This window comes from Equus caballus, chromosome 1, assembly GCF_041296265.1.
Source record: "Equus caballus isolate H_3958 breed thoroughbred chromosome 1, TB-T2T, whole genome shotgun sequence".
NCBI lineage: Eukaryota > Metazoa > Chordata > Mammalia > Perissodactyla > Equidae > Equus > Equus caballus.
This window is the reverse complement of record NC_091684.1, coordinates 83328292-83461317: the sequence shown is the minus strand read 5'-3', so window position 1 is coordinate 83461317 and position 133026 is coordinate 83328292. Positions and strand designations below refer to the sequence as shown.

The 133026-nt window shown below is 38.0% G+C and overlaps 2 protein-coding genes across 2 annotated transcripts; both read right to left on the bottom strand.

Moving 5' to 3' along the window:
- Nucleotides 1-27918: 27918 nt before the first annotated feature.
- On the bottom strand, nucleotides 27919-107750 carry LOC100056363 (zinc finger protein 33B-like). Its single transcript, XM_070228457.1, is given in 9 exon segments — nucleotides 27919-31611; nucleotides 31613-33684; nucleotides 39916-40011; nucleotides 40285-40429; nucleotides 71013-71068; nucleotides 97484-97579; nucleotides 97866-97992; nucleotides 103169-103227; nucleotides 107598-107750. Coding segments are annotated over 8 exon segments (2721 nt in total). The 5' UTR covers nucleotides 103184-103227; nucleotides 107598-107750; the 3' UTR covers nucleotides 27919-31497.
- On the bottom strand, nucleotides 92554-97906 carry LOC102147809 (zinc finger protein 892-like). Its single transcript, XM_070228709.1, has 3 exons — nucleotides 97866-97906; nucleotides 97484-97579; nucleotides 92554-94494 (listed from the first exon to the last, which is right to left on the bottom strand). The coding sequence occupies exon 3, from the start codon at nucleotides 93796-93798 to the stop codon at nucleotides 92869-92871; it is 930 nt and encodes a 309-aa protein (XP_070084810.1). The 5' UTR covers nucleotides 93799-94494; nucleotides 97484-97579; nucleotides 97866-97906; the 3' UTR covers nucleotides 92554-92868.
- Nucleotides 107751-133026: the final 25276 nt, after the last annotated feature.

Below are 133026 nucleotides of genomic sequence, written 5' to 3'. Positions count from 1 at the left end.
TGGCTGTATTTGGAGAAGGAATTAAGGTTAAATGAGATCATAAGCTTGGAGTCCTGATCTAATGGGATTAGTGGCCTTATAAGAAGAGAGAGCAGAGAGCTCTCTCTCTCTCCATGTGCACACACCACAGAAAGGCCATGTGAGGACACAGTGAGAAGGTAGAGACATCTGCAAGACAAAAGGAGAGTCCTCATCAGAAACTGCACCCTACCAGAACTTGATCTTGAACTTTCCAGCCTCCAGACTGTGAGAAAATAAATTTCTGTTGTTTAGCCACCGGAACTGTGGTATTTTGTTATGGCAGCCCAAACTGAACTAATACAGGGGCCCTAATGGTGGGACCACAGGATTAAGGTTGTAGTAATTCATCATGAGGCATCCATTATTTTTCCCATGTTTAAAACAGGCAAAATTAGGATGTCAAACAGAAAAGTAAAGGAGATAATCATTCCTTTATTAATTAGGTTTTATATAATAAATTTTAATCCTTGAATGCCCTGTTTTAACTTACATTGGGCCATATTAACTATTTTAATTAGAGGTCCATGGGTTCCCATTTTATCAAGCCAACTCATAAGTGCCAAAGATTCACTTTAATTTTAATGTATTATTTATCGTTAGAACATCTATGCCCAATACGGGATATTTTAGGACAATGAGTACTATGACTATGGAAAATTTAGGCAAGGTTACAGTTAAAGTGAGGCATACCTGTTTTCCCTCTATTTTATATTTAGTTACTCTCCTAAGATTATAAGAGGTATAATGTTTAAGGTGAGTGGTATCCCCAGTTATAACTATAATTTGAGGCCCAGTGTTGGTAAAGTCCACAAAGCTTTGTCAATTAGTGCATTTTAGCAAATATTAAGTTAATCAAGAATCTATGTTGTAGTGACACAACAGGCAATTGGCACTCTTTTTACCTTTTTATCATATAAATTATTTTAGTATAGAAATTTTAGACTTCCAATTGGGTCAAATTATGGACTTTTAATATAATTGTATACTATAATATATACACACATATAATTTATTTACTATATATTTATACTAAAGTATCATACATATCATTTATTTAGTTATCTTTTATTTTTTTCCCCCTGTATCTAGGGTTTTTTCCCTTTCTGTTTTAGGTTTTAGCCACCTGAAGCCGTGGTTTTTCAGTTTCTATCTCTACTAAGAAAGAAAGGAGGAGGAGAGAGCAGCCAGGTGCCTCTAGGCAGCACCTGCTATCTGGGACAGCCCCTATCCACAGTATAATAAGCCCCTTTCTCCGTTTTTTTTTTCACTCAAACATCTTTTAGAATGGCTTGTATCTCCAAGTGGGTAATCTTTTTCTTTTTCTTTTGTCTTCTCTCTGTCCCTGATCATTTGTTTCTTGTTTTGTTTTGTTTTTGCATTTAGTGTTACCAGATAAACTCCTGGTGGTCCCTAGCGACATCTGCTGTGAGCAGCATCCCCCGTCTCTAGAGTGTCCCATTTGACCTCAGAGGGTCCAGAGTTTACATCCAAGAAAGCAATAGTGGCATCAGCTTTAGCTTTCAGATTTTTTGTTGGAGTATAAGACCTTTTGTGTACTGTTAAGCAGCAGCACTTAAGAGAGCCCATGCACAAGGATTAGGTATTTTACAATTTCATAATAATCGACTACATCCTTTGGGATTTGAGGGGAAGTCAGAACCAGATATTCCTTTCCTTTCCTTTTTCTCATTAAACATTGAGCTATTGGTCTCTGGGGATGAGCCCTCTTATATCCTGCTGGGTCTGGAATTGAACTGTGACAGCACCAAGGCAGACAAAAGCAGAAGAGTTTGAAACAACATAATATTTGTGGAGAGCCATGGTCTCTGTAGGACAGATGCCCCCAAACCAATAGTCAGTAGATCCTTTCAGTGTAAGGATGCCTAGTCAGGCCATCTCCTGCTACCTGATGAGATGGCTAGTGCATGTTTTGCCTACAAGGAAAACAAGGGGGAATATTGGAGCTGCCCCTATCTACACTGACTTGGAAGGTCGACAGATCAGATTCACCCATCAGGTGAGAGTGGGAGGGAAATTGTTCCCATCTCTTTAGGGAACCTTTGCTCAGCATGATAGCCAATTACTCTAAAGCACCCCTGGAGCTCTCATCCAGACTAGGTGCATCACAAACACATGGGGACCAACTAGGGACCTCTTTGACCAGACGACAGTACCTTAAGCTAGGCAGTTGCTTTGGGAGGACTCAGCTTTTTGAGCTCTGACACAATTGAGTTGGATAACCAGAGAAACCCAACAGACACAACACAATGCAGTGGCTGCTAAAGCACAAGGGTGTCAACAGCCAGCAGTGCCTTCCCAGGCAGTATTTGCCGTCTCTTGGGTCCAGTTAGTAAGCCAAAAGCAGTCTAGAGACATGTCATCCCTGTCTGTCACTAAACCACTCTGCTCACTAAGCCAATTTTTTTAAGATGTACCCAGGATTTGTTTTAATCAGGTGTGATAAGGTGACAGATGTGGAGACAAGTGCCTTTTAAAGAAAACTTTATTACTTACAGTTTTCAAGAGGAGGGGACTTACCATACCATGCAGGTCAGTCAAGAGACAGAAGACATGAAGGAAAATCATGGATGAGATCCTTTATTACCATAATGGTAGGAAGTTGTTAGGTGGGGAAGTGCCCTATTGGGCATAGATGTTGGGGTTTGTGGTTGGAGGGTTTGTAATATGATTTCCATGCACCTGTGGAAACACAGGTAAACAACTTTAGCCGTTAGCTCAGCCCATGATTTCAAGATGGTAAGTCATCAATTACAGAATATCCAGAATGAGTATTACAGGAATATATCATACTAATAGAATAAACTCATATTGTTATCTCATATAATCACATATTGAGATAATATGATTATCTCAGTAGATACAGACAGGCATTTGACAAAATCTAGCACCCTTTCATGATACAACATATAGCAAGCTAGGAATAAAATGAAACTACCTCAACCTAGTAAAGGCCATTTATGAAAAACTCACAGCTAACATCCTACTTAATGGTGGAAGATTGAATGCTTTCCCCCTAAGATCATGAACAAGACAAGGATGTCTACTTTGGGGAAATATAATTAAAAGCAAAATCTTCCAATTTAGAAAACCTCTACACAAAGCCAGAAGGGAAAGAAAGCATCATCCATTAGGCCTAAAGTGATGAATTGATTTATTTCAGCTTGCTATGCTTGTCCAGCATGATGTGAGACTGCCACACTCTGTCATACCCCTTTTCTTTCAGAAGGCAAATAATGACCAAATCAGGTGCCTTTTCCACAAGGAACTCTAGAGATACTCCATTCAGAGTACAGAACACAGTAGACTTTTCGTCGCATAACAGGTCTCTTCCTGATAGGTTTATAGAAGAATCAGGAGAAAGTAAAAACATACATTCCTCAGTAAGAGGACCTATCTGTATGGGAATAGTGGAAGAAAAGTAACAAGTAGGAGACTGGTGCAAAATACCAACAACCTATAATGATCTGTCACCAGATGAAAAGCGAGAAATTTCTGATGAAATTGCAGAATGAGTAGCACCAGTGTTTATCACAAAAGGCAAAGATAGGTTAGCCTGAGGAAAAGTTACTGACACATATAGTTCAGCAGTTCCCACCTCCAAGATTTTCTCTGTCTGTCTGTCAAAATCTGTCAATTTTGAGCCATTTGCGAAGTACTTCCTGGCTAAGGGTTTTGTCCTTCTGGGTTGTTTTGATTCTCTTGTCCCTGCAATTCCTGCATCTTTCAGAGTCTCTTTCTACAGTCCCTCTTCCTTTGATCCCTTCATACATTGACCAGAGTAGTGATTATTTACTTTAGTAAAGAGTTCTAACTGAGCAGCCAACACAGCAACCTTTAATTTCTTCTTTTCTTCTTTGTCCTCTTCCAGATTATACCAAAACCGAGTAGCTGCTGCTCAGATTTGACTAATACTCTGTCCTTGCCATCCTACCATTTTTTGCTTAATTTGTGTTTGAATAGTCAGCAAGAGAGCCAAGACAAAGGTTGCTAAAACTAGAGCACAACTTGGATCTTTTGATCTGCCCCCAGGTCCACACCAATGATTTTTGAGAAAGCCTCAACAAAGAAAGGCTGATGGAAATCAGTGGGGGACTCATCTGCCTTCTGGTTACACTGTTACAATGTTTCCCAGTTCATCTTTAGCGAGAAGACTTCAAGCACAGCTGTTAGCAACCCTTCTCAATGAATCCCTAATGTTCTTAGTTTTTCCATAATTGGGGAGTATCAGAAAGTCAGCTTTCCTTGGCCACCATACCCCTTGATGTGGTGAACTTCCAGACCCAAACGTGGTTGCTCTATCAAAGGAGAAAATCTGCTAGTTGCACAATTCCATGCAACTGCTGGTTACTGAATTCTATGCAATAATCAGTGTACATCTCCACATATGGGGCTGTAAACTGAAAACACACTAAGGAGTACTTACGCAAATTTCTGGAGAGTGGGGAAAAGAAGGCCTTAAATGAGTGACACAAACTGGTGAGAAAGGCGTGTGAGTTACCCAGGAGTCCTAGGTAGCTTCTCAATAGCATCAGCTTTGCTGGTGATCCAAATAGGGTGGGCTGGTTTTCTTCACACCGAGACAAGAAAAATGTAAATCATGTGGCACTTCGGTTCTCTTCTTGTGTTCACATTAATTAGTTTAACACCTTATTTGCCTTTTTCCAAGTGGCTAGTATGACTACTCTGCATCCTGTTGCCTTGTTATGAAGACATACTCTTTTATCCAAGCTCTTAATCATTCCATGATTTTGTCTCTTTGTCAGCTCTGCTTTTCTAGCTATGTGGTGTGCAGATGATAAGGTATTCCTGGAGGTGTAATCTAAGACATGAAGTGGACTCAGCCTAGGCCATGAGGTACATACCCCATGTCCTCAAACAGAGCAGGTAATTTACCACCAGCTAAAGAGGTTTGCCCTGATGGGAACCACCCATAAAAAAGATCATCCCCTCCCCATTCATGTGAGTCAGTTTGAGGCAGGGAGGAGTAAAGACACTCAGGGGAAGTTGAAGGAGTAGGAACAGCATAGTAAGAAGGAGTAAGATTCTGTGAAAGAGAAAATGCCTTTAATTCTCACATTTTCCTGTTTATTTTTTCAGTATTTCCTTCTGGCTATACAAATAGTTTTAAAATTTCCTCTTAGAATGATTTGTCCCATAGCTGCCAGTAACTCATTTACTGGGATAAGGCCCTTCTAAGAAGCACTGCAAATGTGTTAATTTATCCAAATCAAAAGTACTGTCCTCTGGCCACTGCAGGACTGGAATCTCATGTGATGCCCATTCTAAATGTGACAGAGAGACACTAACTGTTTAAAAGAGAGACCTTCAGGCAGCATTTCTGGCATCTTATATTTTCCAACCATATGGTGATTCTGACAGGATTTTAGAGCCCACTATTATCCATGCTTATTCAATAGTAAAATCTTGAATTTGGACAGGGTGGTTTGTTTGGCTAGTATCCCAAAAGACCAGAGAGCTAGAAGGAAGACTTTTTTGAAATTTAGGGGCTTTTACCTGAATATTGTGTGGCCACAGACCTTCAGCTGATCTGCTTAAGTCAGGAACTGCCAGATTCATCCCATCCTCACCACCAAAATCATTGGGGAAATATAATTAAAAATAAAATCTTCTCCCAACCCAAAAAACCTATCCACAGAGGTAGAAGAAAACAATTTTATTATTGAATAAGCAATAAACCAGAATGTGATGTGCATCACAGACAATCCACTAAGAGATTGCAAATACAGAAAGAAATTTTACCATTTTATATATCCATGGTGATACAACTCATTAGATACATGTTCTCAAGATAAACAATAATTAGTCCTCAAGTAAGAGGACCTGACAGAACCATTTATTGCACATAGTTTGCCCTAAATTCACCTGGTAATTGGGATGACCATCTGTGTTAGTTAATTGTCCTTATAAAAAGGAAAAACAAGTTTCTCATACCTTTATGACAAGAGGAAGTTTTGCAACTCGGAGCAAGGCACCCACTGCAATTAGGCTCCTACCTTCCCACAGAAACTAAGAGATAGGAGTGCTATCTTTCTTGAAGTTTATATTTCAAAGAGATGGCTCTGAGGTCCTTGAAAAAGACAGCCTATGGCTATAAACTGCCAAGAGGCTTTTTAAAATATTTATATTTTTCTCTTCCCTTATTTTTAAGAGAGAATATTAGTCCTCTTATTTTTGATTTATATTTTCCCTTACACCACTCTCACCACTTCTAGTTAATATTGTACTGAAGGCCCTGGGCAGGGCAATTAGGTAAGAAAATGGAATAATAGGCATCCAGGTTGGAAATAAAGAGGTAAAACTATCTCTACGTGAAGATGGCATGTCTTTCTATATAGGGAATTTTTAGGAAACTACTGAAAAATATTGTAACTAATAAATGAGTTCAGTAAAGTTACAGGATACAAGATCAATATATAAATATCAACTGATATATAAATATCACTCCAAAGACAATATTTGCAATAGCTTTAAAAAGAAAAAAATTCTTGGGAATGAATTTAACAAAGGGAATGTAAGACTTCTACAATGAAAAATGCAAGACTTGTGTAATGAAAACTTCATTGAAAGATTTTAAAAGATCTAAATAAATGGAAAGTCAGGAGTGATAACATCAGGATGGTGAAAATGAGGTTCCGGCCCTTGTCTCTCCACAGAAACACCAATTTAACAAGCATCTATGAATGAAAATACCTTGCAGAGAGCTCCAGAATTGGGGTGAGAGGTTACAGCACACTGATGGAGCACAAACAAAAAAAGATGTATTGAAAAGAGCAAGAAGAACAGTTTCATTATACCCACATCACCCCTCCCACAAGCCCACAGAGTGTAGCACCAAGAGATCCCCACAGCACATGAGTTCTCCTGTGGAGGAAAGAGAGACAGTGAGCATCCATCTTCATTCTGGACCTCAGCACTGGCCCAGCCACAGACCCTGCCAACTAGTACACTCAGAATCTCTGGTGAAACTGATTGGTGAAGGACTTTCCCTGATTATGCTAGTCTGTAAAGACTGGAAGAGGTGATTACATCTTCAAACACACAGACACCAACACAGGCTATAAGGATCACAAAGAACTAGGGAAACATAACATCATCACAGGAACAAAGTAAAGCTCCAGTAACCAACCTCAAAGAAATGGAGATCTATGAACTGCCTGACAAAGAATTCAAAATAATCATCCTAAAGAAGCTCAGTTAGCTAAAAGAGAACATAGATAGACAGAATAAGCAAAATTTTGAAAACTACATGAACAAAATGAGAATTTCAACAGATAGATAGATGGAACCCATAAAAAAGAACCAAACAGAAATTCTGGCACTAACGAATATGAAGATTGAACTGAAAATTTACAATAGAAAGCTTCAACAACAGACTCAACCAAGTAGAAGAAAAAATAAGTGAATTCGAAGACAGTTCATTTGAAATTATCCAGTGGAACATAAAGAAAAAAAAGAATGAAGAAAGCCTATGGGACTTACGGAACACCATAAATAAATCAATATATGCATTATGGGAGTCCCAGAAGACCAAGAGAAAGAGAAAGGGGGCTGAAATACAATTGCATGACAAAGGGTGGGAAATAATCCAACAGAAATTCAGGGGCATTCCACCTTAGTGAAATTTCTGGGGGTCCAGTCAAAATATCCCTTATACATGTGCTTAATGTGTCAATGGCAGATAGGGATGCTGTTTGGAGCCTTTGGCAGGGCCCTATAGGTGAATTACAACACAGGCCTTTAGGATTTTGGAGCAAGGCCCTGCCATCATCAGCAGATAACTACTCTCCTTTTGAGAAACAGCTTTTGGACTGCAGACTGAAATTTAACCATGAGCCACCAAGTTACCATACAACCTGTGATGGTTCATTTTATGTATCAACTTGACTGAGCCATGGGGTAGCCAGATATTTGGTCAAATTATTCTGTGTGTCTGTGAGACTGTTTCGGTATGAGAGTAACACTTGAATTGGTTAACTGAGTAAAGCAGATTGCTATCTCTAGTGTGGGTGGCCCACATCCAATCAGTTTAAGGCCTGAATAAAGCAAAAAGACTGACCCTCTTGACAGAAAGAGGGAACTCTTCCTGCCTAACTGAATGAGCTGGGACATCAGTTTTTTCCTGGCTTTGGACTCAAACTGAAACATTGGCTCTTTTTAGATCTTGAGCCTGCTGACTTTTGGACTGGAACTTACTCCATCAACTCTCTGGTTCTCAGGCCTTCAGAATCCAACTGGAACTACACCATTGGCTCTTCTGGTCTTCAGCTTTCTGAATACAGTTCTTGGGACTTCTCAGCCTCCATAATCACAATAGCCAATTCCCTATATCTCCTGTTGGTACACATATCCTGTTGTTTCTATTATTCTGGAGAACCCTAATATGTGACCTGAGCTGCCCAGCATGAACTGGGTGTTTCCAAACCCACCAAGCCATAAATTTGGGCATGCACAGCAGCACTCAATTATCAAATGGAAGTGGTATATGCGAGGTTGGGTTCAAGCAGGCCTGAAGGCACAGGTAAGTTTCATGAAGAAGTGGACCAAAGGCCCATGGTCCCCATTCCTGCTACACTACCTTCTCCTTCCCAGCTTGCACCTATGTCCTCATGGAAGTTCCATATGATCACTTGACAAAGGAAGAGAGAACTGGAGCCTGGTGTACAGATGGTTCTGCACAATATGAAGTCATCACCCAAAAGTGAACAGCTGCGGCACTACAGTCCTTTTCTGGAGCATTTATGAACAACAGTCATGGATTTCAAGCAGCGCACCTGGTTGTTCATTTTGCTTGTGTAAAGGAAAAACTCAGTTTTCCACCTGTGAGTCTCCTTTACTTTTACATACAACACTCATACAGGACACTTCTGGTCACCAAATGTGTAGCGGTTTTTTCCAACACCAAGCAATTCTCTGCGACACCAGTTGGGTGTTCTACAATTTAACTCAATTCTAACACTTTCTACCAGGAGATAATATCAGATCCCACAGGTTAAGGGCTCAGTCCCACGAGACTGCTCTCCCCTCCCCAGGTTGCCCACAACTTCTGTCCAATTTGGCCACAAACCGGAGGTTCCCACGACCTCCTCCTCAGGTTCAAGTAACTTGCTAGAGTGGCTTACAGAACTCAAGGAAACACTTTCTCATGTTTACAAGTTTATTAAAGGATACAGATAAACAGCTAGATGAAGTGATACATAGGGCGAGGTCTGGGAGCATCCAGAGCACAGGAGTTTCTGTCCCCAGGGTGTTGGGGTGCATCACCCTTCTGGTGTAGATGTGTTCACCCAACTGAAAGCTCCCCAAACCCCACATTTTGGGGATTTTATGGAGACTTCTTTATAGAGGCATGATCAATCATTAACTCCATCGCCATCCCCTCTCCCCTCTCTGGAGGAGGGGGGGTGGGGTTGAAAATTCCAAGCTCCTAATTATGGCTTGGTCTTTCTGGTAACCAGTTCCCATCCAAGAGCCATCCAGGAGTTGCCTCAATAGAAAAAAAGATGCTCCTAGTGCTCTTGTCACTTAGGAATTTACAACAGTTTTAGGAGTCCTGTGTCAAGGATGAGGTCAAAGACAAATAGTAGAACAAGAGACGCTACTAGTGTCCTTATCACTTAGGAAATTACAAAGGTTTCAGGAGCTCTGTGCTAGGAACCAGGGGCAAAGGTCAACATATATTTTTATTATCTCAGAGACTGGAAGGAGAAATGACAAGACATGCAATTATACCAATTCACGGACTGTGGCCAATGGTTTGGCTGGATGGTGGGGGACGCGGCAGGAATATGACTGGAAAATAGGTGACAAAGAAGACTAGGGAAAACGTGTTCGGATAGACTTCTATGAATGGGGGAAAAAGTGAAGATTTTTGTGTCCCATGTGCACGTTCAACAAAGGGCAACCTCAGTAAAGAAAGATTTTAATAATCAAGTGGATAAGATGACCTGTTCTCTGGATACAAGTCCAACTCTTTCCCCAGCCACCCCTGTCATTGCCCAAGGGGTTCATGAACTAAGTGGTCATGGTGGCAGGGATGGAAGTTATGCACGGGCTCAACAACATAGACTCCCACTTACCAAGGCCAACCTGGCTATAGCAGCTGCTGAGTGCCCAATCTGCCAGTATCAGAGACCAACACTAAGTACCCAATATGGCACCATTTCCTGGGGTGATCAGCCAGCTACCTGGCAGCAGGTTGATTACATTAGACAACTTCCATCATGGAAGGGGCAGCATTTTGTCCTTCCTGGAATAGATATTTACTCTGGATACAGACTTGCCTTTCTGCATGCAATGCTTCTGCCAAACTACCATCCACAGACTTACAGAATGCCTTATCCACTGTCATCATATTCCACACAGCATTGCTTCTGATCAAAGAATTCACTTTGCAACAAATGAAGTGAGGTAATGGGCCCATTTTCATGGAATTCACTAGTCTTTCCATTTTCTCTACCATCCTGAAGCAACTGTCTTGATCAACTGGTGGATTGGATTTTTGAAGGTTCAGTTACAGTGCCAACTAGAAGGCAATACCTTGCGCAACTAGGGGAAGGGTCTCCAGGGAGCTGTATATGCTCTGAATCAGCATCCAATATATGGTGCTATTTCCCTTATAGCCAGGATTCAGAGGTCCAGGAATCAAGGAGTGAAAGTGGATTGGCACCACACACTATTACCTTTAGTAACCCAGTAGCATAATTTTTGCTTCCTGTCCCTACAAACTTTTGCTCTGCTGGCCTAGAGGTATTAGTTCCAAAAGGAGGGATACTTCCATCAGGAGACATGATTCCATTGAACTGGAAGTTAAGATCGTCACCTGGCCACTTTGGGCTCCCCTTGCCTCCAAATCAACAGGCAAAGAAGGGAGATATTGCGCTGGCGGGGTGATTGATTCTGACGACCAAGGAGAAATTGGGCTGCTTGGGCTGCTACTACACAATGAAGATAAGGAGGAGTATGACTGGAATACAGGAGATCACATAGGGCATCCCAATGTCCTGTGATTAAAGTCAAAGGAACGCTACAGCAACCCAATTCAGGCAGGACTACTAATGGCCCCGATTCTTCAGGAATGAAAGTTTGGGTCATCCCACCAGGTAAAGAACCACGATCAGCTGAGGTGCTCGCTGAGGGGAAAGGGAATACAGAATGGGTAGTGGAGGAAGGTCATCTTAAATACCAGCTGTCAACTGTGAACAGTTACCCAGCTATAGAAATAAGGACTGTAATTGTCAGGAGTATTTCTTCCTTATTTTGTTAATAATATGTTAATATCCTTAACTAAGTATATATATTTAATAAATTCATATACATACTTATATATGTACTTATATATATGCTTATATATAAAAATACTTATATATATGTACTTACATATATACTTATATATGTATACATATATTTAACATATATTAAGCAAATATCTTTGTTTTCCTCCTTCTGTCTTCCCTTGTCTGTAACAAATGATGTACTGATTTTATATCATAGTATTTAAGAATTGTTAACTTTGCGTCATACTATTTAAGTTATGGGTTATCAAGGAGAAGAGTAAACATCACCCAAGGAATTTGCATCCATTTTAGGGATAGGGTTACTGTGTTTTCAGTTGTTCTCAGGATAGTTGTATCAAGATAGGTGAAAATATGGTTTTGCTAGAATCTTTATTTGGGGATTAAGTATGGTTTAAGGAGATGTGTATGGGTGCCAAGTCGACAAGTAGCGGATTTGTGATCATTGATTTTTTTTTTTAAAGATTTTATTTTTTCCTTTTTCTCCCCAAAGCCTTCCGGTACATAGTTGTGTATTCTTCGTTGTGGGTTCTTCTAGTTGTGGCATGTGGGACGCTGCCTCAGCGTGGTCTGATGAGCAGTGCCATGTCCGCGCCCAGGATTCGAACTAACGAAACACTGGGCCTGCAGCGGAGCGCGCGAACTTAACCACTCGGCCACGGGGCCAGCCCCTTGTGATCATTGATTTTATGTGTCGACTTGGTTAGGCCACAGAACCCAGATATTTGCTCACACATTATTATGGATGTTTCTTAAAGGTATTTTTTAAATGATATTTGCATTTAAAACAGTAGACTTTGAAAGCAGATTATCTTTCATAATGTGAGTGTGCTTCATCCAACCAGTTGAAGGCCTTAATAGAAAAGGTGACTTCCCCGAGAAGAAGAAATTCTGCCATTTTTAACTGATAAGAACTGTAACTCTTCTTTGGGTCTTCAGCCTGCCTGCCTACTCTGCAGATTTTGGAATCGCCATGCCTCCACTTCTTCTTCTTTTCTCTTTTTTTTGGGGGGGGAGTGTGAGGAAGATTAGTTCTGAGTTAACATCTGTTGCCAATCTTCCTCTTTTTGCTTGAGGAAGATTGTCACTGAGCTAATATCCTTGCCAATCTTCCTCTATTTTGCATGTGGGATGCAGCTACAGTGTGGCTTGACGAGTGGTGTGCAGGTCTGCACCTGGGACCTGAATCCACCAACCCCGGGCCACTGAAGCAGACGGCAGAAATTTGACCACCAAGCCACCAGGTGGCCCCAAGCCTTCACTTCTTGTGAGCCAGTTCCTTAAAGTATGTCTCTCTTTCTTTCTCTGGGGTTTAATTATGCATAACTAACTTAAGCATATTTTCAAAATGGGATAACAACTTTCGTCTACATGTATAGGCATGTATACTGTCATTTATTTAAATTCTGTATCAATATCAGTTAGGGTGATTTTAGCAGAAAGTAACAATAACAGCCAAGAAACTTTTTTAAAAAATTGTTTTATTAAGGTCATATTGGCTTATAACATTGTGTAATTTCAGGTGTACATTATTATATATCAGTTTCTGTGTAGACTACATTGTCTTCACCACCAATAGTCCAGTTTTTATCCGTCACCATGTATACGTGCCCCCCTTTCTCCCTTCCCCTCTGGTAACCAGTAATCTGTTCTCCTTGTCTATGTATTTATTTTCACATATGAGTGAAATCATAAGGCGTTTGTCTTTATCTATCTGGCCTCTTTCACTTAGCATAATACCCTAAAGGTCCATCCATGTTGTTGCAAGTGGAATGATTTTGTCTTTTTTTATGGCTGAGTAGTATGCCATTGTGTGTGTGTGTGTGTGTATATACATATATATATGTATATATATATATCACATTTTCTTTACCCATTCATCAATTGATAGGCATGTGGGTTGCTTCCACATCTTGGCTATGGTGAATAACGCTGCAATGAACATAGGGGTGCATAAATCTCTTTGAATTGTTGATTTCAAGTTCTTTGGATAAACACCCAATAGTGGCATAGCTGGGTCATACGGTATTTCTATTTTTAATTTTTGAGAAATCTCCATACTGTTTTCTGTAGTGGCTGCACCAGTTTGCATTCACACCTGCAGTGTATAAGGGTTCCCTTTTCTCCACATCCTCTCCAACATTTGTTATTTTTTGTCTTGTTAATGATAGCCATTCTGACAGGTGTTAAGGTGATATCTCATTGTAGTTTTGATTTTCATTTCCCTAATGATTAGTGATGTTGAATATCTTTTCATATGCCTGTTGGCCATGTATATTTTCTTTGGAAAAATGTCTGTTCATATCCTCTGCCCATTTTTCTTTATCAGGTTGTTTGTTTTCTTGTTGTTGTTGTATGAGTTCTTTATGTATTTTGGAAATTAACTCCTTGTCAGATATATGATCTGAAAATGTGTTTTCCTAGTTGGTGTGTTGTCTTTGTTTTATTCATAGTTTCCTTTGCCTTGCAGAAGCTTTTTTGTCTGATTAGTCCCATTTATTTTTTCTTTTGTTTCCCTTGCCTGAGTAAAGATGGTATTCAAAAAGATACTGCTAAGACTGACGTCAAAGAGTCTACTGCCTGTATTTTCTTCTATGTTTTAGTTTTAAACTAGTTTTATGGTTTCAGGTCTTACATTTAAGTCTTTAATCCATTTTGAGTTAATTTTTGTGTATGGTGTAAGTAATAGCTTACTTTCATTCTTTTGCAAATGGCTATCCAGTTTTCCCAACACCATTTATTGAAGAGACTTTCCTTTTCCATTGTATGTTCTTGGTTCCTTTGCTGAAGATTAGCTGTCCCTAGTTTTGTGGTTTTATTTATAGGCAAGAAACTTTTCAATAAATGTATGTACGAACACATGTAATTACATATATGTCTTCTTATAAAATCCTCCTGGACCGAAGATACCTCAGTCTCCTTGGCTTCTATTCTATAGACAGCAGAAACTCTGAATTTAGCTTGAAGGATTGAAGTTAGACAGTAGAGGGAGGCAAAACGGAAGAAAATGAGAAAAGATTTTTGCTCCCAAGCGTCTAACTGATAAGAAGAAAATTTGGAAGGAAACTTCAAGGAAGATGCATAAAACACAGCTCAACATACACTCTCTGCCCTGTGGAAACTATTACTATATCCTGCTCTTTCAAAAGGATATAAGTTCAAGCTTTCTTGCTATAAGATGCTTATTCACTCTCTGATCTCTCTTGTCTCACATCCAACACCCAGTTGTATATTTACTCTTGATTCTCTCTCTTGCCTTTGTCTCTTATTTAGAGCCTCATCACAACCATTTCCTCGTACTGGACATTCACCATTTCTCACCTAAATTATTATAATGGATTCCTGTCTGGTTTTCTTTCCTCAAAAGCCATTCAATTCATCTTGCACATTCAATTTTTTAAAATCTTTTTTATTATTAAAAAAAACACATATACAGAAAACCATACAAATATATAGCATAAATAAATGTTATGAGGAAAAGATGCTAGTAATCACCACTAGGTCAAGAAATATAACTTTACCAGCCACTCTAAAAGCCTTTCCCCATGCCCAATCCCAAAATCAGCCTCTTGCCTCTCCCCATAGTAATACCGTCTTGAATTTCAGAGTCATTTTTTTTGCGTTTCTTTATAACTAGCGTTATGTCTAAGTGTGCATCTCTAGAACTACATTTAAGTCTTTCCCATTTAAAAAAGTGAAAATTCATGATGGGTTTCAAGTTCTTTTCCTAAAAATTTCATTCTATATCTTTCTGTTCTTTTAAATTTGGCTTTGAAAACCCTGGAGCATTTGACTTGATGGAGTCTGGATTTTGCTGATTACATATTCATGGTGCAGTTCACCATGTTCCTCTGTCCTCTGTATTTCAGGAGGATACTCACTGCTAGATTGAGAGGACAAATCACACTGGGAGTGATCACGTTAGCAAGATAGTAGTGTGTGTTCTTTCATTAGGAGGCACATAATTATCTGGTAGCCTCTCTCTTTTTGTGATGTAGCAACTGATGATACTATTAATTCATTGGAGTCTGCAAAATAGTGATGTTCTAATTCTATTACATTTTTAGAAACAGATTTTAAGTTTAGAATAATTTTAGATTTATAAGAAAATTGACTAGATAGTACAGGGAGTTCCAATTTAACCCACATCATCCAGTTCCCCATATTATTAACATTTCATATCAGTAGGGTTCACTTATTACAATTAATGAACCAGTATTGAACATTATTATTAACTAAAATCTACACTTCATTCAGATGTCCTTAGTTTTTACCTAATGTTGTTTCTGTTCCAGGACTCCATCCAGAACATCACATTACATTTGGTTGACATGTTGACTTAAGCATTTCTTGTCTATGACAGTTCTTCAGACTTTCCTTGTTTTGTATGACCTTGACAGCTTTGAGAATACTGGCCAGATACTTTTCAGGATTCCTCTTAACTGGAATTTGATCTTTTTCTCAAGATTAATCTGTGTTTGGGGATTTGGGGAGGAAGAGCATGAGGTAAAGTGCCATTTTCATCATATCATACCAAAGGTACATACTACCAACATGACTTATCCCTGTTGATATTGACCTTGATCACCAGGCTAAGGTAGTGTTTGTCAGGTCTCCATGGTCAAGTTAGATTTTTACTTCCTTATTTCCATACTATACTCTTTGGAAGGAAGTAACCATGCACACAGCTACACTTAAGGAATGGGGAGTTATGCTCTCCCTCCTTGAGGGTAGCAAGCTACATAAATTATTTGGAATTCTACATAGGAGATCTGTCTCTTCTCCTCCATTTGTTTACTTATTTGATAATCTGTTAATATCAGTATGGACTCATGTTTATTTTATAATAGGGTAATAATACAATACTATTTATATTTTGTTGCTCAAAGTGCTCTATGTTAAGCAACTGGGAGCTTTTTCAGTTGGCTCCTGTGGCCATTTGTCATATCCTCATAAACGGTTTTTTTTTTTAACACTTCCTTACTTTCTGTACTATAAGATGCTCCAGGCTCCTCCTATATATTACCTGCCCCAGTATTAGAATCAGCAATTTCTCCAAGAAGCCCTGGTTCCTTCTACTGGAAAATGGTATTAGAAATCAAGATCTGGGCACTGTGTGTACATATTGCTACTAGGGTTTTGGTGCTTTTATATTCTCTCCACTGACAGAGCAGGAAATATTTCATGTATACTAACATGTGTATATAAACATATTTATAAAATTTCCAGATGTAACCATATGTATCTCTATTAAGTTAAATAAATGAGTTCAAACTGATGTTTCCAACTCTAATCCAATGCCAAATGGATCATTCTAGCATCCGATGCAATAGTGATAAACCTGGCTCATCCATCTGCCATCCACTTACTTAATTGTCCTATTCCAGTATAAATGTATAGCTGTACCAAAATTGTTAACCTGTTCCCCACGTGAAACAACTTCATCAACTGGAGTAGAGTGCACACGTGCAGTTCCTTCTGTCATGACCCTTATAGTTTCCACTCATTTCCAAAGTTACTTAAGTCAGCACCTTTTCCTCCCACCTCCTTCAGTGAGGTTGTTTCATAGATTCTTTTGTCATAGTCTGCATTCCTTCCTGGTGTCCCTGGAACTCCTCAATGATTGTTTTAATTTACCTACATTAATGTTCCTTATTTGTGCTTTAAAATTCTATGAGTTTGGACAAATGCATAATGTCATGGATCCATCATTATGGTATCATACAGAATAATAGCTTCACCACTCAGAAAAAAAATCATCTGTGCTTCACCTATTCAACCCTCCCAATCTCCCCTTGAAGTCTTTGCAAATACTGATCCTTTTACTGTCTGTACAGTTTTCCTCTTCCAATGTCATATAATATGAATCATACATTGTGTAGCCCTTTCAGATTGGCTTCTTTTACTAAGCAATATGCATTTAAGATTCTCTCATGACTTTTAGTGACTTAACACTTAGTTTCTTCTTATCACTGAATGATAGTCCTTGTATGGACGCACCACAGTTTGTCTATCGTTTCACCTATGGAAGGATATGGTGGCAGCTTTCAGATTTGGAGGTTAGGAATAAACCTGCTATAAACATTCATATGAAGGTTTTGATGTAAATGTAAATTTTCAAATAAGTTGAGTAATTACCTACGAGTCCAATGGCTGAATTGTATGATAAAACTGCTTAGCTTTGTAAGAAACGGCCAAAGTTTGCAAATATTTTTAACCCCAAATTATAGTAAGAAATACATTTTAATTCATGATCCAATATAAACACAAACATTCACTCATTGAGTATTTACATTGGGTGTTTACAACATGCCACTTCTAGGCACTAAATTTATAGTAGTGAGTAAAAAAGATAAAACTCCCAGTTCTGATGGAGTTTATATTCTAGTGAAGGAATATAAAACAATAAAGAAAATAAGTAAAATATTTTGTATGCTAAATGATACCTTGGCAAAAAACTAAAGTAGGAAAGTGGGATAAAGAGTTTCCAGAGAAGGCAAAACTATGGAGACAATAAAAAGATCAGGGGTTGGGATGGAGAAGGAAGGATGAATAGGTGGAGCACAGTGGATTTTAGGGCAGTGAAAATACTCTGGATGATACCATACTGGTGGATACACGTCATCATACATTTGTCCAAACCCAAGAGTGAACTGTAATGTAAACTATGGACTTTAAGCGACTATGATGTGTCAATGTAGGTTCATCAATTGTAACATATGTAACACTCTGGTGGGGAATGTTAATAATGGGGGTGGCTATGTATGTGTTGGGGAAGGGGATATATGGGAAATCTCTGTACCTTCCTCTCAATTTTGCCATGAACCTAAAACTACTCTAAAAAAATTATCTTAATTTTAAAAAAGTCAGAATACTGATTCAATCTTTAATACACATATGCATTAGTCTGCTAAGGCTGCTGTCTTACTCTGTTCAGGCTGCTACAGCAACATACCACAGACTGGATAGCTTATAAACAAAAAAATTTATCTTTCACAGTTCTGGAGGTCAGGAAGTCCAAGATCAATGCACGAGCATGGTTGAGTTCTGGTGAGAGCCCACGTCCTGGTTAATAGCCAGCACCTTCTCACTGTGTCCTCACCTGGCAGAAGGGCTGGGGAGTTCTGTGGGATCCCATTCATGAGGGCTCCACTCTCATGACCTCATCACCTCCCAAAGGTCTCACCTAATACCATCACACTGGGGATTAGATTTCAACATACGAATTTTGGGGGGGGGGGGGACACACAAACATTCAGAGCATAGCAACTGCCATAACAAAATACCACAGATTGGATGACTTCAACAACAGAAATTCATTTGCTCACACTTCGGGAGGCTGGAAGTCCAAGATCAAGGTGTTGGTAGGTTTGTTTTCTCCTGAGACCTCTCTCCTTTGTTTGCAGATGGCTGCCTTCTTGCTGTGTCCTCACATGTCCTTTTCTCTGTGCATGCACATCTCTGGTGTCCTTTCCTTTTCTTATAAGGACATCAGTTATACTGGATTAGAGCCCTATCCTTATGACCTCATTTAACTTTATCTCTTTAAAAATCCTTTCTCCAAATACAATCCCATTGGGGTTAGGGCTTCAACATATGGATTTAGGGAGGAAAACAATTCAGTCCATGACAACATACAACTGATCATAAATAATTTTCATGAAACAATATTTACCTAGATCTGCAATAAATTCTGATATATATTTTATTCTATTTCTTTAAAAATATTAGCCCTGATTCATTGAATTGATTTCACAGTTCCTTAATAGGCCAATATGGTTGCTTTGTAATGTGTTACTTTGGCTACGCTGAATACATTTCCCAGAGTTCCTTTTCCTGTATGTATCCCATTGGGGTGGACCATAAAAGAGATTCTTATGCAAGATCTGGTGGGCATAAGGGATGTAGCAGTCATTTTGTATCTCACACATGCTGTTGCTGATCTACTGACCACCTTGTTGGCATGAAACAGCACTAGGCCTGTGCCTGTTGCAGCTGGATCCTTCACCTTTTCCAATCCTGAACCACTGTGTGTATATGTGATTACCTCTGTGACTAAGGGCCCCAGGTTCTGCAGGACACCACACCATGAAGATAAGAAGCAATAACTGACTCAAGTCATGATTGTGAGCTCTAGCTTGTTTTTGCACTCTTCCATGTCACATCCATCTTCCTTTCCTTATTGTATGTCTTGTGGACTTGAAGTGCTTTCATCAGACATGAAGAGAATGACCTTAAAGAGACTGTTTAACCAGTTCCCACAATTGCCTAAGGCCAAAGCCCTGTAACAAATCCCTGTAAACATACACACTCTCCTAATGGTTCTGTGTCTCTAATTGAATCCTACCTGAATCATCAACTTGTACCAAATTGGGTCTGGTTTTTCTGAATTGGGTCTGGATTTTCCGGATTAGATTCTGTAATCTGATTAGACTTAGATTTAAAACCATCAATGACCCTGTTACCGCGGTAAAGGGCACTGATAGTCCATAGTAGGCAGTGGCAATACAGTTACTCAAATTATTACCGTTAGATATCTGTAATCAAGTGCCTATAGAAAGCAAGGCTCTGGCAGGATCAAGTAGTTGCTCCTCTAGATATTTTAGTGAATTTAAGGAGTACAATGGGATTAGCTGTTAACTTCTAAATGTGCTGGAAAACTTGGGGAAAGAATGTGAGAAGCTTAGGGATTGAAATTCTCAGCTCAAGATCCACATAAGGGACCTTAAAGCTTCCATGTCTGCCCTGAAAGAAGATCTTACCACTAAAGCTGCAGGGCTGAGATTTATGAAAACCAAACCCAACGATGAATCCTTTGGGAGGTTTAATTACAATGCAAATTGAATTCCCAACCTTACAGGGTCTCTTACTAAAGTTAGGGCATTGATTGGGAAGGAATAGGATCCTGAAAAGTGGGATGGGGAAATATGAGCAGATTTCAATACAGCTGAGGATCTTCAATGCCTATAAATACCTTAGTCTCCCTTGCCCTTAAGAACCTATTATGGCCTCCCCTGTCATAGTTGTCTTGCAAAGAACTTCTGATCCTCTTCAAGACCTACCCTCCATTACCTCTCCTTGCTTCTATACCTATAACCAAACATAAGTCTCAATAGATGCAAAATGTACAAATTGTGACCCACAAAGAGTTGTGATACACACTAAAAGAAGTGTTTAATTTCACAACTTTATATTAACATAAACCTGGGAAATAAGTTTGGGATCAGAGTGGAAAGAATATAAAGTTGGATTAAGGCTAAATTTATTGACATGGGCCCACTAAGCTGATATTTTGGATTGCATATTTTAGCTCGAGGGGCTAGTAATGGCTCTAATTGTTTGCTTGATTTGGTTGACCAAAATACAGACCTACACTAGAGAAGCTGAAATGCCCAAACTTCCTTGGTATACTATAGAGGAAAGTATCTAAAGGCTTAGGAAGATCGGAATGTTAGAGTGTATTTATGTACAACTTGCTCACCAACCTCAGAAGGTCCAGAGGACATGCCTTTTGTCAGGCAAGCCCCAGAATCCTCGAAGAGTTCTCTGGTTGCTCTTCTGTGTAAATTAGAAATTACAGGGAGAACTGCTACCTTCCATTGAGGATGTAAACCCAATGGGGAAGGTGAGATCCCAAGGTGGCAGGGGCAAATTGTGGCACTTAATTGTTAAAAACATGGATATGGTTACTGTAATGGACAGTAGAGCCACAGCAAATCAGAATAGTTTGGCTTGCAGAGATATTTGGTGTTCACTAGTTGGTCATGCTATAACTAGAACTAAAATAGATGGGAAGCCCGTTAGTCTTCATTTAAGTGGAAAATGCCTAGGTATAATGAACAGAAGTATGACTTGAATCACCAACAGAGAGTCATGCCCCCTCAATCAATTCCCAGCCTTGAGCCAGTTTACATACCCAGAGCATCCCTTGAACAGAGTAGCATCCAGGTCTTTTTGAGGAAGAACCCATTACATGGTCAAAAATATGTACTGATAATCTTCCTCCCAGCCTTCCCCAAAGGAACCCACATCCACTTACCAGTGTGATTATGCATCGGGCTAGGGGTAAATAATCAGACTTTTGGGGGAAGTCTGGCTCTGAACTGATGCTAATTCCTACTGACCCCAAAAGTCACTATAGTACACCATTCAGAGTGAGGGCTCATGGAGGTCAAGTGGTCAATGGAGTTTCAGCTCAGGTCTATCTCACAGTAGACCCAGGGGTCTCAAATCCATAGTGTAGTTCTCTTCTCCAATTGTGGAAGTCATAATTGGAATAAAGACACCAGAAATGTTCAAAGTCCACACATTGGTTCCTTGATCTGTCAAGTGACAGCTCTTATGGTAGAAAAGGCCACGTGGAGGTCACTAGAACTCCCTCCACCTATGAAGATAATAAACCAAAGGTTATACTGCATTCCTGGAGCAGTTACAGATATTGGTGCCACCATCAAGGTCTGAAAAGATCCAGGTGGTGATTCCTACCACATCTCCATTCAACTTACCTATTTGGCCTGTGCAAAAGATAAATGGGTCCTAGATAATGACAGTAGATTATCATACATTTAATCAGGCAATGACTCCATTTGTAGCTGCATTTCCAGATGTTGTTTTGCTGCTGGAAAAAACGAACGCCTCCTTTGGCACCTGGTGTTCAACTATTCAGTGGCAAATGCTTTTTTTTCTCTATACCTGTTAGTAAATACCATCATAAACAGTTTGCTTTCTGTTGGCAAGGCCAGCAATACACCTTCACTGTTCTGCCTCAAGGGTATATCAACTCTTCAACTCCACATCATAGTCTAGTCTACAGAGACCTAGATTGTCTTTTCCTTTCACCATACACCTTGCTGGTCCACTACATTGATGATACAAGGCTGATTGAACCTACTGTGCAGGAATTAGCAACTACTCAAAACACACTGGTAAGACACTTGTGTGTCTGAGAGTGGGATGTAAATCCCACAAATTCAGGGGTCTGCCACCTTGGTAAGATTTCTAAGGGTCGAATGATGTGGGGTCTGTCAAGACATTCCTTCCAAGGTGAAGAAAGTGCTATATCTGGCCCCTCCTACCACTAGGAAATAGGCACAACTATTGGGCCTCCTTGGATTTTGGAGACAGCATATTGCCACATTTGGGACTGCTACTCCAAGTCATTTACTGACTGACCAGAAAAGCTACCAATTTTGAGTGGGGTCCAGAACAAGAGAATGTTCTATAACAAATCCAACCTGTCAAGCAAACTGCTGTACCATTTGAGGTATATTATCCGGCAGATCCAACATTGCTTGAAGTATCAATAGTGGATGAGGATCCTGTTTAGAGCCTTTGGCAGGCCCCAATATGTGAATCTCAGTACATATCCTTAGGATTCTTCAAGCAAAGCCACACCATCCTCTCTCAACAACTGTTCTCCTTTTGAGGAACAGCTTTTGGCTTGCTTGCTCATGGGCCTTAGTGGAGACGGAACACTGAATCATGGGCTGCCACGTTACCATGCGACCTGAGCTGCCCATCAAAAACTGAGTGCTGTCTGATCCATCAAGCCATACAACTGGGTGTTCACAGCAGCACTTCATCATTAAATGGAAATGATATATACAACATTAGGCTCCAGCAGGTCCTGAAGGGACAAGTATGCCTACAACCTCCACTAATGCTATATTCCATTCCCCTCTCAATTCACAGCTATGGCCTCATGAGGAGTTCCTTGTGACCAGTTAACTGAGAAACAAAAAAACTCAGGCCTGAGTTAGATAATTCTCCATGGTTTTCAGCACCACGGCCCCACCCTGAGATGGTCCTGAAAGCCAGTGGTGAAAGGAAATCATCCAAGCGGGCAGAAATCTGAACAGTACACCGTTATTTATTTTGCCTGGAAGGAGAGATAGCCAGTTATGGGTCTACCCTGATTCATGCACAGTGGCTAATGGTTTGGCTGAATATCAAAGACTTGGAAGGAGTACACTGGAAAATTTCTGAAAAGGAGTTCTGGGAAAGAGGCATGTGCACAGACCTTTCCAAATGGGCACAGAGTATGAAGGTATTTGTGTCCCATGTTAACGCTCACCAAAGGGTGACTCACCAGAGGATTATTTAATAATCAGGTGGATAAAAGGACATGTTCTGTGGATGTCAATCTCATTCCGCTAGCCAGCCCCTTTCCCCAGACACTTCTATCATTGCATAAGTGGGTTCGTGAACTAAGTGGCTGCAGCAGCAGTGAAAATCAGACATGGGCTCAGCAACAGGGACTTCAACTCACCAAGGCCAATCTGGCAAAAGTCATTGTTAAGTTCCTAATCTTCCAACAGCAGAGACCAACAATTAACAACTAACTTGGCACAATTTCCTGGATGGATCAGCTGGCTACCTGGTATCAGGTTGATTACATTAGACCATTTCCATCATGAATGGGACAGTACTTTGTACCTACTGGAAAAGATCTTTTCTGTACATGGATTTGCCTTTCCTGCCTGCAATGCATCTATCAAAACTAACAACCAATTTGCAGAATGCCCCATCCACTACCATGGTACTACTTATAGCCTTGGACTCCAGAAGGTGTGAGAGGAAGTTGCTAAAGCCTCTACAGAGAGAGTCTCTGAGGGCACTAATGGGAGTGCTAGTTGATTCCAATTTGCATTTATTCTTGAGCCTGTTTTTGGAGGGGGCCCTGTACAAGTTGGGCCGATATGAAAGTAACAGCATCAGTGAGATTAAGTAAAATTTTTAAGTGCGGAATATGCTGCCTGCAGAACCCCAAAAGGACTAAAAGATGTATTTGTATTAACACTGTGTGTGCCACAAGCACAATTTAAAGTCAATAGCTGTTTCTTCACAGTGTCATGAATGGAGCAGCCCTCTGTTTACAAGTAATTTTTCAGGAACTTAACTGAGGTGGCAGATTTTTGTGTTATTTGTGGGGAAATGACTTATTCCCTTTTTATGAGTTCTTTTGTGTTTTTCTATGTCCCTAACGAATCTGAGAAATTAATTTCCTCAGAGGAGAATGTCATCAATGTAACGTCACACCTGTGCTCCTGGAGAAATCTGGATGCAGTTAAAGGCATTGCCTGCAAAGACTGTGTGCAATGGCAGAGCTGGTGAGGTATCCCATGGGTAGCCTGGTAAAAGTATACTGGGTCTCTATTGGAGGTGAAGGCAAACTGTGGCCAAGAGGCTGTTGAAACGAGTACTGAACAGAACATATTAGCTGAAACTGTAATAAAAAATATTTACTAGTGCTATTTGGATGGAGGCACTAATTTCAACATCGTTGGGTACTAGGTCCTAAAAGGATGGACCATAGCATTAAGGTTGTAATCCACTGTGAAGCACCATAATTTTACTTCCAGGTTTAAGAATAGGCTAAACTGGACTATTAAACAGAGACGCAGTGGTGATAATCACTTCTTCCCGAAATAGGTCTTTACGATGCTTTCAATTGGGGTGTACAGTACGTGGGGTCCCATTTTGTCAACCCAATTTGTAAGTGCCAAAAATTTAATTGTATTATTCATTGGCTCAGAGCACCTATGCCTTCTATGGGACTGTGCTAAAATTAAGTCAATGGATGCTACGACCATGGGGAACTCAGGCAATAATTCTATTGGTTAATGTGAAACTTACCCATTTGTCCTAAATGTCTCAGTCTGTTTGGGCTGCTGGAACAAAATACCATAGACTGTGTGGCTTATAAACAACATAATTTTACTTCCCACAGTTCTGCAGGCTGGGAAGTCCAAGATCAAGGCACCAGCAGATTCAGCGTCTAGTGAGGACCCGCTTCCTGGTTCATAGATGGCTGTCTTTTTCCTACGTCCCCACATGGCAGAAGAGTCAAGGGAGTTCTCTGGAATCTCTTTTTTAATGGCACCAACCATTTATGAGGACTCCGTCCTCATAATCTAATCACCTCCCAAAGGCCCCAACTCCAAATACTATCACATTGGGGATTAGAATTCAACATAATGCATTTTAGGAGAACACACACACTCAGTCTATAGCACCTATTTTATATTCAATAACTCCTCTAAGATTTTAGATGGTAACATGTTTAAATTTAGTGGGATGCCCAGGTATAAGTATAATTTGAGCCCTGTATTAAGGCCATGCAAGTTCGTCAATGGTACATTTCAGCAGATATTAAAGTTAATTCAGAAACTACATAGTAGAGATACAAAAGCCAATCAGTGCCCTTTTATCTTTGGTTGTATACATTATTTTAGTAAATTTTGGATTTCTAGTTAGGTCAAACTGTGGACCTTTGTTTCAGTTATTCCATTGTCTCCTCTCCCTATATCTAAGTCTCTCCCTCCCTCCCTTCATTCTTTCTATTTCTTTTCTTTTTGTGGTCACTGGATCTACTTCAAGGCGTTTCCTTTTACTCAGATCAAATTTACAAATTCCTTTCTCCAGAAGGCCTCCAGTTGGATCGTCAGGGTTAGAGGCCTGTGCCATGGTAATGGTTCCTTCATATGGCTTAAGTTGCATTTGAATTAACCCCTTTGCTGTGCCAAAGGGTGGTGTTTTCCCCTCTAACTATGAGCATAAGGATTTTTTTTGCAACACAGTAATAGGCAGCAGAGTGGTGCAGCAGAAGCATGCTGGGCCCATAACCCAGAGGTTATCCTCTGCTATGACTGCCTCTTTTTTCCCTGCCATGCAGGTTTCCTTCTCTCTCTCATTTCTCTCTGTATAAATTCTCTCAGGTTATTTTGGATTTCTAGCCATGTAAAGCCTTGGCTTTCAGTTATTATCTCTATCCTGTTACTCATGATATGGACCTTCTGGATGGTTACAAAGGAAAGGAGCAGAGCCCACCAGCCAGGCTCATAGGTAGCTGCCTCCTCTTCCAGAGAATGCCAGTCGATCTCCCTGGAGTCAGGGTCCACAAACAATAAGGTCATTTTGTCTACAGCCTGGGTCAAAGCCATCCAGCCCCATGACTGCAAGATTAGTTCTTTGGTGTGTTTTTAACAGCAGGGCTAAGCAAAACCCAGGTACATTGACCAGGGCTTTTGTATTTGAAGACTAGCTGAGTTTCCTCTTCTGGTAATTTGAAAAGGACTGGTCTCCTTTTCTTTTCTCATCAGTGTCTGGGCCACAGGCTACCATGAATGTGCATCTCGATATCCTTAGGCATCAGGCAAGCGTGTGTGATGGCAGCAAGGGAAAGAGCAGCAGAGAGAGGAAAGGCTGCTACCCTTGCCTGAACAATAACAGCTCACTAGGCAACTGGGATACCGTGCTCAATTCTCCCTCGAGTGGAAGTCTCCTACCTTTGCACAAAGGGCCATCCATATGCCCATCCCAGTGATGCACAATAACAATGGTATGTATGGGTACCCTGAGCAGCCAGGGATGGTCACCAGGCTATATGCTGTAACCAGAGAGCTCTAGCTGGACCCGTGGCAGGTGGGGCTCAATGCTGACCAGTGGGGTGCTGTGTTGTCACTGGTCTATAGGCAGGAGCCTCAGAGACCACCTGCCAAATAGACTGAACCCAATGGCAAATCACACAGTAAGCCAATTAACAATTCTTTTAGGGACAAGAGCCTTTTACGGTGGGAAGAGACAGTGACACCCAAAAAAGAATGCAGTGCAGTACAGGCCAAAGTGCAAGCCTGCCAGCAACTGGTGGTTCTGTCCCATGTAGCCTTTGCCAAATCATGGAAGCAGTTAGTTAGCTAAGAGTAATTAATTAACATTGATGAGGTGCCCTCAGTCTTGGATGGACCATCTTGTTCATCATGCCAATTGTATTAACTGCCACCATTCACTCCCGCCCTCAGGTGATGGAATGGTTGAACACATGACACCTGGCACTGGACTGATGCGATCTACATAAGTTTATTAGTCAGAGGCAGTGAGAGGCCAGGGGAGGAGGCCACCACTTGCCATGCAAGGCCACAGAGGTACTGCACTTGGGAACAGAGGGAACAACTAGGGGTTATGGGAAGTGGCTCTGTAGTATCAAGAGGGTGCAATATCCCCTGGTTTCCTGTGAAAGGATGTGAATAGCTTGTCTGAATAATTCTTCAGGCTGGTAGGGTGGTGAAACCTGCTACTCAGAGATAAGCAACAACTATGCCTGATCCCCTTGATAAGGAAGGAAGATTGTCTGACTACAGGATCTTATCTGTGGGAGGAGAATGGGGAGGGAAACTTGCAGTTAGGCCATTAGAGGCCCCACTGGTTTCAGATGTCAAGAGAGTCTATTACACAGGGCTTAATTTCAGGCCACAGTTACTATACTTTATTTTTAAGACTAGAAAAACAACTTAAATATTCATTAGTGGTGACTGTAGTTGCAGTGCAAAAACATGACTAACACTTCAGTACAGAAATAAGATATAAAGAGAGGTAAAGAATTTAAGATAATTCCAAAAGAAATAAGGCTTAGAAAAGTAGAAAGCTGTAATTGAAAATATGCTTTAGCGATTGTCAGTATGATTTCTGAGACTGCATTTACCCCCAATGTGGGAAAATTGGTACTGAATGATGTGAGTTTTTAATTTTATAAATATATAAAAAAGTATCCTCATATACTCGTCTATATTGCTATATGCAAGCAGTTTTGTTTATTGATTTAATACACTTTATTTTTCAGAGTAGTCTTAGCATTACAAAAAAACTGAGCAGAAAGTACAGAGTTCCTACGCACCCCTTCACCTCTACCTTCCGCCATAGCTCCCGCTATGATTAACATCTTCCATTAATGTGGTTCACTTGTTACAGCTGAGGAGCCAATACTGATACATTAGGGTTTACCCTTTGTGTTTTACATTTTGTGGTTTTTGACAAATGAATAATGACATATATTCACCATTACAGTATCCTACAGAATAGTTTCACTGCCCTAAAAATCCTGTAATCCACCTATTCATCCCTCTCTCCCTCCCTCACCCTGAACCCCTGGCAACCACTGATCTTTTTACTGTCTCCCAAGTTTTGCCCTTATCAGAATGCATTATACTTGGAATCATACAGTATAAAGCCTTTTCAGACTGGCTTCTTTCATTTAGCAACATGCATCTAAGGTTCCTCCATGGTTTTTGTTACTTGATAGCTCAATTCTTCCCCCCCCCCCCCGAAGATTAGCCCTGAGCTAACATCTGCCAATCCTCCCCTTTCTTCTCTGAGGAAGACTGGCCCCGAGCCAACATCCATGCCCATCTTCCTCCACTTTATACATGGGATGCCTACCACAGCATGGCTTGCCACCCGGTGCCATGTCTGCCCCCAGGATCCGAACCAGTGAACCCCAGGCCACTGAAGTGGAACATGCACACCCAACCGCTGCACCACCGGGCTGGCCCAGCTCAATTGTTTTTATCACCTGCAAAGCATCGTATCCTGTGACCTTGCTATAATTGCTTATTAGTGCCAGGAGGGTTTTTTTGTTGATTCTTTGGAATTTCCTACATAGACAATCATGTTATCTGTGAACATAGTTTTCTCTCTTCCTTCCAAATCTGTGTACGTTTTATTTCCTTTACTTGGCTTACTGCATTAGCTAGGACTTCCAGAAGGATGTTGAAAAGAAGTGGTGAAAGAGGACCTTCTTATCTTACTGGGAAAGCATTTAGTTTCTCATCATTAAGTATGATGCTTAGCTGTATGTTTTTTTGTAGATATTCCTTACCAAGTTAATGAAGTTCCCTGTATTCCTAGTTTGCTGAAACTTTTTTTTATCACAAATGGGCGTTAAGATATTGTGAAATGTTTTTCTGCATTTATTGATATGATCATGATATTTCCTCTTTAGCCTGTTGATGTGATAGGTTACATTAACTGGTTATTAGATGTTGAATCAGCCTTGTATATCTAGAATAAATCCCACCTGGTCACAGTGTCTAATTCTTTTGATATACTGTAGACTTCAATTTGCTAAGATTTTGTTGAGGATTTCTACATCTATGTTCATGAGAGACAGGGGTCTGTAGTTTTCCTTCGTTGTAATGTCTTTGCCTCCTTTTGCTACTAGGGTAATGTTGGCCTCACAGAATGAGTTAGGAAGTATTCCCTCTGCTTGTACTTTCTTGGAGATTGTAGAGAATGGTATCATTTCTTCCCCTAAGTGTTTGGTAGAATTCACCAGTGAACACATCTGGCCTGGTATATTCTGATTTGGAAAATTAAGTATTGATTCAATTTCTTTAATAGATATATGCCTATTCAGATTTATCCTTCCGTGGGCTTTGGCAGATTGTGTGTTTCAGGGAACTGGTTCATTTTATCCATGTTATCAAATTTGTGGGTATAAAGTTGTCCACAATATTCCTTTATAATTTTTCTGATGTCCATGAGATCAGTAGTTATGGCTCTCTTCCATTTCTCATATTAGCAATTAGCAGTCTTCTCTTTTTCTTAGTTAACCTGTCCATAAGTTCATTAATTTTACTGACCTTTTCAAAGAACCAGCATTTGGTTTTACTGACTTTCTCTATTGGTTTCCTGTTTTCAACTTCATTGATTTCCACTCCAATTCTTCTTCTTATTTTTGTCACTCCAATTCTTACTATTATTTTTGTTTTGCTTACTTTGGATTTACTTTGCTCTTTTTCTAGTTTCCTAAGATGCAAGCTTAGACTATTTGTCTAATCTAAGATCATTAGATTGTGTAATCTTAGATTATTTGTGCAACCTAATTATTTATATAATCTGATCATGTGATTTAGTATACTACCTTTACACTGCCAATAAAAGCCCCACTCTAGCTCTACTCTGGCCCTGTTCCAGCCTCAACCCACCTTCTCATGTAGTCAAAGTCATTGAGGATGCAGTCATTGAGGACCTCTCTGGGTACATTGGACCCCTGAGTTTACAGCCCAATTTACAGCCCTGAGTGTCATCTAGTGTGACTGAGACTTCTTTTGCAGACCCTGCCTTGGAGAGCAATTGCTTTCAGAGGGTTTGGACAAAATTTAGGCTGAGCGCTACAGTATTCACATATGTTCACTCAAGGCAGCTCATGGTTTGGGATGAAACATGGGTGAAAAGAGAAAGGGGGCAATGGGACTAGGGCCTAGATATTCCCATGCACAGAATACATTTTATTTAACATTTTGTTATTTTGATTTATAAGTTTTAAATGGTTAGACACGAGCTTCATGGGCATCCTGTTAAACTGTTGCTCCAGGCCCTACAAACATGGGAGATGTGCCTGACATTGTAACAACTGCTCAACTAGGAGCATCTATTTCCTACTCACAATTATAACAAGTTCCATTATGCATATGAAACACATACAGTTTACATACCACACCATTTGTACATACATAAGTCCAGCAAACGTAAGGGATATTTCACTTATGCATTTAATGTTGTTGCCCTAATCATTAAATTTATCTCTTCTTTCAAAAAGCTTCATATTCAAATGGTTGCCAGGATTACGGTGGCAGAAAGCGTATGATTACTAACACAAGAGAACGTCTTGTGGTGAAACCCTGATTCCTTTGTAACTTTCACGCGTACAGATTCCAGATTCCTTTTTGACTTTGTAACCTGTGTTCATGATTACTAAAACCTACAAACAATAAAGTTTCATAGAAATACACACATAAACACACAGAATGTATGTAAAAACAGACGAAATCTAAATAAGGTCTGTATCTGACTTAGTAGTAGGGTACTATCAATTTCCTATACTTGAGAAATGGTTATGTACAATATTATTATTAGAGGAAGCTTGGTGAAGGGCACATGAGAATTCTATGTACTACTGTTGCAATTTCTTGTGAGTCTATTTTTTCATTTTACTATTTTTTTAGTTTTTAAAGCTTTACATTACACAATATACATCTATAAATTATAATTTGTTATATTTCCTAAAGATAACCAAGGCATCAAAACCAAAGCACAACTTCTAATGTTACATTACTTCTAAACAAAATTTTCAAGCTATATGTCTCAAATTCACAGATTTCTCCTCAACATAAATTCTGACATAAACTAGTTGGTATTTTTTGCTAGAAACTTTTACAAAATCAAAAAATCTGTAAGATTTTATACCAGTATTAGCTACGTGACATCAAATGAAATTTTAATTCTTAACAAGACTTTCTATATTTGTTGCACAGATTTTTCCCTATCATTACTTTGGAGTAAAATAAGGCCAGTCTGTGGATGAATGTTACTGAACATTCAGGATGTCAACAGAGCTTTCTCCACAGCGTGAATTCTCTGAAGTATAGTGGATGCTGAATTGTGGCTCAACATTTCTAACATTCACTTCAATCACAAGATTTTTCTCCTGTGTGCGTTCTCTGATGTACAATGAGGTTTGACTTCTGAGAGAAGGTTTTTCCACACATTTTACATTCATAGGGCTTCTCCCCTGTGTGAGATCTCTGATGTTTAGCAAGGTCTGATTTACGGTAAAAAATTTTCCCACATTCATTACATTGACAAGACTTCTCTCCTGTGTGAGCCCTGTGATGCACTGTGAGGGATGATTTGTGACTGAAGGATTTCCCACATTCATTACATTCATAGGGCTTCTCCCCTGTGTGTTTTCTCTGATGTAAAATAAGTCCTGACTTCACACAGAAAGATTTTCCACATTCGTTACATTTATAGGGCTTTTCTTCTGTATGAGTTCTCTGGTGTACAATTAGAGCTGACTTATGGCAGAAAGCCTTTCCACATTCATTACATTCATAGGGTTTCTCCCCTATGTGAATTCTCTGGTGCTGAGTGAGCTGTGACTTCTGGCAGAAGGTTTTCCCACATTCATTGCATTCATAGGGTTTCTCCCCTGTATGTGTTCTATTATGTTTAGTTAGGTATGATTTGTTATAGAAGATTTTTCCACATTCATGACATTCATAGGGTTTCTCCCCTGTATGTGTTCTATAATGTTGAGAGAGGGTTGACTTATGGCTGAAGAATTTCCCACACTCAGGACATGCAAAGGGTTTCTCCCCTGTGTGAGTTCTCTGATGTACTGTGAGATCAGACTTCAAGCAGAAAGTTTTCCCACATTCATAACACTCATAAGGTTTTAACCCTGTATGGATTATTTGATGCCTGGTGAGTACTGACTTATGGTAGAAAGTTTTCCCACATGCATTACATTCATAGGGTTTATCCCCTACATGAGTTCTCTGATGTTGTGTAAGATGTGACTTCTGACAGAAAGATTTCCCACATTCAGGACATTCAAAGGGTTTCTCACCTGTATGAGTTCTCTGATGTACTGTAAGGTGTGAATTCATACAGAAGGATTTTCCACATTCATAACATTCATAGGGTTTCAGCCCTGTGTGTGTTCTCTGATGTTTAGTGAGGTCTGACTTCTGGTAAAAAGTTTTCCCACATGCATTACATTGGTAGGGTTTCTCCCCTGTATGTGTTCTCTGGTGTAATGTGAGGGCTGACTTGTGGCTGAAGGCTTTCCCACATTCATTGCATTCAAATGGTTTCTCCCCTGTGTGTGATCTCTGATGTTTAGTGAGGTTTGACTTCTCCCAGAAAGTTTTTCCACATTCATTACATTGAAAGCGCTTCTCTCCTGTGTGTATCCTCCGATGTCGAGTGAGGTGGGACTTTTCCCAAAAAGCTTTCCCACATTCATTACATTCAAAGTGTTTCTCTCCTTTATGAGTTTTCTGAAGTTGTGAGAGGTATAACTTCCCCTTGAAATTATTCCCACTTTCATTACATTCATAGTATTTTATATGGGCCCCATGATGTTTCAAAAGGGTAGACTTCACACACAAGGATTTCCCACAATCACTAAATCTATAGTGATTCTCCTTTGAGGGGGTTATCTGATGTAAGAAGAAGGATGAGTTATCACAGAAAATTTGCTTGTATTCATTATATTCACAGTCATTCCCTTCTGTGATCTCCCTCTTCTGTGTATTGTATACTGCCTTTCCAAGGAAGGTTTCTCGATATATGTTATATTCAAAATTTTGCTCTAAAGTTTGTATCTTCTCATGCTGAACAGGGTCCTCATTGTGACTGAAAGTCTTTCCATTTTTAAAAAATTCACTTTTCTCTCTAGGATGAGTTTTCTCATGTTTAATATTGAGTAGCAATTTTCCACAGGCAGTAAATTCATCAGTCTTTTTTCCTAAACAGTTTTTCTTATTGATAACCAATTCTGAAATACAGTTGAAACTCACTCCACATGAGTCACACTGACAGAGTATTTTTCTGGAAGGAAAAGAATTTGTGTCCAACTTAAATGGTTTTCCTATCACATTACCTTGTTCTTTAGTCAGCTTTTTGTTATTGATGAATACAACTTCCCACACACGTTTAGACTGGTTTTCTTGGCTCCTTTCTTTCAGTTGATCAGATTTCCAGACTTCTAGAAATAAGAAAAATTAATCTTATCATATAAAGAAACACATTTCTTATGGAATGTGACCTATACACAAATGTCCTTTGTTGTAGCTGACTTTGATTTCTTGTCTGGTCTCCATGGATGAAAATAACTGCAAATGTCTTTTTTCTATTTCTTGGGTTTGAAGTGAAAAAACAAAAACAAGAAACAAAAACCCTGGCACAGTGGAAAAGGGAGAGGAAACTGGCTATTAGGACACGTACATTTGGTTTCCAATGTCTGAAGAATCATAGCAACTGTTTAAATCTGAATCTCTCCATGTATCCATCCTCCAAAAAACTATAAGGATTAATATAAGGAAAGCAAATAAAATTAGCTACAACAACTCATGACTTCAGCATAATTAGGAAACACAGAATACTACTAACTTCAAATCACCACTAAGTAAGGAAATAAATATTCAAATATAGAAGAAAGTGATATAGAACCCACATCTATGGAAAGAGTGAGCTGGAGACTGCGGCAAACTCATGTAAAAGAAGAGGCAAAGAACTTAGAGATAATTAAACACGAATAAAATTACTCCCAGAAAGGAGAAGTCCCACTCTGAGTGGGAAAATACTGAGATGATGCCTCAGTTCTGATAGATGAGAGCTCAAACTACTGGGAAATCCAAAAGAAGGGATTTGTGAAGCATACAGGAAATAACAAAGCAAGAGCTGAACAAAGTGAAGAATAAAATTGTAAAAACAACAAAGTGATCTTAGAAAAGGACTTAAATTACAAACAGCCTGTTATGGACAGAATTGTGAATTGTGTCCCCCTCTCAAATTCATATGTTGAAGCTCTAATCCCCAGTGTGACCATATTTAGAGACAGGGCCTTTAAGGAGGTAATTAAGTTTAAATGAGGTCATAAGGATAGAGGGCTAATCTGATAGGAATCGTATCATTATTAGAAGAGGAAGAGACACCAGAGCTTTCTTGCTTTCCTTGTGGGCAGAGAAAAGGCCATGTGAGGACACAGCAAGCAGGTGGTGTCTGCAAGCTGAGGAGAGAGGTCTCACCAGAAACCTAAGAATAAAGGCAGGATCTCACTCAAAACTGTACACTGATACTATATCATCCACCATACAGTCCATTCAAGAAAAGCAGTATCTTTGAAAATATCTACGTGCCTTTTAGCCATACAAATCCTTTCCCTTCACTGAAAAATCTTCCAAAATCATGAAACTGGATTTAATCAAAATTTATTTCTTTGAAAATTTTCCATGTTCTATAATTATTAATATATTATACTGTAAGTATACTTCTGTACTTGCTTTTCTCACTCTAAGTTTCCAAAATTCATCCACATTGTTGCACATAAATATAGATAAAATACGACTGAGAATATACTGTAATGTACATACTGATTCCTCCATTTGACAGTCTGGTTGATTTTGTTTTTCTGTCATTATGAACAATACAGACAGGTGAACTCTATATATCCCTGGTGAATATTTGGAAAAGTGTCCCTAAAGCAGTGGTACTCAAAAGTGGGGTTTGTGTATCACTGCAAGTCAATATAATGTATGTAACAAGTACAATGTGATGAGATAAATACAGAAATTGAGAGCAGCCATTTAGAAACTTCCTTGGCAATTTCAAACTAGCTTCAGTGAGGTGCTGTTGATGAATCAACTGAATATGTTTAAACCATATAATTTGATAAATTTTGACATTATGATATATATGAATGGATTTACTTCTGGGCTCTGTATTCTGATCCACTTCATCTATGAGGTCTGTCTTGATGTCAACACTGCACTGTCTTATTTATAGTAACTTGATAATAAGTCTTGAAATCAGACAGCATTAGCCCTACAACTTACCTTTCAGTTTTCAAAGTTGTTGTAATTACTCTAGCCCTTTTGCACTTCTATATAAAACTTACAATGATCTAGTTAATTGCTATAAGAAAGGCTGCTGGGAATTAGATTAGGATTATTCTGAATGTAGAGAAAAGACTTTTAAGGGGAAAAACATATTAACAATATTGAGCATTCTGATACATAAACACAGTTCTCTCTCTCCATTTATTTAGGTCTTCAGTTTCTCTCTGCAATGGTTTATAGTTTTCACTGAGGTCTTTCACATCTTTTGCCAGACATACCTACAAAAGATATTTTTCACACTATTGCAAATACTGCTTTTTATTTATTTTTTGTGAGGAGGACGGGCCCTGAGCTAACATCAGTTCCCAATCCTCCTCTTTTTGCTTGAGAATGATTGTCATGAAGTTAACATCTGTGCCAATCTTCCTCCATTTTCTATGTGGGACACTGCCACAGCGTGGCTTGACAAGTTGTGCTAGGTGCGCGCCTGGGATCCAAACCTAAGAACCCCGGGTGGCCAAAGCTGAGTGTGCGAACTTAACCACTATGCCACCAGGAGAGCCCCCGCAAACACTGCTTTTTAAAATTTCAATTTCCAATTTATCATTGGAAGCATATGGAAATAAAATTGATTTTTGTATATCGACTTGTATCCTCCAAACTATATTTACTTAATAGTTCTAGTCATTTATCTGTAGATTCCATTGAATTTTGTACATAAACATATTTTTTTATGACTAAAGACAGTTCTACTTCTTCTTTTCCACTCTGATCTCCGTTTCTTCTTCTTCCGTGATTACACTAGATAGATTACATTACATTACTGAGTACAAGTGGATATCCTTGTCTTGTTCCTGATATTGGAAAGAAACTATTCATCTTTGGGTTTTTTTTTTATCATTAAGCACAATACTAGTTGGAGGTTTCCTACAGATGCCCTTTTTCAGGTTAAGAAATGTCCCTTCTAAGGGCCAGCCCTGATGGTCTAGTGGTTAAAGTTCTGCACTCTCCACCTTGGCAGCCAGAGTTCATTTCCTGGTCATGGAACCACACCACCTGTCTGTCAGTTGTCATGCTTTAGTGGCAGCTCATATAAATGAACTAGAAGGACTTATATCTACACACTGGGGTTTTAGGGAGAAGAAAAAAAAAGAGGAAGATTGGCAACAGATGTTAGCTCAGGGCAATCTTTCTCTGCAAAAAAATATTGGACCAATCTGTAGAGCAATATATGACCAGGACATTGTTGGAAACAACAAACAATCAATTAGTAGAGACAAAAAGCAGGGTAAGACACCCACAGAGAGCAGACAAGTTAACATACAGATCAGAGAAACAGACTATTAATCAAGGTACTCCAGAGAAACAGAACCAATAGGATATATATGATAAACATATATATCCAAGAAAGAGACAGAGAGAGAGACAGAGATTGATTAAGGAAACTGGCTGATGTAGTTACGGAGGCCAAGAAGTCCCACAATCTGCCATCTGTAAGCTGGAGAACCAGGAAAGCAAGTAGTATAATTCAGTCCAACTCCAAAGGCCTGAGAACTAGGAGCCAATGATATAACTCCCAGTCAAGGTCAAAGGCCTGAAAACTAGGGGGCTGCTAGTGTAAGTCTTGAAGTCTGAAGGCCCAAGAATCAGGAGCTTTGATGTCTGAGGGCAGGAGAAGGTCCCAGCTCAAGAATAGAGAGAGAATTTGCTCTTCCTTCACTTTTCTGTTCCATCTGGGCTCCCAAGGAATTGGATGATGCCCACCCATATAGGTGAGGGTGGATCTCTTTACTCATTCTACTGAATCAAATGCTAATCACTTCCAAACACCCCCCAGAGACACCCAGAAATAAAGTTTTACCAGTTATCTGGCCATCCCTTCTGCCAGTTAACTGACAGACAAAATTAACCATCACAGAGACACTCAAAGAGCACTCTGTTAACACCATTGTCATTCTAAGGAGAGTGTGCATGCCCAAGGCAGAGCTCCCTGACAAGCAAGATCAGAGACAGAATACTTGGGAGGAAAACACTTCACTCAAATAGTCCAGCCAAGTCACTAAACAAATAAATTAGCAAGCAAAATAACAAGCAGCCCTGGAGAGAGAAAAGGAATCAGTTATCAGAGTACGTACAAAATATTATCTAAAATATCCATTTTTCAAGAAAATTACAAGACATATAAAAGAAACAGGAAAAGTTCAGATATACGGGAGAAACAGCAGGTCTTTTGCCAAATTGGAGAAGTTTTCAACCATTATTTCTTGAAATACTTGAAGTACCACTCACCTCTCCTTTTGTTACTCTGATGATAGAAATGTTAGTTCTTTTGCTATTGCCTCACTTTCCAAATACAGAGAGAATCCAACCTCTTCACATTACGTCCATGCCTTCCAACTTTGTCTAAGTGACCATAACAAAGACAGCAACCACTCATAAAGAAAAGTACGTAAACTCATAAAGAAACTCATAAGGAAAACTACAGTCCCCTAATGAGTTCTCTAAGTGCTTATGCTCTTCCCAATACTTTCTCCATAGAGATAAGAAAGATCTTATACAAACTTAATTTGTTGCTCATTTGCCAAAATATACTAATAAATTAGGAATAAAATTAAAATCTTTAATAAGACTCATGATATTCTCATCTTTTGGACTACAGCTGTCTGACATCATCTCCTGCCCCTCTTCCCATTAACCACTCCCCCATGGCCACTGTGACTTTTTTCACTATTTCTCAAAAATGCCAAGCACATTCCTACCCATGGGCTTAGCAGTTGCTATTACCCTTGCTGAGAAGAGGCAGAATCCTCACAGCTCACACAATCATTTCATTCAAATTCTGCTCTAATGGTAACAGCACACTCAATCAATTTAACCCTGCTCTAATTTCTTTAATAGTTTTTACCACCACAGAGCATTTAATACACATATGTATGTGTTTATGTGTTTAGCTACTTTTTAAAATTAAAATATATTTGACATATAACTCAAATTTAAGGGGTATGACATGTTAATTTGATGTATTTACATACTGTACTAAGATTCCCATCGCTACAGCGGTAATTAACACCTCTTTCATGTTACTTATTATCATTTCCTATGGGAATAATTAAGTTCTAGTCTCTTAGTAAGTTTGATAATTATAATACAATATCGTTGTCTATATTCACTATACTGTGCATTAGATCTCTAGGACATATTTACTACTTGTTACAAGTTTATACCCTTAGACAATACCTGTCCTATTCCCCCACCCCCCAGCCCCTGGTACCTATCATGTTACTCTCTGGTTCTGAGTTTGGCTTTTTTTTAGATTCACATATATGTGATACTATACAGTACTTGTCTTTGACCTATCTCACTTAGCATTCCACATGTGCTTAAGGTCCATCCCTGTTGTTGCAAAAATGGCAGGGTGTCCTCCATTCTCATGGCTAAATAATACTCCTTGTGTGTGTGTATGTGTGTCTGTGTATACATACTCATATATATCAATATATACACACCACATCTTCTTTATCCAGTCATCCAATGATGGGCTCTTAGGCTGTTTCCATATTTGGCTAGTGTGAATAATGCTGTGATATACATGGGAGTGCATCTATCTCTTCAATATCCTGTTTTCATTTTGGGTATATACCCACAAGTGGAATTGACAGATCATATGGTGCTTCTATTTTTAAATTTTTGAGGGACCTCCAGATTGTTTTCCATAGTAGCTGAAACAATTTACATCACCACCAACAGTGCACAAGTGTTCCCTTTTCTCCCCATCCTCACCAATACCTGATCTCTGATCTTCTTGATGCTAGCTGTTGTAAATGGTGTGACATGATATCTCATTATGGTTTTGATTTGCATTTCCCTGGTGATTAGTGATGCTGAGTATCTTTTCATGTACCTGTTGGCCATTAGCACTACTTATATAAACTCATTAAGACATATATTTTTTTCACTACTATATTCTCAACTTTTAGATTATACAGGTACTAAAAAATTATGTGAATCAGAAAGTGAATATATGAAAGAATGCCTCACAGCAAAAACGCAGTGCAATGGAGTTAAGGTGGGCAAGTGAAATTGCTTTGAGAAACATAGAGTAACCAAGAAAGAAAATAGTAAAACGAGGTTGCTAAAGACTAGACTGTTGATATATGTAAAAATGGTAAATTTTCAAAAACGAATGAAAAAGAACATTTTTTATGAGAGTGGCATCTGGAGGTTGGGCTCAAAAATGAGTATTCTTAGTCAGTTCCAAGGATCAGGACTTCTAAAGAGATATTCCTGAAAAACACATTTCAAAGTTGTCAACCTCTAGATTAACCACAGGGAAACAATAAATCCTCTGAAGTTCATCTGTGCAGTACACATTAACTCACCTGGGAATACCTGGCTTGGGAATTCTTCCTCCGATATCCATGGCTCCTCCCCTTGCTCGAGCCTGAAGATCACTTCTGGTTTGGTAACACAATACCCTGTCAAAGTGAAATAATTTAGGACTTGGACCAAGTGGCCTAGACTTGAGGGCCTCTGAAAGAGGAAGAAGCTTCTGGAGCTGCTCAGTGAAGGTATCATTGAACATTTCACTGGAGAGGTAAACAAATATCTTCACAGAGCCCAAAAATGATCAATCAACACTGATTCCTGAATTCCAACCTTAAACATGTCTAAACTCTTAGAGAGTGTCCATCTGCTTCATAATTAAAAGAATTTTAAGATGCTATTTAGAATTACATAACAAATCTTACCCACTGAGACAAGGTTGCTGTAGTTCTCCAGCATCACATCTCTATACAGGGACCTCTGAGTTGAGTCCAGGTGCTGCCACTCTTCCTGGGTGAAGCCCACAGTCACATCCTTAAATGACACTGATCCCTGGAATTTCTGTTCAATCTGAAATGTTCAGAATTAGGTGACATGGAAAAAGTTGTATGAGAACTAATCCTTACCATGGTTACTGTTTACAGATTACCAAAATGGTTTGCAGAATGTCTGTTTTGCTTTATACTTTGGGGGAAGAAGAGAAATCATAATAGAAATATTCTGCCATTGCATTAAGGTATTATTCATGTAAAAAAATTATCAAGTCCTCGCAATGTATCTGGAACTATTCTAGTTCTCGGAAATACTACGATTAATAAAAATCTTCTTGCATTCAAGGAGCTTTTCATCTGGTAAGAAAACATATGCAGTAATATGCCACAAACGCTATGGTCAAAGTACACAGAAGAGAGACTAACGTAACTGAGGAGCAAAATTAGCTCTATTTTGAGCTTCAATGAGGAAGAACAGCTGCTAGATGAAGAGTAATACTGTGTTCTTCATGAATACACAGCCATGGCACATGCAAACGCAGGCAGCCTCTAACACATTCAGGAAATGAGCAAAAGGGCACCCAGCATAGGAGCTGAGAATACAGCCTGCAGCTGTGATAAGACAAACGGCCATGGAGGTATTCAGGGAATGGATTACAGAGCAATTTTAGACCAATACTCTCCATAGTATGTGATCACTTTCCACTTTAAAGAATATTTTTTAGCACTACAGAAGTTTTTATTTATAAATTATAGAAATAGATATATTACAATTTTAATTTCATTCTTATTTAGACTTAAAAATACAGAAAGACAGCCTAATATTTTATTTCACTACAATACACATTCTAGGTTCCAACTTTTCAATTCAGAGATAATTAGGTTGTGTAGCAAATGAAAAGGGAACAATTTTGGAACTGTTGTACTCAAAATGTCTGTAGAACATTTTTACAAGAAGATATCCAACTGGATTCTCTTCGATATCATCTAGAACGCATGCCTCTACTTTAGGGATCACGGTTCTGGAGAAAGGGGAGCCAAACAAGTGACTTGAGCATATATTAAAGTTATGTGACTAAGTTTTTATTTATAAAACCAATTCTCTTAAAAATGGGAGGGGAAGCCAAAAGACAAAACAACACGACTTACATAAACTGTTATAATAGAAACTGGGATGCAAATAGAGCACTGATAAAGGAGACAGACAGCAACAGTATGTAGTCACCAATTCATTGGCAGAAAGGAAATGTTCCCTCAGGGTATATGCATGAACAGCTGAACAGATAACAGTGTCACAAAATTAGCCAGAAAAGAGAAAATAGATTGGGCACTCTATTTCAGAAAGATATGGTTAATATATAATAAAAGTAAAGCATAATACTGGAAGTCTAGAATGAAAATAAGAATTTTGTAGACATTAATAATTTGGTGGTGTTTGAAGTCATCAAGAATGAATAAGAAAACTCTGAGAGAACTAAGAGACTAAAAATAACCAAGAATGGAAGTTGAGGGAAAATCACTTTTTAACTGGCTTACAGAGAAAGAACAGGCCATGAAGACCATGCAGGAATTTTCTGAAAGGTGGAAATAAAAATAAGAACAAACAGTTTTAAAGACAATGATATGATCATCCCAGTAGATACAAAAAAGCATGATTTAAAAAAAAACTTCTTGGCAAACTAGAAATAGAAAGGAATTTCCTCAGTGTGATAAAGGATTTTTATAAAATCCACAGCAAATATCACACTTAATGGTGAAATATGGAAAGTGTTCCACTTAAAACTAGGACCAAAATAAGGACCCTGCTAGCTCCAATTTTAGTCAACATTTTTTGAAAGTTCTTAAGGGTAACATGGCAAAACAATCCTATACACAGAAAAAAACAAATAAAAGTATCCAAAATTAAAGTCTTAGAAATTGGATACAAGTTCAATTTAACAAATTTCAGAAAATAAAATTTTTAAGGTACAATCAACAATAGCATGAATAATATGAAAATTTCTACAAAGAAAATTACAAAATATTATGAAGGAAAATAAAAAAGACCCACATAAATGAAGGCATATAATAAATTTCTGGATAGGAAGCCTCAATATTATGAAAATATCAATTCTCTCCATGCTGATGTACAAATTCACAGCAATCTCAAACAAAATCCCAGCATATACTTCCTTGTATATTAGATAAGCTAATTCCAAAATATGCAAAAATGCAAAGGGCTAAGAATAGATAAGACAATCTTGAAGGAAAATAAAGCCAGAAGAAATACTATATATCAAGTATAATTATCCATGTGCCATAATTAAAACACTGTGACACAGGCATAAGGATTTTTAAATGTATCAACAAAATGGAAGAGAGCCCAAAAATTGACCCACATATATATGGTCTCTTGACTTATGACTAGGGTAACATAAGGACAATTATTTCAATAAATAGTTTAATTATAATGAGTATTTACTGTGATCTGAAGTGTAAGCAGAAATCCATTTTAGACAGTTCATAGATCTAAATTTGAAAAGTAAACCAGTAAAAAGTTTAGAAAATACCATGAAATACTTTCATGACCTAGGGATAGGTGAAGATTTCAACACAACACAAATTATATTAATCATACTATATTAAGAATCTAACCTTATCAAAAGAGAATAAAAATGGAATATACAGAATGGGAAAAGACATTCAGAATACACAGATCTAACAAAGAAATCCTATTTCTAATATAGAAAGAAATTTTATAAATTAATGAGAAAAAAGAGAGGCCATCTCAAGAACAAAACTGACAGCAACTATTTTCATAAAAACTATGGAAGTCAGAAGACACTGGGCAAAGATTTGAATAGGCAATTTGCAAATGAGAAAATCAAAATAGAAGGACATTTTAAAGAGCTAAGAAAACCACCACTAGGAAATTCTAAACCTAGCAAAAATATTTATAAAATGAATATATTTTTCACATAGAGGTCAAAAAATTGTCAACAGGACACATACACAACAAGAAATACTATAGTTATGGAAAATAATACCTCATATAAGCACAAAACTGCAAGAAGGAATGAAGAAAACTGAAAATGGAATTTAGAGCAACAAGTAATGTCTTGGAATCTATGACACGCACAGAAGTAAAATATATCACAACTCCAGCAACAAGATAAATGAAGTTAAACAGTTTTAAAATTCTTGCATTGTCTATGAAGCAGTAAAGCACTAATTTAAGGTAGACAAAAACAAATTCAGAATACGGCAGAGGAAAAACTTAATTCCTCTGTTTTACTCTACTCACATGCTACTCTGGTCACCAAACGTGTGGAAGTTTTTCCCACACCAAGCAATAACTCAATTCTGACACTACAGCAGCAGATCCCACAGATTAAGGACTCAGTCCCACGAGACTACTCCCACTTCAGATGCCAACTGCAAGTCCAAATTGTCACCTATGCATCTGACCAACTGTACATAAGTCAGAGTTCCCACAGCCTCCTCCTTGGGTTCAGTAATTTGCTAGATTCACTCACAGAACACAGGAAAACAATTTAGTTACTAAATTAACGGTTTATTATAAAGGGATACAACTCAGGAACAGCCAGATGGAAGAGACACATAGGGCAGTGTACAGGGAAAGGAGAACAGAACTTCCATGCCCTCTCAAGGTGCACCACCCTCCAAGCACCTCCCTGGAAGCTCTCTGAATCCCACAGCTCAGGGATTTTTATGGAGGCTTCATTTACATGGCACGATTGATTAAATTACTGGCCATTAGTGATTAATTCAGCCTCCAACCCCATTACCATCCTCAGAGGTTGGGAGGTGGGACTGAAAGTTCCAACCCTCTAATCCCATGGTCATTCTGGCAACCAGTGTCTCATCCTTAGGAGCATTCCAAAGTCACCTCATTAACATAAACTCAGGTGTGGTTGAAAGGGGTTTGTTATGAGTAACAAAAGGCACCAATTTCACCTTAATTGCTATGGAATCATTTCAGGAACTGGGAACAAAAACTAAATACTATAAAAAAAGATGTCCCTACAGTGCGTATCACTTAGGATATTACAAGAGTCTTAGGAGCTATGTGTCAGGAACCCTGGACAAAGACCAAAATACATATTCCTGACTATATATCACAATATCACAAATGCATATTGTAACATCCAGAGTAAAAACTAAAAAAAAAATACAAAATGGTACAACTAAAAAGCTACCAGATATAAAAGAAATAATAAAATGCCTGTCAAGAGGAGAATGGATAAATTATAGTATTTTCATGCAGTGGACTACCTTGTAGTAACAAAAGGAATGAACTACTGGAACACGCAGCAACATGGACGCATCTAACACATATTGAACAAAAGAAGCCTGATATAAAAGTGTACGCACCAATTCTATACATCTGAGTTTCACCAACAGCCAATATTAACCAATAATAATAGAATAGTGCCCACCTCAGGGAAAGGGAGGTTGTTGTTAAACATTGGGAAGGTCATAAAGGAACATTCAGTGGCAGTGAAAACATTAAATATCTTGATCTAGTTGGTGGTTATGTCACCAGTTACCTACACCGAGCTGCTTAAAGACTGACTTAGGCTTAAAGAGTTGCTTGTCGCTTAGTTGCTTAAAAAAGAAAAGTCTCATCAGCAGTTAGTAGCTCCTCAAAGTAACTGGGAAGTCCTTAAAACTTTACATACCTAGCACTTTGTCTTGAAGTTATGCTTACTTACAGGAACTAAGACGGCACACTGAGACAGAATGTTGTCAGATGGCCAAACCAGAGAACCAGCCCAAACCAGAAAGATCCAAGAGGGCGATGGGGTGCCACGCACAGACAGGCACATGTACAGAAGGTGCTACACACAAGAAGGAAGTTCTGCACATACCCCAAGATAAAGCTTTCTCTATTCATATTCATTCCCTTCCCCAAATAAAAGGCACCCACTACCCATGCTCAGGGAGCCATAGCTTTGTGAAATATCTCCTATGGTCTCCATTTTATTTGCTGCATGCTGTAAATAAAATTTCTGCTTTGTGTGACAACTACTTCTGGTGTAGCCTGTTTAACTCACCAAGAAGAAGTCTCACATTTCATCTGGTGAAAGTTACTAGGATGTACACATGTTTAAAAAAAAGAGCAAGATAGGGTGCCCTTTCTTCCTTTGGGCAGAAAGGCCCTGGGCCATGGTTCCTCATAAAGCTTTGTTTAATTTTCTCTTGCTATTCTGTCTCATGCGAATTTAATTCATTCTCCAGCCAGACAAACCCACATTTGGGAAGAGAAAATGTCTTCCTCCCCTACAGTTTTGGTGTAGCTGGCAGGATAAAATTTCACTGGCTGGACACTGCTTGCTCCTGGACTGCTGCAGCCCAGAGATCCCAGACTCCCAACGAGAGCTGACAAAAGGTAAGAGTTTTTACCACGTCAGAATCCCGGATCTCTGCTGGCAGAGTCCAATGGAAGCAAGAGTGGTGAGTTTTTTTGCTCTTCTAAATTTAGATTAGCAGGAGAAAATGTTGGTGAGGCTAGCTTCTTGGATTCAGCAACTCTAGGATTTGAGTACTCAGTGGTTGTAGATCCTTTTCCTCCCAGAGATAGTACTTTTCCTTGTCTCTGTCTTTTTGTTTGTCATAAGACACAGGCATCTCTATAAGCCTGTTGTCTGGGCTTTTTGTCTTATTCTATGTCTTGAGAGCTTGGTTTTGTGAACTTTCTGGTCTCTGCCATTGGAGGATGCATGTACCGGCACACATCTTGGCGGCCAGTCAAGTAGACTGGGGTTCCGGGACACACTCTTTGTCCGGCTGTTTCAGCTCTTGGGGGAGTTTGTCATAAGAGGTCCCAGTTGCTTTCATAAGGGGCCTTTGTCGTCTCAACTTTTGTTGCTTGCCTTTACTTTCTTAGGCTATTTTTGGGAGTGAACTTTCTGGATCTCTTTTGGGGACGCCTCTTTGTGTCCTTGGTTAAGCTTTGGTTGAGTCGCTGTTAAGATCCTACTCGTCAATTCAGCAAGATGATGGATCATTTAAATTCGGAAAACTTCTAAATTGGGGGGAAAAAGTTGTGAGCGCTCTCATCATAATTTTTATTGGTATCTATGAAAAAAGCCAAATTAAAAAGGAAACACAGAAAATGATAACTAGGTTTAAACCCTGACTCAGGTTATAATTGGATTGGTGAAATATAAAGGTCTAAGTGTTGATAAGATTATAAAGGTTGGAATGCTTGAGCTGATTTTCTTTATAAAGAGGTTATATCAACTTTGCCTGAGTATGTTTTAAAGTGTCAAGTCCTGGCCATGGGCCCTGTCCCCATGCTGCAGCTCTTCACTGCCCATGGGCCCTCTCCCCACACTATTCTCTGAATAGAGGAGCACTATTTCCAGGCCTTGAGTCCAGGAAGTCTTTCTTTTGACTCCTTGGCTTGGTGAGCCCGCTTGCTTCACCAGCTTGTGAGCTGAAGTTCTAGTTTTCCTTGTGCCTTTCTCTTTTTCAAGGATGGATCTAAATTCACTGCTCCATCAGGAACCTTCTCGGACAGCTGTATGAACCCATGTTTGCTGCCCATGGCTACTCTATGGGGCAAAGTGTGCCATTCAGCCTGAAGAGAATCAGTACCTTAAGCCTGAGGGTGATGGAGAATGAATTAATCCATTCCTTCCTGACTCTATCTCTAATATACAAATTTTACATCGGCACAGGTCGGCCACTTAAGTCATCAGGACAGCCGCCAATCTCCAAGACTCCCATGACAGGTTTCTTTTCCTAAGGCTGGATTGGGATCCCTCCCTTATGGCTCACTTGAACTGCGGGAAACTCCCAATCGGGACTCCAGTTCAAGGAAAGTACCAAACTCTAACCTTTGGTTGAGTATGGGAACCCCTTCTTGGGAGAACGGCTCCAGGATGCAATTGGGTAGACTGTCCCCCAGACCAGTGGAAAATTCTTCACTGTTTTTCTCTGTTCTTTTATCTTTGGGACAATTCACCTGGCACTTATGACTGCCAGGCATAATAGGGAAGGTGTACAAGAGATGCAATGCAGGGGTATGCCCCCATCACCCCTTGCTATAGGAACCCCACAGGCAGAACGGGTAGAATGCTGCCCTAGGTTCAGGAGATTTTCAAGGTAATGGAACCTTTTCTTTCCTCTCTCTTAAAGTGACAGTGGTCATTTTTTTTGGCTCCTTTTAAGCTTTGCAATTGAGAAAGAAAGAAATCTAAAGTGTCAAAGCCTCCACCTCTGGGAGCCCCACCTCTCTGGTTTCCGGGCCTGATCACCCCGGCAACCAAGTGGGGAGCCCTCTCTTGGCGATTGACTCGTTAAGCATTTTAGGTGGCCTACTGAGTCAGTTATGAGGATAGGAGACCTGTGATTTATTCTGTGAACTGTCCTGATGGTGTTTTGTGCCCTGGCATGGGAACTGTTGTGTGACCTCTATCTCGATAATCCTTGGGGAAAAGGCCATGAGGGTGAGGCCTGATCTCTTTTCCTTTGTCTGTCACCTTCTCTCTTGTCACCAAGTCGAGGTTAAGTTCAGGGTGGACCTAACCAGAACCTGGACCTTCTGTAAAATCGAAAACTTGAAAACTTTTTGCCAGGGAGTTAACTCTCAACCCTGGCACTGGGAGCCCAGCCTCCAGCTGGCTCCAGGCCTTTGCCTCCTGCTTCCCTGTCTGGCTCGCCTTGTGCTGGCTCAGGGACTAAGTGCCCTGGGCTAAGTGGAACTTGACTAGATCTTATAACTACGTTGATGCCTGCACTCAGGCGCCTTTGCATCCTTTCTCTGGCCTTGTCAGTTGGACACCAGCTTTACGGCCATGGGGAATGTCTCAAGCATCCTCAGAGACTCATCCCCTGGGTGCATTTTAACTAGTTGGAAATGCTTTCAGTTGGACGGGTTATGCCCCAGAAACTCCAGCTTGGAGAAAACTTGAGGAGTTTCTCTGTGCCTTTGTGATGTAGTTGGACAGGTAGTTCAATCTAGAAAGTCATTAAGTTAAACCCAGTAACTTCCAAGTGTCCTTGGAAAATCCTTGCAAGACTGGAAATACAGCTCCAGAGGCAGTTCAGATTCCACCCAGTTCCTTTATCTCAAGAAGGATTATCATCTCCCCTCTCCAGGAACTACTATCTAGCCCATCACTAATTCCTAAGACTGAAGGGGGAAAAAAAAAGAGGGGAAATGTCATAAGCGTGCCCTTGCCGAGAAAAAAAATCTAGCATCTTGAGTGTCTTCTCCACAAATATTAGTAAAAGGCTCAGAACAAAATTCGGATTCATAACTAGGGAGCTTTATATTATTGTACCAGATTCATGGAGTGATTTTTTTTAACAATAGCTGTGGAAACTCTGCATCTGTGTGTCTATATATGTGTGACTTTACTTCCAGATGCTAAGGCCAAAACTAAGAGCTCTGTTTAATTGGCTTGAAGTAAGCGCTTACATAAATTATAAATGCAATAGAAATTAACCCAATGTCTTTTAAGTTAAGACGATATGGATTAATCTTTGGTTAATGAAAGTTTAAGTTTGTTGGTTTGATTAAAATGTTTGAATATATCCTCCAGAGTTAGCACTGCATATGATGCAAATATGCAGCCTGGGTTTACTAGTTTAAAAAGAAGAAAAATAAAAGCTCATGCTACCCCTGTTACAAATTTGTCAGCACAATAGCTTTAAATGATAGCTGTTTGTCTCATGTCTCAAAGTTTTTGTGGGTAATCTAAACATCATTATTGGGAACAAATGGTTTAGATATAAATGAAATGAGTTTATAGATAACTTTTTTTAGCAATAATTATAGTTTATGGTATGTGTATTTAAAATAATTTCCAAAATCTTTTTGGTAACTTGACATTTTGAAGTTTTGCTAGATTAATTTAAATGAATGATAAAATTCATTGAGTAACTAGACCATTTCCAAATAAGATACTAGACATTAATTATTAAATGTAAGTTTGTCTACTTTTGGCTTCTTATTGCAAAGAGGCTAAAAGCGTTTGGGTCTATTGGAAAGTATGCCTCGTGTTTTATTGTAAAGTGGCATGTTTCTAGAAATTATGAAAAGTGTTTAGAATGTTCATATAAAAGATAGTTCATAATTGCTTAGTTTTTAGTTTTTTATTAGGGTCTGTAAGGGTTAAAAGTTCTAATTAACATGTAATTAAAGCTACTGGAAATTAATAAGAAAAAAACAGTTCTGAATTCAAGGAATGTAAAATGTGTGTTTTTAGCAAAGAGGGTATAAAGAACGGAAATATTTGTTTGATTGGTTAAGAAAGATAAATTTGTCCTAATGTACTAGAAAGGAAAAAAGAAAGCATGGAACAAATTCTGAATGCAAAAGAAAGTTATAGAAATTCTGAAAAGAGTTTTGTACCTGGTCAAGTTGGTTAAGATTGAAACGAATCTAAGTAAATGGGTTTCAATATGAAAAAGTAAACTGGTACAAAAATTAGAATTTGACTTTCTCTCTTAAAAGGATAATTTTCTTAAACTCTTAGTCTGCTCTTGATAAAGAAATTATAAAAGGTTTTTCCTTCTGAGTAAGTTTCCAGAAGATCTACTTTTAGTTCCAAGATAATTTCCTAGGTGCAAAAGACAGACGTCTATTAAGGTTTTTTTTTTTTTGCTATTGTCACTTTGGTTAAATACTATGAAGCACTGTTTCAGTGACCCTTGTTTTACAATGACAAGATCAGCAATCTCTTGATCTTGTTTACTTTAAATGAGTGTTTTAAAACCTTTTGATATTTTTGACAAGCTTCTTCCTCAAAAATATTCAAGTCTTGGGGCTGGCCCCGTGGCCGAGTGGTTAAGTTCGCGTGCTCCGCTGCAGGCGGCCCAGTGTTTCGTCGGTTCGAATCCTGGGCGCGGACATGGCACTGCTCGTCAGACCACGCTGAGGCGGCGTCCCACATGCCACAACTAGAGGAACCCACAACGAAGAATACACAACTATGTACCGGGGGGGCTTTGGGGAGAAAAAGGAAAAAATAAAAATCTTTAAAAATAAAAAAATATTCAAGTCCTGAATAAAGGCTTTCTTTTGACCTGGATGAAGGAAGAGGATTTCTCTGGGGATTTTCAGAGGGCCACAGGGACTTCACAGAGAAATTTGCTCTCTTCCTATAAGGTGGAAGATTCTAAACTAATTAGTCTTATTTGGTCTGTTAAATTACATTGGAAGCATTGTCAGATAAGTGATGATAATCTTTCTTAGTTGGTATTATGTGGGTAAATGTTACAAATATAAATGTTCTGAAATTATATAACATTCCTAAAATTCTGATCTGTCCTGGCTATCAGCCATAATTCTAAATATTATAAGGTCTTGTATATCACAGAAATAACCAAGTTTCTCTGTCAATTGTCATTTTTAAGTCTTTTGTTGTTTACAGTCAGTTGTTTTACTCTGATTTTTGCTTTTGCAAAATATGTCTCATCTTCAGAGGGATTAATCAAAAGGACTCTGACACTTACTCTGGAATACAGGTTTCTGATAAACTTTCAGATCATAGAACTGAACTCTGGGTAAGAAATTACAGAAATCTAATGGAGAAACTGATGACCTCATAAAACTGCTAACAGAAGATTAAGATCAAGAACCGGTTATACAGGACTGAATGAACTGAGGATGATTATAATTTTTTTTTACGACTTTTGTTTGAAATATTGTTTTTGATGTGTTGTTTTGTTTTCTCAGATTTAAGGAAATCTTTTCTCTTATGCTAACTATGACTTACAGCAATTAGTGAAATTATACCTTTATGAGCAAAACTGAAGCATTTATCTTATTCTCCCTACCTGATCCCTCCAGAGTTTGGAAACTCTTTGTGAGTGAGTATGGTTATTTCATGGCAATATAGCTATCTGCATAAGTTCAATAAGAATCTGTTCTCCTTATAACAGGACACATTGGTTATCTTGCCAAAGCTTTGACTGGAATGTCATATTTGAAACACACAGGCTCGGATATGACAAGACAGTTTTTCAGGAACAAAGATTGGACTTTCCTGAAATAAGCCACGTGGAAATATGGGCCTGGTACCTTGCTTTACAGAGAGAGATTCCAGCAATCTTACCTGGTAAGTAAGGAAGCTTGCTCATCTGGCAGGTGCAAGGAACCTCATAATATTTTGGGGGACCTCGAGAAGAGAGGAATCCACCCAAATCTGTAGGTACTGCAGGCAAAATCTGACGACAAATCCTTGGCTTGGCTTTCCTGGCCTCGAGAAGTCTTTAAGGTTCAATCTGAGATTCCTCATAAAAAACTTCCAGCAAAGCAGATTTAAGAGCCTATCTGATCAACTGCTATTCTTGCTGCACTTATGTAAATAATTGGGCCAAGTTTCTTGAAACTAAACTTATTTTGCAAACCAATTAGTCTTAATCTGGCTATCTTTGGTAAAAATTAGCGTGATTTTAGAGAGAAGGATTGTGTTTCAGTGAAAAATTATAATACACATTTGTGGATATTAGATCTTAGTTCTGTTAATTGTCTTTGAGGTTTTTTTTCTACCTGTGAACTGGACTGGATCCTGAATTCTTCTGCTGAAATACCTGGTTACACATCTCCAAACTAATGTTTTCAATGTTTTACCTCATTTGCATTTGGAATCATTGAGAATTGAACATGCTCTTTTTCCTGAAGCCTTACAAACTAAAGCTGAACGACTTGATGGAAACTTGAGAGATTCCTGTCTGTTGCTTTGTAAGCTGTAAGCCACTCAGAAAGATATCTGAATGCCTGATGACATCATCAGAGACGTTTCAAGCTGCTAAAGGTGCTTTGACTCTGACATCTAGAAGTCTTCTTGACTGGCTGCCTCCTGGACTCAGGAACTAGCTTATAATTTGCTCCAACCATTAACCTTGTCTTTTCTTTTATTTCCATAGAAGTACTTATTAAATACCTGATTGCTTGCTTCCAAAATATGGGCCTAACTTTGGGAGCCCACCTGCATCGCCACCTTCTAAAATGACTTTAACTGGACTGACCTATTACCAGGACTAAGAAATGTGTTCAGTGAGATGAAACAATCTACCACTCAGCTTCTGGACTGTGAAACTTTTAGTTTGAAACGTGGGACTATAAGGACCTGAAATTGGCCACCCCAAGATATGTCTCTTTGGCATCAGAATTATTTGAGGCTGATTGCTTTTGATAAACTGGGACAGGGAAGGAGGATCTGAGGAATGGAACTTGCCCTTTGTTAGGACACACTGACATTTGTAAGGTAAATCTTTATCTGTAAAAGGTGCCTCCCTCTCTGTACCAGGAAGAAGAAAGGAGATGACCTTCCCTCTAGAAACTCTTAATCAATACCAAAGGCAAGAACTTAAATCTGCATTTTATTGTGCTAGTCTGGTAACCTCCTGTAACTGACTTCCCTCCCCCTCCCAACATTGGCATTTCTTAAGGATTAAGCATCTTTCCTTAGGCTAGGAACTGATTGCTGCGCTCACCTGTGACCGCCCAGCTCCAATCAACTTGCCTCCTACTACGCCCACCGAGATAGCAGACCACTACCTGCTGTGTCCATCAAGCACTGTGCTGACAGGGAAATCTTGTGACTACTGTGGGAGGGACATTTCAATCACATGTGAAACACCGTTTGGGGGGTATATAACCACTATGTGTACCCCACTTCTTCAGTGCCCTTTCTTCCTTCGGGAAGAAAGGTCCTGGGCCATGGTTCCTCATAAAGCTTTAATTTTCTCTTGCAAAAAAAGAAAAGAAAGAGCAAGACACAGTTATGATGACCAGAAGGGGCGGACCAAAATGGCGGGGTGAGCTAACCCAGGATTCTCTCCCCTCCAAAATACAACAAAGAATTGGAAAAACTGAATTTCAGAGAATATATCTAATGCCAACATGTTAGAAACCTACAATACCAAGAAGGCGGAGATCATAAACCTTGCTGAAGGCCTCAGAGGCACTGGAACGGATAGGAGAGAACGTTGCTCCCCCCCTAGAGTCTCCGATCCCTGCTGTGTGGGTCCAGGAAGGAGTGGGGCAGGGGCTGGGAGACCGGGGGATAATCCAGGACTCCTGCCGCTGCTTCAGTGGAAACCCACTGACGGGGGAAAGCTTCCGTGCGCAGGGACCCCATAAACCCAGGGCCTCAGGAGATCAGAGAACAGAACTGATCCGAATCCAGATCAGTGTACAAGAATAGCAGCCCCTCCCTCCCGGCAAAGTGCACTGGGCGCCGCCATCTTGCCCAAAGGTGGAGAGCTCAGAACACGCAGCTCTCGACCCCCATCTAGTGGCGACAGGCTGTAACTGCAACCGAATTCCACCACCATGCAAAAAAACCGCTCCTCTACCATCCAGCAATTTATAAAAGCCCCAGACCAGAAGGAAAAGAATAAAAACATAGAATTAAGTGCTGAGAACTTCGAATTAGGTAAACTAAGTGATAATGAGTTCAGAGCAGCTATAATCAAAAAACTAAATGAGGTAGAGAGAAAAAGAAACAAGCCAATGAGTTCTGGAGTTACTTCACAAAAGAGATTGAAATCATAAAGAAGAATCAGACAGAATTACTAGAGATGAAAAACACAATGGACCAGATAAAACAGAATACAGATTCCCTGAATGCCCGTGTAGGCACCATAGGAGAGCAAATTAACATAATTGAAGATAGACAGGCTGAATGGCTCCAGACAGAGGAAGAAAGAGAACTAAGAATTAAAAAAAAACGAGGAAAATCTCTGAGAGATAGTGGATTCAATGAGGAGTAAGAACTTAAGGATCATAGGAATTCCCGAGGACGTGGAAAAGGAAAATGGAGCAGAAAGTGTGCTTAACGAAATTATTGAAGAGAACTTCCCAAATCTAGGGATTGACGGAGAAATGTGTGTAGAGGAAGCTTTCAGATCTCCTAGATTTGTCAATGTAAAAAGAACTACTGCAAGGCACATAGTACAATTGGCAAGATGGAAAGATAAAGAAAAAATACTCAGGGAAGTAAGAAAAAAGCAGAGAATAACCTATAAAGGAGCCCATATCAGACTTCCAGTGGATTTCTCTACAGAAACCTTACAAGCTAGGAGAGAATGGAGTGACATATTCAAAGCTTTAAAAGATAAAAATCTTCAGCCAAGAATACTCTATCCAGCAAGAATTTCCTTCAGATATGAGAGAGAAATTAAATCTTTTCCAGACAAACAAAAGTTAAGGGAATTTGTAACTAAAAGCCCTCCCCTACAAGAAATCTTCCAGAAGGCTCTCATACCTGAAAAAAGAAAAAAGGGAGAAAGGGGTCACAATCCACAGACTAGGGAGACCGATGGATAGAACCAGAACAGGGTAGCAAATATTCAACTATAGCATTAGGGTAAAGGTAAGGAAACTACCAAAGCAAGGACGATCTTATCACTCTAACTACAAATTCATAACACGAGTTGGAATAAGAAATGAAAATAATTATTTAGGAGGGGAAGAGCAAAGGGTCTAAATCAGTATTGGCCAAGTAAGTAAGAGACCACCAGAGAATAGACTATATTATACACCAGATTCTAAATACAAACTTCAGGGGAGACACTAAAATAAAATACAGAACAGAGTCACAAATCATAAATAAGGAAAAATCTAAGAAACGTAGCATAAGAAGTTGCAGTATTAAATGGGCAGGCTAAAGCACACAGGAAAAGAAACACAGGAAAACAAGATAATGAGCGACAGATTGACAGCATTAAGTCCACATGCATCAATAATCACTTTCAATATAAACGGACTGAACTCTCCAAAAAACAACGAAGAGTGGCGAAATGGATTAAACAACAAGATCCAACAATTCGTTGCCTCCAAGAAACACACCTCAGCCCCAAGGACAAACACAGGCTCAGGGTGAAGGTGTGGAGGACACTAATTCAAGCAAATAGCAAGAAAAAAAAGGCAGGCGTTGCAATTCTTATATCAGACAAAGTGGATTTCAAAATAAGACAGGTAAAGAAAGACACAGAGGGACAATATATAATGATCAAAGGGACACTTCATCAAGAAGAAATAATGCTTATAAATATCTATGCACCCAACACAGGAGCACCAAGATTCATAAAGCAACTATTAACAGACCTAAGGGAAGATGTTAAAAACAACACAATAACAGTAGGGGACCTCAACACCCCACTCACATCAATGGACAGATCATCCAGACAGAAAATCAACAAGGAAAGAGTGGAGCTAAATGAAAAACTAAAACAATTGAACTTAACAGACATATATAGATCACTTCACCCTAAAAGACCTGAATACACATTCTTCTCAAGTGCACATGGAACATTCACAAGGATAGACCATATGCTGGGAAACAAGGCAAGCCTCTACAAATTAAAAAAAATTGAAACAATAGCAAGCATCCTCTCCGATCATAATGCTATAAGGCTAGAAATTAATTACAAGAAAAAAGCTGAGAAAGGCACAAAGATGTGGAGACTAAACAACACACTACTGAACAAGCAATGGATCACTGAAGAAATTAAAGAAGAAATCAAAAAATACCTGGAAACAAATGAAAATGATAACATGCCATACCAACTCATATGGGATACAGCAAAAGCTGTATTAAGAGGAAAATTCATCGCAATACAGACACATCTTAACAAACAAGAAAAATCCCAAATAAGCAATCTTAAACTACACCTAACTGAACTAGAGAAAAAAGAAAAAATAAAGCCCAAAGTCAGCAGGAGAGAAATAATAAAAATCAGAGCAGAAATAAATACTATTGAAACGAAAAAGGCAGTAGAAAGGATCAATGAAACAAAGAGCTGGATTTTTGAGAATTTAAATAAAATTGACAATCCTCTAGCCAGACTTACAAAGGAAAAAAGGGAGAAAGCTCAAATAAACAAAATCAGAAATGAGAGGAGAAATAATGAGAGACTCTGTGGAAATACAACGGATTATAAGAGAATACTACAAAAAACTATATGCCAACATAATGGATAACCTAGAGGAAATGTATAAATTCTTGGACTCCTACAACCTCCCAAAGCTCACTCAAGAAGAGGCAGACAATTTGAACAGACCAATCACAAGGAAAGAGATTGAAACAGCAATCAAAAACATCCCAAAGAATAAAACCCCAGGACAAGATGGCTTTCCTGGGGAATTCTACCAAACTTTCAGAGAGGATTTAATACCTATCCTTTTCAAGCTATTCCAAAAAATTAGGGCAGATGGAACACTTCCTAACACATTCTATGAGGCCAACATCACGCTGATACCAAAACCTGACAAGGACACCACGAAAAAAGAGAACTATAGGCCAATATCACTGATGAACATAGATGCAGAAATTCTAAACAAAATTTTGGCAACCAGATTTCAGCAATTCATCAAAAGGATCATACATCATGATCAGGTGGGATTCATACCATGGACACAGGGATGGTTCAACATCGCAAATCAATCAACGTGATACACCACATCAACAAACTGAGGAATAAAAACCACATGATCATCTCCATAGATGCAGAGAAGGCATTTGACAAGATCCAACAGACATTTATGATAAAAACTCTGAACAAAATGGGCATAGAAGGAAACTACCTCAACATAATAAAGGCCATATATGACAAACCCATAGCCAACATCATACTCAATGGGCAAAAACTGAATGCCATCCCCCGGAAAACAGGAACGAGACAAGGATGCCCTCTATCACCACTCTTATTTAACATAGTACTGGAGGTCCTGGCCAGAGCAATCAGGCAAGAAAAAGGAATAAAAGGAACTCCAAATAGGGAGGGAAGAAGTGAAACTCTCGCTGTTTGTAAACGACATGATTTCATATATAGAAAACCCCAAAGAATCCATTGGAAAACTCTTAGAAGTAATCAACAACTACAGCAAAGTTGCAGGGTACAAAATCAAATTGCATAAATCAGTAGCATTTCTATACTCCAATAACGAACTAACAGAAAAAAGAACTCAAGAACTCAATACCATTCACAATCGCAACAAAAAGAATAAAATACCTTGGGGTAAATTTAACTAAGGAAGTGAAGGACCTATATAATGAAAATTACAAGGCCTTTCTGAGAGAATTGGATGACAACATAAGGAGATGGAAAGACATTCCATGCACATGGATTGGAAGAATAAACATAGTTAAAATGTCCATTCTACCTAAAGCAATCTACAGATTCAATGCCATCCCAATCAGAATCCCAATGACATTCTTTACAAAATTAGAACAAAGAATCCTAAAATTCATATGGGGCAACAAAAGACCCAGAATTGCTAAAGCAATCCTGAGAAAAAAGAACAAAACGGGAGGCATCACAATCCCTGACTTCAAAACATACTACAAAGCTACAGTAATCAAAACAGCATGGTACTGGTACAAAAACAGGTGCACAGATCAATGGAACAGAATTGAAAGCCCAGAAATAAAACCACACATCTATGGACAGCTTATCTTCAACAAAGGAGCTGAGGGCATACAATGGAGAAAAGAAAGTCTTTTCAACAAATGGTGCTGGGGAAACTGGAAAGCCACATGTAAAAGAATGAAAATTGACCATTCTTTTTCACCATTCACAAAAATAAACTCAAAATGGATCAAAGACCTAAAGCTGAGACTTGAAACCATAAGGCTTCTGGAAGAAAACGTAGGCAGTACACTCTTTGACATCAGTATTAAAAAGATCTTTTTGGACACCACGTCTTCTCAGAGAAGGGAAACAATAGAAAGAATAAACAAATGGGACTTCATCAGACTAAAGAGCTTCTTCAAGGCAAAGGAAAACAGGATTGAAACAAAAAAACAATCCACTAACTGGGAAAAAATATTTGCAAGTCATATATCTGACAAAGGCTTAATATCCATAATATATAAAGAACTCTCACAACTCAACAACAAAAAAATCAAACAACCCAATCAAAAAATGGGCTGCAGACACGAACAGACATTTCTCCAAAGAAGATATACGGATGGCCAATAGGCACATAAAAAGATGTTCATCACTACTGATCATCAGGGAAATGCAAATCAAAACTACACTAAGATACCACCTTACACCCATTAGAATGACAAAAATATCTAAAACTAACAGTAGCAAATGTTGGAGAGGTTGTGGAGAAAAAGCAACCGTCATACACTGCTGGTGGGAATGCAAACTGGTGCAGCCACTATGGAAAACAGTATGGAGATTCCTCAAAAAATTAAAAATAGAATTACCATACCATCCAGCCATCCCACTACTGGGTATTTATCCAAAGAGCTTGAAGTCAGCAATCCCAAAAGTCCTATGCACCCCAATGTTCATTGCAGCATTATTTACAATAGCCAAGACATGGAAGCAACCTAAGTGCCCATCAACAGACGAATGGATAAAGAAGATGTGGTACATATATACAATGGAATACTACTCAGCTGCAGAAGAGAACAAAATCATTCCATTTCCAATAACATGGATGGACCTTGAGGGAATTATGTTAAGTGAAATAAGCCAGCTAGAGAAGGATAATCTGTGTATGACTCCACTCATATGAGGAATTTAAAAATGTGGACTAAGAACAGTTTAGTGGATACCAGGGGAAAGGTGGGGTGGGGGGTGGGCACAAAGGGTGAAGTGGTGCACCTACAACACGAATGACAAACATTAATGTACAACTGAAATTTCACAAGATAGTAACCTATCATTAACTCAATAAAAAAAAGATACAGTTATGATGAATGCGACTTACACACTTTACTCTATGTAAGGTCAATAGCAGATTTTTTAAAAGACCAACAACCAGAATCCAGATAAGGAGGAAAATGGCATACATGAAATAGTGAATGAACATATGAAACCAGCAATAACTAGCTGCTGGTAAATCCACAGCCAGCAGCTATATGGTTCACAACAGAATAATTCATCACTTCTGAAAGGAAAGAGGTTGCAATTGTGACATTTTCTTAAGTTGCTAATAATAAAGAACATGTAAATAAAATCTATCTGTTGATGCTGAGGTTCCTTAAATATCTCAAATGAGAGAGTACACTGATTGAGAAGTAAAGTAACACGAGTTTATGAAGACATTAGGTAAAGCAATATGATAAAATTGGCAATAGAACACAAAGTTCTTTTTGAGCAATTTTCAAAATCAGCAGGTGCCTAATGACCAACTGAGAAAACTTGCAGTATCATTTCTAGCAGGCAGTTCTGACATTTCAAGTACCAACTTGGCAGATTCTACCTCATTCAGAAGAATAAGCAACTTCCAGTAGGCTCAGACTCAAGATATCTCAAATCTGTCAACCATCAAACTGCATATTCTTCAAGTGAACTATTCCATATAGATCCTGAATATAAACCCTCACTACGTTGTATAGTAACAGTACCTCCAACATTAAGCTATTGTAGGGTTGCATTAGCTAATCCAGAAAATGTATTGAACACAGTACCCAGGCTCAAAGTTAGAACTCACCACTCAAAAAGATATATTCAACCATAGTAGCTCTGATTTCTAATCAACTGTCTTAAAAAGAATATTAAAAATAGTCCTCATTAAAGAAAACAAAATAGTTCAGATGACTCCCACAAAACAGGATAGTGGAAGACAATCGAAGTAAATGTGAAGAAGATATAAACTAACAATAAAAACCCTTTTATATTTTGATAGGAAATTATAAGCTTAAACCTGAGTTTAAACTTAAATGATAATAGGGCCCAGCCAGGTGGCGTGGCGATTAAGTTTGCACACTCTGCTTCAGTGGCCTGGGGTTCACCAGTTCAGATCCCAGGTACGGACCTACGCACCACTTATCAAGCCATGCTGTGGCCAGGGTCCCACATATAAAATAGAGGAAGATGGGCACGGATGTTAGCTCAGGGCCAATCTTCCTCAAAAGAAAAAAAAAACTTAAATGATATTAGAATAAAAATAGGAAACTGAACCACTAGAGGGAGTAAATATAAAAAGTAAATCATGAAAAGTCACTTGGTAATGGTATCAGTGACAAAATATTTGCTTCACCTCTCAATTAAGCCCCATCCCACCAGCCAGTCCCTACAGAATTATAATTCCTACCCACTGACAGCAAGCTGGGCCACATAACTTGCTTTGGCCGATGAAAAGTGGTAAAGTGTGTCACTTCAGGTAGAAGTTTTCAGAGCCATCAACCTTCATCCTTGACCCCAGAATGAAGAGTACATGGAACAGAAAGCCACAGCTTACCCAGTGAGATCATGGACACAAGCAAAAATGAAATTTAGGGATCTTATGTTACAACAGAATACTGCATTCTAAGTTGACTGATTCAGTGTCAAAAAAAACAAAACAAAATAAATCAATAAACTATGAATGAAGAACCAACAAGAAAAAGTATAGTGAATAAATACACTGTGGGATGCAGGGACTAAAACCAAACAATAATAAATGAAAATAGGTTAAATCACTCAACATAAAAAACAATTATTTTAAGCTTGAAAATCCTGCCCTTTCTTAAACCAGAAAAAATCATAAGGAAAACAAAACAGGATTTTGTTTCTATCTGTGTTGTTCACTTATAATAATGTCAAAAATATGTGAGTTTGTTTGAATGCCTACACACTTCTAAGAGTTTCTCCTTATCAGGAGCTGTGTCTCATTCTTCTCAGAATCCTCAGTATCTGGCACACAAGACAACACATAACAAATATTCAGAAATGGTTGCTGAATGAATTAATGAAGGACTAATTAAGTTACATTAGAGGGAATACCAACTGCAGTGAAAGGGAGATTTCAGTGATAGAAAGAGCTGCAGTCAAGTGAAACAGAACAGAGATGCCAGACATAAACGCATGCATATATGCTCAATTGATGTTTGACAAGACACCAGGAACACACAATGGGGAAAGGACAGTCTTTTCAATAAATGGTGCTGGGAAAACTGTATACCCACACACAAAAGAATGAAACTGTATTCCTATCTTACACTGCTCACAAAAATTAACTCAAAATGGCTCAAAGACTTAAACATAAGACCTGATACCATAAAACTCCTAGAAGAAAACGTAGGCAAGTAGCTCCTTGACATCATTCTCAGCAATGATTTCTTGGTTAAAACACCAAAAGCACAGGCAACAAAAGCTAAAATAAACATGTAGGACTGCATCACACTTAAGAACTTCTGCACAGCAAAGGAAACAATCAATAAATTGAAAAGGCAACCTACAGAAAGGGAGAAAATATTCACAAACCATATATCTGATAGGAGTTAATAGTCAAAACATATAAAGAACTCATAAAACTCAAAAGCAAAAAGTAAATAATCCAATTAAAAAGTGGGCAAATGATCTGAATAGACATTTTTCCAAAGACAGACAGCCAATAGGTATATGAAAAGATGCTCAACATCACTAATCATCAGGGAAATGCAAATCAAAACCACAATGAGGTATCACCTCACAGCTGTTAGAATGGATATTATCAAAAAGACAATAGTTAACAAGTGTTGGCAAAGATATGGAGAAAAGGACCCTTGTGCACTGCTTAGTGGGAATGTAAACTGGTGCAGCCACTATGGAAAACACTATAGAGGTTCCTCAAAAAATTAAAAACAGAACTACTATATGATCCAGCAATTCCACTTGTGCATATAAATGCAAAACAAACAAAATCACTATCCCAAAAAGATATCTGCACCCTCATGTTCACTGTAGCATATTCACGATAGCCACAACCTGGAAACAGCCTAAGTGGCCATCAACAGATAAATGGATAAAGAAAATCCGGGGGATACAGACACACACACACACACACGAATGTTATTCAGCCACAAAAATGAAGGAAATCCTGCCATTTGAGACAATATGGATGGACCTTGAGGGCATTATGCTAAATGAAATAAGTTAGATAAAGAAAGACAAATACTGTAAAGTATAACTTCTATGTGGAATCTAAAAAAAAAAAAAGCCAATTTCATAGAAACAGAATAAAATGGTGGTTGCCAGGGGCTGGCAGGGGGCAATACGGTGATGTAAGTCAAAGGGTAGAAATTTTTAGTTGTAAGTACTTTGGAGGACCTAATGCACAGTATAGTGACTACAGCTAATAATACAATATTGTATACTCGAAAGATGCTGATAGTATATCTTAACCATTCTCACCATTACAGAAAAAAAAAAGTTAACTATGTAAGCTGTTGGATTTGTCAATTATCTTGATCTTGGTAATCATTCCACAATGTAGTATTGTATTATCACATTGTACACTTTAAATATATACAATTATATTTCTTAATTATTTTCAATAAAATTAAAAAATAATTAAGATCAATCAATTTCTTTAAGTTTCAAAAGAGCATCAGATATAAGAAAATTAAGGAAGGAAACATGCAGAAGAATTCTCATCTCCATGTGTGAAATAAGTAATCAGATTGTGACTCATGGTTTTAGCTTAATGATAGTCTTGAGACTTCTTTAGATAAACAATTTATCACCACCTCTTCCTTTGTGATTTTTGTAATTTTTATTGAATATATATAAAAACAATGCACACTGTACTGAAGTTCACAAATGGCTCAATTTTCACACAGTAAACACACCCATATAACCAGCATCCAGATCAAGAAACAAAACATTACCTGAGACCAAAAGCTCCCTTGTGCCCCTATCTAGTACCTAGCTCCTATTCTATTCTCACAGGATAACCACAATGACACACCACTATACTCACTGAAATATCTAAAGTGAAAAAGTCAGAAAATACCAATTGGAGATACTGGAAAGTATATGAAGCAACAGAAACCTTCACACCTTGCCAGTGGAACTATAAGTAAATACATACACTCTGGAAAAATATTTGGGACTTGCTACTAAAGCCACATAACGTTTTGCACATGTCCCATAAGACTAGTACCATATAGCCTAGGTGTGTAGTAGGCTATACCATCTAGGTTTGCGTAAGCACACTCTACAATGTTCGCACGACAAAATCGCCTAACGACATACTTCTCAGAATCTATCCCCGCTGTTAAGTGATGCCTGACTGTATGGAGTAACCTCTCCTAGTTATATACTCAACATCGATGACTATTCTTGTCAACCAAAAAGCCTGTATATATGTTCACAGCAGTTTTGTTTACAATGGCCAAAATCTGGAGACAGTCCAAATGTCCATCAATATGATAGAGAAATAAACTGTTGTATAGTCATATAGAGGAACACTATACAGCCATTAAAAAAAACTGATACACCCAGCAAAACAGATGAATCTCTCAGTTACTACAGTGAGTGAAAGCCGGACATACAAGCAAAACTAATCAATAATAACAGAAGTTAGAATAATGATCTTGGAGTACCAGCGGACCTTATGGACACTGGGTGGTAATTACTTAGGTATATACATACATAAAAATTCATCAAGCTTGACATTTAACTTATGTGTATTTTTCTTGAATAAACTGAGGAAAAAATACAAATATTTTTTGAAATTTATAGTATAAAATGACTAAGTTCCTGAAATAGAATTGACATACTATTCGTGAAACTACAGATTGAAAAAAAGATTCCGAAACACCACAACAAAACCAAGGAGCTTGTTAGGGAGTGACATGGAAATACAAAAATCTTTCTGAAGTTCTTTTCTACCTTGGACGAAAGAGAAGAAATGGACAATCAAAAGATGTTGACAAGAAAACATTCTAACATAGATACGTTAATAAAGAAATACAGACTCAGTTATAAGTTGTTAATGTGCTGGTAATCAGAAAAGCAGCAATCTACCAAATTAGAAGAAAAAAAAATTTGACCAGAAGTGCAAAAAGTAAAGAAACAGAAGGTATGAGAAAAACTATAATATAAAGTAGAACATACAAAATATCAATGATGTTATTATGCTAAGATAACACAGTAAACTAAATTGGAAAAAAAAAAACAACTAAGCTATAAGATGTCATGTGAACGTGCTAAATTTTTTACCAATGACAGACATACCTGATTTGAAAAGAAAATCTGTCAGAGGTTATTTGCAAGAAAAGATCAAGAAATTTTAAAATAAAATGACAAGCAAATACCAAATAAGCCACATAAAATATAAGCAAAATAAAAGTAGGTTTGGCTATATTTACATCAGATAAGGTAACACTGAGAGCCAAAATAATTAAATGAGCAAAGAGGATTCTCCAGGAAGAGAAATAATTCACTTATCTTTTTTGGTACCAAATACCATAAAAGCCCATCACATACAAAAAAAACTACTGTAAGTACGAGGACACTTTAATGAAGACACACTCACATATCCATGAAAATAGAGGAGATAGGAAAACAAAAGAGAATATTATACTAAATTTCAGAGGAAATAGATGTTTTCTTTAGAAACTTAAACTACCAAAATTGACTCAGAAAGAAACAGAAAACTGGTCTAAAGACTAACAATCAGAAATATGATTTAATAATCAATTGAAGATCTTGAAGATCTACCACGGAAAAATCACCAGTACCAGATGTTTTTAGAATTAAAAGTCTAGCCACCATAATAAAATGATAATCCATGTAATTAAACACCCCAGACCATAGGAAAATACCTGTTAACTATCATAAACTTAATATCAAAACAAAATATTTTTTAAGAAGAGTTCATATTTAATTTTGATACAAATATTCTAAATAAAACACTGGCAAACAACTCACAATGGTCTATTCAAAGAGTAATTCAGCATGTCCAACTAGAATATTTCAGGTTCCAAACAGGTTCCAGAAAAGCAGATTATTTTGTTCACAGTATGTACTCCAAACACTTAAAACACATAACGGGTGTTCAAAAAATATTTGCAGAATGAATGACCTAGTACATTTTTTCCCGAAATTCAAGCTTAGACACATGGGAGCTCGAGATACTGGAATTATCTCACCCAGATTTAACAACTGTCATTGAAATAATGAAGGAAAAAAGATGGCAAGATGGAGAATTTCAACAAGAAAACTGAATACTATGAGAAAGACTGAAGATAAAAGGAAAACCTTGAAAACAGCCAGAGATAAAGGAAACATTACCTTCAAAGGAGAAAATGCACCGCCAAGTTACAGAATATATATACTTCTCAGATTCACACGGACCTTCTGTACCAAAGTTGACCACATTCTGGACCATAGAGCAGATTTCAACAAACTTCAAAGATTTGATATCACACAGAGAAAGTTCTTTTTGCACAGTGTTTAAGATAGCAATCATTAATGAAAACATCAACTAGAAAATTTCCCAGTGTTTACAAATTAAGAGATACATTTCTAAATGGAGATTTGAGAATACTTTTAAATGACTTATCAAAAATACAACGTATCAAAACCTGAGAAAGATGGCTCAAAAGTCATGTTTAGAAAAAAATGTATTAATAGCACATACTAGAAAAGTAAAAAGAAAATCAGTTAAGTATCCATCTTCTTTAGAAAAAGAGCAAATACACCCAACGTAAGGACATGGAAGGACATATTACAGTCAGAAATATATGAATTAAAAAACATATACATACAATAAAGAGAGAAAAAACAAAGACAAATCTGTTCTTTGAAAAAGACCTCACAATGCCATGGCAAGACTGATGACGATATAAAGAAAGCCTACTCACCAATATCTGATATGAAGAAAGAACATCCCTACACAGGTCGCATAGTGTATGAAAATATAATGAAGTAATTTGAATCAATAAATTTGAAAATTTAGGAAAAAAGGTCAAATTCGTAGAAAAAACCACTTATCCAAATTTATTTTTTTTAAATATAATGTCCCATATTTATTAAGGAAATTGACTCTATAATTTAAAATATTCCCATGGAGGAAACTCCAGGCACAGCTGGCCTCACAGTGTAAGGAATACCTAAGGAAGAAATAGCAACAAAAATAAAACAAACTCTTATGGAGACAGCAAAGGGAAATACACAAGAATTTATTTTATGAATTCAACATAATCTTGACAACAAATCTAACAAAAACTTACAGGTCAATCTCTTTCATGGACACAGATGCAAAAATCCCAAACAAAATATTAACAAACTAAAGCCAATAACATACAGAACGTATAACATTACCCATTTAGGTTTATTTCAGGAATATCTAATTAGTTTTACATTTGAAAATTAACGTAACTCACCAATTAAGAAAATAAAAGAGACAAATCATATGATGATTTCTATAGAAATCAAAAACCATCTGATAAAATCTAAAAGGGACTCATAAAAAAAAAACCAATGCTTTAGATAACTAGAAATAGAATGGGACATCTTTGATGTGATAAGAAATACAAAAAATACAACAAAAATCATGAATTGAAAGGAAAGCTTTCCCTTTGAGAACAGAATTAAGACAAGGAAGCCTACTCTTGTTTCTACTCAGTATATTAGAGGACCTAGCAGTACAATAAAGAAAAAAAGATTTAAAAATTGGAAAAAATAATTAGAAAGTGCAACTAAAAATATATGTATATTAATAAAAATACTAAATACATAGAAATAACTAACAATAGGTATGCAAAAACTCTACATAAAACACTTATTTTTCTTTTTCTCCCCAATCCCCTCAGTACATAGTTGTATATTATAGTTGTCAGTCCTTCTAGTTGTGGCATGTGGGATGCTGCCTCAGCATGGCCTGATGAGCAGTGCTATGTCCGCGCCCAGGATCCAAATCAGCAAAACCCTGGGCTGCCAAAGTGGAGCCTGAGAACTTAACCACTTGGGCATGGGGCCCGGCCCCCACAAAACACTTTTAAAACTACTTAAGACTTACACACTGGGGCCGGCCTGGTGGCGCAGTGGTTAAGTGCGCACGTTTTGCTTCGGCAGCTCGGGGCCCGCTGGTTCAGATCCCGGGTGCTGATATGGCACCGTTCGGCAAGCCATGCTGTGGTAGGCATCCCACATATAAAGTAGAGGAAGATGGGCATGGATGTTAGCTCAGGGCCAGTCTTCCTCAGCAAAAAGAGGAGGATTGGCAGCAGATGTTAGCTCTGGGCTGATGTTCCTCAAAAAAAAAAAAAAAAAAAAGACTTACACAAATGTAGGAAATATACCATGTTCACAGATTAGAAGATTCAACATCAAAAAATTAGCAATTTTCCCCAAACTTATTTACAGATTCAATCCAACCCCAAAGAAAGTCCCAGTCCCAGCAGGTTATTTTGTGAATACTAACAACATTTATATGAGAATGCAAAGGGCCAAGAAAAGCCAGGATTCTGCTAAAGAGGAAAAAATCTGAAAGGACATACACCATTAAACATAAACACTTTTTATCAAATGTGATACTAGCATAAGAGACAAAACAAACTAATGGAACAGAATAGAGTCCAAAAAAGACCCAGACATAGATGTACACATTATTATAACATATGTGACACTGCAAAACAGTTAGGAAAGTCATTCTTCAAAACTGATTCTAGATAAATTTTATAGGAAAACAGTAACCTGATGCCTATTCATACAAAAGTGAACATCAGTTCCATTAAAATAAATGTGAAAGCCAAAAACAATAAATATTTAAAAAACAACACAGGAGATTACCTTTATGAGCTTGCAGTAAGGAAAATTAATTTTAAACAGGACACAAATAACACCAACACTAACAAATTTAATAAACTAATCTAGAGATTTGCAAACTTTTCCTTGTGAAGAGCCAGACTGTACTTTAGGCTTTGAGGGCCAGATGGTCTGTGACTTTACTACTCAATTCTACCACAGAAGCCACAGATTATATGCAAATGAATCCACTAGAAGGTATTAGGGATTATGAGAGGAGTACCAGGGAAGCTTCCGGAGTGCTAGTAGTGTTTGTTTTGACCTCTGTATTAGTTATATGGGCACTGGATTTAGAATAATTCATTGAGCTCTATACTTAAGATTTGTGAACTTTTTTATATCTGCTATATATATAGAAAAAAGATTTATTAAAAATTAATGTACATTTTAATTTACTGACCAAAGAAGGAAAAGAAAGCAAACTGAAACCTGTGTAGGAAAAAAACACACACACTACATATTGATACTTGGATTTTTCAGCTAAAGTGGCACACAGGGAAATTATATCCTTAAATGCATCTATCAAAAAGCTTTGGGGGCCAGCTCGTTGGTGCGTTGGTGTAGTGGTTAGGTTCACATGCTCCAGCAGCCTGGGGTTTGCAGGTTCGGATCCTAGACACAGACCTACACACTGCTCATCAAGCCATGCTATGGTGGCATCCCACATACAAAACAGAGGAAGATTGGCACCGATGTTAGCTCAGCAACAATCTTTCTCAAGCAAAAAGAGGAAGACTGGCAACAGACGTTAGCTCAGGGCTAATCTTCCTCAGCAAAAAAAAGAAAGAGTAATACTTTTTGACCAAGTGGGGCTTGTTTCAGAACACAAACATTAGTTATTAAGAAATGTGGAAATATAATTCAATAGATCCAAAAAGAAAAATGCTATCATCATACCCATAAAATATTAAGTAGACATTTGGAAAAATTAAATTCTCATTTTTAATAAAGTAAGACTCAAAGGATACTTTGTGAACATGACAAAATCTACCTTACACCAATGCCGGCAGCATGCATAATGAAAAAACATGGCAGGCATCCCACTCAGACCTACTCTGCTAGTCCTTTGTCAAGAAGTATATCCTTTTATTGTGCTGCTTATTTTTTACAGAAGGACAAATATAAAATTAGATCCTTTCATCAGATTATACTAAAAAAAAACCTCTGGACTGATTAATGTCCTAAATATTAAAAAAAAAATTTCAAATTTGATATTCTTAGACAAAATGTAACAAAATTTCATTAGGCCCCTGGGGTAAGGAAAATAAGAATAAAAAATACAAGACACAAAAGAGTTCTATCACAATATAAAAGTTTCAGAAAGGACACCATTAAGTTAAAAGACAAAAAGCCTACCTACTGAGAGAAGATAATTAGTAACAACTATAACAAAAGATTACCATTTAAAATACAGATGGAATTCTTACAAAACTCAGCAGAAGAAAATCTGAAAAGCCATAAATTTATGAAACCTGAACAATCTCAATAACCAGATGCATGAAAATTGAACAGAAAAGTTTTTCACCCATTAGCATAGAAATAATTTACATATCTGGAGAGGAGGGAAGAAAAGCAGTTTTCTAATGAATAACAATATACCCACAAAAATTAGAAATCCTCATATCCCATAACTCAAAAATCTTAATCATAGGACCCCAGAGCAGGGATTCTTAAACTCAGTGGGTATCAGCATCACATGGACACCTTCTTAATACACAGATTGCCGGGGCCTCGCCCCCAGAATTTCTCTTCCAGTAGGTTTGGGATGGAGCATGAGAATCTGCATTTCAAACTAGTTTCCAGGTGATGCTGCCACTTCCGGTCAACGAACCTCACTTTAAGAAGCACTGCGCTGGAGTCGGCAGATACACTTGCATTTGTGCAGAGAGAATGACAAGGATATTCACACCATTATTACTGAAAAATGGAAATTACCTAAATGTCTGCCAGTAAAATACAGTATTTAGAATACAGTCTAGCCATACAATGGAAAATATAACATTAAAAGGAATAAACTACATATGGATAGATCTCAAATTATCGGGGGATTGGGGGAGAATGTTATCATATATATACATTAAGATAATTTACATATTTTTTAAAAGCACCTAAAACAATAAACAGTATTGTTCAATTATCTACATTTTTTTCAATATACATATAGAGATAAAGTGAGAAGACTAGTAGACAAAGGATGAAAACTTGGAACTAAACTAGGGGGAACAATAAGGAAGATCCCAAGAGGGAGCCGTCAGAAGAGTGGTATCAGAAGCCAACAAAGGAAGCTGTCTCAGAAAGAGCAGTCAGTAGGGTGACGGAGCAGTTGTTCAAGGAAGGCAACTACAGTCAAGTCACTGGTGACCTTTACCTGGATAGATTCTGAAAAGCAGAGGGGAAAAACCAAGACAGAATGCTATGGGGTAAAATCTGACTGAGAAGCTCAGAAACATTTACCAGAGAATTTAACTTTGAACCACCTGCTGCACAACTTGTATGCACAGCCTGGCTGAGATAAAATAGCTATGGAGAGTTTCTGGAACAGGCACGCAGGCCATTCATTCCTCTAAACCTACCAGGTTTTATACCAGGATCAAACAAGACTATCACAAAATTGACTAGTCAGCCCTCCATATCTGCGGACGTAGAACCACGGACATGGAGGGCCGACTAAGGGACTTGAGCATCCTCGGATTTTGGTATCTGCCCCGGGGGCGGTCTGGAACCAATCCCCGCGGACACCAAGGGACAACTGTCCTTGAACCATATCTTGGACTCCTTTACTCTCAGTGAGGAGCAGTTTTAGGCACTCATTTCGGGGCTGTCACTGGAATTATTCACTATGTGACCGTATGTTAAGACCAAAAAAGACATCTTCCAGGAAGTCTCTACGTCTTGAAAGCAATCAGTCTGTCTGGATCCAAAATACAGTGTCTCCCTTTCTGCCATGGTTATCGGAAACATCAGAGATTATTTGCAGGTCACTTAGAAACACTAAGATATGTAATGACCAACCTACATCTACAAGCCAACTTAGCCCTATTGATCTGCTTGTTAATTTCTATTTTCTGCGAAGTCTGATTTTCATCTATCACTAATTTCCCACCTTAACATACGTACTGTTACAAATCTCACAAAGTCCATTATAAAACAAAGTGGGGAATGAACAAACAACTTACCTGGGATTTGTTCATTTTCGGCTGCTCTTGCAAAAATGTAGACAACTCTGAAGGTGCTGGGTTAGAAGAAAAGGAATGGAGTCATGAAAAATCTGGCCTGCCTGGCAATTCTGAATTCTCCTGCCCTCTAAAGCTAGACACACGCACTAGATAGGGAGAACAGCAACGGCCCCGTGACCTTCAGAAGGAACAGAGGGATGCTCAAAGACCACCTATCTAGCATGACTCCAATACAATCATGCAGCTCTTGGGCGTAAAATTTTTCACTGGGCAAATGTAAATTTTTACTTCCTAAGGATTTAACATTTTAAACCTCTCTTGGTGTTCACAAAATATTTTACATGACAAAATTGGTTAAAAAAAAATAACACTACACCTAATAAAAATTAACTCTTCACCAAACTATTTAAAAAAAAAACTCAGGACTAGGCTGTTTACCAATTTTCCTACTAATGTTACCAAACCTTTGGTTAGTGACTCCACAGAAAGGTATAAAAAAGCAGTGCTTCAAGAAAAGGTCTATGTTTTAATTTCTTTACCTTTGTTGCTGTTTCTCAAAAAGATCTTCTCTAAGAAACTTTTACTTGTATGAAAAAGTAGACAGTACAGTCTTAGGAACCGGGAGACACGACTTTCGGTCTTGGCCACTAACAAACCGTAAACATGAACAAGTCACTAAGCTTCAGGAGCAAAAATAATTTTCTTCTGTCAAGTGAAACAAAAATAGATAATTCTTGAAGATCCTTAGGCGCTAGTGCAAGTCAGGACAGAGTAAGAGCACCTATCAAGATGCAGTAATGGACATGATTGAAGAGCACCCCACAATCCAGAAAGGATAAACGGAAAACCAAGGGAATGCGGTCCGTCTACAGACTGGTAATGGCTCAATCAGCCTAGCGAGCGAGCCCTTCTGCCAAGACCACGCCGCATAACCACCCGTCACGCGTGCGCACACGTCGTCCCCGCAGCGCCTCCCCTTCCCACGGGCTCGGTGCACCGGGCACGCATGCGCACATGCCCTCCTGCGGCCTCCAGAACCGGGCCTCACAGCGCAGGGGTTGGTCACGAGGGGGTTTCGACCCCTGGTCCTGAGGGAGACGCCCCCTCCCCGCCGCCCCGGGGTTCCGCGGGGCTCCTCCCCGCCGGCCGGCACCGACCGCCCCCAAGCCGCGTGGGCCTCCCTCTGCCCTCGTCCAACCCTCCCAGGCTCACGCGCGGCTACCTCGTCGCGTAGCACACGCCCCAGAAGAGCGGCCGGAGTCGGCGGCGCGGGACCGCCTCCCACGCGAGGCTTGAGGAAAACAGAAGGAAAAGGCGGAAGTGCACGGACGCCGAAGGCGGAACTAGACATGCGCAGAAACCCGAGCGCAGCGCCGGACAGTCAGCGCTAAACGTTAGAGCTACTTTTTCCTCGAGTCTCCGCGACCAGCGGCTCGGGATTGGATAACACCGCAGCCTTATCTAGCACGTGGGAAGTTGGGGCGTCTGAGATAGTTCTCCAAGGAGCCCAGAGCCCGTTTGGGGTTCCCCGAAAGTTACGGATTCCAACTGAGTTGTCTGTGCAGTCAGTGTGCCGTTTAGACGCAGAGCTGTGAAGGAACCTGCGTATCACTTTCACTTTTTTAAATACTAGGAAATAGAGCCCATCAATACAATAAAAAAATAATATCTGACACCATCAGCAATTCTCTCAGGAAAAAGAAGCCCGGGGGTGGGGGGAGATAAGAAAGCTAGTTTATGAAAGTCATGAAAGCAATAAACGAAAATTATAGATAAATCAGAAAAGAGACACAAGCCAAAAGAAAATATCGTTATTCGTTTACATATTCTTTCCTTTGTGACATTAAAATTACGTGAATAAATGGAGATATACCCTTTCGTAAAGAGAAAGATTCACTACTCTTTGACAAGATTCCAATAAGAATCCCAACTAATTTTTGTATATATATTTTTTCTCTTCAACATACATATTGTGCACTTTACGAAAGCATTCTCAAGTATCCTGGAATAAATAAAAATCTAAATTAACTGCTAGAAAGCATTTCAAAAAAGAGAAAAAAATGCCTAAAAAATATCAATATGTATAATATTGCTCTATTATTTATAATAGTTTGGCATCTGCTTTATGGAAACACAACGGCCATAATTAAGAATATTTTTTAAATGTAGTATAATAAATGTAGCATTTCAAAAGAATGAAGGCATGAATGGAGTATTCCAAAGAGCAAGTCATTCGCAACAATTTGGAATAAAGCTTAGACCATAGGTCACAAATGATAGACTTCACATGGATTCAAGACTTGAAATGTTTAAAGTAAACCACTACATTAGTAAAAAAAATAAACTTAGATGGAAAGTTGTGGCACCAAACAGAGAAACCATAAATTTAATATCTGATACATTTTATTATAGAAAATAACAAACAACTCAGTTGTAGTTTAAAAAAAGTAACAAACAAATAAGCCGGGAAATTGTTTTTACTATTTGAAAGAAAAGATGTATTAATAAGGAGATCTTTAAATCAATAAGAAGAAAAAATTAAATGGACTACAGAACTGAGCAGTAATATAATAAAAAAGAAAATGCAAATAAATACATGTGTGAAAAAGTCCATTTTGAAAATTGAAGAAATGTAAATGTTTAAGTAAAAACATGTATGATATCATTTATTGAGATGTAAATTTTTTGAATTTATATACACAAAAGTTCACCCTATTTGATGCAATTTTATGAGTTTTGACAAACGCATAGACCTGTGTAACCACCACCACAGTCAAAATACAGAACTGTTTCATCACTGCCCAAAAAATTCCTTCATGTTACCCTTTTGAAGTCAAAGTCGCTCACCACTCTTAACCTCTGGCAGCGACTATCTATTCTTCATGCCTATAGGTTTGCCTTTTCTAGAAAGTCATATATATGGAATCATACAGTATGTAGCACAATATGAATCTGGTATCTCTACTTAGCATAATACATTTGAGATTCAAACATGCTGTTTGATGTATCGATAAATTTGTTGGTTTTTATTTCTGAGTCCTATTCCATGGTATGGATTTACCACAGTTTGCTTATCTATTATTCCCCAGTTGAGCAACATTTGAGTTATTTCCAGTTTGGTGAAATTATGAATAAATAAAATACCATTTTGCAATATAAGATTCAAAAAGATTAAATAGAAAAGTAATGTGTAGTTATGCTATGAGCTTCAGCAAATGTTTATTCCCACTCACTTTTATTGTGAGTTTAAATCATGTAAACTCTCTGGAACCTCATTTTTATCAAACTTTAAAGGATTTTTAATCTGGCAATTCCACTTACATGACTATACATGCCTTTATAATAATAAAATTAATTTCATTGATGTATGTACAAGATTGTTTACATCAATCAGGGTCCAGATGGGAAGAAAGACCACTCAAATGCTACAACAGAGAGAATTTAACAGACAGAGGTGTTTTAAAGGCAAAAGTGAACACTGAGATTACACAGGGGTGACAGCTGCAGGTAGCAGCTACCAGCCCAGGCAAATGGAAGAGGTCGAAGCTCTAAGAACTTAGCCACTCAGAAGAGTGGCCCCACAGAGCTAGGATTAGACATCTGAAGAAGAGGAAGTGCCTGAGTCATGGTGGCATCTCAGGTACGCAGAGAAGAGCCATTTAGAACTGAGAGTCAGACCCTCAGAAGGGTGTCTTCCAGTTACTGCAAGCCTTTCAGAAGGGCATGGTGGGGTAAAAACCTCTGAGGCTCCTGACTCTGAGGGGCATTCTGCTCAGCAGGTGCTGATAGTTAGAGAAGGATCAATGTGACTAAATCTGGGAGAGCTAAAAGAAGCTGGAGAGTGAGAAAACGTGCTGGAATTAGATAGTAGTGATGGTTGCACAACTTGGTGAATATACTTAAAACAAATGATTTTTCCACTTTTAAAGAAGTGAATTTAATGATATGTAAATTATATCTCAATTTTAAAAATACTTTTTAAAAAGAAGAAGCTGGAGTTTGGAACTAATGGCCGAAGTGACGGGCTCCTATTGCTGGAGTGATGTTGACAAGAGCATCCAGCAAACAGGAAGAAGTTCCTTATCCTGTAATCCTGCCCTCCAAACTTCCTGTAGGACCTCTCAGAGCAGAACCTAACAGGCAGCCAGGGGACAAGTGTGAAATGTGGTTTATGTAATCCCAATACCAATATCTCAAAGCAGAGCAGAGAATGCTAGATTTAGTGCAAACAGGCAATAGCTAAATGACCAGCAGAGTTCTTTCCAATTTAATTTATAAAAGCAACTATTGGAAACAAAATGTCCTTGAAGTTTGCCTAAGTAAAATAAATTAGGGCAGTCCATATAATGGAATGCTATGCAATCATTAAAAGTGATAATATAGAAGTATGCTAACTTACATAGGCTGTGGTCACAAAATATTTTCAAATTAAAAATTTGGTTTCCACAAGAATATTTAAGATAAGATCACATTTTAAAAAAATGTACCAGAGGGTGACGTCAGCATCATGGTGGAGTAAGACACTCCTCCTTTTTCTCTTTTTGAACAACTAAATGGACATCCATCCACTAACAAATATGCCTTAGCAGGAGTTTTGGAATCCAGGACCATATGCCAAGAGACCCAGAATGAGTCTTGCACGTCGCTGCATCTGATAATAGGCAGAGAGACGTTAGTATGGGCTGCAGAACCAGCAGAGCCAGCAAACCTGCCCCAATCCCCCTCTTGCCGTAGTTGGGAAAACACCTGGAGAATGCTCACCTGGGCAGATACCCATGGAAGAGAAAGAATTTGCCGGAGTCCAGCTTTCCCAAGGGGAGATTCCAGCAAGTCATTGGAGCAAAAAAATAAAAAATAAAAGGACAAGTTTGGACACAGTGGACATGGTAAGAGGAATTGGCCAACACCAAACCTCCCTCAAGGCAACTCTGCATGGGACTGACTGTCAGGCAGTGGTGACCTCTTCCACAACGAAAAGGGAAGCAGTGAGTGAATGTGGGGTTACCCTAGTTGTGCAGCTAGACTGTTTCTCTCCACTCAGAGTACTAAGGCAAGAACTCCATGACTGGCGGGAGGGAGGAGATCAGGAAAGAGGCAATAAGAATATCAAAAGGCATTAAAGGAACACGGTTCCTGGTGACTGTGCTCAGGACTTCAATGGGAAGTCCATCCATGAGCTTGTGGACTTATGTCAACAAGGATCTCCCCACCGGGTCTGCAGGCACCACCAGTACCCCAAGTGCTAAACACACACCTCCCATCACTCTGCAACCAGCTCCTTGTGCATGCTCTCAAGTGCAGTGGCAAGAGCAAGGCCAGTAAACAAAGTGCTATCAGAAAAACACACCAGGACCTGTGAGCTAGTAAGAAACCACAAATTGACCTATAGTGCCATCTTCTGGAAAACAAAAAGGAGGTTTCCAGTAGCCAGCCTGGTGAGGGGTAAAAACCTGGGAAGACATAAAAACTTAAGAATTCTGCCACAAGAGGGAGCAAAAAGAGTGGAGAAGGTGTAACCATACAAAAGCAGAGAAAACCCCAGATATGACAACACAAATGAACAGCATCTGAAGACAAATAGTAAAAACTTTAGAAGGTGTCGGCTACTTCAAATGTGAAAACAGCAACACAAAACTACAAGGAACATGAAAAATAAAGAAAACATGTCATCACCAAAATACAGCACTAATTCTCCAAACACAAAGCTCAAAGGCACAGAATTTTGTGATAGAGCTGACAAAAAAATTCAAAATAGCTGTTCTGAAGCAACTCTAGGAGCCATAAGAAAACTCAGAAAGACAAGTCAATAAAATCAGGAAAAAAATATATGAACAAAATGAAATATTTACCAAAGAGATAGAAATCATGTAAAAGAACAAACAGAAATCCTGGAGCTGAATACTTCAATGAATGAAATGAAAAAAATACAATAGAGAGCATCCACATGAAAGTGGATCAAATGTTAGATAGAATAAGTGAGCTACAGGATAGGAATTTTGAAATAATCCAATCATACGAAAACAAAGAAATAAGAATGAAAAAAGCCTACGTGATGTATGGGGCACTATCAAATTTACAAATATTGGAATAATTTGTGTTCCAGAAAGAGAAGAGAGGGAAAGGGGGGAAGAAAGTTTAAAGAAATAATAGCTCAGAAGTTCCCAACCCTGGAGAGAGATTTAGACATACCAGATCACAAAGCTAATACATCATACTATTCTCTCAATGCAAAAAGACCTTCTCCAAGACACATTACCATGAAACTGCCCAAAAAACAAAGATAAAGAGAGAATGCAAAAAGTAGCCAGGAGAAAAAAGATTGTAACCCACAAAGGAACCCCAATTAGGCTATCAGTGATTTCTCAGCAGAAACTTACGGGCCAGGAGAGAGTGGAATGATACATACAAAGGGTTGAAAAAAAAAGTTTTGCCAGACAAGAATACACTATCCAGCAAAGTTATTCTTCAGATATGAAGAAGAAATACTTTCCAAAACAAACAAAGCTGAGGAATTTCATCACGACAAGACCTGCCTTGCAATAAATGCTAAAAGGAGCACTTTAAACTGAAATGAAAAGACACTAACCAGCAACGTGAAAACATATGAAAGAATACAAAATGTTGGTAAATATAAATATACAATCAGACTTAGAAAACTCTAATTCTATAATAGAATGGTGTGTTATCTATAGTATAAAGGTTAAAGGAAAAGAGTATTAAAAATAATTATAGCTAGTATAATTTGTTAATAGACATATAATATTAAAAAAAAGGTAAAAAGTGATGCCAAAAGTATAAAAGGGGGGACAGTGTCAAAATGGCAGCATAGGAGGACTCTGAACTCACCTCCTCCCCGGACACAAAAACTTTATAGCTGCCCTTGGAACAATTACCCCTGAGAGAGAACTGAAAACTGGAAAAAAGAACCCCCCACAACAAGGGACAGTGCTGACTGAGGTGGAAGAGGAAGAAATACCTTTTGGGGAGAAAAAAGCCAGCTTCAAGCTGCAGCACTTTATGGCTGGCTGGGAGCAAGCCTAAGTTATGAAGCCTTCCCTGGAGGAGTGGGGGATCTGAACGGGGGTTTTTACCACTATAAGCAGCTTTTAGACTCAGCACAATCAAGATAAGTGTCATAATAGCTGGTTTTGCTGGCTATTAACAACAAAGAGGAATACCCCCAGAAAAGCTATCAGATATAAAGGGAAAAATAGCCTGCTCTTAAAGGGCCCATGCACAAATTCACCCATTTTGGAAAGCAACCTTAAATCACCAGAAAGAAATGTGCACAGTACTTTAGTGAAAAGTGACACATTTGACGTGCTCTGGGTGCATATCAGTGAGAGGAGAGACTGTCCCAAGAACTGAGACATTAGTGGCAGCCATTACTGTGACCTAGTGCAGGTGTGCTGACACAGACTCTAGCAGATGCCATTGGAGTTCTTTAGCTGGTCTGTTAGCACAGGGGTCTGCCCCACCCACTAGAGCACCAATTTAATCCAACTCAGCCAGGGCAGCCAGCCCACCCTAGGAACTAGCCCCACCCAATAGCAAGCCCTCAGGCAACTTGTGGGCCCACATAGGTGGGGTGCCTGGAACCTTTGCAGCCAGGTGAGTGGGTCTGCCTCTGAAGGGCAGGGTGTGCAGAAGGGGCAGGCCTGTATTGGTGGACTGTGTGGGGCCTCTGCAGTGGGGTGACTGGGTCCACTTCAGTGGGTTGGGGTACACACAGGGGACAGGACTATGTTGATGGAGTGTGTGGCCCTGTGGGCAGTGGGGCTTGTCAGGTGCAGCAGACTTGTGCTTCTCAAACAGCCACATAGGGGATCGGCCCTGTCTTCCAAAGCCTGAAACAATTGGGCACTCTCATGCTTGTGGCCAGCCCCATTCAGCTGCAATCCTGAAAGAACTAACAACAGCCTTGCAGTCTGGAGGCCTACAGCAATTGTAAGTCCCTGATCCTAGTAACTAGCCACATTGGAGGCCTACTCACTTAACAGAAAAACTGCAACAAGAATGTGTTATTAGACCTTGTGGCCAACTGTGCTGGGGCTCCCCACACCTGATAAAGTGACTGAAGGGTCCATAGCAGTCACATGTAGCTTAGCTTTACAATGAGCTGGCTGGGGAACAGCCTAGCCTTCCTGGGCACCTGCAGGAGGAGCAACCCTGCCACAACAGAAGGACACAAGTAGCCCACACAGGAGATGCTCCTGGAACATTTGAAACTGATGAAGAGAGGGAAGCACACTGCTGGGCCTCACAAGGCATCTTTTACATAAGGCCACCTCTCCAAGATTAGGAGACATAGTTGACTGACCCAATACATAGATACAAGCACAGAGGAAGAGGCAAAATGAGGACACAAAGGAATACATACCAAGAAAGGGAACAGGACAAAACCCCAGAAAAAGAACTAAAAGAAACAGAGATCAGCAACATACCTAACAAAGACTAAAAACTAATGGTCATGAGGATGCTCACCGATCTTGGAAGAAGAACTGATGAACTCAGTGAAAACTTCTACAAAGAACTGGAAAATATAAAGAAGATCCCATCAGAAATGAAGAATACAATACTGAAAATGAAAAATTCACTAGAGGGACTCAATAGTAGAGCAGATGATACAGAAGAATGGATCAGCAAGCTGGATGAAAACCTAGAGGAAATCACCAAAGCTAAAAATATAAAGGAAAAAAAATTTAAAAGAATGAGGACAGTCAAAGGGATCTCTGGAACAAGATCAAGTGCACTAACATCAGTGCTATAGGTATCCCAGAAGGGGAAGAGAGAAACAAATGGGCAGAGAATCTATTTGAAGAAATAATAGCTGAAAATTTTCTTAACCTAAGGAAGGAAACAGACATCCAGGTACAGGAAGCACAGACAGAACCAAACAAGATAAACCCAAAGAGACCCACACCAAGACACATTGTAATGAAAATATCAAAAATTAAAGATAGAGAATCCTAACAGCTGCAAGAGAAAGGCAACAAGTTACCTACAAAGGAAACCCCATAAGGCTATCAGCTGACTTCTCACCAGACACCTTACAGGCTGGAAGGGAGTGGCACAATATATTTAAAGTGCTACAAGGAAAAAACCTACAGCCAAGAATACTCTACCTGGGAAGGTTATCATTCAGAATGAAAGGAGAGATAAAGAGTTTCCCAGACAAGCAAAAATTAAAGGAGTTTATCACCAAGAAATGAGCCTTATGAGAAATGCTAAAGGGATTTATTTAAGTGTAAAAGAGAAGGCCACAAATAGGAATAAGAAAAGTACCAAAAACAAAAAATGGGGCTGGCTCAGTGGCATCATAAAGTTCATGCACTCTGCTTCAGCAGCCCAGGGTTTGCAGGTTTGGATCCCAGGCGTGGACCTATGCACCACTCATCACACCATGCTGTGGTGGCATCCCACATAAAAAATAGAGAAGGACTGCCACAGATGTTAGCTCAGCAACAAAATTCTCAAGCAAAAAGAGGAAGATTAGCAACAGATGTTAGCTCAGGGCCAATCTTCCTCACCAAAACATGCAACAACAACAACAAAAAAAAGCAATAAAATCACTGGTAAAGGCAAATATACAGTAAAGGTAGCAGATGAACCACCTATGAAGATCAAAAAACAAAAGTACTAAAATTATCTATTTCCATGATAAGAGGGTAACGGATACACATGCACAAAAAAAAAAGATGTTAGATATGATATCAAAAATATAAAACATGGGAGGAGGGAAGTAAAGAGTAGAGCTTTTAGCAAGTGGTCAAATTAAAGAGACCAGCAACTTACATAGGTTATTATATATGAACCTCATGGTAATCACAAACCAGAAACCTATAATAAATAAACAAAAATTTAAGAGAAAGGAACCCAAACATAATACTAAAGAAAGCCATCAAACCACAAGGGAAGAGATCAAGAAAAGAAAGGAACAGACAAGAACTACTAAAAGACTCATTTAAAAAGGTAACAAAATAGCAATAAGTACATTCCTATCAATAGCTACTTTAAATGTCAATGGACTAAATGCTCCAATCAGAAGGCATAGGGTGGCTGATTGGATAAAAAAGTAAGACCCATATATATGCTACATACAAAAGACACACTTCAGACCTAAAGATCTTCACAAAGTGAAAGTGAAGGGGTGGAAAAATATACTCCATGCAAATGGCGATGAAAAGAAAGCTGAGGTATCAACACTTACATCAGGCAAAATAGACTTTAAAACAAAAGCTGTAACAAGAGACAAAGAAGCGCACTACATAATGATAAAGGGAACAGTCCAACAAGAGGATATAACACTTGTAAATATCTATGCACCCAACATAGGAGCACCTGAATACATAAAGCAATTATTAACAGACATAAAAGGAGAAATAGACAGTAACACCATAATAGTAGGGGGCTTTAACACTCCACTTACACCAATGGATAGATCATCCAAACAGAAGATTAATAAGCAAACATTGGCCTTAAATGACACATTAGACTAGATGGACTTATTAGATGTATACACAACATTCCATCCAAAAGCTGCAGAATACACATGTTTTTCAAATGCACATGGAAAATTATCCAGGATAGATCACACAGTAGGCCACAAAACAAGTCTCAATAAATTTAAGAAAACTGAAGTGATGCCAAGCATCTTTTCTGACCACAATCGTATGAAACTAGAAATCAACTACAGGAAGAAAATGGGAAAAACCACAAATATGTGAAGATTAAACAATACACTACTGAACAACAATTGGGTCAAGGAAGAAATTAAAGGACAAATCAAAAATACCTAGAAACAAATGAAAATGAAAATATGACATACCAAAATTTATGGGATACAGCAAAAGTGGTTCTAAGAGGGAAGTTTATAGCAATAGAGGCCTACTTCAACAAACAAGAAAAATCTCAAATAAAAAAATCTAACAGTGTACCTAGAGAAACTGGGAAAAGAAGAACAAACAAAGGCCAAAATCAGGAGAAGGAAGGAAATAAGAAAAATCAGAGCAAAAATAAGTGAAATACAGACCAAAAAAAATCAATGGAACAAAGAGCTGTTTCTTTGAAAATATAAACAAAATTGACATACGTTAGATAGACTCATCAAGAAAAAAAGAAAAGGCTCAAATAAATAAAATGAGAAACGAAAGAGAAGAAATTACAACAGACACCTCAGAAATACAAAAGATAATAAGAGAATACTATGAAAAGGTATATGCCAACAAATTGGATAATCTAGAAGAAATGGATAAATTCTTAGAATCATACAACCTTCCAAAACTGAATCAATAAGAAATAGTGAACCTGAATAGACCAATCACTAGTAAGGAGATCAAAATGCTAATCAAAAACCTCCCAAAAAATAAAAGTCCAAGACCAGATGGCTTCCCTGGTGAATTCTTCCAAACAATCAAAGACTTAATACCTATCCTTCTCAAACTCTTCCAAAAAACTGTAGCGGAGGGGAAGCTTCCTAACTCATTCTATGAAGCCAACACTACCCTGATACCAAAATCAGACAAGGACAACACAAAAAAGAAAATTACAGGCCAACATCACTGATAAACATTGATGCAAAAATCCTCAATAAAATACTAGCAAATCAAACACAACAATACATTACAAAGATAATACACCATGAGCAAGTGCGGTTTATTCCAGGGATGCAGGAATGGTTCAACATCTGCAAATCAATCTGTGTGATACGCCACATTAACAAAATGAAGAATAAAAATCACACGATCATCTCAATAGACACAGAGGAAGCATTTGACAAGATACACCATCCATTTATGACAAAAACTCTGAATAAAATGGGTAAAGAAGGAAAGCACCTCAACATAATAAAGGCCATACACGACAAACCCACTGGTAATATTATTCTCAATGCAGAAAAACTAAAAGCTATCCCTCTAAGAACAGGAACCAGACAAGGATGCCCACGTTCACCACTCTTATGTAACACTGTATTGGAACTCCTAGCCAGAGCTACTGGGCAAGAAAAAGAAATAAAAGGGATCCAAATCAGAAAGGAAGAAGTGAAACTGTCACTATTTGCAGATGACATGATTTTATACATAGAAAACCCTAAGGAATCCACCAAAAACCTTTTAGAAATAATAAATGAGTATGGTCAAGTTGCAGGATCCAAAATCAACATACAAAAATGAGTTGCATTTCTATACACTAATGATGAAGTAGCAGAAAGAGAAGTTAAGAATACAATCCCCTTTACAATTGCAACAAAAAGAAAGAAATACCTGGGAATAAACTTAACCAAAGAGGTGAAAGACCTATACACTGAAAACTATAAAACATTGTTGAAAGAAACAGAAGAAGACACAAATAAATGGAAAGCTATTCCACACTCTCAGATTGGAAGAATTAACACAGTTAAAATGTCCATACTTCCTAAAGCAATCTACAGATTCAACACAGTCCCTATCAAAGTTCCAATGATATTTTTCAAAGAAATAGAACAAACAATCCTAAAATTTATACAGAACAACAAAAGACCCTGAATAGCCAAAGGAGTCCTGAGAAAAAAGAACAAAGCTGGAGGTATCACTCTCCCTGATTTGAAAATATACTGCAAAGCTAGAGTCATCAAAACAGCATGGTACTGGCACGAAAACAGACACTCAGATCAATGGAACAGAATTGAGAGCCCAGAAACAAACCTACACATCTATGGACAGCTAATTTTTGACAAGGGAGCCAAAAACATACAATGGAGAAAGAATCTTCAATAAATGGTGTTGGGAAAACTGGACAGCCTCATGCAAAAGAATGAAAGTAGACCATTATTTTGCACCACACACAAAAGTTAACTGAAAATGGATTAAAGACTTGAACGTAAGACCCCAAACCACAAAGCCTCTAGAAGAAAATATAGTCAGTATGCTCTTCAACATCAGTCTTAGCAGCATATTTTCCAGCAACATGTCTGACCAGGCAAGAGAAACAATAGAAAAAGTAAACAAATGGGACTACATCAAACTAAAAAACTTCTGCATAGCAAAGGAAACCATCAACAAAACAAAAAGATAACCCAACAATTGGGAAAAGATATTTGCAAACCATATATCCGATAAACATTCTCCAGGAGAGATCATAAGAGAAGACAAAAAACAAGCAAATTTAAGAAGACTGAAATCACACCAAGTATCTTTTCTAACCACAATGGTATGAAAGCAGAAATCAACTAGAGGAAAGCTGCAAAATCTAAAAGTACGTTGAAATTAAACAACACACATCTGAACAACCAATGGGTCAAAGAAGAAATCAAAGGGAAATCAAAAAATATCTTGAAACAAGTGATATGGAAGGACAACATACCAAAGCCTACAGGATGTTGCAAAACTAGTTCTGAGAGGGAATTTTATAGCAATAAATGCATATATTAAGAATTTAGAAAGACCTCAAGTAAATATCACAACTTTACATCTAGACAAAGAAGAAACTAAGCCCAAAGTTAGCAGAAAGAAGGAAATAAAATCAGATCAGAAATAAATGAAATAGAGGCTACAAAAATAATAGAAAAAAGCAACAATCCAAGAGGTGGTTTTTCAAAAAGATAAACAAAATTGACAAACCTTTAGCTAGACTAGCTAAGAAAAAAAGAGAGAAGAATCAAGTCTCAAATAAATAAAATCAGAATGAAAGAAGAGACATTACGATTGATACTACAGAAATACATATGATCATAAGACACTACTATGAACAACTATGCCAATATATTGGATAACCTAAAAGAAATGGAAAAATTCCTAGACAATTAAAACCTACCAAGACTGAATCATAAAGAAATACCAATAAGGAGTACTGAATCAGTAATCAAAACTCTCCCAACACAGATAACCCCAGGACCAGATGTCATCACAGGTAAATTCTACCAAACATTTATAAAATAATTAATGCCAATCCTCAAATTCTTCCAAAAAATTGAAGAGGAGGGAAAACTTCCGAACTCATTCTGTGAGCCTAGCATTACCCTGATACCAAAGCCAGATAGGACACAACAAAAAAAGAAAATAATAGAATATCCCTGATGAATATAGATGCAAAAACTCCCAACAAAATGTAAGCATACTAAATTCAACAATATATTAAAAAGATTATATAACATGACCAAGTGGACTCATCCCTGGGATAGAAGGATAGCTCAACACACACAAATCAAGTCCTAGTCAGAGCAATTAGGCAAGAAAAAGTAACAAAAGTCATCCAAATTGGAAAGGAAGAAGTAAAACTATCTCTATTTTTAGTTGACATTATATTATAAAGAAAATCCTAAAGACTCCACCAAAAACCTGTTAGAAAAATAAACTGATTCAGTAAAGTTGCAGGGTGAAAAATCAACATGAAAAAATCAGTTGCATTTCTATACTCTAATAACAAACTATCAAAAAGAGAAATTAAGAAAATAAGCCTGTTTACAACTGCATCAAAAAGATTAAAATACCTAGGAATAAATTTAACCAGGAAGGTGAAACACTTGTACCATGAAAACTATAAGACATTGATGAAAGAAATTGAAGAAGACAAGTAAATGAGAAGATATTCCATGTTCAAAAGTTGGAAGAATTAATATTGTCAAAACGTCCATGCTACCCAAAGCTCATCTACAGATTCAGTGCAATCCTTATCAAAATTCCAGTGGCATTTTTCACAGATAAAGAACAAACAATCCTAAAATTTGTATGGAACCACAAAAGACTCTGAACAGCCAGAAAAACCTTGAGAAAGAACAAAGCTGAAAGCATCATGTTTCCTGATTTCCTATATTACAAAGCTATAGTATTCAAAATAGGATGGCATTGGCATAAAAAGAGATACATAGATCAATGGAACAGAATACAGAGCCCAGAAATAAACCGACACATACATGGTCAATTAGTTTACGACAAAGGAGCCATGAATATACAATGGGGAAAGGATTGTAAATCTTTCAATAAATGGTGTTAGTAAAACTGAACAGCCACATGCAAAAGAATGAAAGTGGAGCACTATCTTACACTATACACAAAAGTCAATTCAAAATGGATTAAAGACTTGAATGTAAGACCTGAAACCATAAAACTCCTAGAAGAAAACACCTCTCTCAAGTCACATAATTATCATTTGCTCCTTGACCTCAGTCATGGCACTGACTTTTTGAATTTGACGCCAAAAGCAAGGGCAACAAAAGCAAAAACAAACAAGCAGGACTACATAAAACTAAAAAGCTTCTGCAGAGCAAAGGAAACTATCAACAAAATGAAAAGGCAACCTAAGAGAATGGGACTAAATATTTGCAAACCATACATCAGACAAGCAGTTAATATCCCAAATATATGAAGACCTCATACAATTCAACAACAAAATTACAAACAATCCAATTACTAATGGGCAAGGATCTCAATAGACATTTCTCCAGACAGATGGCCAGCAGGTACATAAAAAGGTCATAAGGGAAATGCAAATCAAGACCACAGTGAGATGCCACCTCAGACCTGTTAAAATGGCTATTACCAAAAAGATAAGACATGAGTGTTTATGAGGATGTGTAGAAAAGGAACCCTTGTGCAATGTTGTTTGGAATATAAATTGGTGCAACCTCTATGGAGAACAGTATGGAAGTTCTTCAAAAATTAGAAATAGAACTACCATATGATCCATCAATTATCCAAAGAAAAATAGAACAATATCTGAAAATGATACCTGCACCCCCATGTTCATTGTGGCATTATTTAGAATAGCCAAGACATGGAAACGTAAGTGTCCATTGACAGACGAATGGATAAAGAAAAAGTGGTATATATGTATACACAATGGAATATTACTCAGCCACGAGAAAGAATGAAATCCTGCCATTTGCAACAACACGGATGGACCTTGAGGGCATTATGCTAAATTAAATGTCAGAGAAAGAAAAATGCTCTGTGATTTCACTTATATGTAGAATCTAAAAAAGCCAACCTTGTAAAAACAGATTGTGGAATGGTGGTTACCAGGGGCTGAGGGATGGAGGGAATAGTAGAGTTCTTTAAGGGCACAGACTGGCAACTAGTAGATACATAAGTCCTGGAGATTTAATGCACATCACAGTGATTATAGACAACAATATGGTATCATGAACTTCAAAGTCGCTAAGACACTAAATCTTATTTGTTCCCACCACAAAAAAGAAATGATAATTATATGATATGAGAGAGGTGTTAGCTAATGCTACAGTGGTGATCATACTGCAATATATAAATGTATCAAATCAACACAGTGCACACCTTGAACTTACACAGTGTTATACGTCAATTATATCTCAACATAAAAGTACCTACTTATCCTAAGGAAAAATAATAAAAAATCAAGAAAAACAAATTCACACTCCACATAATTCAAAATTAACTTTTTATAGGTGTTTTAATTTTCTACTGCTGCCGTAACAAATTACCACATAGTAGCTAAAACAACACAAATTTATTATGTTACGTCTCTGGAGGTCAGAAGTGCAAAATAAGTCTCATTTGACTAATCAAGATGCATTTTGCTGATCAAGGTGTCAGCAGGGCCTTGTTCCTTCTGGAAGCTCTATGGAAGAATCTGTTTCTTGCCTTTTCTAGTTTCTAGAGGCCGTCCTTGGCTTGTGGTCCTGCATCACTCTGACTTGTCTAAGTTGTCACATCTCCTCTGACTCAGACTCTCTTACCTCCCTCTTTCTAAGGGTCCTTATGATTATATTGGGCCCACCCAGAATAGATAATCCAGGATAGTCTCCCCATATCAAGATTCTTAACTTAACCACATCTGCAAAGCCTGTTTTCCCAGGTAAGGTAACATATCCCCAGGTTCTGGGAATTAGGATGTGCACATCTTTGAGGGGGCCACTATTCTGCCTACCACAACAGGAATATATGTAAAGAAGAATGGATGCATTCTCCAAGAACATTTATTTATGAGCATCAAAAGGTATTTCTGCCTTAATACACTGTTTATTTCATATATTTTGCACAAAGTATCTTCCTCTAATTATTATTTGCTGAATGGTGGGGGGGTTCACCTTCTATACATCACGTTAACATCAAAATTCTACTCCAAAGTCTTTTTTAAATTAAAATTACATAAAAATGTTAAAACTACAATGTTTCATTTTGTTGTTAGTGTCATCAGTTGATTCTGACTTCTAGCAACCCCGTGTACAGCAGAGCAGAGCCCTGCCAGGCCTGTTTGTGCCATCCTCTCCCCTTCTGGCGCTATATGAGATAGTGCTCTACTGCTATTCATAGGGTTTTCTTGGCCAATTTTTTCAGAAGTGGGTGGCCAGGTCCTCTTCTTAGTCTTAGTCTGGAAGCTCTGCTGAAACCTGTCCACCATGGGTGACCCTGCTGGTATTTGAAATACCGTGTCATAGCTTTCAGCATAAAGCAACAGCCAGCCACCACAGCATAACAGATGGGTAGCGTGGTTCTGGACTAGGAAATGAACTTGGGCCACGGTTGTGAAAGCACTGAATCTTAACCATTAGACCACCAGAGCTGGCCTAATGCTTCACAAGATCATCTAAAAAAGATCCCGCAGCACATAAACCAGCCTGTGTTTCATTTGTAGGCTCTTGACACAGATGAAGTTACTTTCTTACGGGTAAAAGGACACCACTAAATAGCATTCACCAAAGCAGTTAGTTTGCAGGGCCAAGCACTAGAGAGTAGAGCTACACAGAGAGGAAGCTTCAGAGACGATAAAAGCACGTGTGTGAGGGAACTGCCCAAAGCCTGGGAAAGAACTAACTAAAAGGATTAGAAGCAACAGTGCTCAATATTTGGAATTACAGATTTTTACCCTTTCAGATCCTCACCACCTTCAAGCTATCTTAGTGTTCTCTTTTGACCCTTTCAGTTCCCTCCTTAATGACTGTATACCAAGTTAACAGTTCTTTATATCACATTGTTTCTGTTCAGATCACTGCTGTGGTTTCTCTCTTCTGAACAGACCTCGACTGATGTGCTTCAATAGAATTTAATCTCTGCAAGGGTACGACTTACGTATGTTTTATTCACTGTTGCACAATGCCTTCTATATAGTGACTGATAAATATGGGTTGAATCAACAAATATATGGTGCTATATTTATAGAGGTTCACAAAAATGTTTTTCTTACTGTGGACTGAGGATCCAGCTCTAGAGTCTGCAGGAAATAAATACAAAATGTCCACAAAAGTACTGTTCATAATAATGAAAAATTAGAAACATGGTGTCTTTCAACAGAATAAGTTATTTTAATAAAATGGAGTAATAGTAATCAATAGTAATATTAGCTAGTAGTAATCAATTAGAGCTAAATATATCAACATGAATATAACTCAAAACCATTATGCTGGTTTTAATAAAGGAATAGTGCTCAGGATAAGGCACAAAGTATGAGGTGACAAAATGTTACCAGAACCACTGAAATTCATGACTGGAGTTTATACATGGTGGTGCAAAGCAGAGAGTAAACAGAAGTGAGTCAAGGTGAACTTGTAATTAAGCAAGTTAAGAGATTCAGCCTTGGTCTCAGGGCAGGAGGACACCACAGATTTTACTAAACAGGGCATCATAAAAAAACTCATTCTGACTACTGTGGTGGATGGACTGGAAGAAATAAGATTGGATGGAAGGATACCACTGACACTGCTGCAGTCAGCCCAAGGGCAAAATGTTACTGATCATGGGGAAGAAGAGAACACACGTGTTAGATACTTTAGGAGTTGAAATGGAAAATAATTGGTGATTAATTTTTGAAGGTTACAGAGAAAAGCAGTTGAGGATGAATTCCAGGGTTCTGGTTTGGGCACCCAGAAGTATTCATTGAGATAGGGAAAATTATATCGTCATATTTATAAATACTCTCTCATTAAGTCACTGTCTCCTTATTTATAATGTCTTACCTGATTAAGGACTTCAGATGTGATGTCAAATAATATATGTCTATGTGTGCACATAAAATGCTGTACATTAACACACTATATGTTCTTCTTTTCAAATATAGGATGCATACACTCACAAACAATTTACACAATACTGCTTTTACAGTAGCTATGACTTTTTAAATATATAATGGCTATATTTTTACTACTTTTTTCCTTTAGCTTAACAGCATAGTTGGGCAGTTAACACACCATCGTGATACAGTTACAGTTTTCTAAGTCTATTTTTCACTTTTCCCAGTGTGTTGTATACTTTCTATATTTTCATGCTGCTGATTAGCATCTTTTCATTTCAGCTTGAAGAACTCCCTAAAGCATTTCTTGCAAGGCAGGTCTAGGGGTGGTGAACTCCCTCAGTTTTTGTCTGGGAAAGCCTTTATTTAGCCTTTATATCTGACGGGTAACTTTGCTGGATAAAGTACTGTCGGCTGGCACACTACTTGAGCCTGTTCACCATCAAGATTCTCTTTACTATTCTGCATTTCCCTACATATTTATTTACTCTTACTGCAAATGCATTTTCTTTATATAGCTGTTCCAGGGTCATCACATAACTGGAATATAAATGCCTCCAATTATAAAAGTCTTAGAAAAGGCTGTCATTGGCTCAACTTAGGTCAAGTACTCATCGACGAAATACAATGTAGGGCTAGGAGGGTGGTGACCTACGACTGGCCCATTTTGGTTATGCACCAACAGTAGAACGATGTGGACAAGAATGCAGAGCCTACAAATGCAATAGCCACTCCAAAGGAAAATTCTGTATACAATAAAAAACTGACTTCAAATCAGTGAAATAGGGGTGAATGAATTAAACGGTGAAAGATCAGTTGGCTATTCATTTGGGAAAAAAAGTTGGATCTTTACTTCACACCATATTTAATCAAGCAACAACAGAGAGGGGTCAATACTTCAATTTAATTTAAACACATTTGTTTCATATGTTTTAAAGAGAAGATAAAACTGACGAAATGCAAAGTTCTAAAAGGAATCTTCTGGTATCAACTCAAGAAGCAGAAATTCCTTTCATATGATGGAATTATTGTTCAAGTTCTGAAATAAACGCCTTTACCTCTAATAACAGAAAACTCCAAGTTAAACTGTTCAGTATGTGAGGTAGGTGATATTATCTCCATTCTGCAGATGAGAAAATAGAGGCAGAGAGAGATTTAAATCACTACATAGGTCCCATAAATAAGTGGCAGAACACTAAATACAAATGCAGATAGTTCGTGGCTCACACAACATCTGGGCTTCACACTTAAGTTTATAGAAGTGCATCATTTAGATATATCACAAATGTAAAATGGAGATAATTTCTTCAACAAGCACTGCTTTTAATCCGTACAGTGTACTAAGTACTATTGTTTAAGGCTACTTTTGAAAATTAACTCAGATGTGTGTTATAAACAAACAGTTGTATGCCAGATCACTGCATACTTTAAGTAAATCTTGATTTTATGAAACATTGTTTGGATCATTTACTGAAAGCAAAGTTTGGTAACTACATCTATACCCATTTATATGTGCCACCAAACAGCAGAGAACACTTATGACATATGCTATTTTATACATTCAATGTTTCTTTTAAAATATATATTGTGGTGTAAATATATGATGAGATAACAATAGTTTTTAGTGTAGGAAATCCTAATATGTGTTACAAAAGTTATTTGAGAAAAGGCACATCATTTCCACTATACCTATTTTGGGGTCTAAAACAAAAATCAAGCAGACACAAAATAGTTGTTCAAGGGGCTGGCCTGGTAGTGCAGTGGTTAAGTTTGCATGCTCTGCTTAGGTGGCCTGGGGTTTGTGGGTTTGGATCCCAGGCGCAGACCTGCACACCGCTCATCAAGCCATGCTGTGGGGGCATCCCACATACAAAATAGAGGAAGACTGGCATAGATGGTAGCTCAGCAACAATCAACCTCAAGCAGAAAGAGGAGGATTGGCAACAGATATCAGCTCAGGGCCAATCTTCCTCACCAAAAAAAAAAAAAAAAAAAGTTGTTAGAAAGCATATTCACATGTATAAGCCTGACAGAGCTCAGAGGCTATTCACATACATTTAACACTGGCTGCTCTAACAATCCAATTCACTTGTGCCTTTTTTAAAGCTACATATTCCATGGTGAGTATGACTAGACGTAAACATACAGTGTTATATTATTAATAAAATATTTAGTATTGCATCCAACACATTGCTTCCAGAATAAGATTATTTCTAGATGACGTTTTTTTCCACATTTCCTAAACTGACAATTTTCTTTTATTACATGTTCTCTGATATATAAAGTTTAAAATTTTTTTCAAGATTGTAAGTCTTTAGTCTACTCTCAATTATCCAATGTTCAATAAGATTTGTTTCTTTGTGAAAATTTCATTTTTGGGTTTTTCCATTGTAAATTTCTGATTTACAAAATGTTTGACTTGTTGATCGTTTATTAACATGTAGGAGATTGACAGGGGTTTCTCCCCTACTGAATTCTCTGACATGCAATGTTTCTCACACTTTCATTAGATGCACAGAGAATATGAGATAAGGGATGGCTACAATACACAAAGGCAACAAATAGACCTAAACACAGAACGTCTCAACACAAGTTTATTTCTTGTTCATGAAAAGATTTAAGGGTGATGACAGAGAAGGAAGGACTCTGCTCAGGAAGCCTTTCAGAGACCCCAGTTTCTCCCAACTTGTGAATCTATAAACTCTAATGACTAGCTCCCAAGTTCCCAAGTTGACCAGAGAATGATCTTCATTGCCCTCTGACTGGGGGGAAAAAAGTGGGAAGTAGGAAAGATTCCAAACGCAGTCTTTTACAGGCTTGGAAATAATGTATATCACTTGGGCCCATATTCTGAGCCAGAGCTTGGTCACATGACCCCATGTGGGTGAAAGGAAGACTAGAAAATCTTGACTAGTTGTGTACCCACCAAAAAAAGGAAATGGGTATTGGGAAAAACACAGCCAGTTTCTGCCACATAGGGTTTCTGCCTTATGTGAATTCCTTGATGATTGGTAAGGGTTGATCTCTGGCAAAAAGCTTTCCCACATTCACTACATTTATAAGGTTTCTCTCCTGTGTGAGTTCTCAGATGATTAGTGAGGGTAGCTTTCTGACAGAAATTCTTCTTACATTCCTTACACTCATAGGGTTTTTCCCCTGTGTGAGTTCTCTGATGTTTAGTAAGAGCTGACTTCATATGAAAAACTTTCCCACATTCATCACACTGAAAGGGTTTCTCTCCTGTGTGAGTTCTCTGATGTTGATTGAGGGCTGACTTCTGGCAGAAGGCTTTCCCACATTCATTACATTCATAGGGTTTCTCTCCTGTGTGAGTTCTCTGATGTTGAATGAGGGCTGACTTCTGGCAGAAGGCTTTCCCACATTCATTACATTCACAGGGTTTTTCCCCTGTGTGAGTTCTCTCATGTTGAGTGAGGGATGACTTCCGGTAAAAAGACTTCCCACATTCACTACATTTGTAGGGTTTCTCTCCTGTATGTGCTCTCTGATGGTCTGTGAGCGCTGATTTATGACTGAAGGACTTTCCACATAAATTACATTCATAGGGTTTCTCTCCTGTGTGAACTCTCTGATGGACTATGTGGGCTGACTTCTGCTGGAAGGATTTTCCACATTCAGTACATTCATAGGGTTTCTCACCTGTGTGTGTTCTCTGATGCACTGTGAGGTTTGACTTGTGGATAAATGTTTTCCCACATTCGTAACATCTGAATATGCTCTTTCCTCTCTGATTTTCCTGAAGTTGAGTGAAGTGTGACATCCTGCTGGAACTATTTTCAACTTTATTGCTTTCATACTGTTTCATTTCTATGTAGATTCCATGACATTTCAAGAGAGATGACTTCTCACAGAAGGTTTCTCCACGTCCATTATATTCACAGAGTTTCTCTCCTGTGTGAACTTGCCTGTGTGAAATTATTACAGTCTTTTTTCTAAGGCTTTTCCACCATTATTATCTTTAAAAGTCTTCTCTGAAGTTTGAATATTTAGGTGCTGAACAATACCAGTATTATGACCAAGGGCTTTCTCATTTTGATTATTTTCATAAGAAATCTCTTGAGTATGAGCTTTTTCCTGCTTAATATCAAGTAACTTCTCATACACATTTAACATGTCAGGCTTCTCTCTTGGGGAGTTTTTACTACTACCAATTGATATTGAAATATTTTTCAAATTCATTCCACGTAAGTCATTTTTATAGGGCATTTTTCTTGAAGGAACAAAGTTTGTGATCATATTAGATGATTTTCTTAAAGCATTACCTTTCCCTAAAGTCAGTGTTTTGTTATTGAATGCAACGTGTGGCAAATATTTGTCTTGGTTTTCCTGGATTCTCTCTGTTAGGTCATGAGCTTTGCAGTCTTCTAGAAATGAAAATATTGAACATACCATGAGAATTTTAACAAATTCCTAATAGAATTGGACTAAGATACAGGTGTCCTTTTATATATTTGACTTTTGGTTTCAGTAGTCTCTCAGGATCAAAGTGCCTTTTCCCTGTCTAGTTTGTTTGGGAAAACAAATGGGGAAAAAAGGGAGGAAACACTATTAATAAGCAGACATGTAATTATTCAGCATTTTACAAATAAAAATTTCAAAATGGATAGAGATGAAGATATAAATTCAAGAAACAGTCAATAGAGAATGGAAGATTTTACTGGAGTGGTAGATCCAGGCAGGAGGAAAATCACAGAGAATGGGATGGGTCCTACTGAGCTAATGAAGAGTAATTGGAATGACAAGGAAAACCAGTGGACAAAGTTGTTGATGGGGAAAGTATGAGAAATTGAGGAGACAATTACAGAGTAGGTCTAACACCTTCAAACCCATACTGTTTTAGTAACATCCTGACAAGTTTTCATGTTTCCAGTTGAATTTTCCCTTATTTCCATTCTGCACATTAATGGCAAAGTAAATATCTGAATGCACCAATTGCCTTATGTTTAAGGGAAGAGTCGTTGGCTTGCACTCTAATTCCCCTTCTAACTATGATTCACAGGAATATCAATGTCCAAAAGAAAGTACAAAACAATGACAGCATAAGTGATCTCGTGGCAAGCTAGATCAGATGCCCCTGCCACAATACTAATACTTAATCTTGCTTTACATTTTACATCTCATATTACACATTTCAGTTATCTATTTAATATTAGAATTTAAGGATCATATTTTTCAACCCAATATCGGAAAATAACATGTATATTTATTTGCCATTTAAAAAGTCTTGTCCACATTTGTTACTCAATGCAACAAAGTCTATCCCAAGTTAAAAAAACCACTGACCTGAGCCAAGTACCACATGGAAAACTGTAACAAGTCATCATTCCAGCAAACAAAATTTACACCAACTTAATGCGCATCAGATCTTCAAGCTACCACTCTATGACTCCACAGTCACTGTCCTCTGCCCTAGTCAGCTCTTCGTAACATTAAATTGCTCACTCACAACAACAAGCTCAAAGTGTGTTCTCTCAGCTTACATTCCAGCCTTGGCTCTATTTAGTATCTAGAAAAATGACATAATGATATAATTATTCTAAATCTTCAAAAATGCCTTTTCAAATCCTCCTACTTTTAAAAGATTTACTTTAAATCTTTTAGATTTACACTAAATTTTAGATTTACTCTAAATCTAAAAGTAGTTCCTGTCTAGACCACTTGTTTTAACACAATCTTAGCTATCACTACTTTGTAACATACAGTATTGCAGCTACTGTAAGACACATATATTTAACATTCTAAAATCAAATGTATCTTATAATTGATTACAGACCTGTGACCAGCAGATCACAGTACAACGGGCAGAATATTTTTTCCTCAGTAGTTCATCAAATAATGGTCCAGTTACAAACTATAGCTTCTTAGACTTGAGAGAATATGACAAATTTTTCTCAATTAAATGCTGAATCTAAAATGCTTCATGCAATTCTATTTTCATTCTTCAATTCAGCAGATGGAAAACTTTTCCTTAAAGAGCAAAATAGTACATATTTTAGGTTTAGCAGGCCATATCTTCTGTCACAAGATTGAACTCTGCTATTAGAGCGTGAAATCAGCCAAAACTCATATGTAAACAAATGAGTATGGTTGTATTGCAAAGAAATTTTATTCACAAAAACATGTGGTAGGTCTGTAGGCCACAGGTCACCAATCTCTGATCCAACTATAACCAATGCTCATAGCAAATGTTGTTAACTCTCTGATTTCCTTTGAACTTGAGTGATTTTAAATAAACAGACCTCAACAAGCTGTGTGTATCAGCATTACCTAAAGAGCTTTTTCAAATACAATATTTAGACACTGTCATTTTACACCTGATGAATCAGAATATATCTGAGCATGTTTTCAGAGAGAGTTACCTCATAGGGCTTTCAGAATATGAGCTTTTCCCTCTATCTGATTCTAATCAACATGTGTTTATCAAATGTCTATTTCAGGTTATACACCACAGTAAGAAAGAGTAACACAGGGCTGGCCCAGTGGCACAACAGTTAAGTTCACACGTTCTGCTTCTTGGCGGCCCAGGGTTCGCCAGTTTGGATCCTGGGTGCGGACATGGCATCGCTTGGCAAAAGCCATGCTGTGGTAGGCGTCCCACATATAAAGTAGAGGAAAACGGGCAAAACAAAAATACAAAAATAACACCACCACCACTAACAACAAAAAAACCTCGCTAACTACAATTAGGAATTGCGAAAAAAATAAAAGTATCAAAGAATATGGTTCTTACTGATGTCAGTGGAAAGTGAGAATGTGAGAAATATTAGAAGTTTACAAAGAAAAAACACTCAAGAATACAGAAGAAAAAAAGAATTGTATACTTGACAACTTTGTTACCAATTTCTGGTTTTATCAGACTGTAACTAGGGAATGCCATATTTTGACTTTGTAGGATTTATTGACGGTTTCCTTTCAGCATGACATACTTTCCCTTGTTTGCAAATGTTCGTTACGCATATTAAAGTATTTTTTCATTGTTTTTAGGTAAAAACCAAAATATAATCTTGTAAAACCAGGAAGCTATAATTTTGTTATGGTAATTAATCTTATTAAGTATGAAGCTGTAATTCCATTAATTAATTACCTATTTGTTTAGATAGCATCAAGTAATAATATACTACATGTAACAGTGAAATTAGTGTTTCTTCTATTCTTCTCCTCATGAACTAAATTTTAGTAGATTTTATTACCTTCCTTAGTTTCCATCTTTGTACCATTAAACATGCAAATGCCTATATTACTTGACTTGCCTGCATATATGATATCCTTGGACTATCCTAGTTTTTAACAACTAGAAAACCAGCTTACATTTCTTCTCAGGTATTTTCCTTTCCTCTTCCAATTTTAACATATACATATCCTTTTATACTTCCAGAGCAGGTCCACTAAGAAGAGATCCTTAGAAAACAGTTTAAATGTCCAAATCCTAAACTGACCACCTAGAACATAATTGCCTCTGGCTTCCTCTTGCCTGGTACTCACTAACTCACCTGGGTAGTTCCAGTATAGAAATGCTTCCTCTAATACCCACGGCTCCTCTCCTTGTTCCAACTTGAAGATCACCTCTGGCTTGCTAATGAAACACCCTGTAGAAGAAAAAATGACACAGAATTTGGGCCAGGTTGCACAGGCTACAGCAACTCAAAAGGAGGAAGAAGGCAGTTTTTCTGGAGCTGGACCTTGATGAGGCTCATTTACACCTGTTATAGGATGTGAGAATACAACTATTCTTCCTGGTGCTCAAAAGAGATTAACAATCTCAGACCCTTGAATCAAAAGCCTCAACAATAATAACCACAAGAGACCACAAATTTTGGTACCTAAGAAATAAAACGCATGCTATACACAGTTTGATATAGAAACTTTGCTTACCCAGTGAGACAAGGTTGTGGTAGTTCTCCAGCATCACGTCTCTGTACAGGGTCCTCTGAGCAGGATTTAGGTGCCACCACTCCTCCTGGGAGAAGCCCACAGCCACATCTCCAAATGACACCGACCCCTAGAACAGCACATTTCTGCTCAGTCTAAAGTGGTTGGAATCAGGGTAGCACAAAAAAGATGTATGGAAAGGAATTCTTACCAGGTTCACTGTTGAGAGTTTATGTTATAATATGCTGACTATGTACACTATTTTGTATTAGACTTTGTAGAGGAAAGAAAAATAATAGAATATCCTGCTTTTGTTCTAATTTATTAATGTTCTATGCCTTGAAATGTCCTGGCTGTTGTGGATATGAAGAATAAAACACTGGGGACCGGCCTGTTGGCGCAGCGTTTAAGTGCACACATTCCATTTCAACGGCCCAGGGTTCGCCAGTTCGGATCCCGGGTGCAGACATGGCACCGCTTGGCAAGCCATGCTGTGATAGGCATCCCACATATAAAGCAGAGGAAGATGGGCATGGAGTTAGCTCAGGGCCAGTCTTCCTCACCAAAAAGAGGAGGATTGCCAGCAGATGTTCGCTCAGAGCTAATCTTCAGAAGGTTAAATACTATACAAACACAATACACTCAAGAACACTAACATAAGGAGTTACTATAATATATTAGAATATATAAAAAGTATACTAGGGTCAGGAAAGAAAAGAAAAATTAACTCTATTTTGTGTCAATAGATTGTGCTTAATTGGAAAGGAAAAGCCTTAAGGCCTTAAATATGACAGATGTATGTTCTTTATGATTATGAGGCAACATAGTACAAACAAAATATTAGAGGCATTAAAAACATATGGGTTGACTTCAGTTTATGCCCCAGGATGTAGAAAGCAAGAAGGAGAATCATTCTCCTTCCTACAATGAAAACAAGCCCAGACTAACTTCAAATCCACAACTTTTTTTCTAACTTTTTGGAGAGCCAAGGTTGCAAAGCACCCAAGTGGCCCAAATTTAGGGAGAGAATGTATCTGCAAGAAGAGAGGAAATGTACCTTCTTGTCTACCCAAGTTGGACCTTAGGCAAGGAGAACTCAACGAGAATAGGTGGCATATTAATTGATGAAGACTGAGTGTGGGCTGGCACAGTGTGAAACCCTCATGGTCACAGACAATGACAGGGCTTGCACCTTCTCACAGGCTTTTTCTCCATGAATCCCACTGGGCACTTACTGTATTCCTGTGGGAAGGGCAGGTTTATGCAATGAGCCTACAATCAGAGCTGGGGAAGGGGTGGGAGAAGCAACAAGGCCACATCCCCAATACCCAGGGACACAGAGCATACCCAAGACTGAGGCTACCTCAGAACAATAGAACATACACTCTGTCCACCACTTCCCACAACCCCACATTCTAATAAGCTTAGAATAACAAGTACCAATAGAATATGGCTGACAGAGGGACAGGAGATAAATAAGAACATGCAGAGAGACCCTCACTGAGGCATAGATCAAAGAGAAAACCTAAAAACTCAGAAATTAACAGACACAACTCTGGCAAACTAACCCCTATCCTAAAATGCAAGGTATCTCTAGAGAAATCTGAAGACTGTAGTGCACTGAGGGTAATAACAGAAACAATGAGTCTCAAGTCCTGCCCAACTCCTAACTAGATTAACTCCAACCCCTGGACTAAAAGCCTAGCAGGAAAGTCACACCCATTTCCAGGAATAAAATCTATTTACCTGAGTCTAGAGTCAACACAAAACATGGGGATTTCAACCAAAAATCATGAAGCATATGAAAAGGAAGGAAACTAACAAGATACTACTAAGACAAAAAGTAATCATAAGAACCAGATTCAGATATGACATAGATGTTGAAACTAACAGAATTTTAAATAATTACAATTAATATGTTTAAATCTCTAACAGAAAAGGTGGACAACATGCAAAATTAGATGAGTGATTTCAGGAGAATGAACCAAATAGAAACACCAGAAATGAAAACATAGTAACAGAGATGAAGAATATCTTCAACTAACTTAACAGCAGTCAGCACAGTCAAAGAAAGAATCAATGAACTTGAAGATGGGTCAACAGAAATAACCCAAATTGAAACACAAAGAGAAGAAAAAATAAAAAAAAGGGAGAGAGAACAGAACATCGCAAAGCTGTGAAATACAATCAAATGTTCTGACATATGCATAATTGGGACCAAGAAAAGAAAGAAAGAATAGGACAGAAGAAATATTTTAAGAAATAGTGGCTTAAAATTTCTCCCAGTTTGGGCCAGCCCAGTGGCCGAGTGACTAAGTTTGCACACTCTGCTTTGGCAGCCCAGGGTTTCGCCAGTTCAAATCCTGGGCACGGACATGTCACCACTCATCCAAGCCATGCTGAGGCAGCATCCCACATGCCACAACTAGACGGACTCACAACCAAAAATACACAGCTATGTACCAGGGGGTTTTGGGAGAACAAGGAAAAATGAAATCTTTAAAAAAAAAAAAATTTCTCCCAGTTAATGACAGAAAACAAACCAAAGATCCAAGAAGCTCAAGAACACCAAGTAGCATACAATTTCCCCTCAAAGCACAACTAGGCACATATTAAAACTGCTAAAAAAACAGAGAGAAAATCTTGAAGGAAGAAGTAATACTTTCCCAGAAAAACAAAAATTTAAGGAATTCTTCACCAGCAGAACTGCTGTACAAGAAATGTTAAAGGAATATGACATCAGAGTAAAACTTGGGTCTACACAAAAAAATGAAGAGTGATAGGAATGGCTAAATAAGGGAAAAATTAAATTAATTCCTCCTGCCCCACTTTTTTTTTTTTGGCTGAGGAAGAGTTATCCTGAGCTAACATCTGTTGCCAATCTTCCTCTTTTTGCTGAGGAAGATTTGCCCTCAGCTGACATCTGTTACCAATCTTCCTCTATTGTCTATGTGAGCTGCCACCACAGCAGAGCCACGGATAAGAATGGTGTAGGTCTACATCCAGAAACCAAACCCAAGCCGCCAAAGTGGAGCACACCAAACTTAATCATTAGGCCATCAGGGCTGGCCTGTTGCCCCAATTTTTAATTGCCCTACAGTAAAGGTTGGAAAAGTTTTTCTGTAAAGAGTTAGATAGTAAATATTTTAGGCTTTGTGGGTCATACAGTAAATACCGCAATTACTCAACTACCGTTGTAGCATGAAAGTAGCCACAGACAATACATAGAATACGTGTGGCTGTGTTCCCAAGAAACTTTACTTACAAAAACAGGTAGTGAGCTGAATTTCACCCATGGGCTGCAGGTTGCTGATCCTTGCTCTAAAGGAAACTGACTGTCTAAAGCCAAAGTAGTAGTAATACCGTACGCTAAAGCAAAACGCATGGGGCAAAAATAGCACAAAGGACAGGAGAGAAGAAGTGGGAATATACTGTTGTAGGGTCATTATACTAGATATCAAGTGGTTTAATATTCAAAGGGAGACTGTTATTAATTAAAAATGTGTACTATAAACCCCAGGGCAACTATTTTAAAAGTTAAAAGAAGAAGTAAAAATAGTAAGTCAATAGCAAAGATAAAATAGAATAATAAAAAATACTCAACTAATCCAAGAGAAGAAAAATACAAAAAGAAACAAAGAATAAAATAGAAAATAGCTGGCAAAATGGAACATTTTAATCCACCATAGTGATAATCAAACTAAATTGAATGTTCTAATCAAACCAGAAACAGACAGAGTCAGATCCAGTAAAAAAGCAGGGCCAACCATATACTATCTATAAGAAACTCACTTTAACTATAAAAACATATGATAAATTTAAGGTAAAAGGATAAAGAAAGAAATACCATATAAACAATAACCCAAAGAAAGCTGGAGCAGCTATATTAACATCAGACAAAATAGACTGCATAACATGGGATATTATCAAAGACAAAGAGGCCCATTACACAATGAGAAAGGGTCAATTCTCCAAGACAAAACCAAATGTGTATGCACCTAACAAAAGAGTTTCAAAACATATGAGGTAAGAACTGATAGGATTGAACGGAAAAATAGACAAAAAATAATAGGTGGAGACTTCAATATTGGAAAATTGGAAAGAATATAGAAGACTCAAACAACACCATCACTGAACTAAACCTAAGAGACGTTTACAGAACATGCCACCCCACAACTACACAGTATACTTTCTTTTTAAATGCACATGGGATAGTCACTAAAATAGATTGTATTATGGGCCACAAAATAAATCTCAACAAATTTACAAGAAAAGAAATCATACACATCATGTTCTCCGACCAAATATGAAATCAGTAACAGAAAGATCTCTGGAAATCTCCAATTACTTGGAAATTAGACAACACACTTCTACATAACCCATGGGTTGAACATAAGTTTCAGGAAAACGGGAAATACTTTACATACAATGAAAATACAACTTACCAAAATTTGTGGGATGCAGCTAAAGCAGTGCTTAGATGGAAATTTAAAATATTAAATGCTTTATTGGAAAAGAAGAAATGTTGCCAATCAATAACTAGTGACCTTCACCAGAACAAATTCAGGCAGATAATGGGAAAGAACCAAAACTGTATGCAATGAGTTAAAATGGAAAGATGATGTGCAGAAATATTTTCCAGAGAATATAATTTGAACTTTCTGCTGAAAAACCAGCATACGAAAACCTAAATAAAAACCAAAAACTTTCTTATGAAGGGTTACAGTAAATTATTTTGTACTGCCCATGCACCACTCCTCCAGATAGCAGGTTTTATCCCAGCTTTAAGCTGGACCATAGAACAGCTCTATCTAGACCCTGGTATTACGGTCCCTTGATAATCCATACCAGTTAAGCTTTGGCAATATACCCTCTGTTTCTACCATGCTCTCTTCCATCAGAGGCAACAGCCCTCATTTGTTTCAAGGTTGTTATGAGAATGTTGTTCTAATACAATATTTTGTATTACATGACCATTTTGATACAAAAACGCTGTTCTCAGACTTCAATGTCAGGAAAGCCTTTTATGTTCCAAGAAGAATCAGTCTGGCTTATTCTTATTTTCAATGCAGTTCCTGTGATAACGTCTGCTATTTCTCTCAGAGACAAACATACAGCTCAACACTAACTTTCACATAAGGACTTGAAAGTCACTGACATACTACCTTTGCCCTGCTACTAATCTGCTACTCCATATTTCCCCCAAAGTTGACATTTACTAATTCCTACACTTACATTTTAATGGTTATACCTTGTACATCTCATAAAATCCAACATAAAACAAAGAAATTTAAAAAAAAACTCACCTGGGATTTGTTCATTTTCTGCTGTTCTTAAAAAACTATAGAGACCTGCAAAGATACAACTGAGAAACAAGGAAAGAGAAATGAGTCATAAGAGAACTGGCCTCCCCTACAGCTCCTGGATGTACCTGCCTACAAAATCTCTGCACACCAGAGGGTAAAATGCCTTCCTGTGGGACAATGTCCTGCGGGTTCCTGAAAGGAGAAGGAATGGCCACATAGAGGTAGCACCAATAGAGTGAAATATTTAATAACAGGTTCTCAAAAAAAAAAAAAAGAAGCCCTGACTTGTAGTTGCCAATTTCTGAGGCATAAATATTCCTATCATGGCCAATTTCAAACTACCAATAAGATGTTGCTGAACAGACTTGGGAAGAGGTGTGCAACAGCACACCACTATATACTATATTATAATCCCACCATACTGAGAAAACAGGTAAACAGCTTCAAGAGCACAGATAGGAGTAAAATGAAGGAAATAAATTAGGAAGTGATGAGTTTGAATATCACCAGGCCAAGAGGAGCCTAAGGAGACACGACTACTAACGTAATGCAGTATTCCAGAAAGGGTCCTAGAACAGAAAAAGACCATTATGGAAAAACTGAGGAAATAGGAAAAAATATGGACTTTAGTTAATAATAACGTATCGATACTGGTTTGTAAATTTTGACAAATGTACCATACTAATGTTACATGTTAAAAACAGAGGAAATTAATGTGGGGTATACACGAATCTCTGCATTATATTCACAATTAATCTGTAAATCTAGAAACTGTTCAAAAATAATTTATTTAAAAATTCATTTAAGGAAAATGGTACAATAAAAAACATTCACCTAATACAAAAAGAAGGTAGTAAAGGAGAAACAAAAGAACAAAAAAGGCATGAGACATATAAGGAAAAACAGCTAAATGGCAGACATATACCTAATCAAGTAAACAATAACGTTAAAATATGAATGGATTAAACATTTCCACCAAGGGGCAGATTGTCACATGAGATTAAAAAACAACCTTCAACTTTACGCTGTCTAGAAGAGACACAATTTAGATTCAAAGGTACAAACAGGTTGAAAATAAAAGGATGGAAAAATATATACCAGGCAAGTGCAATCATAAGAGAGCTAGAATGGTTATACTAATATCAGACAAAATAGACTCTAAGACAAAAAGTGTTACTTTTTTTTACAAAGAATATTTTAATGACCAATCCATCAGACAGAAATAGAATGTTTTAAATATATACACTTGACAAAAATGCCCCAAAATACATGAAGCTAATTGATACAATTGAAGGGAGAAAGAGACAACTCAACAATAAGAGTTGGAAACTCCAATACCCAAGTCTCAATATTTGATAGATTAACTAGGCAGAAAATTAATAGTTGTATAGAAAACTTAATCACTATAAACTAGCTAGACCTAAGACACGTTTACAACAATGCTCCCAACAACAGCAGAATACACGTACTTCTCAAGTGCACAGGGAACATTCTCCAGGATAGAGCATATGCTAGGCCATAAAACAAGTCTCAATAAATTTTAAAGGATTTAAATCACACAAAGAATGTTCTCTGATCACAAAAGAATTTGAAATCAGTAACAGAAGAAATTTGGGAAATTCACAAATACATGCTTAGAGGGAAATTTATGTCTCTAAACATCTATGTTAAAAGGAATGATCTCAAATCAACAACCCAATCACTTAGGAAACTGGAAAAAGAACAAATTAAACCCAAAACAAGAAGAAGGAAGTAAAAAAACAAAGAGCAGAAACAACTGAAATAGAAAGAGACAAAAACAAAACCAAAAGTTGGTTCTTTGGTACCATCAACAGAACTAATAAACTTTTAGCTAGAGTGAGCACAGAAAAAGAGAAAAAAATTTTCAAAAGCAGGAATCAAATATGAGACATCACTACCGACATTACAGAAATTAAAATTTTGAGGGAATATATGAACAACAGTATGCCAACAAATTACATAAGTCAGATGAAATACACAAAATCCTCGAAAGGCACATATTACTGATAATGACTCAAGAAGAAATAGAAAATCTGAGCAGACTTACAACAAGTAAAGAGCCATAAATTTCCCTCTAAGCACATATTTATGAATTTCCCAAATTTCTTCTGTTACTGATTTCTAATTCTTTTGTGGTCAGAGAACATTCTTTGTCACACATGCCTCTCCACATACTAAAGCAACAATACAAGGCCTCTCCACAATACTTCTTATCTTCTTTGAAGTTTTAGACATTACTGATAGTAACCAAAGCATTCATTTCTCTTCTTGAAATGCACAACACTGAGTTCCTGAATAAGGCATTCCTTCAACAGAATCTGCATCTCTCTCACCAGCTTCAAGCTGCAGGCCTCATAGAATGTGGTAACAGCTTACTTAACTCCAAAATCAACTAAATAAAACATAGCACATTTCAGTCAAACATCAGGGGTGAAGTGTAATAGTCTGACTCCATTTTTGATGTTTGACACTGACAGCTTTCTAACCCCACCTTCTCCCTTCCCATTGGTTCCATATTTAGACAAGCTAATAACAAAGCCCGTGGGTTCCCTCCCTTGTCACTGGTTGGAGGGTCAAACCACACACAAGGCCCAGGATGCTGACTCAGGAACTGTTCCAGGGCCCTACCCTACCAATTGGAACCAGGGTCTCTTGCTACTCCTCTCTCTCAAGCTGCTCAAGCCATTTTCAAACTACTTTGGGTACTCCCTTGCTCTGCCCAGAAAGTCCCATGATGTGAATAATAAATCATTTTCTACTTCTTTGGCGTGTCTTTACGTCAGAACCAAAATTTGCACTGAGGGGTTGATTCCACCCTCCGCAGGACAACCACAAACACATACAACGGAATACTATTTAGCAATAAACAGGACTAAAGGACTATGACATGGATGAGCCTCAGAAATATTGTGCTAAGTGAAAGAAGCCAATTACAAAAGACCACATATGATGTCATTTATAGGAAATGTCCAGAATAGGCAAATCTACAGAAACAAAAAGCAGATAATGATTAGATTAGGGCTGCAGGTATATGTGTGTTTGGTAGTGGGGAAGGATAGGGAGTGGCTGCTAATGGCAATGGCAAGAGGTTTCTTTTTGGGGTGATGAAAATATTCTAAAATTAGACTATGGCAGTACCTGCACAATTTTGTAAATTTAACTGTAAAACAAGTGAATTTTATGCTATGTCAATTATATTTCATAAAGCCATTAAAAATAAGAAAATAAAACTCAAAAACATTTCACTACACCAAAAAGATGAAAAACACTAGGCCTTCAGCAACACTAACATACAAAAGTACTTAAGCCATATTGTTTTACCAGGTTCTCACTAACATTGTTTATACACGAGGGAGATAATCCGCAGAAAGCTCTCATAAAAAGGATGAAGTGCTTTGAGGGGAAGTCTATTTTTAAACTGCTTTCCAAAGTTGTGTATAGTTTCTCAAAAGAATCTTTGAAGCAGATTGTTAGCTACCATATGTGCTGATGGACATGTTGTTAACTCAGTTCAGAATCTAGAACTAATGAGGGTAGACCCAGGAAGGTGAGACTTTTTAGGGAAGGCTTGGGGAGACTTCCTCAGCTGTGACTAGTGACCTCTTTGCCCAGCCCACGCTGCTTTACCTCCCCAGGGAAATGACATTTCCTTTGCAATCTGCCCTTTGTCCTCCTCGACCTCGCTCATCTCTGGTTTCTGAAATTTACCCTAGCGTCCACTGTCTCTGTCTTTTATGTGGTGGTTGTCGTGGGACCTCAATCAACAGGAAGAGAAGGAATTACTGTGCCCTGAAGTTCTAGGATCTATCCCTCTCTGGGACTGTCTCTCCATTGTGAAACTCTAGAGAGAGATCAAATGTCCCACTGGGTCTCTTCCAGGACAGATTTCTGCTTCCGCAGTCCCAGCTCTTTAACCTCATACGAGAGGGTGTGTTCCTTGGAAATTAGGATCTAAGAGTGGAGAACAAATTCATGTTTGGAACCCTCACCCAGGACCCCAAATCTGCATTTCTTGGAATTTATTGTCCCCGAGAATACCGGTCCCTACAAACTAGAGCCACTGAGGACAATGACAAAGCAAGCACGCTGCGCCCAGCGCGCTACAGGACAGAGCCGGAAGCCAAAGCCCACTCCGCCGGCTCCACGTCGCACGCCCCGCCCCGCCCCGCCCCACCCCACCCCACCCCACCCCACCCCACACGGGCCGAGCGCACGGACGCTCTGCGCACGCGCCCCCTCCCGCGGGTGCGCGCACAGCGCCGCCGGATCTGAGCTGGCCCGAGTCGCGCCGCTTGCCCCTTCTGCTAACCCAGACGGCCTCGTCTGCCGTCCTGGCTCCCTCTGCGGGTCCGCTGGCCTCCTCGCCACCGCGGGGCACCGCCGTCTCCCGCCCGGCCCACGCTCTAACCTCTGCTTCCAGGAAGCTGGGAAACCAAGATCCTGAGAGTCGTTGGGCAATCTGGAAACTTAGGGATTTCGGGCTTCACGAAATTTGTAGGCCCAAGAAGGGAGACCAACAACATGGCGACGCGGCGCATGCGCAGGACACTTAGCTGCCATGGCTAAAATTCTGCAGGGCAAGCAAATAAAATGCAAGACTGCGCTTCCCATAATCCTTCGCGTCCACTTCTTAAAGTACTATGCGAATAAATCTATCTTGTTTAGTTGGTTGGGGGATTGTTGCTCTGGAAGGCCTGCGGTTCTGGCTTTTTCAGTGCCACCCCGCTTAGGTTCTACTTATAATAACAAATAAGTGTAATTTGTGGTCCTTTACTGCATCCTGGGTTGGAAAAAGAAATCTCTTTAAGAGACATTTGAGGGCAGTTACGGAAGTTTGAATATGGATCCGCTGTGAAGGAATGTACTTAGATTTGGAGATACATACTGAAGTATTGAGTGAAAAATACCAGTTTATTTTTAAATGTTTCAGGAAAAATATGAGAAAAATATGGCAAAATGTGAAATTTGGTCGATATAGACAATGGTATATGGGTCTTCGCCTTTTCTCTATTATTCCGTATGATTGAAAATAGAAGGTTCGATAAAAGAAGGAAAAAGTAACAAAAAAACAGATATATTTAAAACACTGTCTTTTAGACCCAAAACTAAGGGAAGGTATATGTCAGTTATCAGTTCTTGTGAATAGGGAATTTAATTAAAATGTTTAAAAATGGGATCCAGTAATACAGTAAGAAAATAACATCTCTACCAAGCAGAGTTTGCCTCGAAATTGAAGAAAAGGAAACTAATTTTGGATTAAGGACGCAATACAAAAATTTGTAAATAAGCCAGAAAAGATGTGCATACCAAAAAAAAGAGAAAAAAGTCAATATTCGCAAAGCTGCCAGAGATGACTGTGCTTAATTACTAGGTGCACAGAATCAGAACATGTGGATGTAAAAATTAATGATGATTCTTTCAGTACATAATATATCCTGAATGTTTTTCTTGGAAAGTATTATTTTATAACATCAATTACTTCTTATGATGGTAAGATAGAAAACAGCTTCCATTCACAATAGCAAATAAAGAATTAAGATTTTAAGATACAACTTATATGAAGAAGCTTCTCAAACTTGCCTTTTGACATTGAAAAAGACTTGAATAAATAAACATACGTTTTGTACATGGAAAATTTAAATAACCCTTGACAGAACTCTGAGAATCTAAACAAATTTTTGAATATGTGTTTCTTCCTTTTTGTCTTTTGTATACTTGATTTACCTAACAGAACAATTCCAGAACAACATAATTTCATCTGGAAGAAAAAAATTGAATAATAGCCAGAAAATGGTTGAAAAAATGTCATAATATCAAATTGTAACCTATATGATATTACTATAATATTTAAAGTCATTTGGTCTTGATTCCATGTTGGAGAACTGTGAAATTTTCTGCTGTGTACTTACACTAACTCTTTTTCTCTGGGTATCAAAACTCACCCACTTTCTCTCAATTCCTTCTTGGAGTCCACACTTCTGAGAACAGGATATAATAGACCAAGACAGGCTAAATTACAAAAAAAAACAACTCCTTTCTGCAAGATCACAACACCTACTTGACCAAAGTCTACCAAACTTATACAGAGTATTCTAAAGCTTTTCTCTCCCCTTTATAACGTTTCTCCATCCCCATGTTTGGGGAGATACTCTCTTTGATTGTCCTCTCTATTGCAACTGCTTGAATAAAGTACCCCTTCCATTGCATTTGTCTTAGTATTTTCAAAAGTTAGACACCATAAAGGATTAATTCCAGGAATAAGTGTATTTAAGAATAGGTTTCTGAGAATTACTATATAATAAAGTAATATTTAAAGCAGTGAGAAAAGAATGGAAAATTCAATAAATCATGTTAGGACTACTAGTTAGTCATCTGGAATAAAAATGGAATGCCTGGAATACTTCACATGTTACAACAAATACATTTCTCATAGATTCAAGAATCTTTAAAGAGAATATGTACTCTTTTTTTTCATGTTAAATTCTTGGGTTAGGAAAACATGATATTAAGACAAACCACAAAGTTAATGACCAAAAAGGTTTATTGGAAAGTATGAAACACTTCAATCTCGGGGGAAATGAACAGGGTTTAAAACCTAATAGACTAAGAAAACGTTTTTTACATATATGAGAGACAAGTAATTTGTTTTAATTAATAAGCAGGTTTTACAAATAAACAAAACGATCAACACTATAGTAAAGATACGCTAAACACAAACAGGTTTTAAGAAAAGAAATGCAAATGAACAATAAGAACAGTGGGAAAAGTCATCATGAGAAAAAAGTTAACTTCTGTGTTTAAAGAATAATATTTGGCATAAAAAAAAGGGAAAATGTTTAAAAATGTATTAGTCAGGATTTACATGAGTTTGAAAAGTTGTCCATTCTCATTCATTTATACTGTCAGTGTAATTCATCAGAGATTCTAGAGGCTACTCTGTAGCCAGGTTTTAAATGAGCAAGTTCTTTACTCAAGTAATTCCAGTTCTGGGGTTATATGCCAATATAATAATTGTTTAAAGACATACATAAAAAAGGTCCTTCACAGTTTACTTGAGTCAACACAAATATTCAACAGATTTTATGGGTAAAATAAATTACAATCATCCACAAAGTACAATAACAAGCAGCAGCCTTTAAATGAGATAAGGTAGAAGTATACTAAGTCGTACAAGGGATATTCAAAATATATCCTGAAATTTAAAAAAAAAAAGACACACTCCAGCGGTCTATGGAAAGTATCTCCATTCATAGAGATAGAACAGTGTCTGTCACAAGGTAAGTGCTCAAATAAACTGTACCTATCGTTTCCAGTCAGGATATGTGAACGTTGCAAGTGTTTATTGTGACAGGGAGCTTGTGTGTATGCATATTTTCGTGGAAGAGATTATTTCTTTATGTGTTTTGTATATTTTGTATGTCCATCCATCACTTGTGGGAGTGAACACCCAAGCTGTCTTGAGAATAAGTCAGGTACTAAACAAACATAAAATAAAAGTGACACGGGCCTGTCCCCGTGGCTGAGTTGTTAAGTTCGCGTGCTCCGCTGCAGGCGGCCCAGTGTTTCATTGGTTCGAATCCTGGGCGCGGACATGGTGCTACTCATCAAACCACGCTGAGGCAGCATCCCACATGCCACAACTAGAAGGACCCACAACGAGGAATATACAACTATGTACCGGGGGGGTTTGGGGAGAAAAAGGAAAAAATGAAATCTTTAAAAGAAAATAAAAATAAAAAAATAAAAGTGACCTATTTATTTATACTTGCATACCTGTATATGTGAATTACCCTTCATCAGTGAATGGTAACTACATCCATGGTTCCCCAGATCAAAATCTGAAATCACTTGTTAAGGCAGAATTGTAAGATGACCCTCAAAGACCCAGACTCTTAAAGACCTGTCGTTTGCATTTAACTATATGGCGAAGGTGATAGGAAATCACTCATGATTAGGGCAGAGGTGAAGGGATTTTGCAGGTAGTTAAGGTCTCTATGCATTTGAATTTAAGTTAATTAAAAGGGAGATTATCTTTTGTGGTCCTGACCCAACCAGGTAAGCCCTTTAAAAGGGAATCTAAAGGTCAGAGAGAGAAGAATAAAGAGCGCCTCACGCTGGCACTGAAGCTGCAAGCCATCCCAAGTTCTACAGCTGTGAAGAAATGAACTTGCTAACGCCAGGTTAGTTTAGAAGAGGGCTCCAAGACTAAGGTGAGATCCTAACCCTGGATGACACCTTGATTGCAGCTTTGTGATACTCTGAGCAGAGGATCTAGCTAGGCCATACATGAACTCTTGGCCCATGGAAATCATGAGATAATAATTGTGTGTTGTTTTAAGGCACTAATTTTGTGACAACGAGTTATGCCGTGTAGAAAAGACATCATGATTGAAGCCTCTTTCCCTCTAGGTCACTGTCATGGACTGCACTGTGTCCCCTCCAAATTCATATGTTGAAGCCCTAACCCACAATGTGACTGTATTTGGAGGCAGCGTCTTTAGGAGGCAACAAAGGTTAAATGAGGTCATAAGAGTGGGTCCCTAATCTGATAGTACTGGCAGCCTTATAAGAAGAGGAAGAGATCTCTCTCTGTCTCTGCACACACTCAGAGGAAAGGCCATGTGAGGACAGAGGCCATCAACAACCCAAGAAAAGGGCTCTCACCAGACGTCAACCCAATAGTCACCTTGATTTTGGATTTCCAGTCTCCAGAACTCTGAGAAAATAAATTTCTGTTGTTTAATCCACCCAGTTAATAGTATTTTGTTATGGCAGCCTGAGCAGACCAATATAGTCACCACAACTGAAAACAGCTTTATTGAAGCCTAATTGACTCACAATAAACTGCACGTATTAAAAATGTACAATTTAATAATTTTGATCTATGTATCAGCCTATGAAACTTTCACCACAGTCAAGAACATAGCCATCACCTTCAAAACTTTCCTTGTGACCATCTGGAAGACCTCCCTCTTGCCACGCCCTGAATCCTTTCCCCCGCAACCCCACATGTCTACTGGCAATCATTTATCTCCTTTGTGTAAGTATAGATTAGTTTGCATTTCTGGAATTTTATTTAAGTGGAGTCATACAGTATGTACTTTTTCTTTGACTGGCTTCTTTCACTCACCATAATTAGTTTGAGATTCATCCATGTTGATATGTGTATCAATAGCTTGTTCCTTTTTTAAAAATAGTTCATTCCTTTTTAGTAATATTTCATTTTATGGGTACCATAATTTCTTTATTCATTCACTTCTTGAAGGACATTTGAGTTGTTTCCAGTTTGGGGTTATTAAAAATAAAGCTGCTACAAACATTGGTGTATATGTCTTTCCGTGAGCACATGCTTTTATTTCTCTTGGGTAAATACCTACGAAGGGAATAGATGTGTCACATGGTAGGTGTATGTTTAACTTTTTAAGAAACTGCCAAACAGTTTTCCAAAGTGTTTGTACCAATTTACATTCCAAGCAGTAAAAATGAGAGTTCTGTTTGCTCTGCAGCCTTGTCAAAATTTGGTATCATCAATCTTTTTAACTTTACATCTTCAAGTTAGTGCATCACGGTACTTCAGTATGGTTTCGATTTGCATTTCCATAATGACAAGTGATACTGAGCCCTTCATGTACTGATCTGTCATCTTATTTCCATATAAATTTTGAAATCAACTTGTCAATTTCTACAAATAGCTGGCTGGTATTTTGACTCAGATTGCATTAAATCTATGTATCAATTTGGGAAAATTATCATCCTAACAAAATTGAATATTCTGATGCATGAATGTAGTGTATCGATCTATTTAATTAGATCTCCTTTAATTTTTGTCAGGAATACTTTATACTTTCAGTATACAGGTTCCACACGTTTGTCAGATTTATCCCTACGTGCTATTATAAATGGCAATTTTTAAATTTCAATTTTCCGTTGTTCGTTGTCAGCATTAGTGAATCAATCAGCTTTTGTGCGTTGATCTTGTATTATGCAACCTTTCAAAATATGCTTGTGTGGCAACTGTTTTTTTTGTTTGTTTGTTTAATCCCTGGGGTTTTCTTGTTCGTTTGTTTTTGTTTTTGTTTTTAAAGATTAGCACCTGAGCTAACAACTGTTGCCAATCTTCCTTTTTTTTTCTGCTTTTTCTCCCCAAGTCCCCCCAGTACATAGTTGTATATCTTAGTTGTGGGTCCTTCTAGTTGTGGCATGTGGGATGCTGCCTCAGCATGGCCTAATGAGTGGTGCCATGTCCGTGCCCAGGATCCAAACCAGTGAAATCCTGGACCACCGCAGCGGAGTGTGCGAACTTAACCACTTGGCCATGGGGCAGGCCCTGTAGCAACTGTTTTGTAGATACTGTAGTATTTTCTACATATACAATCATGTCATGTGACAATAAAGACACTTTTATTTCTTCCACTCCAGTATGAACAATTTTTTTTCTTTTTCTTGCCCTATAGCACTGGCTAGAACCTTCAGGACAATATTCAGCAGATAAGGTGAGAATACACACATGTGCCTTATACCTAATCTTAGCAGTAAAGCATCAGTCTCTCACTATCAAATACAGTGTTAGTTGTAAGTTTTCTAAATGTCCCTTCCTAGTTTGCTGAGAATTTTGTCAGAAATAGACATTGGATTTTTCTGCTTCTATTGAGATGATAATGTTTGTTTGTTTTTACCCTCTTAGTATAGTAAATTACATTAGTTGATTTTCAAATGTTAAACAAACCTTGCATTCCTGGGATAAATCCCATTTAATCACAAGGTATCATACTTTTTTACTATAATTTTGGATAGAATTTTTGAAACTATTTATGAGGGATATGTTTCTATAGTTTTCTTTTTTTAATGTCTTTGGTGTTAATGTCAGAGCAGTGCTGGTCTTCTAAAGTGAATTGAGAATTACTCTCCCCATGAATTCTGTGGAAGAGTTTGTGTAGAATTTGTGTCATTTCTATCTTAGATGTTTTGTATAATTTATCAATGATGCTGTCCTGGATATTTTTATGAGAAAGTATAAATTCAATTTAATATATATGGGATTATTCAAGTTATCCATTTTTTGTTAGTTGAGTTCTGGCAGTTTCTATCTCTCAAGGAATTTGTCCTTCTTATCTAGGCTGTTGAATTTATTGGTATAAAATTTTATCCTTTCGATACCTCTAGAATCTCTAAGTAATATCCTTTATTGTATTCCTGATATTGGTAATTTTGCCTATTTGTTTTTCTTGGTGAGGAACATTCGCCCTGAGCTAACACTTGTGCCAAACTTCCTCTATTTTTTGTATGTGGGATGCTGCTACAGCATGGCTTAATGAGCAGTGTGTAGGTCCACGCCCAGGATCTGAACCCTCAAACTCTGGGCCACTGATGCAGAGGACACGAACTTAACCACTATGCCACCAGGCCGGTCCCTTGCCTATTGTTTTTTGACATGATCAACCTAACTAGAAGTGCACCCCCGATTTCACAATTTTTTCAAAGAATTTGCTCTGATTTAATTGATTTTCCCTATTTTTTAATTTTCTATTTCACTGACTTCCACTTTGATGTTTTTCTTCGTTTTGTTTAAATTTCTCTTCTTTTTCTAGTTTCTTAAGGTGGTGTCTGGCATCATTCATTTGAGAATTTCTTTTTACTAATATAAGCATTTACTGAGATAAATTTTCCTCTATATTACCTTACTTGCACCTCCCCAAATTTTGATATTTCCATTCAGCTTTAAGTACATTCCAATTTACATTTTGACTTCTTCTTTGACCCTTGAATGATTTAGAAGAGTGTTACTCACTGAAGATAATAGCAAGTGTGTCAGAAGCAATTTCCCAAAATTTCCTCATCAAATAATTCAAAATAACTTCACAACTGTGAAATTACTGTTAAAAAAAACCCCTCACCCTGAGCATTACCTGTAGACAGAGAATGCCAATAGGGCAGAATAAGAGTGAGTAATAAGAAGAAAAGTAACAGATCCTAGTACCACGGCTCCCACTCCAGTCTCCACACCCAAGGCTCTGTAGTGAGTAAAGGCTGACTAGGAAAAACTGATAGGAAGACAGAATCAAGAAACTAGTGAAACATCTTAAGAAAGAGTTGGAAAAACCTGCAGAGATATAAAATCTATACTAACTCTAAAACTACTATAAAAAAATTACCAGGGACTGGGTCCAGCCCCGTGGCTGAGTGGTTAAAGTTCCACATGCTCTGCTTTGGCAGCCTGGGTTCGAGGGTTTAGATCCCAGGTGTGGACCTATTCCACTCACCAGCCACGCTGTGGGGGTATCCCACATACAAAAGGATATAGGAAGATTGGCACAGATGTTAGCTCAGGGCTAATCTTCCTCAGGAAAAAAAAATTACCAGGGGAGAGTGTTCTCAGCATCATGGTGGTGTAAGATATACCTCCTTTCTCTCCCCTCCCTCCCCTTTTTTGAGGAAGATTGGCCCTGAGCTAACATCTGTGCCATTTTCGTTTATATTATATGTGGGACATCTGTCACAGTGTGGCTTGATAAGCGATGCATAGGTCCATGCCCAGGATCTGAACCGGCCAACCCCAGGCCACTGAAGCAGAGCATGTGAACTTAACCACTATGCCACCAGACCAGCCTCTCTCCTCCTTTTTAAACAACTAATTAGACATCCATCCATGAACAAACTCAGTGGGAGCTTTGGGACCTAGCACTATATGCCAAAGGACCCAGGAGGACTTTCACCCACCTGTGCACCTGAAAATAGACAGACAGACCTTGGTAAGTGCTGTGGATCCAGCAGAGTCAGTGAACATGCCCCAACCCCTCTCACCACAGACAGGGGAAAAATCCTGGAGAGTGCTGACCGGGGTAGACACACATGGGTGAGAGAGAATTTGTGAAAGTCCAGCTTGCCTCAGAAGAGATTCCAGCATGACACTGGAGTAGGAAAGCTATGAGTTTAGATGCAGTGAAGAGGGAGAAACTCCACCAGAGCTGCCCCTCAAGCCAAGGTGACACTGCAAGGGGCTAAGCTGCCATTGGCAGGACCTCTATTGTAGAGGAGGTGGAAAGCAGTGAGCGAGTGCCCAGCTACCCCAGGTACGTGTACCCAAAGTTCTGAAGTGGGACCTCCCTGAGTGGAGGAAAGGAGTAGAAAGGGAAACAAGCAGATAAGAATTTCAGGGGCCAGCCCAGTGGTGCAGCGGTTAAGTGTGCACGTTCTGCTTCGGCGGCACGGGGTTCACTGGTTTGGATCCTGGGTACGGACATGGCACCGCATGGCAAGCCATGCTGTGGTAGGCATCCCACATATAAAGGAGAGGAAGATGGGCATAGATGTTAGCTCAGGGCCAGTCTTCCTCAGCAAAAAGGAGGATTGGTAGATGTTAGCTCAGGGCTAATCTTCCTCAGGAAAAAAAAAAAAGAATTTCAAAGACCATCAAAGTGATGCAGTCCCTGCTCATAATTTCAAGACTTCAGCAAAAAGTTGTCCACAAGCCTCAGGGAGTACCCCCGACCCCCCGCCGAGGATCTCCCCACCTGGTCTATGTGCACCCAATGCCCCAAGTTCTAAATTCAAAGATCCTCTCACTCTGCAACCACATTCTTGTGTGCATTCTTCAGTGCAGTGGCAAGAACATGTCTTGTGATCAGAGTGCTCTCAAAAAATGTATCAGGGTCTGTGGGCAAGGGAAAAACCACAAACTTAAGTGATAGCACCACCTTCTGGAAAACAAGAGAGTTTTCCAGCAGCCAGCCTGGTGAGTTGTAAGAACAACAGAAGACATTAAGAATTCGGCCTCAGGAAGAAGCAAGAAGAGTGGAGCGGGTCTACCCATACAAAACCTAGGAAACCCGAGATATAGCAACACCAACCAACAGTACCCCAACTGAAGGCAATCAGCAAGGAGTTAAGCAGATATTTGCTACTTAAAATGTGAAAGCAGACTGCAAAATGACAAGGAACACGAAAAATCAAGGAAATATGGCAAAGCCAAAAGATATCAATAATTCTCAACAACAACACAAAGCCACAAAATACTGCAATCTAGCTGATAAAGAATTCAAAATAACCATTTTAAAGAAACTCAATGAGCTACAAAACTATTCAAAAGATAATTCAATGATATCAGGAAAAGAATCACAGGAACAAAATGAGTTCTTTCCCAAACAGATAGAAATCATGAAAAAGGACCAGACAGAAATTCTGGAGCTGAAGAATTCAATGAATGAGATGAAGAATGCAATAGAGAGCATCTGTACTGGAGTAGAGCAGTTGGAAGACAGAATAAGTGAGTTAGAGGATAGGAATTTTGAAATAATACAGAAGAGAAGAAAGAAACAAAAGTAAAAAAGAGTGAAGAAAGCCTGCTTGATCTATGGAATTTCATCAATACAACAAATATTAGAATAATCAGGAATTAAGAAGGAAAAGAGAGAGAGAAGGGGGTAGAAACATTACTTAAAGAAATAATACCTGAGAAATTTCCAAATCTGGGGAGAGATTTGGACATACAAGTTAATGGAGCTAATAGATCACTCCTTTATCTCAATTCAAAAAGACCTTCACCAAGATACATTATAATGAAACTGTCATAAATCAAAGATAAAGCAGCCAGGGAAAAAAGCGTGTAACCTTCAAAGGAACACTCATTAGGCTATCAGTGGACTTTTCAGCAGAAACTCTACAGATCATGAGAGATTGCAATGACATATTCAAAGTGTTGAAAGAAATAATTTGCCAGCCAAGAATACTTTATCTGACAAAGTTATCCTTCAAATATGAAGGCAAAATAAAGGCTTTCCCAAACAAACAAAAGTGAGGCAGTTCATCACCACTAGACGTGCCTTGCAAGAAATTCTGGAAGGAATTCTTCAAGCTGAAATGAAAAGACATTAATCAGCATCATGAAAACATGTAAAGTATACAACACACTGGTAAAGGCAAAAAATATGTAGCCAGATTTAGAAAACTCAAATTCTGTAATAGGACGGTATGTTAACCACTTAACCATAATATGAAGGTTAAAGAAAAAGAGTACTAAAAATAACTATAGCTACTATAATTTGTTAATAAATGCACAACATAAAAGTGGTAAATTGTGGCATCAAAAATATAAAAGCAAGAAGTAAAAGGGCAGAGCCTTTGTAGCTGATTGAAGATAAGTGGCCATCAGCATAAAATGGACTGTTTTATCTGTAACATGTTTTTTTTCTCCTGAGGAAGATTCTCCCTGAGGTAACATCTGTGCCAATCTTCCTCTACTTTTTTTTTAATATGTGGGACACCACCACAGCCTGGCTGGTGAGTGGAGTAGGTCCACACCCGGGACCTGAACCCATGAACTCAGGCCACCAAAGCGGAGCATGCAAAACTAACCACTCAGCCACAGGGCTGGGACCTATGACATGTTTTATGTAAGCCTCATGGTAGCCATAATACAAAAATCCAGAGTTGATTCACAAATGATGAAAAAAGGAGAAACAGAGCATACCACCATGGAAAATCACCAATTTACAAAAGTAGGCAGAAACAGAGGGAAAAGAAAAGAATGGAAATACAAAACAGGCAGAAAGTAATCAATAAGATGGCATTAGTAATCCTTACATATCAATAGTTACTCTAAAAATAAATGAATTGAATTCACAAATAAAAAGGCACAGACTGGATGGATGGAGTAAAAACAAGACCCAAGAATCTCTTGTAGGTAGCCATATGCTGCCTACAAGAGATTCACTTTGGCTTTAAGGACACACGTAGACTCAAAGTGAAGGAATGGCAAAAGGTATCCCATGCCAATGGTAGCCAAAAGAAAGTGGAGGTAGCTATATTTATATCAGACAAAATAGACTTCAAGCCAACAATGGTAATAAGAGACAAAGAAGGTCATTATATAATGATAAAGGGGTCAATTCATCCAGATGATATAACAATTGTAAATATATACACACCTAACAGCCGAGCACATACATATATTAAGTTAATAATAACAGATCTGAAAAGAGAAATAGATGGCAATACAATAATAGTAGGGGACTTCAATGTCCCACTTTCAGTAATGAATAGATGATCCAGAAGAAATATCAACAAGGAAACAATTGAATTGAACCATACTTTAGACAAAATGGACTTAACAGACATCTACAGAACACTCTATCCAACAGCCATAGAATACAAAATCTTCTCAAGTGCACACGGATCATTCTCCAGGATAGATCATATGAAAGACACAAACAAATCTTATCAAATTTAAGATTGAAATTGTACCAAGTATCTTTTCTGAGCAAAATTATATGATCTATAAATCAATAACAAGAGGAAAGCTGGGAATCCACAAATATGTGGAAACTAAATAACACACTTCTGAACAACCAATGGGTCAAAGAAGAAATCAAAGGGAAATAAAAAAAAAATCTCAAAAGAAATGGAAATGGAAACACAACATATTAAAACAGATGGGATGCTGCAAAACCAGTTCTGAGGGGAAAATTCATATATTAATAAATTAGTCTTCAAATAAACCACCTAACTTTAGACTTCAAGGAACTAGAAAAAAAGAACAAATTAAGCTCAAAGTTAGCAGAAGGAAGGAAATAATAAAGATTAGAGCAGACTTGGATTAGAAGAATTAACATAGTGAAAATGTCCATACTTCCTAAAGCAATCTATAGATTCAATGCAATCCCTATCAAAGTTCCAACAACATTTTTCACAGAAATAGAACAAAGAATCCTAAAATTTATGTGGAACAACAAAAGACCCCAAATAGCCAAAGAATTCCTGAGAAAAAAGAACAAAGCTGGAGGTATCACACTCCTTGATTTCAAAATATACTACAAAGTCATAATAACCAAAACAGCATGGTACTGGCACAAAAACAGACAACAGATCAATGGAGCAGAATCAAGAGTCCAGAAATAAACCCACACATTTATGGACAGCTAATATTCAATAAGGGAGCCAAGAGCATACAATGGAGAAATGAGAGTCTCTTCAATAAATGATGTTGGGAAAACAGGGCAGCCACATGCAAAAATAAAACGAAAGTAGACCATTATCTTACACCATGCACAAAAATCAACTCAAAATGGATTAAAGACTTGAATGTAAGACCTGAACCCATAAAACTCCTGGAAGAAAACATAGGCAGTACGTTCTTTGACATCTGTCTTAGCAGCATATTTTCAAGTACCATTTCTGATCGGGCAAGGGAAACAAAAGAAAAAATCAACAAATGGGACTACATCAAACTAAAAAGCTTCTGCACAGCAAAGGAAACCATCAACAAAACAAAAAGACAACCTAACAACTGGGAGAAGATATTTGCAAACCATATATCAGATAAGGGGTTAATATCCAAAATATACAAAGAACTCATACAACTCAACAACAAAAAAACCAACTGCCAATTAAAAAATGGGCAGAAGATCTGAACAGAGATTTCTCCAAAGAAGATATATGGATGGCCAACAGGCATATGAAAAGATGCTCAACATTATTAGCTATCAGGGAAATGCAAATCAAAACTAAAATGAGATATCACCTCACTCCGGTCAGAATGGCTATAATTAACAAGACAGGAAACAACAAGTGTTGGAGAGGATGTGGAGAGAAGGGAACCCTCGTACACTTCTGGTGAGAGTGCAAACTGGTGCAGCCCCTATGGAAAGCAGTATGGAGTATCCTCAGAAAATTAAAAATACATCTATCATATGATCCAGCTATTCCACTGCTGGGTATTTATCCAAAGAACTTGAAAACACAAATGCATAAAGATACATGCACCCCTATGTTCATTTCAGCATTATACACAATAGCCAAGACTTGGAAGCAACCTAGGTGACCATGAAGGGACGAATGGATAAAGAAGATGTGGTATGTATACATAATGGAATACTACTTAGCCATAAGAAATGATGAAATCCAGCCATTTGTGAAAACATGGATGGACCTTGAGGGTATTATGCTGAATGAAATAAGTCAGAGGGAGAAAGTCAAATACCATATGATCTCACTCATAAATAGAAGAAAAAAACAACGACAAACAAACACATAGCAACAGAGATTGGATTGGTGGTTACTATAGGGGATGGGGGAGAGGGGAGGGCAAAAGGAGTGATTAGGCTCACATATGTGGTGATGGACTATAATTAGTTTTTGGATGGTGAACATGATGTAATCTACACAGAACTCAAAATATATTGTGATGTACATCTGAAAGATATATAATGTCATAATCCAATGTTACTTCCATAAAAAAAAATTTTTTTAATTTAAAAAAAGATCAGAGCAGAAATAAGAAATAAATGAATAGGAGAGAAATAAATGAATTCAAGCCCATAAAAACAACAGAAAATATCAACAAAAATAAGAGTTGGTTTTACAAAAAGGTAACAAAATTGACAAAATTTTAGTAAGAGTAACTAAGAAAAAAAGAGAGAGAAGACAAATAAATAAAATCAAAAATGAAAGAGAATACATTACGATTCATACTACAGAAATACATATGATCATGAGAGACTACTATGAACCAATAAATTAGATAACCTAGAAGAAATGGAAAAATTCCTAGAAGCATACAACCTATCAAGACTAAATTAGGAAGAAATAGGAAATCTGAACAGACAAATAATGAGTAAAGATATGGAATCAGTAATAAAAACCTCCCAACATAGAAAACCTCAGGACCAGACAGCTTCATTAGTAAATTCTACCAAAAATTTAAGGAAGAATTCATGCCAATCCTTCTCAAACTTCCAAAAAGTTTAAAAGAAGGGAACACTTCCAAACTCATTCTATGTGGCTATAATTACCATAATACCAAAGCCAGAAAGGACACTACAAGAAAACTATAGATCAATAGCCCTGATGAATACTGATGAAAAATTCTCAATAAAATATTAGCAAACTGAATTCAACAATGCATTAAAAAGATTACACATCATCACCAAGTTGGACTTATCCCTGAGATGGAAGTGTGGTTCAACATATGCAAATCAATAAATGTGATATGCCACATTAATAGAATACAAGATAAAAATCACATTGTCATCTCAATAGATGCAGAAAAGCTTTGACAAAATACAGCATCTTTTCATGATAAAAACCCTCAACAGATTGGGTATGGAAGAAACATACCTCAACATAATAAAGGCCATACATGACAAACCTTTGGTTAACATTATATTCATCAGTGAAAAATTGGAAATTTTTCCTCTAAGATCAGGAACAAGACAAGTGTACCCACTCTCACCACTCTTATTCAACATACTACTGGAAGTCATAGCTAGAGCAATCAGGCAAGACTAGGAAATAAAAGGCATCTAAATTTGAAAGGAAGAAGTAAAATTGTCATTATTGGCAGATGATATAATCTTATATATTGAAAATCCCAAATATTCAACTAAGAAACTGTTGGGTCTAATCGATGAATTCAGTAAAGTTGCAAGACTTAAAATCAATACACAGAAATCAGTTGCATTTCTATACAGTAACAATGAAACATCTGAAAAAGTAATAAAGAAAACTACCCCATTCACAATAACATCAAAAACAATAAAATATTACAAATAACTTTAACCAAGGAAGTAAAAGAAACATACAATGAAAACTACAAGACTTTGTTTACAGAAATCAAAGAAGACACAAATGAATGGAAAGATATCCCTTATTCATGGATTGGAATTAATATTATTAATTCACACTTCCTGATTTCAAACTATAGTACTATAGTAATTAAACTATAGTAACTACAGAACTATAGTAATTAAAATAGTATGGTACTGGCACAAAAAGAGACACATAGACCAGTGGAATGGAACAGAGAGCCCAGAATTAACGCCCACATAAATGATCAACCAATATTTGACAAGGGAGCCAAGAACACTCATTTAGGAAATGATAGTTTCATCAAGAAATGGTGTTGGGAAAACTAGAAGAAGCACGTGGAAAAATGGAGTTGGACCCCTATCTTATACCAGCCACAAAAACTCACTTGAAATGGATCACAGACTTAAACATAAGACATGATGCAGTAAAAACTCCTAGAAGAAAACATAGGGAAGAAACTTCTTGACACTGATGTTGGCAATGATATTTCGGATATGACACCACAAGTACAAGCAACAAAAGCAAACATCCACAAGTGAGACTACATCAAATTGAAAAGCTTCTGCATAGCAAAAGAAATCATCAAAAACATGAAAAGGCAACCTACAGAATGGGATAAAATATTTGCAAACCATAAATGAGATAAGAGATTAATATCCAAAAATATGTATATAAGGAATTTACAGAACTCAACAACAAAAACTAAACAATCTGATTTAAAAATGGGCAGAGGAATAAATATATATTCTTCCAAAGAAGACATACAAATGGCCGACAGGTATGTGAAAAAATTCTCAACAGTATTCATCATCAAGGAAATGGAAATGAAAACCAACAATGAGATATCACCTCACACCTGTTAGAATGGCTAGCATCAAGAAGACAAGAGATAAGTTTGGCAAAGATAAGGAGAAAGGGAACTCTTGAACACTGTTGGTGGGGAGCTAAATTGATTTAACCATTATGGAAAACAGAATGGAGGTTCCTGAAAAAATTAAAAATACAACTCCCAGATGATCCAGTAATTCCACTTCTGGGTATATAGCCAAAGGAAATGAAAGCAGGGTATCAAAAAGATATATGTACTCTCTTGTTTATTGCAGCATTATTCACAACGGCCAAAAATGGAAACAACATAACTGTCCATCAATAGATGAATGGATAAAGAAGATGTGATATAAATACATATAATGGAATATTATTCAGCCATGAGAAAGAAGGAAATCCTGCCATTTATGACAACATGGATGGACTATGAGGACATTATGCTAAGTAAGATAAGTCAGACCTAGAAAGACAAATACTGTATGGTATGCCTTGTATGTGAAATCTAAAAAATTGAACCTTGTAAAGACAGAGAATAGAATAGTGGTTACCAGGGGCTAGGGGTTGAGGGAGAAGGAGAGATATTATTTAAGGGTACAAACTCACAACTAGTAGATAAATAAGTCCTGGAGATCTAATGCACAGTATCACAATCATAGACAACAATATGGTATTATAAACATCAAACTTGCTAAGAGACTAGATCTTAATTATTCTCACCATAAAAATAGAATAATTTTGTGACATAATACAGGTGTTAACTAACATAACAATATCAATTATATTGCAATATATAAATGTATCAAATCAACATATTGTACACCCTAAACTTACACAATGTTGTGTATCAAATATATTAATTTAAGAAACCCAGGCTTATCGAGCATGACTGGAGTTCAGGCATTTCAAAGCATTTGTCAATTAAAGGAAGAGGTAGACTAAGGTCGTGGCATTTTCTTCTAAAGAGGAAGACTTTAAAAAAAGCAGAATGACTTAAAAGGACAGTCTTCCAAATGCATAGCTTCTGGGAGTGAAAAAAAGGCAGAAAGTAAGGAAGAAGGTTATTTGATAACTGGGTGGAGAAGAGGAAAAGAAGAAAAAGTGGAAATTTTAGGGTCTTGTCAAACAAAGGAAAGCAACAAAATCAGAGAATAACCCTCCCTTACCAACAAAACAAGCAAATAAAAAACCCACCGAAGTGGCAAAACATGGCTAGACTAACAGAAAAAGTTACCATTAAACTAGAAATTGTGTAAAATTCCTTAATTTCACAAAAATGAACAAATATTGCAGAAAATAAACATATGAATTTTCACACAAATACAGAAATCCCTCTCACAAATAAAACAAAACACAAGTCACAAGAAAAGTCTAAGTCTATGCCAAACAGAATAAATATACTTAATAAAGCATTTGAGGATGTAAAAAATCACTTTGAAAGGAGCTTGGAAGTTATCACTCTGTCCTAACAACAAGCAAAATGCTGCACAAACTGAAAAATCAACAACTCTACTTAGATTCAATAGAGAAGTGAGGTCACAGGGCAAAGTGCTGTCCAAAAACTGGAGGACAGACAGGCAGATATGGAGAATCACAACTTACTGGAGCACAACCCTCCACAGAAACCACTACCAGAGCAGGAAAACCTAAACCATAATTGAGGAATTGCTGGAGGCTCAGTGCGGACAAGTCTGGGAGTTAGAAACTCTTGGGGGGGGGGGGCCAGTCATGGGAGGTCTCCAGAAGCTCTACCAGGTTCTCACAGTGAATATTGGAGAAAAATCCCCTTGTGCTTCCAGCAGAGGGAGGAGAAACATAACCATTTTGAAATATGCCAGAGCATTCCAATCTTCTTAACAAGTTCTTACCTCAAGAGAAACCATTGTACCAGAGCCTAACAGATCTGAGGGAAGGGAAATGCCTGGCTCCAGCCCATGCTAGCCATCCTGTCCCACCTATGAGACTGGAAAATAACTGAGATGCACTGATGAAATTCACAGTTCAGAGGTACAGTTTCATCTAAAGACTGAGACCTAATAATCCCAGGACCTAGGACACTTCCTGTCCCCAGGTACCTTATCATCACATCACTAAAGCCCTACTTCCTGGAGTTCTTTTTCCTCAGGACATCATGTCTGGCTTTCAACAAATCATTATAAGGCATACTAAAAGTCAAAAAACATAATGTGAAGAGACAATAAGCATCAGAACCAGACTCAGATATGACAGAGTTGTTGGAATTATCAGACTACGGATACAAAACAACTATGATTAATATAGGCTAAGGACTCTAACGGAAAAAAGAAGAGAACATACAGGAACAGATAGCAATGTAAGCAGAGAGGTGAAATCCTGAGGAAGAACCAAAAGAATTCTAGCAACCAAAAACACTGTAAGAGAAATGAAAAATTTCTTTGATGGGCTCACCAGTACACTGGGAGAGTGGGACAGAGTTGAAGAAAGAATCTCTGAGCTTGAGGATATGTCAATAGAAACTTCCAAAGCTGAAAAGCAAAAAGAAAATAGACTTAAAAAAAACCCCAAAAAACTGAAAATGGAACAAGAATCAGAGAACTGTAAGACAACTACAAAAAATGTAACATACATGTAATGGAAATATCAGAAAGAGAAGAAAGAGAAAGAAACAGAGGAAATATTTGAAGCAATAATGACTGAGAATTTCCCCAAATTAATGTCAAACACCAAACCATGGACCCAGGAGTCTCAGAGAACACTAAGTAGGATAAATGTCAAAAACAAAACCAAAAAACTAAACCCAGGCATATAATATTCAAATTGCAAAAATCGGAGATAAAGAAAAAATTTTGAAAGAAGCCATAGGAAAAGAAACCCAGCTTATCTGTAGAGAAGCAAAGAAGAATTATATGCAACTTTTCAAAAACCATGCAAGAGAGAAGAGAGTAAAATATTTAAAGTGTTAAGAGAAAAAAACCACCAACATAGGATTCTATATTCTGTGACATTATCCTTCAAAGTGAAGGAGAAATAAAGACATTCTCAGACCAAAAAAATTTGAATTTGTTGGAGGTGATGTCAGCAAAATGGCGGGGTGAGCTGACCCGAGACTCTCTCCCTTCCAAACTACAACCAAAAACCGGAACAACTGAATTTCCACCAATAAGTCTAATACAGAGATCGTCAGAGACCCACAGCAGCAAAACGATGGAGGACAGAGAGGCTGCAGCTGGCCTCGGAGGAACTGGAACGGGGTAAGAGAGAACTTTGCTCCCTCCCCTAGAGACTGGGATCGCTGCCATGGGTGAGGGAAGGCATGGGGGAGGGGCCACTTGACCAGGGGATCATCCAGGACTCCCACTGCCAGTGCAGTGGAAACTCGCTAACGGGGGAAAGCTTCCATGTGGGGGGACTCCATCAAGCCAGGGCCCTGGGAGACCAGAGAGTGAGAGCTGATCGGAATCCAGGTCAGCACGTGAGAGAAAGTGCCACTCCTCCCCCAACCCGCACTGTGCACCTGCCATCATGGCTGGAGGCAGAAGGCTCAGAACATGCGGCTCTTGACCCCCATCTAGTGGCGACAGGCTGTAACTGCAACCAAATACTACCATCTTGCGCAAAAACCGCTCCTCTACCATTCAGCAATTTATAAAAGCTCCAGACCAGACAGAAAACAATAAAAACACAGAATTAAGTCCTGAGGCCTTGGAAATAGATATACTAAGTGAAAATGAATTCAGAGTAGCTATCATCAAAAAACTCAATGAGGTAAAGGGAAATATAGTGAAACAAGTCAACGAGTTCTGGAGTTACTTCACAAAAGAGATAGAAACTATAAAGAAGAATCAATCAGAAATATTAGAGGTGAAAAATACAATGGATCAGATAAAACAGAATACGGATTTCCTGAATGCCCGTGTAGACACCATAGAGGAGAAAATTAGCATAATCGAAGATAGACAGGCTGAATGGCTCCAGACAGAGGAAGAAAGAGGACTAAGAATTAAAAAGAAGGAGGAAAATCTCAGAGAAATAGCGGATTCAGTGAGGAAAACCAATTTAAGAATTATCAGAATACCAGAGGGAGTGGAAAAGGAAAATGGAGCAGAAAGTGTGCTTAACAAATTATAGAAGAGAACTTCCCAAATCTAGGGATTGAGGGAGAAATGTGTGTGGAGGAAGCTTTCAGATCTCCTAGATTTGTCAATGTAAAAAGACCTACTGCAAGGCATATAGTAGTAAAAATGGCAAAAATAAATGACAAAGAAAGAATACTCAGAGCAGCAAGACAGAAAAAAATAACCTACAAAGGAACTCCTATCAGACTTTCAGCATATTTCTCTACAGAAACCTTACAAGCTAGAGGAGAATGGAATGACATATTCAAAACTTTGAAAGATAAAAACTTCAGCCAAGAATACTCTATCCAGCAAAAATATCCTTCATATATGAGAGAGAAATTAAATCTTTTCCAGACAAACAAAAGTTAAGGGAATTTGTAACCAAAAGTCCTCCACTACAAGAAATCCTCAAGAAGGCTCTCATACCTGAAAAAAGAAAAAAAGGGAGAAAGGGGTCACAAACCACAGAGTAGGGAGACAAATAGATAGAACCAGAATAGGATAGCAAATATTCAACTATAGCATTAGGATAAAGGGAAGGAAACCACCAAAGCAAAGACAATCTTATCACTCTAACCACAAACTCATAACACGAGTTGGAAGAATGGATGAAAATAATGATTTAGGAGGGGAAGAGGAAAGGGACTAAATCAGTCTAGGCCAAGTAAGTAAGAGACGACCAGAGAATGGACTATATTGTACACAAGATTCTAAATACGAACTTCAGGGTAGCCACTAAACTAAAAAACAGAACAGAGACACAAAACATAAATAAGGAAAGTTCTAGGAAACCCAGCATAAGAAATTGCACAAGTCAATGGGTAGGCTAAAACACACAGGATGAGAAACAAAGGTAATGCAGGAAAACCAGATAACGAGTGACAGAATGACAGCATTAAGCCCTCATGCATCAATAATCACCCTCAATGTAAACGGATTGAACGCTCCGGTAAAAAGACACAGAGTTGCAAAATGGATTAAAGAACAAGATCCAACAATTTGTTGCCTCCAAGAAGCACAACTCCGCACCAAGGACAAACACAGGTTCAGAGTGAAGGGGTGGAAGACAATACTTCAAGCTAATAGCAAGCAAAAGAAAGCAGGTGTCGCAATACTTATATCAGACAAAACGGATTTCAAAATAAGGCAGGTAAAGAGAGACACAGAGGGACAATATATAATGATCAAAGGGACACTTCATCAAGAAGAAATAATGCTTATAAATATCTATGCACCCAACACAGGAGCACCAAAGTTCATAAAGCAACTATTAACAGACCTAAGGGAAGATGTTAAAAACAACACAATAACAGTAGGGGACCTCAACACCCCACTCACATCAATGGACAGATCATCCAGACAGAAAATCAACAAGGAAATAGTGGAGCTAAACAAAAAGCTAAAAGAATTGGACTTAATAGACATATATAGAACACTTCATCCAAAAACAGCAGAATACACATTCTTCTCAAGTGCGCACGGAACATTCTCAAGGATAGACCATATGTTGGGAAACAAGGCAAGCCTCTACAAATTTAAAAAAATCGAAATAATAGCAAGCATCTTCTCCGATCATAATGCTATAGGGCTAGAAATTAATTACAAGAAAAAAGCTGAGAAAGGCACAAAGATGTGGAGACTAAACAACACACTACTGAACAAGCAATGGATCAGTGAAGAAATTAAAGAAGAAATCAAATATACCTGGAAACAAATGAAAATGATAACATGCCATACCAACTCATATGGGATACAGCAAAAGCTGTATTAAGAGGAAAATTCATCGCAATACAGACACATCTTAACAAACAAGAAAAATCCCAAATAAGCAATCTTAAACTACACCTAACTGAATTAGAGAAAGAAGAACAAACAAAGCCCAAAGTCAGCAGAAGAAGAGAAATAATAAAAACCAGAGCACAAATAAATGCTATTGAAATGAAAAAGGCAGTAGAAAGAATCAATGAAACAAAGAGCTGGTTCTTTGAGAAGATAAATAAAATTGACAAACCCCTAGCCAGACTTACAAAGAAAAAAAGGGAGAAAGCTCAAATAAACAAAATCAGAAATGAAAAAGGAGAGATAACAACAGACTCCACAGAAGTACAATGGATTATAAGAGAATACTACGAAAAACTATTTGCCAACAAAATGGATAACCTAGAGGAAATGGATAGTCTTGGACTCCTACAATCTCCCAAAGCTCACTCAAGAAGCAGCAGACAATTTGAACAGACCAATCACAAGGAAAGAGATTGAAACAGCAATCAAAAGCATCTCAAAGAATAAAACCCCAGGACAAGATGCCTTTCCTGGGGAATTCTACCAAACTTTCAGAGAGGATTTAATACCTATCCTTTTCAAGCTATTCCAAAAAATTAGGGAATATGGAACACTTCCTAACACATTCTACAAGGCCAACATCACGCTGATACCAAAGCCTGAAAAGGACACCAAAAAAAAAAGAGAACTACAGGCCAATGTCACTGATGAACATAGATGCAAAAATTCTAAACAAAATTTTGGCAACCAGAATTCAGCAATTCATCAAAAGGATCATACATCATGATCAAGTGGGATTCATACCAGGGACACAGGGATGGTTCAACATCCGCAAAGCAGTCAATGTGATACACCATATCAACAAAATGAGAAACAAAAACCACATGATCATCTCAATAGATGCAGAGAAAGCATTTGACAAGATCCAACAGACATTTATGGTAAAAACTCTGAACAAAATGGGCATAGAAGGAAACTACCTCAACATAATAAAGGCCATATATGACAAACCCACAGCCAACATCATACTCAATAGGCAAAAACTGAGCACCATCCCCCTGAAAACAGGAATGAGACAAGGATGCCCTCTATCACCACTCTTATTTAACATAGTACTGGAGGTTCTGGCCAGAGCAATCAGGCAAGAAAAAGGAATGAAAGGAATGCAAATAGGGAGGGAAGAAGTGAAACTCTCGCTGTTTGCAGACGACATGATCTTATATATAGAAAACCCCAAAGAATCCATTGGAAAACTCTTAGAAGTAATCAACAACTACAGCAAAGTTGCAGGGTACAAAATCAATTTGCATAAATCAGTAGCATTTCTATACTCCAATAACGAACTAACACAAAAAGAACTCAAGAACACAATACCATTCACAATTGCTACAAAAAGAATAAAATACTTTGGGATGAATTTAACTAAGGAAGTGAAAGACCTATACAATGAAAATTACAAAGCCTTTCTGAAAGACATGGACGACGACATAAAGAGATGGAAAGACATTCCATGCACATGGATTGGAAGAATAAACATAGTTAAAATGTCCATTCTACCTAAAGCAATCTACAGATTCAACACTATACCAATCAGAATCCCAATGACATTCTTCACAGAAATAGACCAAAGAGTCCTAAAATTCATATGGGGCAACAAAAGACCCTGAATTGCTAAAGCAGCCCTGAGAAAAAAAGAACAAAACGGGAGGCATCACAATCCCTGACTTCAAAACATACTACAAAGCTACAGTAATCAAAACAGCATGGTACTGGTACAAAAACAGGTGCACAGATCAATGGAACAGAATTGAAAGTCCAGAAATAAAACCACACATCTATGGACAGCTTATCTTCAACAAAGGAGCTGAGGGCATACAATGGAGAAAAGAAAGTCTTTTCAACAAATGGTGCTGGGGAAACTGGAAAGCCACATGTAAAAGAATGAAAATTGACCATTCTTTCTCACCATTCATCAAAATAAGCTCAAAAGGGATCAAAGACCTAAAGCTGAGACCTGAAACCATAAGGCTTCTAGAAGAAAATGTAGGCAGTATACACTTTTACATCAGTATTAAAAGGATCTTTTTGGACACCATGTCTTCTCAGAGAAGGGAAACAAGAGAAAGAATAAACAACTGGGTTTTCATCAGACTAAAGAGCTTCTTCAAGGCAAAGGAAAACAGGATTGAAACAAAAAAACAATCCACTAACTGAGAAAAAATATTTGCAAGTCATATATCTGACAAAGACTTAATATCCATAATATATAAAGAACTCACACAACTCAACAACAAAAAATCAAACACCCTGTTCAAAAAGTCGGTTGGAGACATGAACAGACATTTCTCCAAAGAAGATATACGGATGGCCAATAGGCACATGAAGAGATGTTCATCACTACTGATCATCAGGGAAATGCAAATCAAAACTACACTAAGATATCACCTTACAACCATTAGAATGACAAAAATAACTAAAACAAATAGTAACAAATGTTGGAGAGATTGTGGAGAAAAAGGAACCCTCATACACTGCTGGTGGGAATGCAAACTGGTGCAGCCACTATGGAAAACGGTATGGAGATTCCTCAAAAAATTAAAAATAGAACTACCATATGATCCAGCTATCCCACTACTGGATATCTAACCAAAGAGCTTTAAGTAAGCAATTCCAAAAGTCTTATGCATCCCAATGTTCATTGCAGCATTATTTATAATAGCCAAGATGTGGACGCAACCTAAGTGCCCATCAACAGACGAATGGATAAAGAAGATGTGGTACATATATACAATGGAATACTACTCAGCCATAAAACAGAACAAAATCGTCCCATTTGCAACAACATGGATGGACCTTGAGGGAATTATGTTAAGTGAAATACGCCAGATATAGAAGGACAATCTCTGTATGACTCCACTCATATGAGGAATTTAAAAATGTAGACAAAGAGAACAGATTAGTGGCTACCAGGGGAAAGATGTTGTGGGGAGTGGGCACAAAGGGTAAAGGGGTGCACCTACAACACGACTGACAAACAATAATGTACAACTGAAATTTCACAAGATTGTAACCTATCATTAACTCAATAAAAATTAAAAAAAAATTGAATTTGTTGCCAGTAGACCTCCCTTGAAAGAAGTATTAAAATTCTTCAGAGAGAAGGAAAATGATTTAAGTCAGAAATTCAGATCTACATAAAGAAAGATCATTAGAGAAGAAATAATTGAAAGTAAATTAAAACTTTTATTCTTCTTGTTCTTAATTGATCTAACAGATAACTGTTCAAAATGAGAATAGGAACAATGTATTAGATGATTACACTGTATGTGTAGTGAAATGTGTGACAACAATGGTACAGGTGAAGGGAGGGAGGAATAAGGAAGATTTTCTTGTTACAAAGTACTTACACTACCCCTGAAGCAGCACAGTATTATTTGAAAGCGTACTTAGATTAGCTGTAAATGTATGGGCAAACTGTATGTGCAAACTCTATGGCAACCACTAAAAAAAGTAAAAAAAAAAAAAAAAAGGAAGTATAGTTGATATGCTAAG

Coding starts and splice junctions, on each gene's coding strand:
- LOC102147809 (XM_070228709.1), bottom strand. CDS start 93,798: ATGAAACAGTATGAAAGCAATAAAGTTGAAAATAGTTCCAGCAGGATG.